General features: G+C 28.6%; 1 protein-coding gene across 1 annotated transcript; it reads left to right on the top strand.

Moving 5' to 3' along the window:
* The first annotated feature begins 28990 nt into the window (after positions 1 to 28990).
* Positions 28991 to 119749, top strand: LOC129959806 (transcription factor Sox-5-like). Its single transcript, XM_056072697.1, has 11 exons — positions 28991 to 29337; positions 30905 to 31103; positions 67185 to 67307; positions 69134 to 69379; positions 103181 to 103353; positions 104771 to 104903; positions 113506 to 113611; positions 115319 to 115507; positions 116713 to 116880; positions 117623 to 117830; positions 118836 to 119749. Exons 1-11 carry the CDS (start codon positions 28991 to 28993, stop codon positions 119122 to 119124), a joined length of 2181 nt encoding a protein of 726 aa, XP_055928672.1. The 3' UTR covers positions 119125 to 119749.
* The last annotated feature ends 24430 nt before the right edge of the window (positions 119750 to 144179 follow it).

Here is a 144179-nt window from a genome sequence, read left to right as displayed (position 1 = left end):
ATCTTACTCTTCTCCTAATTTAAATTTTAATGATCAAGTTTCAATAAAAGAGATATTAAATATTGCCATACACTAAAATTATTCATCACTAGTTCTAAGATGCATTGTATAGAACTGATTTCTATTAAAACTCCTTTATTTGCAAGATGAAAACGAATGTTCATGTTAACATATAAATTATAATTTATTTTTGTAAATTAGAAATTCAAAAAATTTCCTTTGAAAAGTTCATTTTATACTAGTTTTAAAAAATGTTGATCAAATAATCGTTGATGTATTATTTTGTTTTTCAGCGCTTAACTGATTATGACTATTAAATAACTGCACGAGCGTAACATATGTAACATTACGAACCTATTATTTTTCATAATTAATTAATCTTTTTCCTTGGTTTATTTTGGTTTCTACAAAAATTTATTCTAATTTTATATAATTATCGAACTTCTTCCACTTTTGCAATGATTAATAATCATTTTTGTGAATTTTTAACAGTAATTTATATCTTGTGCAGGCAATAAATGTTTTCATTCAGCGTCAATTTTATCTAAGATCGTAAAAATTGATAATAAATGTTGAAAAGGAAGAAATGCAGTATGTAATGAGTGAATTAGTAAATCAGCTTATATTTGTAATAAACGTGTTATTAAGTTTTGAAACTGACGATAAGTTTTTTATAAGGTTTTAAAACCATAAATAACTATTCTTTATTAATCTATTCTTTTTTTGTTGTTGTTGCAGTCGGAATAGGGGATAAATCCTTTTCTAGATCATTAGTCAATCGGAAGATTGCTATTGATATGATTGAGTTGGTCTAAAACTTTTTGCAACGTTAACAGAGTCATATTTAAAACTTTTTGTTGTATAATAGTAGTGTTACATTTTTTTTTGTTTTACTTTTTGCGATTTTTTACAGAAATACATATATTTTAAAGAAATGTCACACACTGAGATGATTATAGTAGTATAGATTCCAAGTAAGTTTCACACAGCTTCCTAAAAAAGCTAAAAATCTGCAGATTTTAGAAATTATTAATTTTTGCAATTCCTTCATTTACCAACTTTAAATTTTTGAAGTCATTTTTGGTTTATTTAATTAATGTCGCGATCTGAAATTACACAAAAACTATTTTGTAACGGATCACGTAATTTTGAATCCCAATCAGAGATAACACTTAAATCGGTACTGCTCTCCCAGTTCCCCCCCCCCATACCAACAGGAGAAAATTTTGACTATCCAGAGATTCAGTACGCCCCAAGTCCTTGAATATGCCGAATCTTCCGCAGTATCTGGTCTCAAATCTTTAAACGATCAAAAACTGAGACTTTTTCAGGGTAAGGTCACAAAAAAGTACTCAAACATTTCCAAGGCAACCAAAAATTAATTATAGAGGTGAAGTGGATGTCCAATAGATAGAAATGAATCAAAATAGTTCTTTGAAGAGAATTATAATCAAACACATAAAAGAACGATTATTATCTATATATATTTAAATTTATTCTATGGCATTTAAATTTAAATAATCATTTGCCTAACAATAAAAGAAGGATTTTTTTTCTATACAAGAATGCAATGAGCATTTATGCAAATTGAAGAGTTATTATTCCAACTACAGCTGCAATTATTAACTATTTTCAAGGCTTTCGTTAGAATTATTTTGTCATCTTCACCTTTCTTACTGCATGGTAAATATAAATCATTTCCTTTTCTACTTAATTAATATGAATTTCTTTGCCTGTTCCAATGGGCGTGACCAAAAATAAAAAGGTTAGTTTAAAAAAAAAGATTTTCTTCTATCGTTCAAATTCATCCACCAGTCAATGGTAAGCGTGGTATTTTAGTTAAATCTTACGATTAGTTAATGTGTTTTCACCTTAGTACAGAAGATCTGCTGATTTTTCATTGTGAATCTTGAAACCTTAATCATTTATCAATACTTTCATATAGAGTTAAGAGTAAGTCAAATAATAAATCATTAATAATATAGCACATAAAATAGAAATAGACTGAAATGGCGTATGACATGTAAGTAAGTATCAGAACAGAACTTGAAAAACTGACGTTTAATTTTTCGCCCTTTCATCTGAAAAATGCTCATATTCATTTATTAAACTTATTTTTTTTATACTGTATAAATATCAAAATATTATTGTTAGCGTTTGTAATATCTTCACTCAAATGTTAAGAAAAAAAAATCATTTTTTAAAATATGTTTTATTTTATGCATGGTTAAGTAGTCAATAAAATAATTATTATTTCACGTTGACAAAGAGAGCAATTTGCTTGCAGTTATTTTCATTTTCACATTATTCTTTATTTATTATAAAAATGAAACGGCAAGCAAGTTACATACTTGAACTCTTCGATTTTTTTTTTCAAGAATTCGTGGAAACGCATAAAATTTCCATGAAAGGATTTCATAACATTCAGCATTTCTCAAATTCTCTGCTGATAAAGTAATATATACTTTAAATTGGTACTAGTGAGCTCAGTAGAGCTTTAGATTTGAAAATTTTCTATTCCTCTGAAAATTCTGACATTATATAAACTTTTTTGAAGTTTTTCAAACATATTCAAGAATTTAAAAAAACCGGCTAAAATTCCTTTTTTTTTATTTATTTTAAACGTGAATACAGCGGGCTTAGCAATTATTTAATGATTAATGTTACCTCAAAGGATATTTAAAGTGAAATTTGTTTACTGCAAACGTACAAACCTTTCATGTTTCGGGTGTTTACTGAGTTCAATCACTTACGAAGTCAGGTCCTTTTTTTTCACTCACAAGGAATTGGCATTTGTGAGTTCAGTTAAACATTGATTTAACACATTTAAATTCAGTTGTAAATTCTCGACTGATAGTTAAATATAATTCAGTTTTATGATGGATTAGATTATATTTCCAGAAGTTTATTTAACTTAATTATATAAATTTTGCGAAGTAAGTAGGATGTATAAGATGAAATAATGATAAAACGATAATTTGTTTATTGATTTAAAAAAAAATTCAGAAATATATTATATACTCCATTTATTTCTGTTAAAAAAGAATCCATGATTATTCGCTGAAATATTTTTAAATAATTAAAAATAAAAGTTATATAGATTTCTTTTAATTTGCATATGTACATATTTTAGAGGTATAGAATTGTAATGCAAAGGGAAAAGAGTTTTTAAAATAAATTAATTGCCCGCACAGAAAAATAAATTGAAAATGATGAAAATCAAAAATTTTATTTATTAATGTATTCATTCGGAAATAGCCAGCGTTAGTTTTCGTCTCGCAAAGCGATGTTCGCTTTTGCTGTTTTGCAACATATTGATTTCGAAACAATTTAAAATTAATAAAATAGGAAATCTAAAAAATTCAATTCACACAGGCTTTAAAAATATGCTCTCTGAGTATGGCTTCATTTAAATTGGAAAATTTTGATTAAAATTTCATGTGTTTGATGCCATATTTAATTGCGATGATTCTATGAAAAACAAGTATCTTAAACGGCTTGTTTATTGACAGTGATTGCGAATTCGTAGCTGTCTGCATCGAAAGAGCAGCCCTTCATACGATTTTGCGCAATTGTCTGTTAAGCATTAACATAGACTATTTAAGATTTATCATCCATTTAATAAACTATGCAGAAACATTAAACCGCAAATAAAACTTCTTTACGTCCCTTTAGCTCAAATTAATTTACTTGAATCCGCAGCTTCATCTATTTACACACAGAAAACGATTCCGTTAATGTTATCATCTAAAGCATCTGGATGAGTTTTCCTATCCATACTATTAAACATTATTGTTTCCTTATTTATCTAAGTCTTTTCTTGGGAGCTGTTCTAGATTTAAAATCCATTCAGGAAGACACGCCAAAACATTACGTTGCACATAAATCTTCTTTACGTCTTCTTTTAATTAAAATAATTCTTATGGAGGGAGTCGTTCAATTTGGCAAGGCGTTAGTCTGCGACCGAATCCAGTGATGGGGGAAAGGGGGGAGTAATTAATAGCGTTATTTGAATCCCGTCTTCGAATACAGCCTGCCTCCTTCCAAGGCGTTGCCCTTCCCCCCACCAGCTACATCTTAGCTCAGGCGGAATTTCTTGAACAAAAATAATATTCCCGAGTCAAGGCGGTATAAACAAGGAGCTTTAATACGAGCCTGCCTATATTTGTTGTAGCAACAAAGTTTGAGAATTATTGTGCTTTCAAGCACAATACCGAAACATTTGGTAAGCGCCACACTTGCCTTAATAAGGCTGGAGTCGAGGAAATTAGGCAAATGCGATTAATGATGTGTTATGAGAGGGCCCGGGTGTGAGGAAACTATTGAGGGAAGAACAGCTACGCTCCATTCCATCGCACTTGACTTTGACCAACCTCGGTGGGCCCGTTTCAAAATTTCCCTCCGCAACAGTAACGCAAATTCACGACTACATTAGTGGGAGAAATGAACTTAAAATCTCTTTCCATTCTTTCCGTTTAGTCAAGGGAAACAGTTGGGGCAAAAATGAGTGGGAGCCCTGACTACATTAGAATGCCTCCTGCCTCTGAATAAAATAAAGATTCGGCTGTTGCCGGGGCTGGGCAAGGAATTCAACGTCAACAGACGAACTGGATGGTTTGTGCGTGGCTAGACAGTCTGAATTCTTTTCTTTGGAAGAATGTCAGATTTCCTTAGTAACAATGCGATTCTTAAAGTAGTGGGGAAATGGAGGGTGGTTGAGAAATATGTAGCGAAAAAATGAAATAAATTTTTAAAAATCTTTAAGGATATTTCATCGATTCATAAAAATATTTTAAGATAATCTTGAAATTGTAACAGCATGTTGATCACAACAATGTTTTTTTAATTAATGTTTTGCTGAAGAAATAAAAGGATATTTATAATATATTCTATCACTGATAATTAGGAAGATGTTTATTATTTTTTTAATTAATTTTTTATCACGGAATGGCAATAATTCATGATTCAAAGATAAATAGAGAACATCTTTAAAGCGTTTTGTACCGTTAATAAAATTCAAATAAACATATTATTTCTTTAAAGTTTAAAAAAATCATATTGCTTAATTGAATAAATTAATGAATTCAGTGGTGTCTAGACTGTCTGAGGAAACAATGAGAAAATTTAACGAATTTCCTTTCAGTACATTGTTGAATTTTAATTGTTATGTAACTATAGTTCAGATAAAGAACAATCCCATTAGACTTTGTAGGATTTGTATTTTACAATGGAGGTAAGAAAAAAAATTTCGTCTGGCTTTATTATTATTTTTTAAATGATTTCGTAATAATTCTTTTGGAAAACTGCAATCTCTCTGAAAGGTATAAGGGTGATTATAAGGCAAAAGTTCTTTGATCTAAATCAATGAATTGTTAACATTCCCGATTACAAAGCTAAAACAAAAGAAAAAAATCCTCAGATGAAGGTTGATATATTCCAATATCTCTCAGAATATTCATAATGAGGGATATTGGAATATCTTTAATTTATCTATATCTATCTATCTATCTATCTGTTCTGTCTATCTGTCTCTATGTATAGAATCTACACATAGATTGAAAAAATTATAAAATTATAAAAAACTTGGTAGATTTATCGCACTACATTATTCCTTTGGTTATAAACAGGTTTTTCATTCATTACTTTTATTTTTTAAGTAGATGACGTTCCAAATGCTGGTTTTTAGTAATGCAACTTTATAAATATAAAAGTACTTTTTATTCCTTCCTTAACAAATGTGTAAACATAAACAAATAAGTAATGAAATTTTAAAAAATTGAAAATTTGAAAAGACACCAATGGCGATTATGAAAATTGAATATGAAAAACAAATATTTTTTGCATGGAAAATATTCTTATTTTTGATGCAAGATAATTTAACACAGTTATAACAGTTTTTGTTAAAGATTTAACAGATAATTCATTGATACCTATTAATGTTATTGTCTTTCATGTGACGACACTCTGAATGCTTTCAAATTGTATCAACAAAAAAGAAATTACTTTCTGATTACATTTTCATCACAACATCATCTCAAATTAGCAATATATTTTATAGTTGTTAATGTTGTTTTTCACTGATAATGTTCAAATCTCCCAGGAAGTGTATTTGAAAATCTAAAATCTAAATACCTTATACTGGTATTGGTAACCTGGTATTGTATAACCTGGCACTTAAAAATTTCCCGCAAGCAATTTTTATTTGATCTTTCCGTCTCCTACCCTCATAGAACAATTTAATTTTATCAATCAAAATGGGAAGAAAAGATTAAATGAGTGTTTTCCAATGCAAATGAGGTTTTTAAAAATTTCAAATCAATTACCCCTCAATCTGATTTTTTTTCTTCCGTATATAATACTCTTGTTAGATACATGACGAGACAATAAGGAGCTGATCTTGCTTCTAATAAAATTATGATTGATATTACCGACAAGAGAAAGGTTTGCAAAGTTTTGTATAAACTATGGGATAATTCAATCCTATTGACCAAAAAATCTAACTTTCTCTAAATTCCTTACATCTGCATAAATAATTTTTATAGGAGCGCTCATGCTTAGGAAATATTCTTCTTTTCAAATTAGAGACAAAGAAATGTTAGGCATTCATTTTTACAGTTAAAATTTAATTTTTTGGAAAATACTTCATTCATAAGTCATTTTATTTGTTCAAAAATTATTCACTTATGAAAATGGTAATACTATTGCAATTATTTTGATTTATTTTACCAAATTGGGTCTTTTTGCTAATCTCAGAGACATGTTTTTAAATTCTTCTAAAAAAAAGAATTAGAAGCAGTTATTTTTAATGAAAGTTATATACTCATGTTTTGATTCTAAATTATGTGAGACTTGTATTTTTAAAGACAAACATCTACTTTGCAGCATTTAAAAATAGCTTTATGTTGCCTTATTTTTCAAAAAGCACTTGAAAGTTAATTGTTTAAAACGTACGAATCTTTTCAACTTTCTAAAAAGCATCAATGTATCAGAACCAAAGCACAGGAAAATTCGGCATTTTTTAGAAAAATATTTAGGAAATTTTAGATATATAACTTTTAATTATAGATATGTTGAAATCTGTGATCTTTTTTAAAAGTAGAAACTACATAAAATATTTCCAGTCTTCCCTTCGTGTTTCAGTATTTAGCTTAGTTGACACCTATCATGATAAGAAATATAAATATCTTGGGCTTTTATTGAATAAAAATTTGGCCACATTTTAGAGAAATCCTGAGTTTTTAATCTGCTTGTACTTTGGAGACCTAATATAATCAGTATTTATACTTCACGAACATTGAGAAATAACTTAGTAACTGGAAGTTTGTCTTTTCTATATCATTTGTAGAAAATATTTAGAATGAGAAATTAGTAAAACCCCTTATATAATCCTTTGCCAAAAGTATATAAAAAACAGAACATAGTCTTATTAATTTACTGACGCATTCGACAGCCTCTTTTCGTGATTTTAATAATAAAACTACAGAAAATTTCAATGATTTTTTTCTTTTCGGAATATTTTTAAAACCGGTCATATTATTATTTCAATACTGTGTGCACTATGGCATGAAAAAGCTGAGATACTATTAACGATTACATGCAAATCCATCGTTCCGCTTTACAGATATATTTTACATAAGTTACTTTATTTTATTTTTAAGTACATTATTATTGCAACGTTACTCATTTTTCAAAGAATAAGAAAAACGAATTATTGGTAATTAAATAATTAAAACATCTTTTCAATAAATAGGAGAAAATCACTTTAATTACTGTATAATATTTTTGTGATACCAACGCTGCTTTTGTTTCATCATCGAATAAAGAAAAAAAAATTTAAAGATTCGATTGCAAACTATCAATCTAATTTCCAGTTTAAAATCACCATAATTACTTTTATAATATTTTAGTTCACATTGTCACTCTTTAAAACCAATAAGCTAATTTAGTGCTTTGGCCGGTACTGTCACTCCAAAATTATTCTTAAAATAAAGAAAGTAATCGTTAATGCTTTAGGAGCAATATTCTCTCTGTCTAACTTAAAGCTCTTACCAGCTCTGTCCGGAGTTTAAAGTGAGGCAACCAACAAACAGTTCATTAGTGCTCAACCCCCCACTTGTATAATTTGCTACCTTATGCAAACGAGAAAGCCGTGCATTTTTATATAAACGGCGCCCCAAGATGGCAAATCGCGCGGGAAACGATTTGCATTCAGGTAGTCTGTGATCTGTGATAGAAGTATGATTAATGACGCCGCAGCTTTAGCTTAATAATTACTTTTTATCCTTCCTTCTAGGCGGCCACAACAATCTCCAGCCTGGATTGTTTAAATAGCTTGTAACATTATTTTGAATAATGATGAAAACTTTTTGCTCCCCGCTTAACTTCCTCGTTTTTTTCCTTTTTTCTTTTTTGGTCTGATTCAATATCCGTCCTTCCTGGTTTTAGCATAGATTTCTAATCCATTCTTTCTTTTGATAAGATTGAATATTTTATATTGCTGCAGACATTTTAATCTTTGCAGTCTTAACACTACAACTGAGGAATATTTACACATGGTTTTGTTTTAAAACTTTCGGAAAATATCACTTTTATATTCTGATAATTTGTAGATGATTGTTATTAAGCGTTGGTCTTTTCTAAATGAAACATAAATGAATGCCAATTATTGATTGCTATTTGAATGCTTTCGAGATTTTTCCGTCCGTCGGTTTTTAATGACTCAACCGTTTATGTTTTAATTATAGTAAACATGAATAAATAACGTCATGCGATTACTTAAAAATAAATTTTTAAGAAGACAAAAATGTATGTTTTATTCACTAATGTTTTTGGATTAATTCTTGTGAATTCATGACTGTTGAAATATCATGACGAAATGTGTGACTAAATTTTTATAAGGGTTTAATAAAATACTGAGTAATATTACTAAGTTCATAATGTTAAAATGTTTAAACATGCGTTTTAAAAATAACCCCACCTTCAGTTTTAAATAAAAAAATAATATAATTAAAACTTAAATAAAAGATATTTAACTTAGTGGAAATAACTGAAATATATAGATTTATATAAACGAAATATGTTTAACATTTATAAATTTCTATTTCCACCGTACCGAACAATCGGTATTGAATTTGAAAGACTTCATTAACTCTTATCTCCTCGGTTTCTTTTTAATTGAACATTTTGTAGGTGCGTTTATAAAGAAAGGAAAAGAAAATCCAGGATGCTTGGAGTAAAATACTTATCCCAAAATATTCAGTAATAAATATTTCCTGAAGTGATTTTTTACTCAATCATTTAATTAAAACAATATTTTAAAATGTATTTTAAGAATTTCATTTGATAGGAAACATATAATTATATACATATTTCCCTATTGTTGTATTCTGCTATTTCGCCAATCCTGTATGCTTGAAATTTTACATTAAATAAAAGAAATTAATGACAGCTTTAAGAAATATAGCAACCTTTTCAAAACAAATCTACATGCCAGTAAACTTGAGACATAGAAATTCATATTTAAAAAATATATCAAAAAGTTGATAAAAAAATCGACTTACAGGAACATTAATTCATTAACATTATCGCAAAATGGAAAATTATTTAAAGCCTAAATAAATAATAATCCATTCCATAAAATTGATTATTTCCCAGATTTTATTTAAAAAATGAATATCAGTTCAGGCATGCATAGTTTCACTTCACTGCAAATTTAAGAATTTAAAATAGTAAATTACTCAATTGCAAATGAATAGATTTCAATTTCTCAAGAAAGGGCTGTTACTTAATGTTTTCTGGAACAATGAATCAATGTAATGCGTAGTTGAACATTTGCATAATGCATTTAACCCGGGCTCGCCCATTTCTCAAAATATTTCATCCCAAGACAATCCAACTTACAATTTCAGGAGGCATTGTTGTAACCCCATCTAATCTTTTCTTCCTTTCCCTGCCTTATGTTCCACAATAATGGTAAACCCATTAAGGTCCTGTGATTCATTCCGTCAATGAATGCGAAACATATTCTCACCTATATTACCATCTTACCCTGCTTCTTCATAAATTTTCAAAACAATGTCCAGCTCAACGTTATGAATGGCTTATCCATTGACTACAGTCGGAAATCCCTGTAATGGACTCTTTTCTGCAATATCCTTCAAAGATCTCCCTGGTAATATATACAGGAGAGAGTATACAGGATACAGTGCTGAAGAGAAATAACTGTCTATCGCTGGGGGAGAATTTTATTTTAAAAATATTCCAACAGAATGTTTAATTCTTAAAGGGATAAGTTAATGTATTTCTCTCGTAGATAAGTAAATTTGTCTGCTATCTTGTTTCTGGATTTATTTCGAAATTTCGCTTGCGCAATATATATTGCTGCAGACAAATTACGAATTTCTCTTTCAAACATTGTCGCATCTGTGTAATTAATTACATTGGAAATTTCATTCTTATGCACAAACGAGTTTGCATAATCGTACTTTTTTATGTGTATGTGTACGTGTGTATGTACAACAAGAAATAGTTTAAATATACTTTGAATTAAATAAAATTACCATTCTTCTTCTACGTCTGTAGGACGACGGTATTTCCTTGTCGGTTCTAATGATAAATTTCTGGAGTATTTCGGAGTTTAATTAACAACTTGTAAAATTAATCAAAGTTTAAGGCATTTTTTTAACCTTACAAGTATTTCGCAATTGAATTTTAATTTTAGTTTGTGTATCGAAGTATGTTTGAAAAAATCTTATATGCCTTAATATATAATTTGATTAAATAATGTCGTAATGGTGTAATATTGTAACATAACAACGTGATTAATTTTTTTTTCATGAATATATATTTTGCACCTTCTATACTTTTACGTATATATCCAATAACTTTTATTTAACAATAAATTTAATAATAAAGATCCCGATGTATCATTAGACATATATAAAATGAATTTTGAAAATTTTAGATTGCTGAATTAATATGAAATTTATTTATTATTTCTTCTCCGTAAGTTTTTTTTCCGAAGATACTGTTTGATGAAAAAAATACACTGACATATTTTAAATGATACTTCTTAAAATCAGATGATTGGATAGATGAAGTCGCTTAATTAATTCAAATGTCTTGTAATCATGTGTAAAAGGAAATAGGTACATTCTCACTCTTGCTCGGCTTTAAAAAAGAATATCTCTTTTGTAACTATTTGAAAATTTCTGTTTGATCAATGCTGTGTATTTTCTCCACTTAATTATTTTTCATGACAAAGTTAGTGAAATTCTTTTGATAATGCTGTAGATTTCAAATGCTTCAATTTTTTTTAAAAAAAAGTTTTTTTGACATTGATTTTACATCATGAGCATCATAACAAATTAAAATGGCGAAAAAATTATTGAATGGATGTTAAATGGCAAAGTAAATTTTGTCAAGATCCTCAAAATTAAGTCTAAGGTATTAATTCAGTAAAATGGACTTACAGAATAAACGATAATCGATAGAATTAAAGGACATTTTATAGAGAATTTATGATGACTAGTTATTTTAACTTATTTTTTTTCAAAAAATAGTAAATAAATGCAAACTTTATTTTAGTACTTTTTTTTTCGAATAAGTTAAGGGCGATTGTTTATTGAATAAAAACAAAGCTAAATCCTTCCTCTATATTTCAATTTGATTTTTCATGTATCCATTAAAAACATACGTAGTATTTAGAAGTTGCAAAGAAAAAAAAGAGTAACTTTTAAAAAATTAAAACGAAAAAGAAAGGAAAATTTAATCACAAAGGAAAAAAGACAAATATATATTTTTATTTTCCTCGATGTTTCAAAAAGTCGTGTCTACAAATAAAACATATTATAATATGAAGAAAATTAAACTGTCTTGAAAGACACATACAATTATAAATTTACAAATTTTCCTTTCAAGTGTTGCTTAAAATTGTATTTGAATCAAAGAAATCAATTTCATCAATAATTACTCAAAGATACAAATATCATCAAACATGTTTGCCAAGCATTTTATTTTCATTTAAAAAAGACTCTTTTTATAAAAGTTATATATTCTAAACGAAATAAAAAATGTACTTCTATTTAAATAAGAATAATAATAGGTGCAATGTATATAAGAGTATTTATATTTACAAATTATTATTACATATATATATATATATATATATATATATATATATATATATATATATATATATATAGTTTTCCAATATAAAAATTTCAGTCGAAAATTGATTTCTTGAAACAGGATTATACTTTAACCAGAAACTAGATTCTTCTAAAACCTTATACTTTCTGCATTTAGCTCTGATTACAAACATGATCCTGAATCATTAAGCGTTTTCGTTTGTTCTATTCATTCAAGTTTCACTGTCAGTAGTTCCATTTCCAGAACTAATTCAATTTGGACCTGATCTACTGTCCGAATCTGCTGAAGTCTTTACCCAGTTTCCTTCAATTTAACGATAAGGAAACTATTAATTCAAGACCTTTCGAAGATGTGTCAAGTTTCCTCGTTGAAATTCCCTTTAAAACGATTGGGGCTCCCGAAACATATATATAGATGTTTGCTGCAATCGATTTCTTGATGGTTGAGAATGAGTTGTAAACCAATAGTTGGATAATACGGCATTGATTCTTTCTCTCGCACGTTTCACGTTTGGACTCATTACAGATCATTGATTTTTATGAGTCAACTTTTCAGAAACGAATATCATTTCAGAAACGTATGTGCATTCACTGATACTATGGACCACATATATAAAGTACCGATATCTAAGTTAATTGCTCTTAAGTTTAAAGCATTTTCAGCCAAGAGAGGTAAAATTTGATTCACCGCTCAGAGTAACTTAAGGTATAACAATGCAGAGATGTAATATGTTATACGGATTGCTAATGATGGTTTATTTGACTTTTATGGCTCATAATTCACATTATAGAATAAATGTACAGATATATTTGTGTTTTATGCGATATTGAAGGATTTTTTTTGAAAAAAATAGTTTAATGGGAAAAATCTTAAACTGTGATACGGTCTTTTATGTTCTTTTCAAATCCATTCTTTTAAAGTTTTATATTAACTTTGTGAAGAAAAATCATACTGCATTACGCTATGTTATGTTTGGATCAGAAAAGCAAACCTATTCAATATCTATCAACTTGTTTTACTTGACGTTTCTGACTAATGCATGATATTAATGAGACATGTTTTATAACTAATATTTAATTAATTTCTTAAATTACTCAGTAGCGAATTTTCAACCATACTTTCAAATAATGTTTACTCAGCATGATATCATGAAGCCCCCTTAATGACTCTTGAACAATAAGATAACATAAATCGCCCTAGTAACATTCTCCCAAATTTAGGAAATTTCAAGACTAAAAATAACTAAAATATTTGCATGCATATTATATTTTGTAAGAAATTTTTGCTTTTTTTCCCTGTCATTTCTGTTTCTTGATTGCTAATAGTCAGTAATAGTCATAAGCATATTAAATTTAGTATTTTATGTCTTTCATTAATACGGGCCTTGGCGCTATTTCTATATCAGCAATTTTCGATGTCTTTTTTTTATCATATTAAGAGCAAATTTAAATTCTTTCAAAATGTTAAATATTCATTTTCTATATAAAGGCTGGATGAATGTATTTAACTATATAAAAGCACTATCACATTATATATTATAGCGTTTTGGAACATAAAATGTAATTCCATATGGAAGCCAAAGGGATAATACTGGATAAAATTGGGAAGAATGGCTTTGAATCTAAAAGTCAAATGCCATTGAATGAAAGATGACGATAATTCAGATGAAATATTAATTAAAGACGCATAAATGTTTATGCGTCTTTAATTAATATTTCATCTGAATTTATCGTCATCTAATAATTCATCTTTAGTTCACCCTGTTTCATTTCTATATTAACGTGTGCATCAAAGTAATAAAAAATTTTTGGAACCTTTCATTTTATGATTTTTTCTCCTGACCTGAAAAGGCTTTATTATTTGAAAAAAGTGTGTATCTGCCTTCCTAACTGAAACGTTTCATCTTCTGATCACCTGACATTAACAAAATTCTCTAGACAAAAGAAGAGCAGCAACATTCTGTCTAAAATTCAGTCCTTGCAGTCCTTTGAATGGAATGAACATTTGCGACAGTGTACGCGATTCTCTCCTAAACGCAATGTGATCTCATTCATCATGACCGTCGATTACGGGACCGAAAAACAATTCATCATTTGTGACAAGAGAGACGAAGGGAACCACGTGCTTGTCCAACCTTTCGCGTCCATCTCTGTCACGGATACCTTATACAGTCATTTCAAAATATCGCAGGGTAAAATAAATTAAGAATTTCTTCCAATTAATTTCTACGTTTTGCTCCTGAAATTCGTGTTTAGTATAACATTTCGAAACAATTCTTACCCATTTTGCCATTTTTATAATAATTATGAGTAATTTGATGATTTACCAATAAATTTTAATGTGGAAAGTAATTTATTTTCTGCATTTTTCACTTAAATAAAAACATTTTAGCAAATAATTTTGATGAAGTGATTAATGATTTTAATTATTTTAACTAAAATTTTAAAATCATTCAATAACAAATCTGAATAAAAAAATCGTTCAGTTTACGATAAAAACATTTTTAATGTTTTTTTAAACTTAAATTTGATCAAGACATAAAATTTAGCATTTATGTTATTAATAAGCCTGGATAATTTTAACTAATTTAATACCCGGTTTATTCGAATTCGAATTGCATGATATACTCATCTCCAGAAATTAAATTTCCAAAGAAAAAAATACAAATGCATAAAAAAACACATATAATACAAAAAGCAAATGAAGAATTTAAATTTACTTCGATACGATCAGACAAATATGAATGTATCATTTTATTATAAGAACATGTAAAATATAATGGAACAGGAAATAATCTATTTTTCCTATTCCAAACAATATTGCTGTATTTTGATGTTTCAGAGTACAATTATTTCTTAGTAATTTACAAATATTGAAAAGAGAGTTAGAGAAAAGTTTCTTCGAAATTTGAAGGGAAAAAAATTGGGGTTTTAAATTTTACTGAAATCATTCCTTTAAAACCTATGGAATAGAAAATGAGAAAAAGTAACGTTGACAAACTTAGTAAACATTAACACAGTCACGCAGTCACATCACTAAAAGCGGAAAAAAAAGAAAAAAAAAATAGAAAGGGCGGCAGTACTAAGAATTTAAGACGGGTAAATAAAAATATTTATTTATTTTACTTTTTTCGGCTGTATTTTTCAGATTTGCCTGATATAAGTAAAGTGCCTGCTCCGATTTAAATTTGAAATCCATTTCGCATCTGATAGGAGAAGGAACAGATATGATGTCACAGGGATGTGATTTCATAAGACAAAATGACTGATATTTTTTTCTACTATTTTATCTTATTATGATCTCGCATTGAACTGACGCCATTAAATTTGGTATATAGTCTTGCTTAAATTAATCAAAATTTGTTTAAAAGTATAAACCTTAATTTAAAAGTTCAAAACGCTGTTTGGCATGGACTTGCTAAATTATTATATATATTAAACTTCATTATTGAATGCCGATTCGAAATGAAGTGTTTCATTGAACACGGCTTTTTCAAAATCTGTCTACAGCATAAATAAAATAGATGACTAAATATAAATACTTCTAAATTACAAACTTTAGGAAAACTATTTACTTTTTATTTAAAAACTCTTTGATAAATTTTGACTATTTCTTTTGCTAAGCAATTTTTCTCTTATCACTGGTGTTATATCACAGACTGAATCAATAATTGCAAAAAAAAAGTATGTTTCAAATAGCTTGATTTCAAATTGCTTTATTCTCACATTAGAAAACACAAAACAAAATATTCAAGAATCTTTTCATTCCAAACTTTTTGGAGAGTATTTTATTAGTGCTAAAAATAATAAATAAACGTTAAAAGCTATTTTTAATTATTCATAAAAGTTTATTACTTCTTTTGGTATTTTAAGAACACAAAGAGTTCTTGGGGATGTAATTCATTAAAATGGTGCGGTTTTAGAATAATTAAAATTACACGAAGCATAATAAGTTTTAAAATACAATTAGCTCAATTAGCTATTATTTAGCTATTATTTTCCATTGATTATTTTAAACCAAACGAGCAGTTGTAAAAAAGTTTTTAATTATATTTAATGTAGAAAAAGTTCATAATTAATGATCGATTAATCATTTTTAATGATGATGTGAAGGAAAAATCAGTAAAGAAGAAAACTCCGCTGGACGTGAGAAATATCCCAAAAATATTTACTGTATTTGCTGCATTATAGTTTCAGAAATATATTTTTTTTCTGTATTGCAAGGAAAAAGATATTTAATCATAAACAACTGTGATGCGTAAGTGACTAAAAACATTTGTCATTAAAAATATTAAAACACACTTATGACCAACATATATATTACTGCTAGTGTAATTAATAGGTTAGGCTTCTTAACAATTGATAAAATTGATTAATCTGTTTATCATGTTGTCCGATAATTATTAATAATATTTTTTTATTAATTTGTATTGACTAACCGAACATCTGTGTGTGTCTGTATATATATATATATATATATATATATATATATATATATATATATATATATATATATATATATATATATATATATATATATATATATATATATATATATATATATATATCAAGAAGATTTGTTTTATCCAAAAATAATTTATCAATACATCCTTCTCCGGATGGCTTCTCACTCCCTTTGCAATGGAATATATCTCAATATTAGACCCTTCATCCCTTCTATTATGTGGATGATTTGTTGATCATCTGGCTTGAGACAGCCGGGGTGATATTTCAATCAACACACCCATGATAACCCCATCCTTTCGGTCCCCAAATTTGCCTTTCCCCTATGTCATTTGACCAACACTCGGCAGCTTTGTTTCCACTCAATATAAGTTATACCCCTCCCTTACAATAAAGACCTCTCCTGCCTAATATGTGGCCTCCCCTTTTTTGAAGTATGTTCTCAACCCCACCCCTTGATATCTTCATTTATCCATGGACCACAACAACCCACTCCCCCCGACTTTTTTATATCCCGTTGATGTTGGGGTAAGGCTAATGGTGAGATGTACTTCAAACTTTTTACGATCGACCCATATAATAAGCTCGATACGCATACAACGGAGAAACAATCTCATCAAAGTCTGATGAGGGAAGCCTCTGGAATATAGTTTCATAAATGTACAGCTATTTGCGTCATGATAAAGTTTGATGTACGAGGTAGGAAGCATTGTGGTACAAAGAGAAATTACCAAGTATATCTATTATTTGAAAGTCCATTTCTCTAGATTGACTACGTTTTAAGCCAGCAGATCGAAACAACTGTATTGTGAAACGGAAAATAGATAGTGAAAAGTTGACAAAATTTAATCGAAGTTTTCTTTTCCTCATGTACCAAAGATGAATGATTATAAGCGCATTTTTTCCGATTTTCACCGAAAGATTTTGAGAATATGTTGAATCATATTTCGTAAAAAGTAAATTTCAATGTTTACAATACTTTCTTATTTATTGGAAGCACTGCTAGTCAATTATTCATAGCACATATATTTTTATTATAGTTTGCAATCCTCCTTGTAGACATCAACCTTTTAAGTTTAGGAAATTTTTAATTTTTATTTATAAGCAAATCTTTAATAATGTGAAATAATTCAGTGTCATAATAATGTAATATATTCAGTACAATACTTACGGAATAATAGAATAATGTAATTCACTTTAATCTTTCTAGTTTAATATACTATATATAATTTTACAGTGTAATTGAAAAGAGATTTCTACATTTCCCGCGGCAAGAAAATTAGTTGATTTTTATGCTTTTAAAAATGTTGTTATTCTGGCCTCATTAGTTATGAATATCTGAATTAATGAAAGCGTTTAATAAATTTCAATATTATCAATAGTTAAAAGTTCCCATTCAAAGTAAAATTCCTTTGATATTATTAGTTTTTTTTTTTTTTAATGACATTCGTTTTGCATGATGCTTCTCTTTTATGGGCGTTTACTTTTAATACTTTCTGTTATATAAATAGGCAGAAATGTAAAAATTTTAATTAAACTTACTATCTTAACTATTAATAGCTTTCTCGAACGTTCTTTTTATAAAACAGGACTTGTTATGGAATTAGAAATATTTAATACTTTCTAATTTTAAGTTCTCTTTATAAAATGGGAAAAAAGCAAAATTGTCAGGATTATATCCTGTGTTTAATCGAAACATTTAAAACAAAAACATAAAAAATAAATCATGAAATTTATATAATTCTCATTATTTATAATTAGAATTATATAAATTGCATAACCAAGAGCTGCATGAAAATATGTATTTAGAAATTGTTTTAATGGGTTAGGTAACAATCACACAGAAGCAAGAAATTCTTTTGATCGAATTAGATTCAAGGATTTAAAACTTTTATGAGATCTCTTAACATTATTATCCACATTGAGAAACATTACTAGTTTTTCGAGCTAGTTCGAAATTCAACGTGCTTTTTTACTTTCATTAACAAAAAAATATTTAGGAATAAAGTTTTTGAAACAACAGCTACGATTGATTTTTGAAATTATTTTGAAGATTTCTTATTTCATAGTATTGAACTTGGATGTATTTTCTCTTAATGTATAACATACAATAAATTTGAAAATCTAAAACAAAAAGTTTCTAGTGTTTTCGATAACTTTCTTGAATTTGAATCCAAACTCCTAGTATAATCTGGGATGTTATACCAAGAAATGACTTAAACATCAAAGTTACTCCAAGACGACAATATAGAAACCCTGATATCTAGGTGTCTTCAACTTTCTGGTTGAATAGTCACAACTGGTTAAAATAAATGCACAAGCATTCATTTCTATCCTCACTGAAATGGGCCAGAGCGGCTTATATCTTTATTCCACGCCGACGATGCATGCTGTAGAATCTGTTTTTGAAATGTGAATAAAATTCCGAAGATATTTATTTCTTCGAATGTAGACTGGAACAAAAGTTTCGCCGGATTTATCTACGTTTCTTATTTCTAAAGTAAGACACCATTTCGGAACGGTGACTTCATTCTGGAACGATTTTATTTGCACACCTACGTGAGCCCACACGAAGGGAAGAAAGAAAATAAATAAATAAAGACAGGAAAAATTCAGAAAAGAAGAAAGAAAAATAAAAAAGAATTCCAAAACCACCTCAAATTGAGGCAGCGAATTCATTCTATTGTGAATCGCAGCGCTCGCCTCGAAATACTTTCGAACCGAAACGCATACGGAAAAAGCAATTCGTAGAGTGGCTTTACGTTCATAAGAAAGTGGTCGGGCCATCCATGGAATATGTATATGAGGTAGAGGTGGGCTCGTAAAGGAATAAAAGAGCAGCCCAAAGTTACCGACTTTCCTCCGTAACCCAGTCATGGATCATTAGTCACATTACAAGGCTCCCCCGTCTCAGCTTCCGCAGTTCTTTGCTTCCTTCTTCGTACTTTTCGGCTGCCTTTATTAAACTCCCGGCCCCCGAGTAATGCATCAAACTATTCTCTCAGCCCCAGCACTAATAACGCCCTCACTTTTTCCTTCCCACAATGGCTGCGGGAAGAAGAAAGTCGTTCAAACTCATTATCTGATCCGGAACAATATTTCTTAAATTGACTCCTTTTTTGAACCACATTGCCTCGCCTATTAAATCATTTTCTTCTTTCGTTCGCACATCGATCCTCGTCTTTTATGCCTCGAATTCATTCTCTTAGCCCTGGAGGGAAGCCATTTAGCAGCCTATTGCGGATGGAACGCCGCCCCACCAACAATGCTCTAGATTAACGATATGGCATTTCGACACAAAGACAGAGAACAATTGCTTACACTTATGCTATTTTTATGTTCAGTTTTACGAGGTTCTAAGAATAAATTCAAATGAGGGGACCATTTAAACTATCATGCTGCAAAGCATCGAAGACATCTTAACGATTTTTTTTTTTTTTGACTCAAATTACCTAGAATGAATGTGCACTGTAATTGAATAGTTTTTTTTATGATGAAACATTTCAAATTTAATAAATGACAAACCTGTTTGTCGCAATAATATAAATGGAACGATTCTCGTTTACTTTTTATGTTAAACAGTGAGATGATATCTTACAACGATTCTAATGTCTAATGTCTCAAATTTATTCCTTTAGAATGGGAAGCTACTTAGCAACTAATTTCGTTATCCTTCCAACTTTGATTCTCCATTGTAGAATGATAACATGATAGTTTTATAAAGAACAAGTATCCACACTTATCTTATTTTTATGCTCGATTTTACGATAACACAAAAGTTAATTCTAAACAAGGATAATTTAAACAATCTTGAAGGGCATTTTTGTACTGTTTTTATTATTATTTAAATGGTTGTTAGAGAAAATTTGAAAAAATAGAATGTAACTGTGTTAATTTTTCAAAATATGATTAATTAATAATGAATAACAATTCTATTTATTGAATTAAAATCCACCGAATTATTTTACCTGACACTTAACAGTGTAAGAAAATATCTCAGAAAAATGGTGATAAATCAAAACATAGGAAAGAACAGCAAAATCAGAAAAAAACTACACGAACTTAAGGAAGTTTTTGTAAATTTGAAAAACAATCAGTGTAAGTGTAATACTTGCTTATTGTGTCCATAGAACGTCTAAATATGTTTAAATAAAACGAATGTAATTTAATTTTGTAGATGAAATCGGTTTCGGAGTTTAAGAACTATGATTTATATGGTCATATTTAAAATATGCTCAAAAAATTATTAAGAAAATACCTTTACCAAAATTTTGAATTTTTTTCACACAAAGAAAATCTATTTACGTATAAGATATATTAAATTAATTTTTAATAATATTTTGCATAATGAGTATTCATAATTAGTGCATCATGTAGGAATTCTATTGAAATTCTTTTACTCTCTTATTCTAAAATAAACATATTAATAATGCACTATTTAATATATTAATCTAAGGAAGTTCAATTACTTAAAAACTTTTAGAGTAAAATTAAGTTAAAATTGAATGAGAATAACTTTTAGCTTACATAGACTTAATTTCTACAATTTTCGAAAAAAAAAAAATTTGTAAAAAGTGAATAAGTATAAAATACACACGCATTATTTATTTTTTTAATTTTGTTTTATTTTATTTTTCTTATATCAACAGATCTGGTTAAGTCTATTTTTAACTTATATACTGGGTATCACTATTTAAACACAAATAAAATACTTATTAAAATGAAAATTCATTTGCAATCCTCATTGAACTGGATAAAGTAGTAGATCCATGATGATTACATATTTCTAATTATATTACTTAATTTTTATGCAAAGTAAGATTTTTTTTTTCTTATTTTTTATTTAATATATTTTAAACTAATTTTACATTTAGATTTGGAAATATCTATTTGAAGCAAAAATTGATATGATTGAGAATAATTAATAAGAAATGGAATTTCCATTTCCATAGCTCATTTTAAATTGGCATGCTCTAAAGTAAATAGAAGTTTTCTCGCTCATTTTGATAGTCCATGCACTAAAGCAAATTAATTTATTTATATATTAAAAAACGGAAAGCAAATATCGATAAATTGAGTTAAAATTCCGCCATTCACGTACAAAGCAGGGTGTAATAATAAAGTGTGGCATGTGTTATTGTATAAAACAAAAATAGATCAAGAAATACAGCTAAAACAAATTTTGGAAGTTGCTGGTCATTTTCTCTCCTTGCTCGAGCTTAATCATCCTCTTCCCAGACTTTATTGATTACTTATGTTGCTGATCAAAATTCCGTCGTCTTGGGAGCTATGCAGCAGTTCTCATTTTGCTGAAATGATGGAGTATTTTAAGAGAAGAAAACAGGATGATATGCCCTTATATATTAGATTTTCTTCAAATAATTCAAATCGGCTTTTTATTTCGAATTATTTGAGGAAATAGTTAATATTTTTTTTTCGAATCAAAATTTGTCTAGAAACAAAATAATTTGCATTAAATATTGAGGAAAAATAAAATGTTCCTTAGGATTTGAAATTAATATTGAGTTTCTAAGTTTTTTGCTTTCTTGAAAATTCTCTCTTTCAAATTGACTTATATGATTGCATTATTTTGAGCAGGAAAATTCCAAATGAAATACAATTTTTTTCAAGAAGTTAAATGAATAATTCATTGTTTCAAAGTAATTCAGATTAATTCATTGCTTAGCCACCATTCAAATTCCGGAAGCAACACCACTCACGAGTATCATCGGGGTATATAATGGTCACTTTAAATAAATTTGAAAATATAGATGATAAGAGAATAAACTAGTTTCAAATATCACGGCTCTAAGATATCTCTTTTCTACAATATGATGTATTCTACGTTCAGTTTTATCGCATATGGGGGAAAAAATCACATGTACATTCCTTCGACCGGCTTCAAAATTTGTTTCAGTTACAGAAATGTTAATTTTTATCTTACTACGGTTTGAGATGCAGACTTCACTTTAACATTTTAGCCCAAAATGTGATACAGATAAAGCCTAAATTTTGCTTATCCAGTTCCTTCCATTTTTTTAATTATTATATTCATATACATGGCATAACACCACTTCATGCTCCTGTGACTATAACGTTCATGATTATTTAAATAGTGTTACGGACATGAAGTGGAAAAGACACCAGAAGAATCTGACTGTCTGCTTAGCTATTTACCTGATACAAACAAAATTAGGAAAATGAATAGTTTAAAATGTCGCGTATATATTAAAAAATGAGTTGCTAACAGCATAGTTATTAGAGAGAATAAATATCCAGTGTTCACCGGAACTATTTCAATTTGAGTTTCTTTATTCTGGAATGAAAAGTTGCTCCTGATTCATCTTGGTTATGAATAAAATCTCCCAAAATATCCAATTCTTTATTAACAAATAACAGCTCAAGTGATAATTTTTTTTCAAAATATATATATTATTAGATTAATATTAAAAAATTAACCTCCGAAAAATTCTTTTTCAGATTCCACTGTGCATAGAATTCTATATTGAGTAATAATGATTATTCAGTGCCATAATTTCATTATGCTTTATTAATTTATGTTATGAACATTATGGGGTACCAATAGTATCAAAAAAAGTAATCATGTTCCAGATAAACCGAAGCAATTTAGGTTTCCAGGTATTAAGATTTGCTTTTTCTCCATTCTACAGCCAAAAGTATCCCGCATTGAAGTACAAGAAGTCTGATCACTTTAGGCGTAATTCCCATGCCATATAGATTGAAAAGTTGCAAGTATCATGATCAAAAACTTAAACACAATAATTTGAAGCACATGTGATTCTTCTGATTATCCTTAAGAAACTGCCGATCATATCTTGAATAAATAGAATTAATTTTCACCGACAGGTTGAAATTATTACATCCTATTTCACACTGGTTTCAAAGTATTGCTGCAATTTTCACCTCTTTAGCTCGGCGTTAGTGTTGATGTTAATGTTACATAAATTAATTCATTTATGTTTCATTTTTGACTTCTTTCCTCATGGCCCGAAGTATTTGTATTTCAAATTCGGTGATTTTACTGATGACAGTTATCGATTCTATTGGTATATTATAAAACTTTGGATTAATATCTACGCGTTTTATGCACTGGTAGTGTACTTTAATATGTATATATATTATTTTCCAATGATCGTAACTGAGCAGCTCGAAATGCGATTAAAATAAAAAAGGGATAGCGAATGTGTATACTCCTGTTTCATTTTAACTTCTTTCAAATATTTGATTTTCTAACAATCTTCTAAAATTTCTAGAAATTAAACATTCGAAAAATTCCCGGTAAGATTTTGCATGCTTCTTATAAGGTCATATACAAGGTGAAATGTAAAAGGTAATGTCACTCTTAAAGAATTATACGGATTTTCCTATTAAAGATTAAATGATACACCTCCACAGTAGAAAAATTAGATAAAATTCTTGGGAAAATCATGTTTGAAAAAGGTATAACGGAAAATAAGCAATCAGAAAAAGGGATAAAAAGAATAGTGTACTAAAAGTCTTAAACAATTAAACTGGTCATTAAATGAGCATTCTGTCATTTTTCTAATTAGAAAAAGCAATACACCCATGCACATAGAAAGTTACATAACAGTCCTGGATTAACTACATTTCGAAGAGGAGCAAGTGCGATTTATATAAAAAGTATTGTTTTCTATTACAAGATTTCTCGGATATTTCTATTGAAAATTTTATGAGTGTTTATCTATCGCACCGTGTATTTTGTATAATTTTTTGTAAGGCTAGTAGTAGTTGATAACGGTTTGTAATTGAAAATACAAAAAAAAAAAAAAAAAAAAGACGGTAAATTTTATTAAACAAAATAGAAAGTGCATCTTGGATAAAGGTTAAATCTTGGTTTCAATATAAATATTTAAGCTCACAGGAAAAAAAATAATTGATTTTACACCAATCTAATAAAACTGTATACAATTATACATGCACAGTAAGTATTGATTATTTTTTTTGTTTGAAAAAAAATCTTTGATTGTTTCCATAAAAAAAGGAAAAATTAATTTCAGATATTCGAGCATTATTATACTACACACTGAGCATTACTTTTTTTTTTATTTCAAAATAAATCTTTTTTTTTATTCCATTACAGATGAAAACGAAAAGTTCAAACAGATTTTAATATTTCAAAAGGTATAGGTTAACATTTTTTACAATATACTTTACACATTTCTTAGTTTGCACTTCGTGTGATACGTAGATGTGGATCAAATAAAACAAAAATAGATAAATTTCAATTTATCTGAATGTCGCGAAAAATAGACTTCTTGAATACGGAAATTTATTGAAAAGTCTTTGTAGGAAATTCCAAAATATTTTATTCAAAATAATAAACAACGTTTTGAATATAATTCATTTTTAAGTTATTACTTATTTAAAACGTGGCTATTTGCAGGCAATACAAGATGTTATGAATGACTGTAAAATGCTAAAATATTTATGGTTATTTTTTTACCTTGCCTAATTTAAATAGACAATCAAATAATTATTTCATGAATCAAAAGATTTATCAAATAATTCTTCTACGTATTAAAATTCTGTTCTTATTTTTTTTATGAAATGAACTTCAAAGAACGAAATTAAATTTAAATTTATTCTTCAAGTTTAATCCTGTTTTTACTTGCAAATTCTAATTTATTAATTTTATTACTGCAATTAATATATCTGACAGATAAATATTTTTTTTAATTATATGACGATCTCATTCAATTCCTTTTTGTTTTGGTAATCAGGAAAAGTTCAATATAATTTTTCCATTATTAACCTGATGGCATTTTAAAGACATTCGATGGAATCACTACATAGGATTTCAAAGTTTCATTCATATTTACTGTAGTAAAATATGCGAAGTATTTCTGGCTTTTATAAGTGAATAGGAGACAACAGAAATGCTTCAGTAACAGAAAATAAAGATATACATAGAAAAAATAAATGAATATTTAGATTGATGCTCTGTGATTTATGTTCACTGCTTGAAGTAAGCATATATCCTATGTCTGTGTCTTCGTATTATGATATTTTTTGGAATTAAAAAACATTTATATAGAACTTTTAATTATCAGTAAAGCATAGATGAAAACTAGTTTACATTTACCTGTGGAGAAAACGCTACATCATTTTATTTACATGTTTGCAAGGTGATGTAGTTTTCATAAGTCCAGTAATAAAAGAGACTTTATCAATGATAATAGAAATATTATCTACACTAATAAAGGTACTCAAAAAGTTGAAGGAAGTACAAGTTGAAGGAAGAAAAAAAATCAATGAATTTTGTTGCGATAATCCCCAAGCTATTAATTTTAACCTCACTGTTAATTTTACCTTAGAAAAATAAAAGATATATTTTATTTTATTTCAAGATTTATTTTATTTATTTCGATCATGCAACAAGATTCGAGATTTTCATTTCAATCTCGCCGAACGTAAAGAGGATTCAAGGTCATGTATAAAATTTATCCGGAACTTACAACTCTCTTGAATGTCTTTTTTCAGGAAGAAATCAAACTTTTTCTTTAAAATTTCCACTCAGTAAAACTTTGTCACGCATGAAGCAGTAATCGCAAAAAATATAGGTTATAGTTTTAAGAAAGTTTTTAATGTGTGAAAAAAAATTACTATCCACGTCCAGAGAAAAAGAGGAATCATAATTATCTAAAAATGAAGATGAGCCCTTAACAAAAAATGTTAAATATTTACCGAAATGATAGTGGCATATTAACCAAAATTTGTACTTCGAATGATTTATCAATGAATAATATATATATGACATCAAAAAAGGTATTTCTGTAGAAACTTTTTAAGTTAGTGGAATTAAAAATATGTAGACAAGCCCTTTTGAACATTTTATGCCTTTAGTAAACATTGATATATTTAAAATGATACTTTTAATTTCCACATATGATTAATGATGAATAAGACTGGATAGCTGGCTTCTCTTTCTTTTTTATTTCACGTTTATATGTTATTTATCGTTTCAAAATACAGAACAACAACAATTGCTTATAAATTGTGACTAAGTTATATAACATACCGAATGGCTTCTCCCACTTTTTTTTCTTTTCATATAAAAATTAGATAGACATCATTTGTCTGATTTACAACAACTATTATTACATCAATATCTCACGAGATTAACAACTTATCATATTTGCCTTTATGGCAATAGCATCATCAAATTGGGTCGTCGCTGTTAAATCGAGGCAAAGGAACAATTGCATAAATGGTAAAGAAAGAACACGTTTTCCTTTTTCCAAGATCTGTACAAATAATACGTGTCGGGTGCCAAAAAGAAAGAATGAGCATTACAAGTTCAATATCGTCCACTTTATCACCCAATCCAGCCATCGTTCTTTTGGAGGGCTGGCCAGCTTCGACAATATAGATCGCTTTAGTTAACGTCCATGCGCCTTATTTCACCTTTCTCGGCTCTCACTCGACGAAACAATTTCTTCTTGACCATTTGTCACCCTATTGAAGTAGGCCCCATATTACAGTGTGTTCACTGAATTAAGCAATACGCTTCCGAGACTTTGGGTCCAGGGAGGAGCGGTCACTCGGCGCTCATGACGAATGACCCCCTCTCAAAGGGCCAAAAACTTCCTTCTTTCAATATAGCGGAGCATTAGTTATTGTCAAAGAATGTTTGGCCGCATGGCAAAAGAAATGGATGACCCGTACCGGATATTTGTGGCTGAGAGGTGTGACTGTTTTATGGCCAATAAAAGATGGTCAACTAGTCTTGGTTTGTTGGTGATGCAGATTTGGTCTATTTCTTAGGAAGATATACTTTTCTATCCATTCATTGTTTTAATAGTTATCCATTTACTTAATAATATCACATTTGAAACGTGATGATCAAGAAAAAAATGCATTATCATTATCTTTAATTAAGTTTAGTGTGATTAATGGTAATTTACAGTGGCTAGTTCAAATGTCTTTAAAAAATATAAAATTGTACAATTTCAAACAAATTATGACTGATTTAGAAGTTATTTTCTCTATTATTCTTTTTATAATTCTTTTGAGTTTTAAATTATCGATAATATTCAAAGAATTCTTTGAAATATTTATGCATAAATTTCATTCAAATCTTTCAGCTCACTTTTCTACGGAAGCGATTTTAGATTTCGAAAGAGACAGGTGAAATAATCTGTCACCGTGATACAATATATTTTCTGTGAAAAAGTAAATACATAAATAATAAAAAAAGTATTTTTAATACATGGAAGAAGAAAGTAATTGAATTCACCTAGGAACATCAGAATTGAGCATTGATCTGATTATTAATACTAAATAAATTAAATTAAATCGGTGTCGACATTTCTTTGGGATTACCTTGTTTGTATTGTTTCTTGGTTAAACCCTGAAATTTATATAGCCAGGAATTTTGTTCCCATTTGAATTTTTCTTCTTCTTTTAAACAGTATTCAGTATTTTAATTAAATGGACACGTTTTCCTATTGTTCAGATTCTTCTTTTTGACACAAACTGTAGTGAATTTTGCAGTATTTCTAAAAATAATACATAGTTTTCTTTAATTACATTACACTTATTTGCTTCTGTCATTCACACAAACTCCTAAAAATTAAGATAACCTAAAAGAAATATTTAAATAACTGGGCATGTAATACAATTTTTTTTTTAAAAAAAGCAAATATTATAGTAAATCAGTGAAATAATCCAACAATTATATATGCAAATACTACTTCTTAAACCTGCATCATTATTATTCATATTTAGAATGTTATGCTGATGAGCTTGTGAACATACCATACATTTCTTTTCTCCTTAGGAGAATGTCCTCTAAAAGAAAAAGTCCTCCAAGCAAGTTGTCGACGGATGGACTGAACAATGACCATGCGGCTACTGATCCTTTCCGGTCTGACCAGTCGGACATCGAAGATGTTCTTCGAGCAGACCTTGCCGACAAAATTCTTGCTGGCCGATTAATCCAGGAAGACAACGAAGAGAACCATTTACTAGATCAAAATGACAATAAAATTAATTACCATAAGTCCTCAGAGGGAGGAGATCTCTTGAATAAACTAAACAGTGATGAATTTCATACAGCTGTCCAAGGTTTCAATAATTCAAGATTAGAAATCGATCGCGCTTTTGATTCATTAGATGTTTCTCAGTTACCAAAAAATGTAACATCCAGACCAGAAACTTCTTTAGATCACGATCACGATTCATGTGACAGTTTGACCAGTGACGGTGTTTTGGTTACAGAACATTCACAAAAGGACAGTGTTACTCCTTCTTCGAGAAAGCACAGGCTTCTTTTAAGTGTTTCTTCTACCCGATCTGAAACAACTAGTGATTCCGAATACGATTCTGAGTCGTGTATGAATGGTAATGATCCAACATCGGGAACATTTCCTTGCGACTTCTTACAGGCATCTTTAAAAGCCACCAACCCGCTCAATGAAAATAATAATGGACAACGCGATTCACCCGATTCATCGCACAGTGAAAATAATTTCCATTATCCTTATCCTCTTCAACCAGAGATGGCGAAATCGCTGTCCGGAGGACAAGGCAAAAGGACTATGGATGACGTTTTGAGGAGGCTGACATCAAAAATCACATCAAGCGCAACACTCAGTGACAGGCACACCCCTGGTCCACCTCCGCTCATCCTTGCAGACATGGGAGACAGAGACTTTTTCAATCGAAGTCCCACTCCTGGGAGGTAAACATATAAAAAAAATCCTCTAATACGATAGAAAGACTTTAATATTGTCTAAAAAGAGTTAAGATTATTATGAGAGATCGTTTCCCGAGAGCATAAAATAGCATAATTACATTTCAATTCTATAGCAAGATACAAGTGAAGGTACAAATAATGGTACTACAAGAGGAAAAAAAAATTACTATGAATTACGGTTATGTTACTATCATTCATCTGTTATTTCATGTTAATAATTCATTTAAAAGAATATATTTTAAAATACAGGCTCTCAGAAATGAGTGAAACATAGAAAAAATTAAATTTGACTTGAAAAAGAAAAGATAATTCACAATCATAAGATTTTTTTTTTTTTTTTTTTTTTTTTGCATGCTTGTGCCATAAGATATTATTCAATGAAGAAACAATGGCAAATAATAAGATTTAATGATAAGTTATATACTAATTATTAAAACTGACAAAGTTTGACGAATAATTTTGAGATCTAATTTTATCTCATCATCTATTTTAATAATTGTGAATATTCATGAAAGAAATAATCGGTAGCAATAGCTGAAAAAAATTGAGAAAATCTCTAATCTATCGAATAAAGTGATATATTTAGTTAATCAGAAATCTCCATTCGTAGTTTAGAAAGAACATTTTATACAATATATGAACTTGAAATGATATTGTCAATCATTTATTAAATTTTATAAAAATTTTACGATTATTTGATATTTTAAAATTCTAGTGTTAAGCATAATTTCTGTGATGCATTAAGTTAGGTATTAAAAAAAAATTTTCATTGTCAGAAATCATGAATCTTATGGTAATATGAACATAACGAAAACGGGGAAGAAATTTAAAAAGATTAATTCGTTCAAATGATTATTATCGGTTATTTTTTGTATAACTGAGTTCTCTCTAATTCTTTCATGAAATTATTTACATTACCTGAGTATCCATTCTTACTTTACATAAAAATGTCGAGGTATTGATAACGCAGTTAATCTTAAATAATTTGGAGCAAAAAATATCCACGACATTTGATTTTTTAAATTTCTTGAACAAATGAATTACAGAACACTGTGTATTTTTGTGACATTTAATACTCTATATTAAAACGACCATTAATGTTAAGCACTTTTAATTTATGATTATCTTTTATATATTTCATTGATATTTTTACTCTTTTATATATTTCAATTTTGCATAATCGGACTATAACAACCTTATTTAGATTCAATGCGTCAACTTTCAAACTATTACAATATTAAAATATCTCTAAGGTATGAAAAAAATATAAGATTCAATTTAAATTCTTTGAAACTCTTTCATTTAAAAAAAAAATAAAAAAACGTTTATTTCTAATTTTTACTAATTTTAAAGGAACCTTTGAAACTCTTTTTTGGTTTTATCAGCTTTTATCATTGCGTTATATAAATATTTTGCACACAAATAAACTAAACACAAACTTAAAATCAATTTTAAAGCAAACATTGAATTATATAGCACTTATAATCAAATTACAGAGTCAAAGACTTTTGATACGCACATATTTAATTTTAGAAAGTTTTGTTTATTCTAGAGTCCCCCCAACGGTGCCAACGTCTATGCATTTGAATAAAGAAATACCTGCTGAGCAACCCTTGTCAGTAATGGACAATGACTGCCTGCGCTTGGCTTTGGCGGGAGACAATATCAAGGAGAAGGAAAGATGCCTTACAGATATGATAAATCAGCTGCAACATCTAAAAGAGCAACTGGTTACGCAACAGACGAATCAAGTAAGTCAGCAGTATCTAAAACAACAGTTATTTTTAAGAATATATTACCATTAGGTGGAAGTATGAAACGATGATTCGCCTTGAGAAACATTTACCATCCTTCGTTTCAGTCTTATCCAGGGATCAAAACGTCTACGAAATTAAAGGGGTGATAGAAGAAATTGAAGACTGTTTGCAACAATCTTGCAAAAATCATCCGTTGCATAACAGTAAAAGTAAGAAAGTAACAGTTTTGTGATTAGGGTTTTATGTAATTCCTAATCCACGATTTAGTGCTTTCTGATAAGTTGTTGCTAGTATTTTTGGTCTCAGAAAAGTCTAATACGTGGAGGCATAAGGTCGAATTTCTTTCTTTTCGCAGACGAGAGAGTAAATAAGAAAACAATCCTATTAACTGAAAATATCATACATGAAATTGCGCAAAAGAAAATGACATGTCTGATTGAAACGATGGCAGATAAAATTTCAACACGCTTAATGAATGAAATAAAATTCTAATTTTACAATCATCAATCTGATATTATATCCGTTTCAATGCTTAAAAGATTATTTATAAACTTGTCAAGTTTAAAATCATTTGAAATAAGATTGAATTATTGGAAAAAATATCGTTAGGAAAAGGAGGACATTAAAGAATATGAGCAGTCAGTACAGTTGTTTTTTCATACTAATATATGATACATTTTTTATATTTTTGTTTCAGGCAAGCTAACTTCTCAGTAGTTATAAAAATACTTAAGCGGCATGAAGATAATTACTTATTTATATTACAGTCTATAAATGCAAGCATCTTTTCCACTATCGAATTTTATTTAACCTGCAATGCATCGAATTTGCTATTATTGAAATAAAGAAAATTTTTAAGTATTTTATTTTGTTTTTTTCTGCGGAAAGAATTCTTGTTCCTTATGGACTTAAAATAAAATATCCGGTATATTCCCTAGTGTAATGCGTAGTTAGAAAAATTCCCGATTTAATTTGCTCTTCATCTTTATCTTTACTTATAATAAAGATGAATGTCTGCTTGTGTTTGCGCGCGTGTGTGTTGGAGCTCTACAAGCCAGACTGTGCAATCTAGAGCTACTAAACTTGGCACATATTTACTTTAGAGGGTGAGAATGTGCATCTCAGAGTTATTTTTTAATTTTTATTAAAATTTCAATTAATTAAAAATTAAGCGTGATTTCCGGAAATATTACAGTACAAAAATGATTTTCACATCCCCTTAAAAGTAAAAAAATTATTCTTTCAACGATATCAATATGTTAATTATGAATTTAAAAAAGAAAATTTAACCATATTTTCCAACAAGTTATTTTTTACATAATAAAAATAAAATTTAACCTGCATGAGAACGTTACACATCTATGGGGAAAATTATCTTTTATCAATGTGTTGCCATCACGTTGACAAAAGCTCAAATTAAAAGATTAAGTTAACTCGTTCTGCAAATTAAATCTAAAAAAGTGTAATTTTCAATACGTGTCTATACAGACACGTATTGAAAATTACACTTTTCTAGAAATGAAGTAAATATGGCTTGTGATATTTTCCAAACAACCGACGCAAGAGAAAGTTATCTGTGTCCTTTCGAAATATCTATACCATTAATGGAATAACTCAGTTTCATTTAAAGCAAAATAGTTTAATATATTCAGAATATCTAAGGCTCAAAATCTATTTTCTAAAACTTTAGTAATAGTCATATACATCTAATAAAAAATTTTCTAAATGAAGTAAATAATTTTATTTTATGTAGTTTGAATCAATAAACGTTCTAATGAAGTACGAATTTAAAATTTTTATACAGACCATATGTCTTGTGAGCCATATTTAGTAAAATATTCTTGAGACACTAATATTTTAAATAAAAAAATTCCACTCTTTTGTACCTAAAACTGATTGAGTTATGAAAATTGGAATTTCTCTATTCTATAAATTCTATAAAAACGCGCGACTTTTAGACCTCTCCATCGTCCGTCTTGAAGAAAGTAGGTAAACCAACCCCCGAAGTTTCACCAAGGCTGATTGGGCTAAAATAATTAAATTGTTGATTGTCCTAAAATATAATTCAAAGCTTTATAACTCGGTCAGATTTGATCGCAGAAGTAGAAACATTAGATTCTCAAGATTATTTTATTGAATATAATTCTCATAGATTGTCATAGATAGATAGTTAGATTGTCATAATTATTATTGAATATTATTCTTAAATTCGAAGGATTATATAAAATTTAGGCTTCATAATTGTTTTCGGAAGTGCCTTTATGAACAGAAAAAATAAATAAATAACTAAAATACTATAAAATATTACTTACCGCATTTAAACCGCATTCATGATATTAGCACTTGAAGTTATTTCTTAATGTGAACTCTTTCAGTATTTATCTAATATTATTATGGCAACTAATAATGGAGAATGCAACATGTTTATAAATTGAAATGCAAATTATGTAAAATAAATATCATTGTTCTTAATTTTTTTATAACTTTTTTGCCATTATACGATTAGAATGTGAAACATCGCTCCATGGCAAAAAGAAAACAATTAGCAGATTCTGGAAAAAAGAAAACAAAGTATCTTAAATTTTATAACAGCCCTTTGTAAAAAAGGAGATTTCTTTAATAATATTCCCCCCTCCTTATCTGGCCGGGGCTTAGAAGAATCAATTGTGTTCAACCATTCTCGTCTCCAGAGATGCGCGAGCATGCGCAAAATTGTGCGTTCTTCTTTCCTATTGTTCCACCCAAACCATTGTTAAGGCTACAACCTCTTGGAAACACCCCTTCTGTCTCTTTGGAGCAATAGACATTCCCCTTTTTCAGCCAATCACCGTTCTCTAACTCGACTCTAGCCAACTTCGTGAAAAGGAACTTAGTTCTATCGCATGTAAGATCTCTATTTCGGTAATGTCCAAAAATTTACTTATTTAATGATTTTATCTCAAGTAAAATGTGGCTTCATTTATTTTCCTCTCTAGTATTTTAATATTAAGTTTTATTCATTAAGCTTAATTTAGATAAGATGCAATAGTTTACATTTATCCTTATCCCCCCCCTTTTTTTTTCTTGAATTTTTTTTTATTTGGTAATTTTGCAGTATTAATATTTTTCCATATTAATATTTATATTAATATTTTTGCATATTAATATTTCTCCATATTTATAATTATCTCTAAAATGAAGAGTCATTATCTTTTTATTCGAAAACTTTTTTTCTTCTCATAAGCTCGTGAAACTTCAATATGTTTTATTTCTTTATTTGTATCTGAACATAATCATTCGCTTATGCCTAAATTCTACAATTTTTTTTTGTTTTGTTATTAAAATAGTTGCGAAGTCTTTACTGCTGAATAGACTTGTTATATACTTGCTTCTTCATACGCTCTTAGTAAAAATATTCATTTTAAGGATAAATAATGAGTTTTATAATCAGATAGCAATTAACGAGTATACAGAAGAATTGTATCTAGTTCTTCGTCATTTTGAAGAGACACTACGAAGTTCTCTTATATTTCAAAATGAAGTTTATTTCAGAATGTTTTAACTTTCCTTAATATTTAGTATTCAGTTTTCATTTATTGGAAAATTCACTTAAATATTTAGTCACTCCTTATAAAGTTGATATTATTATATGAAGCAATATATGCGGTGATAATATGCACTGATATTATTACGTTTTTGAATTATCGTTTTTACAGATCGACAAACATTATCTCAAAAATGGTATTATATATATATTCAATAAACTGCTTTTTTAAGAAATAGAATATTATTCTAATATTGCAAATGGTGTTAATTTTGTTAAATATAAACCTAACCGAAACTTGCTCAAATTTAAATCATAATATATATAACAGAAATAGCTCGTTGCATATAATATTAATTATAGAACTGTTCTGATTAACTTAAGGTAATTTTGGGATAATGCTACAAAATTAGGGGAATGAAGTAAAAATGGGGTTTCAATGCAATTAATTCTGGAGAAACTATCGTGTTATACAAAACGACTCTCTTAAGCATTTTTTTCCCTCTAAAAAAGTTTATTTTAGATTCAGTTGAAAATATTCAGCTTAAAAACAAAATCTGTTTTATCTCATCACTTAATAACGAATATTTAATGGCATGCATTTTAGATTTATATCTTATACATGATTTAACATTTAAACATTTATCACGTGTAATTAAAAAATATATATATACACCTCATCGACTGCAGCGGCATGCGAATGAGACAAAATATTTAAATATGTGATAGTCTCATTTCTTTTATTAATATACTCTTTAGAATTGGCTCTCTAGAATTGTATTAGCCATCACAAAGAAATTGTATAATAAATATTCGCATTTCTGAAAATAAAATTTACCTTCCTTTTAACTATCAACTAACATGAATAATTAAATGAGGCCATCTAATAATAAGCGCACTGAGCATTAAGAAATTGAATCGCCTTTTAAAGAGGATATGAAAATATGTTTTGCCCAGAAGATGAAAATGGTAAATTATCATTATAAATAGAATCCTCAAATGCCTTTAATTTAAGAACGGTGTATATATTCAAATGTAAATCAATAGCTTCTCGCAGTGGTGTTATAAATGTTGGAATGTATAACAAAAGACCGTTTTTAAAATAATTGATCTTAAAAATTCAACATCAAAATGTTTTAAATGTATGCATAAAACGAGGATAATAAATAAATACTTAATTCGTGTCTTTAGAAACGTAAACACGAAAGTCAGAGAAAAAATTATCGTTTAATAGAAAGAAAATACATTTATGTTTACCAATTTTTTTTAAATGTACTCAGCGATGTGAAGGAAAAGTAAACCAGTACTTACTGAAAATAGGAATCAAATGCAAATCAATAGCTTCTCGGAATGGTATTAAATGTCGGAATGTATAACAAAAGCCCGTTTTTAAAATAATTGATCTTAGAAATTCAAAATCAAAATGTTTTAAATGTATGCATAAAACGAGGATAATAAGTAAATACTTAATTGTTTCTTTAGAAACGTAAACACGAACGTCTGGGAAAAATTGCCGTTTAATAGAAAGGAAATACATTTATGTTTACCAATTTTTTTGAAATGTACGCAGAGATGTGAGGAAAAAACAAACCTGTACTTACTGAAAATAGGAATTATGTTTAAATAATAAACTCTAGCAAAATAAAAATTGTACGCATTTGTTTCACGTTTTATATTCTAATATGACAATTTTTTTAAAGGTTTAACAAATACATATAAGCATTTGTATGAAACAATAAAATATAGCTATTAAACTGAATTACTTTTAAGAATTCAATTTAATATTTTCTTATGTCATTTTATATTTTCTAATTGTTATCTCTAATACATGATAATTATCTCTAACCATATTATCTAAGCAAAAATATAAGCAAGCAGAACAAAAATCTGTTCAGGGTATTCGATTATAAGACACACATATTTTTGTTATTTCAAGTGAATTTAAAACTACCTACTGAAAGCTGACGAGCCATTTAAATATTATCTAGGGATTTATAACTTTTATAGTATAATGAAAGATAATGTCATTTTTTTTCATATAGAATATAACAAATAATATGGGAAAATGAGGTTTTTGTTATGGAAAAGTTCTTTGAAAGATGACGAGTTTCTTATTCTTCTTCTTCTTCTTTTTTTCTTTTCTTTTCTCTCGGTTTTTCTAATATTTATAATAATCTCTGCCGAAATTGCACCAAAATGAATGTATACAGGAAGATAATAATGAATATCATGATTGAATAATTCGATTAATAACTAAACAACAAACATTAAATTATTATACAAGAAATTAAATAACAAAAAATTAAATTTTAAGTAGCATGATTGCTGATTAAATAACAATAACCTTCGAAATAAAAAACAGGATAAAATAACACGACTTCATAATAGCATTTAAATTGCCTTCCCTGATTCAACTATAAAAATAAACGTTTTTAAGCCATTTGTTTGAATAGCATTGTATAATTCACTGGCAATCAATATAATTGTTGAAAAATATACAGAAAGCTTTAAAGATAAGTTAATTTCTCTTTTAGATTTTTCATAAGTACTTAATGGAAGTAATTTTTAATGAGTGCAAATCTCTCTATTAATTATCATCTTAAAATGTTTAGATACTTTTGTTAATACTTTCATACTCAAAATTAGATACAGATTAAAACATAAGAATTATTTCAAACGTCTTATAGAATAATAATTGGTGCTTTCCAGTGTAGTTCATATTTTTAATTTAAGAAAATATCTTTCAATGACATTGCAAGCATGCAAAATTGCGGATAATAATTTTTTACATATTAATAATAATGCCAAATGGAGAACATTTTGCTTATTGAGCGTTATATCACCACAAAAACTTGACATTCCAAGTAAAGCGTCTTCCAGAATATGATAATGTATCCTTAAAAATCGTTTCTTTAAAAAAAATTTTAAGGTGCTAACATTCATTCGTATTTATTGAAATGAAGCAAACTATTTGCAATATGTAATGCGGGGAAGAATAAGAAACAACAATTGATATTTAAAATATATTTTCTAATAAAAATAAATCCAAATAATTATAAGAAAATTGCATTTCAAGACATATTCGGAAATATATATATATATATCGACTCTTTAACTCGTTTTGGTAGTTCTTATAAGACGAGAGTTATGATAATATTTTTTTATTTCTTTAAATCAAACCAAACAGATATTGTCCTAAACATAAAACCTGTAGAAACAGGAAGAATTATAAATGTATCTTTAAAATTCCTGCTTTAGCGAAAATAAAATCAAAAACTTACTTTTAAAACATTTATTCTCGTTCATAAAAACATCGCGAATGAGTGACATCGCATGATAAAAAGTGGAACTAACAGTAATAAAGAACGCATCAATAAAGAACAAACTGCTAGCAAAGAATAAAAATCAAAATGTTTTGAAAATCATAGAAATAAAAAATGTGGAATCTTAACTTCTTCATAAATTCAAATTCTTCATAATTCTTCACAAATATTATGATAAATTCGCCAGAATATTTGTGCTGTTTTAAACTTCGAACTGCCATTTTCTTTTCAAGTAAAAACAGAAGACAAATACATTCAGGGCAAAGCAACTGCCAATGCAAGAAGAAGAGGACGATGTGTATGTGAATTGTAATTCCAAAGATCCTCCAATAAGAAAAATAAAAAAATGAGGATAACAAAATAAGATTTTTTGGTCTCATTTGCTAGAAACAAATCAATGGAAAGTTATAATACAGCGAACAAAGAGAAGGAATAATGTTAAATAGTTACCTTTCTAATAATAATTAAAAAGAGGAAAAAAAAAAAAAAAGAAGTATGGCGAGACATTTCTATGACAGTTGTGTTTAAAATGAAATCCGAAATAACGCTTCAAGGTCATCTTTTCTTTGAAAATTTTAACAAGAATTTTGTAATAATATTCGTATCGTTTCATTCTAAGGAATTCCTTTGTTCCTTCAAGCCAGTGAAACATCTGCCATTGCAAGCATAAAGAAATTAAAATATCCTTGATTTTTTTTTATGGAAGAATAAAGAACTAACGTAATAAACATTTATACTCATTTATTAAAAGGTAATAAATTACTAGTTTCAACTAATGCTGAGAAGAAAGAGAGGGGGGAAAAATGAAGACTGAAAATAAAAATGAGAAGAATCAAGATACTTGATCAAGAATTATGTTTAAAACAAATTTGCGTCATCGCCTTATTTTTTAAAATTTAACAAGAAGAAATATGTAATAATACTGGTATTGTTCCCTGCTTTCGAATTTCTTCGTCTGCTTGAATTAAAACTGGAACCAACAAATATGCCAATACAACAAGAAAAGGTGCTGTGTCCTTGAAGTTGCTTTTTTTTTTTTTTTCCTGTAAAAGAGTGGAAGAAGAATGAAGAACTAAAGTTATAAGCATTTATTCTCATTTGTCAAAACGAAGCAAATTACTAGCAGCGCGTAATACAGGGAAGAAAGAGAGAATTAAATAAATAAAAAAAGGAATACTTTGCTAGTAAAGATGAAAAGGGTCGGATGCTCTGTTTAAGTAATGAAGCAAAGGATTTGATGTAACCGCCATCACAAAAGATAGGACGTCAGTTCCAGAAAAAGGAAAGATGAAATCTATTCTCACTAAATTAAAAAAAAAAAAAAAAAAAAAAAAAAAAGAAAGAAAGAAAAAAGAAGGAAAAAGAAGGGAGAGAAGGAAAATAGGGAAAAGGGGATAAAAAAGGGAAGAAGGGGGAAAAAAGTGCTCATCCAGTGGTGGAATAATCGCTGACCCAGCTGCTTCAAAGGTTCCGCTGATCGTTCGGGAATAGCGAGCGTTGAGTTGAAAGGTTGAAGGGCGCAGAGAATAACAAATAATGTAGGAGGAGTAAAATTTAATAAAAGGGAGTCTTTCAGAACAAGGAGTTTTCTCATTTACTATCTTGAATATAATTTTTCAAGGCAAACCACCAGTTTCCTTTGAAGTAAAATCACCAGTTAGAGCTCAAAAAATTCCCGCTTATTATTTTTGAAATTTATTGTGTATCTCCGTCGTCTTTCTCAATGATGTTCACATAAAATAATGAGTTATTCCTTGCAAACACAAACGTCTGCTACATGCACTCTTCACTTCAGAGGAAACCCGAATTATTTTTCAGATGATGTTAAAGGCATTCTTTTGTGTAAGAATTCTTCGGCAAAAACGATGGTTGAATGTTAAATAAGATAGATTCATTGGAAAATTACATAATGCATCGTGAGGTGGTATTTTTATGCAAAAAATAGATGTAGTCTTTAGGTTTTTTTGTTTAATTTTTTGCTTACATGAGAAATTAATTATTGCGATCATCGAATGTGGGTAACGCTATCAAGAGAGATGTGCTAGAATCCGCATATAGAGCTAAGTTCTTTATTTATGGAGAAAGGGGAAATTTTTTAGCATTTATTTAATGTTTTTGGCTAATAGAAAGCCTTGTTATAAAGTTTTAAAAAACTGATTTTTCTATTGTTAAGGAACATTTTACAACCAGCTTTTAAATCTAAGAACTTCTTTTTTCTGCACTGCTAATTTTCCAAGACTTTCGTTTTAAAGTATATTTTATTTTAAATTTTACCTTATGTTTAAATCAAATCATGTTTGAACAAGCTGGAAAAGTTCAAGAAAAGAAGGCGAAATTTTCTAAAATACACCTTTTTTTCCTAGATAGTATGTAGTTAAATAACATATTCCTACTCCCTGAGAGTGATATAGCCACTCTCATTTTTAACTAAAACAAATTTAGACAATATTAAAAATAATAATAAGAAGAAGAAAAATAAGAAAAAAACCCTCGAATTTTCAGAACCCCTTTCCTGTTCATGTCTTTCAAAAACATAAAAGTTTTCTAAAAAAAAAAATGTTAACATTCTTTTCGAATTTTTGTTTTCATTTTTAGTTTTTATTTCTCCAAAATTTAAAATTTTCAGAGCACCTTTAACACTTTAACATAATTAAGGATAAAAGTTGTGAACTGGAATTCCAAAACCAGTGTCTAGCGGAAAGAATAAAAAATGCTGAAAAGCAAAAAAATTGGGAAAATACACACACACAACTATTATTGAATTATGATGTTTTCATTGAATGATTTGATGAACACTGTGATGAATTTTTTTTTTCTTTCTTTGAAACTTCCCAAAAGCAATTCAAATTTCAAGTTTGTCATGATAGATAAAGGTCATTCCCTTTTAAATGGTATTATAGTTTGCTAAAAGAATTCCTATTGTATATTCATCATAAATTAATAACTAAATCAAGATAAATACACATTTAAAGAAAGCAATTCTTTTTAAATAAAATATCTAACATCTCAAAATGCCCTTGTTGATACCAAATTAATAATATTACACAAGCTTTGTAATTTCTAGCTACTTTTTTTAAATGTTAGTTATATGTTTGAGATCCAAAGGAATGTCAGTTAAAAAAAATCAAGATATTTGCCATATTAAATTAATTCTTTTTTTTTTTTCTTCATTTTTTTCTTAAATGGAAAACTTAGAGGACTACTCTTATTCTCTCCAAAGGCAAAAGCAGTAGAAATAAATATTATTTAATTACTTTCTAAACGATTATAGTGGCAAGTATTTGTCATTTATAAAAAATTAAGGAGATACATCTTGTCACCTTATATTTCATGCTCATGTTTCATTTGCAGAAAAAGGAAAACTTCATCAGATATTGTCTTATTTAAATTGTATTATTATATATTGCGACTATATATTTATATATTGTGGATTTTAAATTCAGATAATTGAAATTTTTGAATTCTTGTTAAAATGTGATTCCAGTTGTTCATAGATACAAAATTTAATTACTTTCAGTTAGGATAAAATTTTAGAAGTATTCTAATGAGATTGATTGAAAATAAATAGTTTTGTTTTTAGAAAAAAGGAAAAAACATAAAAACAGAATAGATAAAATACATTTTTATGATTCCATTTCATCAATTCCATTGATTTACATTAAAAGGTTATGTATGTTTTCTATATGCATTGAACTGTCAGAAAAGATTAAATATTGCAAACACACACACACACACACACACACACACACACACACACACACACACACACACACACACACACATATATATATATATATATATATATATATATTGTGTGATATTATAACTTAGAAGCCAATATGAGTTATAATTAGATGTGTTACAATTAAATTTTGCTTTTAATTAAATTATAATATGATCTGTAACATCTACTAATGGTTTTTTTCAGAAAAAGTAAATCAGTGTCTGGAATTACTTGTTTTTCAAATGTAAGCTCCTTCACCTTAAAAAAAGTAGTTGTTAAAATTAATTTAGGAGTGTCCATACATCAATAGCAGTAGTAATAATCAACACTCAATCCTTTTAATCTAAAGCAAATTATATAATCGTATTATAATTTTTTTTAAATAAAATGAAAAAAGAAGGAAAAAAAAAGAATAAATTTTCAAAAGCTACATAGACATCCTAAAGAAAAATATAAGTAAGAATATTTGCGGTGATTTTTTTTAAATTTTTTTGATAAAGCATCATAGTTTTATTACAGATAGATATTACATTGCAACTTAGTTATTTTAAACGCGTATTACATCGAAGCAGGCTTCATAGCTTTTTTTCTATTTTGTCTTATATTTTACCTTACTACCGACGACGAGAAAATTTAAAATAAATCTTAATTAGATTAGAAAAAAAAATAATGTTATGGAACTTGGAATAGAATTCCATATCAATTAATCATCAGATACACTCGAATGGCATGCAAGTAATAATACTTTTATTTTTCATTTCTTTACATAGTTTCATTCTTAATTAAAAAGAAGTAAAAAACTAAAATTTAATAACGTGATTTTAACAGACAGCATAAAACTGAGGACAATAAATAAAAGTAAAAATAATTAGAGCAGCTATTCAATTCAAAATGCTCCCCGAAAAGAAATTCAAGAGAAAATAAATTAATGCATTCATAAAAATTCATAAAAATACAAAATAACATAAAAGTTTAATTATGAAGTTGAAATAGTATTGTTATTTTACATTTCTAAGAATTTTTTACCTAAGAGTATTTATTATAATGTCATGACCATTGTTAACCGAAGAAACGCATCAAAATGGATATAAAATTAGAATTTCCTTTAAATAGAATTAATTTGATTTCAGAAAATGGTTGAATTTTGTAAATAAAATTAATATGAAATTTGAGTCAATTACGATTTTTTTTATCATGCATTCGTAACAAGTTTTAATAACTTTATAATAACTTCCCTCTTTTGTGCAAGCGTGCCGTTCAGTACCTCATTTATGACTTCTCATGCGTAATATTGAAATGAAACCAAAATCAACAAACAAAGCTGTTTTAATTAAATTCTGCTACTGTTCGAAAGATAAAGCATCGAGAAATTCTTTATATATAAAAGTATTTTATTCATAAAGAATAAAATTGGTTTAATTGCTTTTGAATAAAATATACACATTTATTTACATACACGTATTTATATTTTCCAAGCTTTTGTTAATAGTACACACATTTGAATGAACTTTATATTCATTTATTTATACTCCTAATCTCTATATTATACATAAATCCAATTTAAATACCGTAAAATAAGATTTATTATGGAATTATTTATTAAATGCAATGTTTTGAGCAACGTGCGCGTAGTATGTTTTTTTTTTTGTTTGTTTTTTTTCATATCTGTATTCTAAGAAAAATCTGACATTATATTTATATATTAAATAACGGCACACTGTAAGCATGGTTTTCCGTCATAGACCAAATAATGATTTGACATCAATCTAATATGCATATCCTATAAATTCATTTGTCTTCCTCTCGAAACAATTTTTATATCTAAAAAGATATATTCAAAGATTTTTTAAATAAACTTTTAAAAAACCAAACCTTTTAACCTAAGGACAACATTGTCTTCTTAAATTCAGTATGCCATTCTGCAGAAAGAATTTCGAAGCAACTCCTTGGAATAGTTACTTTTACATACATCTTCGCTTACATTACACATTCCATTCGAATCATTACCTGCTAATACTTAAGTACCTGGTCTCCTCATACATCTTTCAATAACCACCGATAACGAGGGCATTCGTCTACGAGTGCAGTAGTTGGATACAATAAAAGTTTTTGAAGATTTTGTACCGGAAGCTTGTCCATATCAGCAGAATATAATGAATGGCTGTAGACGGTAGGTTAGCTTTCCTAACTTCCCGGAGTAAGTAAGCATGATATCTGTAAAATCCTAGCCATAAGATGTTGATGAGAAAATTATGAGAGCGGATTAGGTGCGACTCATCAATGGAGACATCCATAACGTGCTAATCCGAGCAGTCGGGGTGGATTAATGTTAAGAGTTTCTGTCATCATGATCATCCATATGAAGCAGGCACTTAATCCCCCGTGGTTGGTTGTAAGGGCAGAGGGTCAACGTCATTGTACCATTCCCCCTTTGTACAGATACATTAAAATCGGACAGCTCCGTCTCGCTGCTTTTGCTCCAAAACTTCTCGCCACATTAAAAAGGACAAGCATTAGTTTCGACACGAAGTCCTACCAGCCCAACCAATCTAGATAGTGGGTGGATTGGGAATTTTCTCCCCTCGAATCTTATTAAAGATGGAAATGTTGATATTGTCTATTGTCTGCTCTTGCTGGAAAAGAATAAGCATTGCTCAGAAAACTGCAAGTGAAGATTATTTTACTGAAAATGCTTGATTTTAGTCTCGAAAAAGCAAGTGATGAATTTAGTAGTTGTTATTGTTTTTTAAAAAAAGCCGTCTATAATTTTTAATTATTTATTTATCTATTTTCTTATTCCGTGAACTACATAAAGTAATACTTTTAATGTAACAGCTCATGAGGGTTAAAATAAAATGATGAGTAATTTAAAAAATAAGATTGTGATAACAAAATAAAGCAAAACTACTGGGACTCAGCTTCGTGTTTTAATTTTTTAAATATTAAATTTTAGTTTTTAAAATATAAAAACTATTTAGAGTTATTAAATAAAAGTGTATTAATTCTAAATAAATAATTAGATAATGTAATTTTAAAGTTTCTTTAAAGACTTTTGGTAGACTTTCAAATAAATGAAGTGATTCACATACGTTAAGGCTCACATAAGAATTTTTAGATACAGTAATGTATTGCACTCAATAAATTCAATAATTTAAATTCTGAATCTTTCTCCTAATGTGGACATGTTCGATTATTTAAATTATTATTATGCATTTTCTTAGTTGAATAATTAGCAAGAACAGATAATCATAAATATTTGTTCAAAGAAAATTCAGAAATTTCGTTGTAAAGTGAAAAGATTTTGTTGCAGTAATTTGGGAAAATAAATGAAACTTATGAGAAATTTTAACACGTTAAAAAATATGAGTGATACATATTTCTAAATATTAGAGAATTTTTTTTCTTTATATTAAATCATTTTTTTACAATTAAAAACAAATAATCATAATTTTATTATTATTTTTTTTTCCTTCTTTATTTTTCAGCGCTAAGGAGGAAAAAAGTATGTTCCTGCAGTACTCCCCTGTTTTGTAAATTCTTAATTCTTTTTATTTCAGTTTTTCCATTTGGAGGATATTTTTCTTCTTTATTTTCTTGAGTCTAATGAGTCTTTATTATGGTCTACCATTCAATCGGCATCGACGGATTTCAATATTTTTTTTCAGATGGTTTGAATATGTATATTAACTTGCATATGCATTTTATTGAATAATTATAGAAATATGCAATTTTATGAATAATTGTAGAAACAAAAGCGGCATGCTCTCATTATCATGTTTAATTATTGTATGTCAAATTATATGATTAATCTATTGTCATTTAGAACAAACCAAAAAATAAACTCATGAACTCAGCCAGTTGAGATAAAATATCATGAAATTCAAGGAGGAAGATTATTTGTTGAAATATTTCTGATCATTTTGTCTGACAAGGCGACACAAGTCAGAAAATCGAGTTTGGGAGAAACTTAATATAATGATAGTATACCTTTAGTATGAACCATTCATTAAAATATTAAGGCACAAAAGCCAGTCAATTTGCCAGAAACTTAATATAATGATAGTATACCTTTAGTATGAGCCATTCATTAAAATATTAAGGCACAAAAGCCAGCCAATTGGCCATGTCCTCAAAGCATTCGTTTAGTGGTTGAGAGATCAAAGTTCGTCCTCGAATAATATTTTATTTTTATAAAATTATTTCAAATTAAATTAATAATTTACGTATAGTTTTGACTTAAATGTTATTGAATTTTTTTATGGAAAAACAAATATTCATTCACCTAATGTTTGACTTATAAATATAATCATAATTTTCAACGGCAAAATAATTATTAATATTTACTTTAAAATGATAAACAAAAGCAAATTTGTACTATAATCATTAAAAATATTAAATCTTTCAATTTTAATAGTAACAAATTATTTATTCTACCATACGGAACCATATTTGTCTCGAAAATTAAAAATAACAGCTAATAATTTATTAAATTAGAAAGCAAACGTTACCGATTTTGATAATTGAAAGGAAATACTAAAAAGCAGCTATTAAAATATTGAATGCATAAGCAGATGATTCAGAATGTTATTGTAAGTTTAAATTCGAGCTAAGGTGAGGCATTTTCTGTTTAAAAATTAAGTTCTAATTCATTAGGTGAATGACACATTTATTTTTGTCTAAGTAATACATAATATAATAATTAAAATTATTTATAAATTGTTGATTTATTCTGAAATAATTTTGCAGTTAAAAAAACACTCTTCCATATTTATAATTAATTGTTCATTTAGTTTTAAATGAAAGCATCCTGCTACAAACCCGGACCTCCTTGGCTGAAAGCGAATGCGTCAACAGCTGATCTGTTCGGATGTCGAAAGGCATGAAAACTGATTAGTATGTAAGCTGAAGACCATTTTTTCAGATCGAAAGTTTGAAGACCATTTTTTCAGATCGAAAGTTTGAAGACCATTTTCTCGGAATTGGCTGGTTATTACGCTTCAATGTTTTAATGAATGTACATCTTTAAGATATTTTACCATTGTTCCAAATCTTATCCCGGACTCAATTTTTTAACCTTTGTCCTCCAAACTAGTCAGAAACTTGTACAAATCGTATATGAGAATACCAATGGAAACAACAAATTTTATACTGAATACTGTATCATCTCAAAAACTTATTCAACGAAATCTTAACAGCAGTGTATCATAATATATCTAAATGATTAAGTAATTTGAATTCTATAACAAAAATTATTAAATAATAATTAAAATATTATTCGCATACGCAACTCATTAATCAGTGGGAGGTTTTGTTGACTTCTTTTTGGGGGAGAGGGGGAGGAGTGGTATAATGACCTTTTTATTTTCGGATTTTTCATTCAGACTGACATTCTAATAGCTATAATAAAAATGTGACCCTTATTTTGCATAAAATGGGTGAATATCATGCTTAATGAAACCTAATAATGATTATTAAGGGCTGTCTATTATGACTTTATCTCCAGGTATTCAATCAAATCCTAGTAATCGTTAAAACCTTTTTCAATACAAACTACATAAAGCACTATCAAAGATAAATATTAAGTATGTAATATTTAGTATAAACTGTATTCAATTCCCTTCAGCTACCTTGTAAATAAAATAAAGGCTGTCGATTTCCTAATTTAGTCGGCTATAAGTTATTAGAGTTATTTTTAAAAAAAATGTTTTGAGACTAATGTTAATGAGTTGTAGGAACTTTCCAAACTTCTGTATGTCAAGACATAATTTAAAGTTTTAAAAACTTCTCTGAATTTAAAATCGTCTATGTCACCAAGTTATTCTAAAGACAATGTTATTTGAAAATTATTCAATGTATGCATTTGCCTTGATTTTATTGTATTCATAGAATGTTAGTTTCTTATCAGCAAACATATTTCATTACTACCATTCATTACTATCAGAATCAATTCTTTCTGCCCTTATTAAATCGAATACTTAAATCATTTAGTGAAATCAGTTCTATATTCTTTGCTACCCCATAAAAATTATATAAAAGGTGAAGTCACAAAATTATACAAATTTAGGCTGAAGTTATTAAAAAAGCCGTAAGGAGATTCGAAAATTCTTGGGAAGTTCGATCTTTACCTTTGTATCGGCTGATTACTATCCTTGTCGTATATTATTAATTCTCGAGTGCGAGTTGGAAATGAAAATCCGTTCTCTTTCTCCAGTTTTATTCTGGGAGGGGAAAAGTTTGGGAGGAAACTTTTCCACCGCTGCCTTCTTTAATTACGATCGAGTCCCGAAGAATCAACTTATAAAGCAGCTTTCATTGCGCAGAAATACCGGCAATCATTCACGGAGATGCATCCGCCCATCTAATAAAGGTCCGGGCTCTCTTAATGGGGCGCGGGGCCGGAGCTCTGTTCTCGAGTGATAATGTCCGCCTACCTATCACCATTATCATCGCCTCTCCTCAGCAAAAGCCAGCGTATTATGTCCCAATAATGCGAACCGTCTCCAACGGACGGTCTCTCCATTTGTCTGGCGGAACGCTCGCGCTACCCTTTCAGTCGACACGCTCAGATGGCAATGTCTCCAACCCAATGGGGCTCGACTAATTGAAAAAAGCAAACAGCCAACGGGAAGGGCTCAGGTACTCCGCCATTGTAGTAAAGTGCGCCGCAACCACACACTATGTGTCATTCAAAATAATTGGAAAACTTGGGCCATTCTGAAACGAAGCAATTAGCATGGATCTTCATTTACATGCCCGTTAGAGGGGGATCAAGACGGAAGAAAAGCGGGAAGAAAGGAATAAGTACCCAAGCAGCAAGATACCCCCCTACAATGGCGTCGACGCGCATCTAATCCCGCTTAAAGGGAATTTATTAGGGGGGACAACAACAAATGGGAGAACGGTGCGGAAGCAATAATCGCCGAATCAGTCTTAATCAGCAACTCCGATTCGAATTTTTAAGTTCGCCCATTAAAACCCACAAAATAATAGTCGTAAAAAAAGAATGCCGGTCCGGTGATTATCAGAAAAAGTAATGATACATTATAAATAAGGAGTTAAATGCTATCTTGGGGATAAATGTTTTTTAATCCGAATTTCACTTCGATGACGAACTACTCTTATTTTTGATTTCGATTCTTTTTTTTTTTTTTTTCTCATAGAAATTTAAAAAACTTTTGATTCAATACTTCTAAAAATGCGTTCGATTGTTGCGCCTTTGAAATGAAAAGAAAAGATATATATATGCTTCTTTTTCTTTTAATTTTTGAAATATTTCGATTTTGATCACAAAAATTGGTAAATCTAATTACGATTTCTATTCTGTCATCAATTACATACCAAGATAAGGAAAATGTACCTGGAATTAAATCATATGAACCACAAACGTAGTTGAGATATATATGTAACTGAAAAATAAAAAAGATATCTTCTACAATTTTATCTTTAGAAATAGATGAATAAATGTTAAAAACTGAGAATGTTTTTGTTTTTTAAATTTTTTTTATGCTTAGATATAAAAGTTTATATTAATATAAAAGTCATCGAATTTATTAAATATGAAAGTTAAGGCGTTATTTAGATGTGAAAGTCATCAAATCTATCAAAAGTGCATTCAAACGAAAAAGAATTTGCATAGATACTAATTTTTAGTACGCATTAATTCATTATAGGTTGTATTCAGAGAAGTGAAAAGTGAATGCTTCTTATTCGTTCAAATGACCAAACTGGTGAAATCGGCTATACTAAATAGCAGAATGAAAGGCCTCAAAAATACCGAATGCAAAAAAAAAAAAAAAAAAAAGGCTTAAAAGGAAAAAAAAAATTATCAATGCACTTAGAAAATGCGCTACCTTTAATTGCATCTAAATAATTCAATACCCTGAGAAAATTGAACAATGATACATTAATACATTTTTGCCTTGTCGAAAACGAAATACAGAAACAGAAAATATTGATAACGCCAAAAAATTAACTCACTGGAATTTGCTGAATTTCCCTATTTCAGAACTCTCCAAGTCTGGGGAAGAGGGAAATTGGAGTAAGATCATAGCGGGTGATAATTCAAAAACAAAACAAGCTAAAAGAGTGAAATTTAGAATGTGGTCTTTAAGCAAACCTTTGATATCTATGAAATGTTGATCAAAATACTTCCATGATAAGTCTGCCTTCCCACCTGAGTGCATGTTAATGTACTTAGGCGCGCAACAAGTAGGGTGCATGAATTTTATTATGCTATCTTTACACTGAAATTTTAGTTCGGAATCGAATTTTGTTCCTAAATGGGCCAAAGAAAAGCGATACGAGTCCTAAATGCGTGCCTTAATCTGGGCATTGTACAACAAAGTTAAAACCAAAAATTATCATAAAGCATAAGTAAAACGAGAAAAACATTTCTGTGGCTTTCAAACATGTAAAGAATGCCTAATTTCGAATAAAAATTTATATCTATGCAATATTTTGATGCAGCTAAAAATAAATTTGCTAAATTTTCCTTCTTTCTCTTTTTTTAAGTTAAAAAATCTGCTTGAACATTTTATATTTCAGAATTCTTCATGTATTGAATTATCATTTACTTCTTATTATAAAAAGTAAGGCTAAATATGCAATTTCAATCCGAAAATATTAGGATAAAATATAATTTTTATTATGATAAACCAAAAAAATGCATATTTGGAAGCGAAGTTATGAAATCAACACTTTGACCAGTATTGTTTTTATGTTGAGTACCCGTAGACTGAAAGACAGTTATAAAAGTTAAAATCTAAAGGCTTCATAATGATACAGGTATTTCGTTTTAGTAATTAGTAAGATATTAAAAATTGTACTTAATTTTAATCTTACTCTTTCTTAATCGTTTGAAAATTTCGACGGTTATTCTTCTCTTAGTAATATCATTTAAATCGTCAAATTAAAAAAAAAATTATAAATTAGCAGCTACTTTTAGAAAGGTTCTAAAATAAGGCATCCTACATCCCCTAAAACTTCCAATATCAAATATTTTAAAGAGAATTGCCAAGTAGTTAATAACATTATATTTATTAAAAAAATACATATGAAATATTCTTTTTATGTGTTTGCTATACAAGTTATAAAGTTTTACGAATTCAGAACAAAAGCTTTTTATGAACTCGAACTAATATTCATGGATTTTTTTATAATGATCATAAAAAAGTCATATCACTGAAACATTGATAAAAAGTTTTGAAATTTAATTAGTAATTATAAATGTATTGCAAGTATATCACAAGTGTACAAATTCATGGAACTATCATCCCAAAATTCCATTCTTGTATATGTACATTCGAAGAATGCATAATCAATTTGAACGATAATTTTAAGAATTGACTTGGAAATTCAGTGTATTTTTTGTAAATGCATAGGCTAATTGATTATTTTTTTAGAAGTGACTTGTTTTAATATCGAATTGCATTCTAGACAACCAAAAAAATAAAATAAAAGGAAAAAATCCGATTGCAAAAATTCGAGAGTGTCCGCTCGTTATCTCTTCCAGATAAAAAAAAAAAAAAGCCCTTTTTTTTTTTTTTTTTTTTCTTCTCTTGTTTATTTCCGAAGTCAAAGGAAAAGCTTGAAACAATATAATTCCGGAAAAGTAGTTTTTTTCAATAATTTGTTTGCCATGCTAGGATGAGAGAAAATCTTTTATAAGATAAAAAGTTCTGTTTTTTAATTCTGCATTCATTCTTTGAAATCCTAGAAATTTAATTAAAAAAACTCACAGACTGTAGGAGGATGAAGATGTTTCGACTGGAATGATTATTCGGAGCTATACTGTAGCTCTATCAAGAATCAAGCTGAAACGTTCTTTCTTTCTTTTTTTTTTTTCTTTCATTTTACTTGTTTAGGTTACTTTTTTCTTTTGACTCATGGTGGCTTTATTTAATTAGCTTTTTGTTTGATTTCAAGATCCTTAGAATCTACTCTCTGGGAAAAAATTTATTATATCCATGTTCACTGTCGAAATCAAATAAATAATTAACGACCTGTGGTTCAATGGCAGTATTTGTCTCATGCATTCTTCTGCCGCTAGTTCCACTTTGTAACTAGGCGAGGGAAGAAAAAGAAAAGGATGAAAAAAAGGTAGAAATGCAAAGTAAGATTTTTTCCTCCTCGCCTTTCTTCTAACTCACCGGGTTTTTTTCCTTCTTTTTTTGCATCATATCTTCTTTTTTTTTTTTTTTCAAACAAAGCTGAATCGAGTAAATTATTGTAATTTGTAAATAGAATTGATTAAACTGTTTTTCAAAAAACTTATAAATTTTGCAATTAATTCTTATGCTTAAAGTGTAAAGATGGTTTTTCAGAAAGAATATAAATACAATTTTTTTTATTTATGGGTGTTTTTTTTTTTTTTTTTTTTTTTTTTTTTTGAAAAGACAGAAAAATAAGCCCAAAAATACTATTTCGCAACTGATTTTAAATAATAAAATTTTAATTTTTTTTAAAGTCTGGGAGGTTTTAATGAAAATATTTATTAGGTAAGGAATTAATTTGTTGATTTTGAAAAATCTAAATATTTTCACTTGATTAAAAAAAATCCAATTGATATTTGAGGGATATTTAATAAAAATGCCGTATATTTCAATTTTCTCATTTAATAGAAAAGCTAAATGCTATCTAAATTTAAATCCTATTTTCTTATATTTATTTTCTTAGTCTCAAACGTATGTTTATAAGATTAACTTCACACAAATGAAACATACACTTAGATGTAAACCTTCTTCATATTTTTTTATCATTGCTAATTTTCTTTTTTCTCTTTTAGCAATTGCCTTACACTTCTTTCTATGAACAAAAATTATTTGTATCTGCTATAAATTTGACTAAAATGTTATTTCAATTCTTACCATTCAACTTTTATTTATTCCATTTTACACACCCATTCATTTAAAATTATTATTCAACCCATTTTAAATCATTGATATATCTTAAATCCAATGAAATTAACATTTAATTTGTTAATGGAGGAATTAATTCTCTCTCATGCTTGGCCTGAGACACGTCAAGTCAATGTTGGATCCATTGCGTGGTTCCCAAAACATAACAGAATTATAAACATAACAGTTAGCATAAAACATAACAGTTAGCATAACATAAATAAAACATAACAGTTAGCATAACATAAACAAAACATAACAGTTAGCCTAACATAAACAAAACATAACAGTTAGACGGCATGAAATAACATTTTATGAATTGACCTACATCATTCAGCTGGGAAAATAAAGCATCTTCATAACAGAAATAAAATAAAAAAATCTGCTTACACAGTATAAATCACTTGGTGACACCAAATCCGTCTCAGATACTCTCCTTCATATCCTAAAATGACATGATTCATGCACAAAGTTTTATTGTTTGAAGCATGGTTGCTGTGTCCCTTCTGTCGTTAAACCGCAAATATCAAATCGTGTATTGTGATAAACAAATTACTGATGCATCTTTATCGCATTTTATGTAATGAATAATTATTTATATAATAATTCTTTCAAAAATATGTATTTCATTTTTATATTTTGGGAACAAAATATATGCCGACGTACCTGTAATTTAAGGATTTTTCAAATCGCATGTAAAGGTAATAGAATATTTTGCATTGAAAAACATTTAAAAGATCAGAACGTTCTTTCAGATGAACGTAAAACGTATATTTTGAAGTCACATGCTAAGAGGGTGGAAAAAGTGAGAAGAAATCTCATTAGGGAAGAATTGCTTTTAACATATGTTAAAAGTTTATTTTATTATAATAAACATGCCAAATTTATTATATATCACAGGAAATAAAGTAAAAGCTACAATATAAAATTATTTATTATATAAGTAATATTCAAAATTATTACATAATTATAATAAATTCAAGGCAGAATTTTTGGCACAAAATAATCACTTTTTATTACTACATTTTATATAATATTAAACAATAAATATGAGATTTTATTCTATTTCACAATAAAACCCAATCCCATAAATATAAAAAGTTTCATTAAATCTAATTTATCCTTTGTTTGTTTCTTATGGCACTTGCCACGGACAAGCCCGCTGTTAGAAGACAGTGATTTAAGCCGGAGGGGGAGCATTTCTTGTTTTTATAGTAGCGCCAACTAGGGCCAAGAGTACGACATTGCTACTCACGCATCACTCATTCGCTTGCACAACCCCTTTTTACAGGAGGGCACATTCACACATCTCTCAGATAGCACAACGGACGAACAACCATGCCCAAACCGGCACTCTGACCCGGGACTCCCAGATCACGGGGAAGACGCGCTACCCCTATGCCAGGACACCGGAAATTTATTTTTTAATTCTGCTTAGTTTTGAAGTTATTTAAATGTATTATTTAGCTTATAATAACCATCAAAAAATACTTCGCAGTTGAATTATTTAAAAAGATTTCTAAAATTGTTGAGCTCTTTATCTAATTCTGCATGTATGTTTTTAATGTTTTGGAATTCCTAGCTGGTTTATATTATTTAACTCTTATATGTATTTTTGTAAATATTTTAATTGCTTTCATATTTGCCTTTCTGAAATTCCCCTTTTTATTTGTGTGTCAATAGAAAGAGCAAATGTCTTTTAGTATTACTGTAAGAAGATAAATCTGATAGAATTATTTTGCACAGAAGATATTTAAAAATCTCAAGCAGCAATACGCACTGCTCTGTTTTTATAAGATGATACAGTGATTGTCACTTTATCGTTCTGAAAGAAGAAAAAAATCAATAGTCTTCATTGCATTTTTAAGAAGATACTCTGCCACACAAACATTGTTTCATATGTTTTTTCTCAGGTTTAAAAAAAAAAAAAAAAAATCTTTTTCTATATTTTAATAGAATTTCAGCTTTTTTCTATAAAATGAAAAAAAGTATCTCTCACGTATTTACATAGAAGCGCTGGAAAGACTCTTTAAAAAAGCACTGATGCAGTAAACTACTATTTGCAAAACCTAAACAAGATATTCCTAGCTTTTTTTATTTTATTATTTTTTTTATCTTGACGGAGGGAAAAAAAAAAGAACGACGTGATCCTATTCCTCTTTTATCTATTCGAGCTTGATGTGTATTTTTTTCCTTTTTTTTTATTTGTTGTCCCGGCTTTAATATTAAGCAGCTGCATTAGTCCGTATAAAATTTCTTTCCAAGCTTCGCTGTTATATATTATTGGTGGACTCGATTTGTTTCTGAGGGTCGTCAATATTGAAAGATGAAGTTTCATTGACATCACTTTGTTTGACCATCCATCTTGCGGACTGTGAACTTGACGTTTTCTTTTGCTTGTAAAGCTCATATGTGGTAGCTTGGGAATCAACTTTGTTCTTATCATCAGAGCTCTCAAGAACTGATATTTGGATAGAAAAATTTAAAAATAAAGAACTGTTCTAACTTTCATTCATAGAATAGCAGACAAGCGTTTGACATTATATGAATCGTTCTTTCGTATAAGCTAAACAGAGGGGCATATTCATTGAAAGTTCAGTGGAAATACATCACAAGTGGGAAAATAAGAGGCAAAAGTATACTTCTATAATCTGTTACAAAATATAAAATTAACGACGCCAACTAATTTATTTATAAAATACCATTTCAGGGTTTTCAAAACTTTTTTTTCTATACACATACCTATATACTAGGAAAAATTTTTTTTCGCGTCCTACTCTCTGTTAGAAAAACTTATTATGATCCCAAAGTTATCAAATAATTTTAAAAATGACATTTTAGTTAATAATAACTAGTAATAAAAGTGCAATAAAAGTGAGCGCACTAATTCTCAGAGCAGCACTACTTTGTAATATATACATCGAACAGTCAATTTGAGCTGAGTCATATACTTAATATATACTTAAGCTCCCAAGCCAAATTATTTGGTTAACGATTAATTAATAGTCTAAAAGTTTTCTTTTTTTTTAATGTTCTGCGCTTTTATTATATAAATGTCTGATGTCTAGGTAACTGATTTAATTATTTTAAAAGTTCTAGTTCGTGGCATAATAGGAACTGATATAAAAATAGTTATTTAATAGTAAAATTTTCCAAATGAAATCACTTTAAGACAATTTTTGCTTACCAGTATTAAAGAATTGAAACAATAAAGGCCCCTGAGAGCTGAACATTTGGTGATCACGTTTTTCCAAAAGTCCCATTTTGGGGTCAGTATCCGTAATTGTAAGAGCTCTGCCTTATTTTTTATTTTTATTTTTTTATTTATTTTTGCACATAGTGTTTTGGCATTGATATGAGTTTTCATTTCTATGCAATCAGTATTTATAGCAGGATGATTAAGCATCTAGATTATTTCAAAAACCTCTCAAAGATAATATGTCGCTCTTGGAACTAAATTTCTTTGCTTCGGATAACATTGAAGAAAATAAATGTTAAAAATGACAGCAGCAAATTATTCCTAGAAAATTTTGAGGAATCAATTAATTGCAACACAAAGTTTTCTCCTTTCTTTAATTTTCATTGTTTAGATGTAGAATGTTTCTCGCTCTTTTCTGCTTGCTGAATTGTTTATATCATTCACAAAGAATTTTTTCAAATTTTAAAGCATTATTAACTAATTATAATTTCGAAATAGAAACATAGATTAATATTTTGCTCAACTGCATTACTTTTATGAAGAACATTGTAAAATATATGCTTTACAAAAATTAAATCCGATTTCGTTTGAATTAAATCAAACTTTCTATTTAACAATATATATATATATATATATATGTATATATATATATATATATATATATATATATATATATATATATATATATATATATATATATATATATATATATATATATATATATATATATATATATATATATATATATATATATATATATATATATATATATATAAGTAACCAATCTAAAGTAAGAAATAGTTTGAAAACGAAACAAAACAGTTTCGAAATCGCAACAAAATTTATTACCTATTCAAACTAAAACCAAAAAAGAATTTCATAGATTTTCAGGTCACGAGGAATCATTATTAGACAAATGTCTGCATTTCCTTCACAGAAAAAATCCCTTTCTTTGAATCCCTGCCTGAGGGTGACCCTTGAAAAAGTCTTCAGGCCGGATTCTTTTTTTAAATATTTTTTTTGGTTTAATTTTATTTATTTTTTATTTTTTATTTTATTTATTTTTTTTTTTTTTTTGATTTTCCTATTAACTTGTTTTTAATACTTTTGTATATATATGTATAATTAAAGTTAAATTTTATTTAACACACAAATTTCCTCTTTTTTAACTTTGCTAATATTTTTGGAAAAGTAGCAAATTTTAAAATAAAATTTACTATAGCAATATTTGAAAATTTTAAGAAGTTTGAAATACATAACAATTTGTGAGTCAATGCGAAATAAACCTTATTTATTCAAAACATATCGAAATTAAATTTGTCTAGTCTAGTTGTGTCTTAAACATCGAATAGAGCTGTTATATTTTTCGACAATCATCTTCAGTAATGTTACTTTTATTTACACGTCTTATGCAATTTATACACTATTTTAGCGTTTAGCGAAGCCTTTTTTACCTCAAAATTCAGACATTTTCATTTTTTATTCATATAGCTACTTTTGCAATACTTTTATTATAAGACTTAACTTAAAATATATATATAAAATGTAACAACAATAAAAAAATAAAAATCTTTTTTTTTCAAGCATTATGTGAATCCAAACAAGAAATCCAGCTAAATTTCCTTCATGCATTTTATTTCATATAATACAGCAGAACCCTTTGAATTTATAACTTTATTTATATTTGCAACATAAAGTATATGGTATTCCTGAATTATTGCGGATACATTGCTCTAACGAGAATCAAGGTTTCTTTCGTTTTTGACAAGGTGGGGGACAGCAATAATGCCATTGTGCCGTTATATACCCGTGCTTCATGTAATCTATATCGTTCGAAAAAAATCAAAATAATTTTTTAAAGCATTTTTACTAAAAAACTATGAGAGAATTCACTGTTTGGTTAGGATTCAATTTCAACATACACATAAGATTTAACTTTTAAACATTTTAATTAATCAACATGAAAATGGAAGGAATTAAATTATCCCGTTTCATAGCACAACAGAACACACACAAGCACTAAAAAAGAAATTTAAAAAAATCGGAGGCATGCATTTGACATGAAATAATATTTTATATCAGCGACAATTTTTAATATCTTTTGCACGCCTATACAATTTGCAAATTTCAATAAATATGTGTCAAGATAGTAAAAGAAAATTTAAATGATCATTAATGAATGATTCGAACTCTTTTCATATTTTTCCTTATTTAATTTTGAGAATTCATTTTCTTATCTTCTCTAATGAGAGATTTAAGGTTCTTAATACCTTCTCTACAATGCGCTGAATAGAAATACTTAGTTCTATAGATTTATATCATATATGAATTTTTAATCATTAGCCAAATAAATTAGCAATCTTGTTTTAATTATTTAATTAATTTGTTTTTCTTGTTAATCTTGTTTTTAATTTTATGCTTGCAAACCTGTGCATTTTCCTATTTCTACATTTCATCTAGCTTGCTTCCTCCCCATAAGTGAATCTTGTTTCAACAATGAAAGTACATCTATTAATAATTGGGTAAAAATTATTTGACTTCGGCACTCTTTTTATGGTAGCAAAAACCATTTTTTGTTAATGAGCATTTAATTTACTTTGGAACTCAGTGTTTAAATTTGATCAAGATAATACTCCTTTTGTATCGATATATTTCTCATATTGTGCATTGTAGCTTTGTTATTGCCCCTGTTATGTGCCAATAGAAATGTTCTAATAGAATTCTTTAACATTATTTCTTTGGTTACCAAATATCAATAACTAGTATAAAATTTTATCATCCTATTGCTGAAATAACACGGTGATTTCTTTTTCTAATTTATTAAAATTTGGAAATTGTTTCAAAAAGCCTAATTTACTCGATACTGTTTAAATTAGATTATTGATTGAAATGAACGATGGGCTCTTCACATGCAAATATTTCAGGAGAAAAGTCACATAGTTTCTTGGAAAAATCTAAAAATTAATCGTAACTTTAATTGGGTACTTAAAGTTAAGAAATAAAAGAAAATATTACAATTTTTGTCCATGCCTTATCAATCTCTTGATGATAACGGAGAAAATATACTATAAATAGTTCGAAAACTACGGAAATATTCCTTCCAATTATTTGAAGAGCTGAACTTAGTATATAATAAACTCTCCGTATGTTATTTGATAATAAAATATTCTGCATAAAAATCTTCACATATCCATGTGTTGCTGGTGATGAAAACATTTTCAGTTCCTGTTTATATACTATTTTTTCCTTCAAAAAGCAACTAAAAAATCTGAAACATAAATATTTATCAATTTATCTAAAGTAAGGAAACTAGGTTTCCTTAAAATATTTTAACTTGTCAAAAAGAGTGTTTAACTGAAGAAGTTGACTTTGCATATAAAGTCTTCAATATCTTTTAGAGTACGATTTTCGTGATATAAATAACGAGGATCGACACATGATGCTCTTGTTGCATTTTATATTTACATTTTCAAAAAATTCAACTACGATTTAATTTTTGAATAAAAAAAACGACTTCTGTTTTGCAATGAGAAAAATAAGTTTCTTTAAATAGTACCACCATCACCAAAAACTATTTAGATCAGGAATTTTATCTTTTATTTTTTTTCTTTCTGGTTTATTGGTTTGTTTCTCCTTCTCTCACTTTTCCTTTAAATCCATAGTATTTTTCTAACCATTTGTCTATTTTTTCGTTTAGAAAACATTTGTTTTCAATATTAATGTTTTATGAGAATAGAGATAAAATTATCATTCTATAAATACTGAATAAAATTATTTGTTTCCTAAATCTGTGTAATCAATGTAAAATAAAAAAAATACAACATTTTTGTTCATTTAACGGAAGCAAAACTTAGGTTATACTCTTCTTATTGATTAAGAAGTTTGGGAATTTTATTGCATTACTGAAATTTCAAAGGATATTTATGTTTGCTTATTTTATTGTATGTCTGTATAGTAATTATAAAGAAATAAAAAAAGAATGCCCAATACTCTCCAAATATGCATTTAAAAAAAGAAAAGAAAATATACAAGGACATTATTTACATCAACAGGTGCAACTGAAAATTTTTTTCTTTAATAAATGAAATGACCTTAACACTAACATTTAGAATATAAGTAATTTATACATTTCATTTAATAAAAAAAAAATTACAACCAAGGAAATATCAAGCATTAGAGAGTGTCGCTTTATAAGAGGACCACGAAGCACGTGTTTCCATTAATAAACAAGATTTAATGGAAAAAAAATTATAGCCCATATTCCGAAACATTATAGATGATGAAATTTTATTCATGATTCCGCATAGCTCAAAAGCATCAACCGTTGCATTTCGTGAGTCACAATTTTTACTTCAGGTAATTTACAGAAAGAATGTCAGTCTAAAACTATTATCATGTTAAAAAAGGCGAAAGTGAAATTTTGTTTTAGAATTACTGACAAAATAAATAAAGAAAATTATTTTTTTATCATAAAGTTAATATTTGCAAAAGCACCTAACTGATCTATTAAAAAAATAAAGTTTGTTTGAATTGCTGTACAACTATAGAAAAATCATTCAAAATTGTGTTTGAATTTAATTTGGAAAAATTTATAAAAAATTAAGCGGAGATTCATAAATGGAAAAAAATCAATCATTCTAAAAATTGTTAAATACAAATTATTTTAAATTTTAAAAGAGGAGTAAAAACTGTTTTTGTGCGATACTATGCTCCGAAGTTAAGGTGTGGAAAGTTAAAATTTTCAATTAATTTTTAATTCCGCTAAATTTAAATTGAAATTTTGAAATTTTTTTTTATTGTGAGCTCCTTTTACTCTAAAAATAATACCGTGCCAAATTTGGTAGCTTTAAATCGAAGGGTTTGCATAGTAAATTGTTGGATTATTATTTTTATCAAACACTAATGTATACGATTTTTGCATAGTGCAATACAGAAAGCATGGGAAGCTAAATTAATTCTTATGTGAATCAATATGTTATCATAAAAAAAAGATTAAAAATGTGATTAAAAAATTTCACATGCTGCTTTTAGATTTAAAAGTTTAAAAAAAAAAAAAAAAAAGAGGGGAAAGGGGGAATCGAAAATGAGCAACAGATTGTGACATTTTAGGTAACGTATAAAAGTAAGTGAGATGAAAAAAAAAAAAAAAAAAAGTGCTGTTATCACAAACGAAATAGTAAAGCGAGCAACTTTAAATAATTTTTTAACTCACTGCAAGTTTTAGATTGAAGGTAAGGAGAGGCATAAAAATGGAAAGTAAAAAAACAGCCTTTTTTTTTTTTTTTTTTTTCCATCGCTCCACTCATAGAAAATTGCTTTATGCTTCCGAAAAGAATCATTGCGTAAATCACTGTCTATATTTTACCCTGGATTCTCTAAATATTTTAGGCAAGAACCGGGCGTCTGAGTTTCCGTTTGTGACAGCCTAGGTCACGTAGAATCCTGTGTACCGATCTATCAGGGTTATTTCATTCCTTTGCCATGTATTTAGAGACAAAGCGGAAATCTGACTCACACGGGGAATTGTGACTGCGCACGGGAAAGGCAAGATGAAGTAGCTCCGTTTCCTAAGTGTATATGCATGGGGTGGGAGAACCCCCAAGAGCCACATAATGCTACTAACATGCTCTTTCTCAACAATCATAGCGCATGACAACTGCGGTTTTGGCTAATCCTATTCACTGGTTCCCCTTTTCCCGAAGCCAAACAGTCGATTTTCTTCTGCGGTTTTTATTCGTAGCGCCGCTACGTGTCCATATATTTTTCAAACACTGACAATTTAAAAGTGTCCGTAATGTTGGTGTCGTAGAGCGGAACAAGGAAAAGAAAACATTTGGGAATTGAACGCGAAATCAAATATTCAGAAGCCAGGCTGAATCATGGGTGTCAAAAAGCATTTTCCACGTTTGTTTTCCATTTGCCAAAGAGAAAACGGATTTATTTTATTCGTTTCTTTTATTCGATTGGATTTCTTTCCCATTATGGTTAGCCAACAAGAAAAGAAAAAAAAAATGAAAATATTTTTCTTTGCTTCAGAAAAAGATACATCTTTTTCTGATAAATTTTTAACTAAACAATGCACAATGCGTAATTTTAAAATGGGATACTTTAACTAAAGCTGCTTGCTACAGGTGGAGGCGCAAATATGAATTTTAGGGCTTTAGAAACTTCTATTTCAAGTATTTCTACTTATTTTTTTTGATTACGATAAGCAAAACAATAATAAAAAAACACATCAGAAATCTATTTTGATTAAATATTCCTTAAATAAATTGTTGTGATTAATAAATGCCTGTTTTTTTTTTTTTTTTTTTTTTTTTCAGTTTGTTACATTTGTGATTATATTTGGGGTAGGAAATGAGCCTTAGACCCGTAGATGGGGGGGGGAGGGGAGAAGAAAGATATTTTTGAGGTTGAAATGGGTACTCGAAAACAGAAAGTTTTAAAAACTTTGTTTTAAAGCTATCATCGCTATTTTATGTATTTCTTTTGCCTAATATTTTGAATTAAATTTTACGAATCAATGAAATGCCCGTATGTACTGGAATCAAAGCAATCAAAATGTATTTCGTTTGTAAAAAAATGCGATACATTTGGTATTACATTTCACACTGTTTTTTTAAAAGAAAAAAAATCCTTGGATAAATTTTGGTGCTTTCCAAAATTGGAAAAAAAGAAACCCTCGAATAATCAAATGTTTTAAAATTTTTCCTGGCTTTTATCCCATCCATCAAATATAGATAGCGACTACTCAAAGTGGTATTACATGGCGAGATACATTTTCTATAATTACGCATAGTAAAAGAGTCCGAAAATATAATCCTGTCGCTTTTAAAAGTAATAGACATGTTTGAATAATTTAATTCTTATCAATGTTTATTGATGTAATAAAAATAAGTATTTACAACAAAAGCCGTTTAATTTTATGGGAATTGCCTATATATGTCATGGGTGAGGAAATATGATCTCCATAATCCACAGAAAATGAGATCTCTAGTGTCCTCCTACTTACACTTCAAGAATCACTTATACCACAATTTATTATTTTAAAGAAATTAGCATAATCCACAAATAACTAAGTAAGTATATGTTTTAATGAATTTTTTTCTGTAAAATTGCAAGGGCGCTACTTTTCTCTTAGATTTTATAGATGAAATAAAATGTAAAAGTTGAACAACACTTTAGGAACTTATCTTATCGCTCATATATGTATTTGACAGGAAGTTGTAAACATATATATTTTTGAAAGAATAGGGGAAAGAGAAATTTTTCAAATGCTGACGTTTCAAAATATTCCGATGGTGTTCAAAAAGAATGATTTAACCCACTTTTCATTATAAAACAATCTTTATTGCAAAATAAGTTCTTTGAAAAATTGGTTTGCCTCGATTCATCAATTATATATATGCTATTTATATCGATAAACAGATTCATTTCAGTGTTTTCAATACATTCTCCTATTTTATGTAGCGGATACAAAATAAGATATGCATTGATATTGAAGGATTCAAAAATAATGATCCTGCGACGCAGAAGTTGAAAATTCTTCGTGGAACTCGGCAGAAAAATAAAAATAAAAGTTTAGTTTATTATTATTTAATTAATATGCTTTCTTAAAATAAATATCAAAAGCACTATAAGCTGAATCAATATCATCAATTTCATCTTAAAAATTTCACATTTTCAGTTCCAAGTACTCTTTATTTAATCTAAAATCTTGCCTGGCAATAGAATTGGATCAATCATTAACGTAAATAACTTATTCGACAATACATTTTATTGAAAAGAATTTTATTTCATTTTAAAAAGCTTATGTTGTTAAAAGTATTTGCCAAAAACTCTTTTTTTGAGTGACAGGTAAGTTGAAATATAGCATTTTGTTTAAATAGATTTCTTTTTCTTGTATTTTTAGTTAGTATAGTTATAATGATATCCGTATTAAAGTACTTTTGTTTCGACCGTAATCCAATTAATTTTGGCCCTAGTGAATTTAACATGACGATTCTGGAATGGAATCAAACTCTGCTATCCAGGTTTTGCCATAAAGAATGTTTTAATGTATTAAAAATAAATTGTATGATTTTAGAACGAAGCATTAATTCTGAAACGAAAGATTATCATGTTACTCTGAAATAAGGGGTCTTCGGGATTTCAAGTAGCTTCGAGTTGGACTTTTAAATTTTAAGTAACTAAATCTGAAATTTATTTGACATTGCATTGTATAGGATGACGATGATTATTATAAATAAATTTTAACAATCTATTACGAAACCAAATAATCATCTGAAAACAATGAGGTAAAATCGATGATCTACGAATCAATCAAGTTTATCCGCTTTTTTGTTGGTACAATACAACTCAGAACAATTTATCAATGTTTCCAGACTTCCCGTTAGTAATCATAACATTTCCGTTCTCTCTGTTCGACTTCCACGGACACAATATTGTCTTACTAATCCACCAAAGACTCGCTTTTGTGCGAAGAAATCCGCACAAAGAAGAATTGCTTTTCCATCTTTGCTGTTCGGACACTTTTCGTTTTTTTCTTTCTGCCCATCTGATTATATTCTTTCAGTAGTTATCGGAAGAAAGAACGAAATGGAGAAGAAAAATATGAAAAAGGGTGGGGGGGGGGAGAGAGAGAAAGGACGGACGAACAAAACGATAGTGCTTTTACTCCCACACTGCTGTAATGAAGAATAAAAAAGGACTATATTGTCATCATAGGGCATTGCTTCTCGTCTCTTTCATATAGAATTAACCTTATTATATACTTCTTTTCTTTACGCAAACGGAATCTTCTGTGTGAAACTAATTAGCTGGATTGTTTAATTTATAAGTTTTCAGATTGAATTTGATGCTCTAATTTTGGAAAAGGAATTTCAATATATAAATATGTTTTAAAATGCTGATTAAACACAGGTTTTAATGAATAATTCTGTCATCATTTGATATAAGGGCCGACTCTTTATTTTTGTTTTCGCATTAAACAGCTCTTTATTAGTATCCACCGCAGCCGTCTGCAACGCTTGGAGAAGTTAAAAATATCTTCTTTCTTTTGGGCTGAGTCATTATCTATCTCAAATGCCAAACTCTGTTTTGTCTGCAACAACTGATTTGTTTTAATGTTTAAATTGACTAATTTATTGGCTTATGAATAAAGCTCAATATGAATAAAAGTTTATTATGGGATTGTAAACTTCGCATTTTATTTGCATTTCTTTTTATGTCGGATTGTAGCAAAAGTTGGTAAGCTGAAGTCTAGAATTTTTATTGTTTTATATTCAAATCGAATGTAGTGATTAGTTTAGATTTGAGTGTTTATAAACATTATAGATGTAGAAAATCCCACTGCAAGAAAACTTAACATTTAATATTACTATATATTTATATCTAAAATGTATTGCAAATTGCAGTTTTTTTCTGAGATTTTCTACTACAACTTTCATTAATTAATCTATAGCAATCATATCTAAAAACTGTATTGATAAAATGTATAAAATGTATTGAATTCTCTTGGCAACAGCGCAGTTAAAACAACTTGCTGTTTATCTGAAACGAAGCAAAAAAGTTTCATTATTTTTTTTTTTTCCTGTTTTTAGGTTTTTATATACACTCCATTAATTACTAAGCTGATTGACTCTTGATTCTGTAAAAAATTTCAAAAGACATAAATCTTATAGCATTCCGTTACTGACTGAAAATGTTTTATAGAGCAAAAAATGGTTCCTTGAAGTTGTCAGGTGTTTCAATTTGTTTAGGCTATTAACTATTCACCTGATTGAAACCTACCATTCCATTCTTTCCATTTATTTATTTTTATTTTTGAAGCAATCTTGGACTACATTTGCCCGAATTTTGAGAAATTAAACATCTTTCAGCACTATTTTTTTCAGAAATTAAGAAGTGATGAAGAACAAATGACAAAAAGTTCATGATCGTCCCAATAATTTTTTTCGTTGAAGTTTATTTCTTAACATTATTTGCAAATTTCTTTTAGAATAGCAATTTTTGATCAATAAAGCTTTCAAAATTGTATTTTATAACCTTTTAAAAATGTATTTTTAAAAGCATGTTTATAAAACTTCTTTGAACATCCAAATTTCTTCCTAACGTTGTGTAAATTAATAAGCAAAATGCTTCAATTATAAATTGAGCAAGTTTAAGGAAGCAAATGTTTAAATTATAAGAATGAAGTTTCAGTCTTTCAGTGATACCAATAGAGTAGCATTTTTGGTAACTTGGCAATAATAGTTTTCGGTGAAATTTCGAAGTTAATAATACAATACCTTAGAAATTACTATTCATTCATAGTTAATGCCTGATTACTTTTGTTAATAAGCAAAGTGTAGTTTTCAATTTAATGCGCAAGGTAATGCGTGGTTTTTATAATAAAATATAGATGAAATTGGCTTTTGTTATTATTTATCGGAAAAATTGCAGAGTTCTTGAAAATTAAAATTACTAATATTAAATAAGGTTACACTTCTCTTATGATTAAAAAAATCTTTATCCGAGATAAAAAAAAAATGCAAATGCTTCAATTTTTTTTTTTTTTTTTTTTTACAAAAAATGTGTAAATTGATGTAAGTGAGTATAATAGATATATGAAATATAATTACACCTTTTATTATCTTTTTAACTTTTAATTAAAATTAATTAATTAAAAAGCATTAATTCTCAAATTAAAATCTCATTACTAAAACATCTTTTTGAATCAGAATTATAATAGATAAATATTTTCATTAATCAAATATTTAATTATTCAAAATGAATTTTAAAAAGACAATAAAATTAGTTATGTACACGGGAATTACTATATAATTTAGGGTTAAAAGCCAAATTTAATTTTAATGGATTTCTCCTTTAAACTATTGATGCATCAACTATTTTTAACAGTGAAAAAATTTAATTTGTTAAAATATACACTTTTGGCAGCAGATAAAAATAACAATATTCTCAATTATTTTAAATGAGGGTTCGAAGCAAACAACAATATTGATTATACTAATTAAATGATACTTGACTGAATGAAAAAAAAAAAAAAGCAATTCTCAAGGAAAAAAAATTAGAAAGCTGTTGGTATTGCAATAATACTGAATATAACTTTTTGATTTTAAATATCCAATTTTAATTTGTAATTAGTGATATAAAAAATAATAATGTTGTTTAATTAAAACTCAACATAAAAATAATAGATAAGGCTATTTTTTAAATTAGTATTTGTACAATCATCCAATTTTTCTACAGAATACTTTTCTTAAATTTGATTTTAACATTATTTTAGCCAAATTAAGTCTTTGCCTATTGTAAAGGAAAAGGCAGGATTTCATTTGAAAGTCGTTTTTATTTCATGGATTAGAAAAATAATTACATCCCAAGAAATAGCTGGAATCCTTATTTACTTTTAGGAACAAAAAAGCTCCTCTCAGCAGCAAAAAGCTATTCGAAGACAACAAGATCACTTATTGAAGCAACAAGAACAAGCACGACAACAACAAAAATTGCAAGAACAACAGGCAAGAGAATACAATGTGAGTATCTAGATAGAAGATATATTTAAAGTATATTAGTATTTCCTTTTTTTTTTCACATTAACTAATTACTTTTTAAATGTTAATTTTATGCAAAAGCTCTCTTTCAAAATGAAACATTTTATAGAAGATTGGAATCAGAAGTTTTTCTTTTTATATTGGATAAATAGGCTCTTTTTCTAAATCTGTAAATTAAGGGTATTGCAATATGAAGTATTAAGGGTATATCAATAATTTTAGTTGAATATCATGGAAATTAAAGTAGTTAGATCTAATTATTACAAAATTATTAATAAATTGGTATTAGCTCTTTAGCATCCTTTGCATTATATACTTTAGGAAAATTAAGTTTATTATGTATGTGTTAACCTTCAATTAAATTTCTAGTTCGGCATGCCATTACGCATTGAATGAAGACGGAATTAATGAAAAGATTGATAAGGAATTTTATTTATTTTGCATGTAAAGGTTGGTTCAACAAGAAAGAGTGAAATAATATATTATAAAGATTTTTTTCTTTAAAAAAAACGGATGATGGGACAGATAGGCTCAAATAGTGAGCCTTGAATTAAGGATGCTATTTTATAAGGTGTGAGGAAGTTAAAACATTAGAAAAGAAAAATATAGTCAAGAAGTTAAAAAAAAAATCAAAGCAAAGAGAAAGATAAGTTTAGAAATTGTGATTCGTTTAAAAGAGCTCAATGAATTGTATGTATTATGGCACTTCAACTCCTTTATGATTCACTTACTACATCCTTAATCCCTGTCCTAATTTTTTAGTTAAAAATGCTTAAGCCGAAAATTTTTTAAAATTTAATTATTTTATAACATTTTGCATTTAATTCTACTTCTAATTAATTAACATTTGCTATACAAATATCTTATTCCATAAAAATGGAATCAGCCATGCCAAGTTATCTTAAAAAATAGAGTTTTCTAAAATTGAGCCAAATTTAACCACTATTGAGCCAAATTTAATCACTTCACTCATGCATCAGTTTATCGCATTTTTAACATATAAACTGAAATTAAATCAGTCATGGATGTTATAAGCCACAGATATTATTGATGTGAAATCCTTATACATCTCATGGATTCTTAGTTGAATCAAAACGACCTGCGTTCCCAAAACAGAATGATTAGAACAAAATCTAATTAGACAATAATGAAAACTAAGCTATCATTTTAAAATGTATTGAAATAATAAGTTCGTGAAAGTCGAGGAACTTATTTTGATTCATATATCTGTAAATTTTTTTTATTAGCAATATAGTTTTAGTTTTAAACCTGTTTTTAAATAATTAAAGATATCCAAATCTAACTTTCATAAGAATAAGAATGTAAATCTTTTTTAAATTTATATCATTCGTGACTCTATTTCAAAATGTTTTCGTAAACCACATTAAAGTTACAAAATGAAACAAGCGAATGAAGCATTATTAAAAGGCAATTTCAAATAAATTTAATGTAAAACATTTTTTAATGATTTCAATAAAATGCGCCCAACTGAAATTATTTCCTTAGTTATTATTTTGTACTAATACTTAAAAATTTTAATTTCAGCACTTTCTATCCAGTTCACCTCGATGATAAACATGTTTACAAATATTTCTAATAAAATTTGTAGATATGTTTCTCTATTAATGAGTCTTTTTGTCAAAATAAGAGAATTCACCTAAGCAGTGAGAAAGGAAAGAAGGGGGGGGGACAATTTCAGACAGAAACATAGATTTTTTCCCCTTCCGAAAGCTGTTAATCGTGCTAGTAGAGGTGTGAGTGTTTTCTTTTTATACGATTGTAAACGCTTTTCTGTTATCCCCCTTCAGAGTCGATTGAATGGCGATTATGGCGGTGCCTCAGGGAAGGGATTGCCTGGGACTCCCCGGGGACTTATGTTTCTCCCTGTCTTCGAAGGGGGTCTTCCTCAAGTCTCGACTCCACTGACCACTACCTCGGGGATACTGCCGCCTCATTTCCCTAATCACCTCAACACATCGAGTAGTCCCTCAAGACAGTTATCACCCGTCAACTCAAACTCACAGAACAATAATGCTCCCCCAACTGCACTCACGGTAAGTTACTTTCGCAACATAGTGTTTTCTTTCGATTTCTTTTTTAAAGATTGATAAATGTAGAAAAGATTAAAAAAAATTTTTAAAAAAAAACCCTACAGCATTATTAAATGTAATCACAATTTTTGAAAGTAAGACCCGAAAAATCAATCCTAAGACTTGATTATAGAAGGTGTGACCACTTAAGTTGACAGCATGTAGGAAATGGTCCATATCTGAACACAAGGATAATTTTTGAACACGCGAACAAATTTTTATAGGCGAAAATGATACGCGTATTGCAGTATTGAAAATGCTCACATTTTTATATGCACTTGCAGTATTGAAATGTGATGATTGTCTGTTTCTATTATCTCCATAAATTTATTAGTATCCTATACTCTTTGGAATAATATTTAATAATTTATGAGTAAAATTAATAACTGAGTAAACGAGTAAAATGCTTTCATTTCCATTATGTTTAAAAACATTTAAGATATATTTTTAATATAATATTCCAATATACTACCATTTAAATTATATAGAGAAGACTGTTGACTATACTTAAACCATCAATAAATTTATAAATCAACATTTAAAAAAAATAACGTGCTGTTTACTTGTTGTATCTAAAAAAATTATCACTGTCTTTAATGTAATTAAGGCCCAAATGTATTCAAGCTCTTTATATATATTAGAAGCATTGGAAATTTGAAATAGAAGATTTGAAATTTAAAATCCTTTTATTTAATTTTTTTTTTTTTTTTTTGTCTCTTCGTCTGTTAGTTTGCTTCTGCTTTGTATATCCTAAACACATTTAGCATGACTGTGATCTTAATGGATCCATACTTTAGCTACTGTAAACTCCGCAGCTTGACTTGTTTAAACATCCCGAGTCAGAGTGTTCGATGTCTTGAGTATTCAAAACCAACTTTCATCATTCAAAGGAACGTATATGTTTAAATGATTCGTCTACATTAAAATAATATAAACAATCTTATAAAATAGAAGTTCCTTTCAAGTACCTGATATTCATCTATTGTTTACAAATTTCTTATGCTGAAAATTATTATTTAAAGAAAACTGAATTTTCATTATTATTCTGGGTTAATTTTTATTATTTTAGCTATAATTTTTATAAGCTTCCTGAACACAAATCTCAACCAATTTTTGAAAACTGAAATTCGAGACAATGTTTTAGGTGTCTGAAAACCAAACGTAGAACATTTCTATATAATTTCGGAACTATCTTGCCAATTTTATGTCTTAGTCACTTATACGTCTTGATGACTTCTTTGGAAACTTCACATGAAAATATGTTTCATATTTGAAGAGCACCAACTAAACACTTTACTGAAATCTTTCAAAAAATAAATGCAAAATTAATCGAGAGTACCTCTTACGTATCTAGAATCTATCATTGGCATTTATGGTTATTTAGCAAAATACTTTTGAGAAAAGACTTACAATTATTCCTAATTAAAAATAGAGCAAGTTAGGCCATTACTTTACAAAAGAAGCAATTTACATATACGTTTGTTATTTCACATTCTAGAAAGGCTAAGTGCTTTAATTCGGAGATATAAGTTATGCATTAGAAAAAATTGTTGAAGTCTAAATTCACTTTCATTAACTGAAACTTTTTAAGAGTTATTTCTTGTCGTTAAATCTCTTTTATGTTAATTTTGATAAAGCTTATACAATATTTTAAGTAAATGGAAGAAAAGAGAAATAGAATAAACAACAGAGGAAAGAGACTTAAAAAAAAAAAATCTTGCAGACGAAAGTTTAACTAAGCGTAACTGAAGATTCATAGGTTTTTTCTATATAATTTCAGGAAAGGTGACCTCTCTTGCATCGCTTAAGAAAATATTATCTTCTTTTTTCTCACAGCGCTTACGTTTTTGTATATTTCTAACTATAATGTTTTACGTTTCAACAAGATGGTGGTCATAACTTCATACTCATACTGGAGTCTAATTACATTTTTTTTTTAAATTGCTAACATCATTTTGGAAAAGATATGTTGTTTCACAACTTCAGCTACAAAATAGACTAGACGAAACTATTGCTTATTTCTTTACACATTCCTATTAATTTTTCATTCTTTCAACAAAGCTTCCTACATCAAAACTCAGAACTTCCTAAATAAAAATATTCTTTCCCTAGTACACAGACCAACCGTTTCCAAAACCAACCTTTAATTCTGCTCCGAGAGAATCAATTTTAGGGTAGATGGAAACAATTCCCCGGTTTCATTTTTAAAGAGCCCGACCAATATCTAAAAGAGAAACAATCCTTTTGGTCGGAAAGCAACTCCCTCGTAGATTTTGAGCCGACAATGGTTGTCGGAAGCGAAACCCCTCCCAGCTATTTCAGCACTTACCAGAATTGAAGATTCCAAATCAACTTGTTATACTTTCTGATCGGCAAGAGTGGAATGGAATCTCTCTTTATTTAATAGCGGGTTCTGCCTCGGGCACTCCGCTTAGTCCCTTAACAATGTCTTGCAAACTGAAGGGGGTCAATATTGGACGGTGCAATGCGCTGAAGTGCCGCTTTGTAAAGGAGGAGATGTAATTAGAAGAGAGGTAACTTGCCCGAGAGTTTGCTTTGATTTCTCTTGGCATTCTTGAGTAAGTAAACTGTCCGCTTCAAGGAAGTTCTACCCGAACAAAGAGCTGCCTTTCGATCATTTATTAAAGGATTAATTTGTGCAGGAAAACTTGACCTCGTCCAAAGCAAACAGCGAGGACTTTTATTGAGTGCGTCTGCTGGAAATGTTCATTCAAATGCATTCATCTCGCTTGGGCAACGCTAGCGAAAATCGTTGTATTGAGCACGCCGTAACCCCAGAGTCATAAGGGGATGGAGAGATGAATTTTATTTGTGGTTGGAGAGCTGCGACCATCTTCACAGTAATGAATGACAAACGTTGAATCAATCCTTTGAGAGAACGGGGTACTCTTTTATATTAATTGTTAATCAAATTAACAGCTAGCTTATGCTTTTAAGTAGCCTCATGCATACCACCCGTGGGTAGAATAAGTGTTCACGAAAGTGGCTATTGCACGAAATTCCAGGAATATTTTCTCATTTATTAGAAAGGTAGAAGGAACGAGAACTGGAATTAATTTCAGCGAATAAATACTGAATTAGATGTTAGATTTGGAAATGGAAAACTGATTAATTACATTGGATATATATATATATATATATATATATATATATATATATATATATATATACACATATACATATATATGATGTGTGTGTGTGTAATAATATTTTAAAATTTTTTAAATTTAATTTAAACTTAATTAATTTCCTAATACTTAGTTCAATTCAGCACATATCAACTTCATTCTAAAATATTCTCTTATTTCCTGATCCCATTCCCCATTCCACTTTTTGTTTTTAATTAATGTAACATGAGTTCTAAAATTGCTGAATCGGCTAATAGCCGACAATTTCTCACACTCTGAGTGAAGGGATAAAATACTGCTGACTTAAACAAATTCTTTTAAAAGATCCCTATGATTCCCTTACCTGTGATTGACACGTGTTGGAAATCTCTATTAAAATCTCACAGTATATATTCACAGGAATAAAATTTTCATTAGCTTTTCCTCATTTCGTTTTGTGTCGTTCTTTGTTGTGCTCGTCGCTTCTGCTTGTACATAATTCGTGCCTCCCGGGATGCAATAAAGAGAACTTAAAAATTCAAAGTGTCTTCTTCTCTGTCTTCGGTCACGACTCTGCTTTAGAAATTATGCTTACATGTATATATATATATATATATATATATATATATATATATATATATATATATATATATATATATATATATATATATATATATATATATATATATATATATATATGATAATAATACATATTAGAAATTATAGCAATATATTAAATATTATATTAATAATAAAGTTGTTAAATTTTACATTAATTATTATATTCTTAATATAAGATTTCAAAATGATTTTATAAAAATTTATAAAACAATTTTGTAATTTTCAAGCCATGGGTTCCAAAATTTTAATCAGTTCCTCATATCAGTGCTGATTAACGTAATTTTGATCTGATATATTTAATTAAATTTATAATAAAATTAAGCCGTGAAGCGATAAATAATTATCCCTAGATAATTTTCCATTTTTCCAATTAGGCTTGCGAAGCAAATATTAGCATTAACAAAATTCTTTGAAAATTCTTACCTGTGCATTTGCGAGGATAAACAATGAAAGTTAAAAAATAATTACATTTTTGCTTATCTAAATTATGATATTTTATTTAAAGTTAAATATAACGTTTTTAATACAATTATGGATTCTAATCTGAAATAATTATGATTTTATTTAATTTCCTCAATGTTAACTCGAAATCACCCAGGCTAATATATAAATTGAGATAAATATGTGAACATAAACAGTCGAAAAGACTTAATTTTTAAAAAATTAAAATTAGCAATTTTCAAAATAATACTGTTGTTTTATCTCATTAAATCCTCTAACTATCCTATCATTATAAGAAAACTAAATTTTATTTTCTCCTGCTCATAGTTACGAAAGTAATGGAACTTTCTCCATGATCATCAGAAACAGAATTTTAATATTCGGGTTCCATTCATTTGTTTCGCGTTTTAATGAATACTGAATATGTAATAAAACAAGCAGAAAATATAGAACACAATTAATGCCAAAACTTGAGAATACAAACGTATAGTACTCTTTCAGTCATTCAAAATTCAAATGATATAATGTAATTTTGAGTCCATCCTTGAAATGAAAAGATCTCTCTTTTTACTCCAACAATGAGAAATGCAAGCTGGTGCTCGTCGAGAATTGAAGAGTCACTGAAGTTGGCAGGCTTTGTTACTCAACACGCCGTATCTCCCGAACCTACAAAATAATAGGGTAACCAACCGCTATAGAGTTATTGTATTTAATGAAGTTTGGCTTAAGTTTCCCACTTTATCATCAAGTCTGGTCTTTATTTAATTATGTATTGATTCATGTGCTGCTGCTGCTGTCAGTTGAAAGAATAGGATATCAGCTCACCTGTGATTTTCATGATCTATTATAATAATTCTTTTCTATATATGTCCTTTAGCCTGGAATTGTAAAGGAATGCTTTGTGTGAGAGCTACTTAAACTGTGACTAATTAATAATACAGAATTTGGGGGTGGGCGTGAAAGAAGCCTTTTCTAATTTTCTCTTTCAGTTTCATCAACAGCAAAAGAAAATTACTAATATAATTTTTGAAACTTAAAACTTTCGATTTGGTTTTCTGAAGAACTGTTTTAATTTAGATTTCTATTTATTTATTTTTTATTTATCAGCGCACTTTTAATTTATTCTCCATCTTTGAAGTCTGAACATTTGTTATATCTGAAAAAAGCCAGTTCGAGAAACTTTATACTACAGAAGCAACTCAGAAAATATTTCAAACATATCATCGTTCATCGTTTGATAATTAATATTGAATGTGCTGTAAAATTCTGGAAATATAAGCATTATCACGTTATTTACAATAATATGGGAAGAAATTTCTTGTAATTCCAGAAATATATTTCTCAGAGAACTAATTGATCACTATAATATTTCATCGATTATCTTCCAAACATTTCAATTTGTTTTAAACAAAATAAAAGAGCTTTATTGAATTTAATATTAAGGATAAACTTATTTCTCTTCTGGAAATATTTCATTTGAACTTACGTTCTGAAAATAGAGAAGGTGAGAATTTTTTAATCCATTTAAAAAATATGGTTGCAGGTTACTAAAACATTAGTTACTAAAAATAGGTATTAGTAAAGTACAAAATAAGAAACAGAGATTTTCTTACATTTCTTCCATAAGGAAGTGTTTAAATGACAATTTTTGTTTAATATTTATATTCCATTGATTTTTATCTTTTAACAATGTTGCTTTATACTGACATCATAAAAAGTATTGTGAAGAAGAATAAAATAAATTTAATTAATTTAAAGAATGATGAAAATTCATCCTCAAAAATTTCTGAATTCGAGTAAATAAATGAAATGCATTGCCAAATCATAAGAAGAAAAATTCAAACATTAAGTTATAAATTAGAGTGTCTATCCATAAGGATTTATCTAATTTCGCGTTTAAATTTTTAACTTTTTTTTGTACAGGAACATGAGCTTTGAAATAAATTCTTAATATTTCTGTGTAGGTTTAAACAAGTTTTAATTTTGTTCCGGTCTGTACTTCAGAATACTCCTTTCATTTTCTTTTAAAACAGTCACAAGTGCTGGTTCTAACTTACACACACACACACTTGTGCAAATTTTAAGTTTTAATGGTTCGTGCCATTAGTTTTTCAATACTGTACGGTTATATACGAAAGAAAATGAAATTTAATCACGAATATGTGACTATAAATATTATTCATCTATATATACAGTTTGTTGAATAAGCAGAAAATGCTGAAGAACTTGCTTAAGTTAAGAGTTATCCTTCTTTGAAAATGTAACCTTTGAGTATGATTGCTTAGTGGATCTTGATTATGTATAAATCTCCAAGTTGGATGTGTTTGGAATATTATTTCGGGAAGTAAATTAATAAGACAAATGAAGAACATCCGTGATATTCAGATACCAGAATGAAACAATGAATAAAAGCATGAAATTTACAATGAGTTCTGAAATATTACGATGAAGTCAGGTATTTCAAAAGTCATGTCATAGCTTTATTCAACAAGCTGTTATGTATGGGTAAACGATTGCACATATCTAAAGAAAAATTACAATTATAGAAGCTTCAACATATTTATAGTAGTTTTATAAACATTCCAATCTAATATTAGTATTACAAAATTATGCTAGTATATACTAGTACTAAGATCTATATATTAAAAGTTCTTTTTTTAAAAAAATTCGAATAACCAAGTTTAAGTTACGACCACGTAAGTGAACAACTAGCCATCCTGTTCTTTCAGCACATCAGTTTCAGTTGTAACGACTTAACACTAATCTATAGTTGACAAAATATGATAGCATCCTCTCTCCCAACTTCATCTAATCAACAAATCTTTCTTGCAGGCAACATAAGATCGCTTTTTTACTTTTAAAATAACTCACTGATTGATTGATTAAAGTTGTGCTAATACCTATTAATTAAAATGAAAAATCATTGATGAATTATTTAATATTTTTCCCATATGAAGTTGACAATTGTTTGTTATTCCTACAAGAATCATTCTAATTAATGTTTATCACATGTTCTGTTTTTAAAAAAAATAGAAATGCTTTACTAATTATTCTATAAAAAACATGTTACTGGCAGTTTTGCTACTTTTACTGTAGCCTTTGAAAATTAAATGCCATTCTGGACAGATCGGATCATACCTAATGAAGTTCGCATTAAAAAAAAAAAACTTTTTTCCATTAAAATTACATGTAGATATCGAACTGAAGGAGGTTGAAGGTTGCAATTTAAAGTGTTTTAACTTTTAACTTTCTGGATTTATTAGCGAGACGGTACTGCTGTACAATATATTACAATAATCTGTAGGAAAGTCATTCCAAGTTTTTTCTTATGCCGTAACTTCCGAAACAAGAAAGCAAAATCAGCAAGTATCTTAGACTCCACTTACAATGATAATGAAGTTTTCTGCGTTTGGTGCAAGAAATTACTACGTCGAAGACATTTTATTAATGACCTAAAATCTGTTTGGAAGGTTATCATAAAAATTATTGTTTATCATTAAGAACGATATAAGTTCGATTTCTTAAAGCATTTTTAATAAGTAAGCGATATTAAAATTTTAGTGCAATATAGTGCCAAGGATTGGAATTCATTGATATAATATAAATTTGAGTGTCAAAAATCAAATTTTATTTCTCCCTATAATACCTATCATATCTGATTCATTCAAGAAATTTTATCTTTCATTCTACTGTACCGCGTTTAAGTGAAAGCACAAAATAAAATTTCGAAGACAGAGAAATGCTTAAATTCATATTAGAATGACTTTATTATTTTCTTCTATAAACTGAGTTTTGCGTAGTCTTGGGACACTAAAACCAATTAGTAGTAAAACGTGGATACATGAGTACGAAGGCACCAAAAGTTGCTTTAAAATGGCTTTTAAAACTCTAGATGTTTGAGGCATTAAATTCTAGATATCAGCAATGACTGGAGAAGAAATTAATGGTCCTTGTAAGCATCTTGAAGATCATAAAAATTATCTAACTAGAAATTAGTACTTTGGAATCTATTTGCAAGAAAATAGTTAAAATTGAAAATCGCGCAAATATTATTAATTAAATTTTTATTTAATATCCATGCTAATTTTTCAAATAAACGATACAGTATTCCAATATCCCAGATTGGTAAGTGATAATCATCTTCTACTTTTGTAGATTTATACATGTTGGCGTAAAGGCCATGGTAGTCTAGATGCAAAGTCTCAGTTTGAAGGATCGTGATTTCGAGACTAGATTCCACGGAGGAATTATTTCATACTCTGACCTAATGCACTTCATCCGTGGAGTGGGAATTAGATGATAGACGCACGAAGATCTCTTATGTCATTATTGTCATATGACCACAATTTAAAATACAAGGACAATTCTAAAACTGTGCCCTTCACAATGAAATGGGTCATTAACTACTGCTCATTTATCCATCATAATACTAATGCAACTCTTTCTCATTGTTGTCACAATTATACCACTATCTTGTATCTTTTAATAACTAAGGCGATAGTGTATTACCGGTGACAGCTCTATATAGCAATGCTGTGGTATAAAGGCTTTGAAATCTCGTTTCATGGCAGGAAACTATTGTGAAATTAGGAATACTCCTGATACAATAAAAATAAGTAACATTAAGAAAAGACAAACGTTTTAAGAATTAATTGTTTAGCATATCCTGCTACAGAAGATCATTAATAAGTATAATTTCTGTGCTGTTATCTGTGTCATTTGAGAAATCACAATTTTTTTTTCAAGCAATGTGCAAACGAAGCTTTTTATGATAAGATAGTCTAAAGTTATTTTTTTGGTGTCACTATTCCTCAAAAACCGCTTGTCTCAAACAAGCATTTTTAATACAGTGCTGTTGTCTAGGTATTTACATTTTGCCAAGACGTAACTATAATATAATAATATAAATTATGAGTGTTGGTAAATAGCATAACAAATTAGAAAAAGTGTATCCCTTTTATTTTGGACCTGAAAATGCATATATGAGATTCTTTTTCTTTTTTTAAGCACGTATTTTCTTGCAATTCCTAAGAGTAACTATAATTCCACGAAATATAAACAAGAATATCAGAACCTATAATACTGAAAAACAGTTTTCGTAAAAGCCTTATTCAAATGTGTCAATTCAAGCTCTATTCGTTGCATGTATTATACTACGAAACGATTTCAGCCAACAGATAAAAATTTATACGCATTTGTTTACTGTTTATCCCTTTGTAATCCTTCGGTGAATTCTCTTTTGAATTGTTTATCTGGCGAATATCTCCTTTTCCGAAAGTGTTGTTTCGCGATCGAAAGGGATAAAGCAATTTCTCCAGCGACGTGCCAGCAGCATCTCTTAAAAACTGTCCACGAACCATCCCTGCATACTGAGCACCGCCTGGAGGATCCATGCTGGTCTCCTGCAACACAAGCAAATTGTGTTTCCTCTATACGAGCTTTTATAGATTTTCAACAATTATAGGAAGCGTTTCGGAAATGGTGAAGAGTGCCGGAAAATTCCTCCGGGAGCCTAAAGTCGTTAAGAGATTTTTTGCGGAGGTAAGGCTAGAAAAACAAGCCACGCGTCGGTATCGCAGCTGCACATTGTTTTTATTCGTCGCTTTGTTTTTATTGAATTAGAGTCGTCCGTGAGTGCAGACACAATTGGTCGGAATGCAAAAGAGGAGAAAGTGCCTTTCCACTTTCGATTACCTTTCCCGATGCACTCCGGAGACAAAAGCAGCGAGGAGGAATGGATGGTTGTGTCATAACAAGGAAAAGTCAATTTACCGAGAAGCGAAAACTCCCCGCAACCGCGAGAAAAGGAAGCAAAATCAAAGGCTCGGCACAATGAGCAGAGCGCGATTTGTTTTCCTTTTATCCTCTATTGTTGGCCTGCACTTCATCTGCATGAATTTTTCATGTCTTAATGTAGCCCGATTGAATAATGAACATTTACAATGCAGGACCCTCTCTTCCTGTCTGTGTGCTCGGGAGCTTCCTCCTTTGAAAGCAGCCCACCCCCACCGTTTCCTTCGCCTGCCTCTTAATATTTCATGGAGGCCGCTCCTTCCGCCTTTTGTTCGCCTGCGCTCCGTGTCGGGACATGAAAGATTGAAGACGGAGGAGGGGGATGCCATGTTGATTCAATTGGAGAGCAACAGTGCTCGCGCTACGTGAATGGCAATTATTTCGACTCCATCGACGCACTGATTTACATGGGACTCCACGTTTGTGCAAAAAATTCCATTAAACCACTTTGCAGACCCCTCCCACCCACACGCAAATAAAAAGAAATCGTAAAAATTCTCCGCATCCCTGACAGTTTATTAAACAACGGGTTGCTGTTTCTTTCTCTTTCGTACTGGAGGTTTGAGGGAAACCATTCGGAAAACACTGCTTTACCTCTCCAAAAATGACAGAATGCAAGTCAAAGACAAAAAATATTGACGTCATTTCGATGAAAAATAGCGCTCTTTGTTCGTTTCGCATTGAAATGCCAACAAAGAAGAGGATTATTTTTGTTCAAGCTCGATGTCCGAAATGCACAAAACATGAAATTATTGGACGTGAAATTTACACAAAGACATGAAAGATATATTTCTCTCTCTTTTGAAGTCTGAATGTAGAAGTGAGATGTAAATATTTATGCTACATGACGTAATGATACAATAGGCGGAGTGGTTTTAAATTTTATAGCCTTATAATCTACAGAAAATAAAATGAGTAATAGGATGTTGCACAGTGATAAATTTTATTCTTTTATTTGAATATGTGTTATTTTTCTGCAATAATCAATTTCGTTTTACTGCGTCTGGGATATATGGTCAAGAAAGATGAAAAAAAAAATATTACTAAAGTCTATTCCGTTTATTGGTTTTTAATGAATCGGACTGTGTTAATATTTTGTCTGCTTATCATAACTAATATGAGACACGCAATCTTATAATAATTAATTCATTCGTTATATCAGTAAAATGTTTTAATAATAATAATTATAATAAAACGCCCTCAATGTTAAAGATTTTTGAAAAACAAAATTTGAAATATTACCCCCTTTGAGTGTTTAAAATTTATTTTAATATTTTATTCATCGGTTCTCCATAAACTATTTATTTTAATATTTTTTATATGATTTTAATAAAGTCTCTTTATGGCTTCGTTTTTCACACTTAGTGTGAATTATATAACCATCATATTCATATCTTAGATAATTAGGTTATTAATTTCATATTCCATTTCAAAGTAAATCTTATATCTTTTTTATATCAGAATGATGAATTAAAATATTTCAGTTCTGAACCATTCATGGAAAGGAAGTAAAGCGGTGTAATCAAACAAAAGTTTTATTTCGCTTAAAAAATTCCAATTAGAAAATTTACATTCCATTCAACATTGGATTTTTTTCTTGAAAATCCAAAGTATTTTTTTTTTTTTTTTTTAAATAGAGAAGATCAACTTTTCCTTCCTACCATATTCGCATTGTTTGATCTGAGTTACAAAACTGATGATGTTTAAAGAGGAGCAGAGATTAATATTCGTCGGGAGAAGAAAAGAATAAAATTTTTTATTATTTTCTTTTATTTCTTAGATTTTTTTAGTTGAAGATAATTTCATTCTTTCAATCAGGTGTGAAAGTTGGACTAATTATGAGTTACTGATTATTTTCATAGGATATACCAGACACTTAAATACTTAATGCTAAAATTTATATATATATATATATATATATATATATATATATATATATATATATATATATATATATATATATATATATATTAATTTAGGACATATATATAAGTTTTAAAAGTAACCTTAAAAATTGGCATTCTTTAACTGGTTCTTTTTATCTATCAGGATGTTTATTTATCATTTGTAGTAACAGTAGAAAAATAACAAAACAAAAAAAAGAATTTAACTGCCTTAATATACAACGAACTTCATATACATGATTATCAACAATGCTCGAACTCGGTTCTTGATATACTTAATAGCAATGTTTTATTCCAATGCTTCTAGTAATTGTTATGCTCAGTTTACACTTTTTAAAATTAGAAATATTTTTCTTCAGTAGGTACTAAAAATGCTTATAATGATATAAAATAAATCACCAATTATTTTTCAAAGTACATGTCTGCTTTACGCATAAAAGGAGTCTTGTATAGATTACTGGCTGCTTCAAATGTAGACTATATAAAATCATAAAACTCTCTGAATATGGTAACTCTACATCTTTCAAGAAACATAAATTGAATTAATAAAGAGAACTTTATTGAATTAGAAAAATTCGCTTCATTCTGAGAGGTGTTGAATAGAAGTTCGCATCAATATTTCGGCGAAGTTTTGTTTGTGCATATATATACTAACGCTAGGCCCTTTTGTTCAGTCTCAATTGCTGTTTTAATCATAATAGTTAAATACATAAAGATTGAAAGTGAAATTAAAAGAAGATAAACGACCATATAGAAAACAGAATCATAGTGTGAATTATATAACCATCATATTCATATCTTAGATAATTAGGTTATTAATTTCATATTCCATTTCAAAGTAAATCTTATATCTTTTTTATATCAGAATGATGAATTAAAATATTTCAGTTCTGAACCATTCATGGAAAGGAAGTAAAGCGGTGTAATCAAACAAAAGTTTTATTTCGCTTAAAAAATTCCAATTAGAAAATTTACATTCCATTCAACATTGGATTTTTTTCTTTAAAATCCAAAGTATTTTTTTTTTTTTTTTAAATAGAGAAGATCAACTTTTCCTTCCTACCATATTCGCATTGTTTGATCTGAGTTACAAAACTGATGATGTTTAAAGAGGAGCAGATATTGATATTCGTCGGGAGAAGAAAAGAATAAAATTTTTTATTATTTTCTTTTATTTCTTAGATTTTTTTAGTTGAAGATAATTTCATTCTTTCAATCAGGTGTGAAAGTTGGACTAATTATGAGTTACTGATTATTTTCATAGGATATACCAGACACTTAAATACTTAATGCTAAAATTTATATATATATATATATATATATATATATATATATATATATATATATATATATATATATATATATATATATATATATACATACATATATATATATATATATATATATATATATATATATATATATATATATATATATATATATATATATATATATATATATATATATATATATATATATATATATATATATATATATATATATATATATATATATATTAATTTATTACATATATATAAGTTTTAAAAGTAACCTTAAAAATTGGCATTCTTTAACTGGTTCTTTTTATCTATCAGGATGTTTATTTATCATTTGTAGTAACAGTAGAAAAATAACAAAACAAAAAAAAGAATTTAACTGCCTTAATATACAACGAACTTCATATACATGATTATCAACAATGCTCGAACTCGGTTCTTGATATACTTAATAGCAATGTTTTATTCCAATGCTTCTAGTAATTGTTATGCTCAGTTTACACTTTTTAAAATTAGAAATATTTTTCTTCAGTAGGTACTAAAAATGCTTATAATGATATAAAATAAATCACCAATTATTTTTCAAAGTACATGTCTGCTTTACGCATAAAAAGAGTCTTGTATAGATTACTGGCTGCTTCAAATGTAGACTATATAAAATCATAAAACTCTCTGAATATGGTAACTCTACATCTTTCAAGAAACATAAATTGAATTAATAAACAGAACTTTATTGAACTAGAAAAATTCGCTTCATTCTGAGAGGTGTTGAATAGAAGTTCGCATCAATATTTCGGCGAAGTTTTGTTTGTGCATATATATACTAACGCTAGGCCCTTTTGTTCAGTCTCAATTGCTGTTTTAATCATAATAGTTAAATACATAAAGATTGAAAGTGAAATTAAAAGAAGATAAACGACCATATAGAAAACAGAATCATTGTGTGAGTGATAAGCGTTTTGTTAAGTGGCAATGAAAGGTATTCCGCAAGCGAAGGAGATTTATTATGAGGACGTGACAGAGTATTAATATTTTTGTAGGAAAAACTCATCAATATTTATTTGATAAAGTAGAATATGTATTTGACTAATTATACAGTGTTATACTGGATATTTCTCAATCTTTGTAGAACTGGAATTAATTAAAGCATACACTTTATAATTTTCAATATTCTAGGAAAATTTCTAAAACTTACAGAAAATGAATGTTAATAGATATCTCTACTTTATGAAGAGTTCAATCAAAAGAACTTTTCTCCGTTATTTTCTGTATTTTAATACCAAGAAAGTGATTGTCCTCAGCGTATATGTTACCTTAAAAAAAGTCAAAGTTCAAAAATCAATGTTACAATTCAATGCGAAATTCATTAGCATATTTATGGGATCGTGTTTTAGGTTCCTATAAGAAAAAATTACATTTACATTAAAGGAATTTCTTATACCGGATCTTACTGAAAGGTTGAACGATGAAGGAGAAAATACGTGCCATTGATAATGTACGATAATTTTGCCAAAATTAGCTGTTTCGGTAAAAGACTTTTTTTTTTCTTTTTTTTTTGACGTTATAGTGTACAGAAAGCGTCATTCTGTAGGGTTTTTTTTCTAAATCAGACGTTTTCCTGCTTTCTCAGAACTTCTTATGTGCCTCAGTGGCTTAGTGGTAAAGTTTAGTTTTCAGCACCTTAGGTTTCCAATTTCGAAATCCGTATTCATTAAAGATCCACTGTTTATGAGGCGCAAATGCATGGCAATTCCGACCTCTTAGGCAAAAAGTCCTTCATTTGGTCACTTTAAAAATTTTGAGTAGGATTGCCAGCTCGGGTGTTTTCCTCGTCATCTGACCGGGATTGAAAATGACAAGGTCCGTTTCAAAATAGTTTCGACGTTGCAAATGAGAAAACTGCACCAAATCAAGCAAAACTTTTAATGATATAATATTAAAAATCTGAAGTTCAGTTATTTATGGATATTGAAATGATAAATTGGCAATCAATTGATAAATATTCAAAACACATATCACTCACTGTGAGAATATTACATCTCCTCTATATATAATTTTAATATATAATTTTTTGGCACTTCATTTTTTTTAAAAAAATTATTTTATTAATTTAACAATAGGCATGGTTAATTCAATATGTGACTTGTTCATTTCTAAATAAAACATGGTTGAAATGATGTTGAATTTATTTTATGTATAAAACATTTCATTATCTTTCTTAATTTTTTTAAAGTTTGGACAAAAGTACGTATATAGTTATTATTGTAAATAAGGGTTTGGAATGAATGGTTTAAACCTTGTCTGAAAATTTGTGGAATTCGATCTATGGTAATAACTAATATAGAAACGCATAGCACATTATTACAAATATTAAGTCTTCCGAAATAAAAATAGAAGCCTCTTTCATTTCTGTTTCAAGATAAAAGAAGAAAGAATGTTTTGCATTATCTTTGTATTACTTTTGGTATTGTTAGAAGTTGTACCAGTTTTCTTCAAAATCTATAAAACCTTAAAGGATACAATAGGAAAAACCACTTTGTGGACACTGGAAAAGACATTTTTCCCGATTGCCCTTTCAGAAGAGGACAGAATAAATAAGTGAAGAAAAAAATGGGATCGCTTCTGAAACAGGGAGGCTATTTCAAGAAAATAGAAGAATAAAACTCAGATACAGTCAACGTCATCTTAAGGGAAATGCACTTGATATTTTTATACTCTATTTCGTTATCATATTTTCACTTGGGAACAAAGCATTGAGATTTAAATAAAAATATAGGGATAGATTTGCGTCATCTTCGGCTATTTCTAAAATCTGCGAATACCATTGTGAGCCTAAATTCTGTTTAACATACAAATTTGACCATAGATTTAGTTTCATTTGATCATAAATATCATAGACTTTCTTCTTCTTCATCATCTTTTTATTTATTTATTTATTTGTAAAGGGAAACATGTTATGGATATATGCTTCAAATATAAAAAATAATATTCAGAAGAATTTTTAAAATTTCCTTTCCCTTTTTTCTTTTCGACAAATTGATCTATTTCATAAATCGCAACACATGGTAATTTCTAAATAATAGTAAGGGTAGAAACATTTACTATTGGTTAGAAACTTTCCATAGCAACTCAATACTAGATTCAAGACCTGAAGCACATGAGAGCTCCTTAACTATCTCTTTAAGAAAAAAAACTGCAACACTCTCTATAAATATAAATAAATTGTGATAAGAGAATAAATTTAAAAAAATTCTTAATTAACTATGCTTATTCTTAGAAGCAAGATGGAAATCGCTTTAATTTCATTCGCAAGTAAAATAAAAAAAATTATTAAATTAAAAAAAATTATCTTGACCATTTATTTTTTTCCAAGCATAATTTAATAATGATAAAAAAAAAATAAGTAATTGACTAATTTCTAAATTTTTAACTTTTGGATGCTCTAAGAAATCTCATAAATCAATATGAATTATTTTTTATATTTTAGAAAAATATTAATTACTTGCATCGCTTGAGAAATATTTTGAATTGATCAGTCTCTATTATTCAGAGATATTTACTTATCGAGACTTTCCTGAAGTATCGGATCGAAATCACGTTTATATACAAATATTTTTAAGTGGATTCCTAAAGCCAGTTTTATTTCATTGCACGCTTCAAGATTTTAGATGTAGATGATTTAGGATTTCCATGCATATTAATTCATTTTATTTTAATTATGCTATATTTATTAAAGACTGAAATACAAATAAGTAATGGCTCAATAAGTACTTTGTAGGTTATAGCATGGCATTACTGAGCAGTAGGAATCGGAGAATGAAATATATGGGTTCTATCCTCTGGCTATACTCTTAACCAATGTTATTCAGAAATATGTTGACCAATTTTCACATTAGCAAACAATTATTCACAACATTCGGACTGGTTTCAAGAAGTTCATCTAAAAATGAAACAAATTTGCGGGACAGTTTACCCTAAAAGACATCTAGGTAGGCAACCTAACCCTATGCATTGGAAATAAGTCAGACTTTAAGGCTTTTTTTTATTTAAAGGGTTTAAGATCGCTTGGATTAACAGAAGAAAAAGCGGTTCCTCTTATCAAGGACTTTTTACTTTTGATATAATAAGAAGCTGTTATACCTTCTAGATTAAGTAAGAAGCTAAAATAAAAGATATTCTAAATTACCTATATATCTATATTCTAGATTAACTTTTTAAGTTAAAATTTAGAACCCAAACTTCCATAAATAAATAATGTTAAATATTAGTTCTTTATTCCTTCTCTTAAAAAAAATCAAAATCGTTCATTTTCACAAGCATATAAATACTGTCTATTGATTCTACAAATTTCCTGTTTTGCTTCGTTTCTGCAATATTTTATTCATGAAATCAAACAAAAAAATCAACATTGTTTAAGTCACTCTCCATACTTTCCTTTTTAATCGCGAACGAAGCTGCTGTTTACGTATTTCAAATTAATTCAATTGTGCTAAATATTTTTCTTCTTTTTTCAAATTTTTAAAGCTCAAATTTTTTTTGTGAGGATTTGAAAAACTTTATTTATCGAATAATTATGTTTTTGCTTGTCTTTTAAATTTTGACCTTTAAAAAATTCAGAAGATTAAGAAAAAAAAAAAGATTTCATGGAAATACATTTTAGTGAATTTCATATCATAAACGAAAGGTGAGATAACTTAGCTATTTAAAAATATGGAATGTGTTGTTCAGAATAAAGATTTATTCGATATTTATATCCTTTAAGAATTACTAAGCTTTGTAAAACGTTTCAAGAAGTAATTTTTTATACCACTTGTACTGGGAAAATGTACAGAAATTTGTTAAATTTATGATTTAAAACGTTGTAAAGAGAAATATGCTAGCTTGTTTACAACAACTTGATTTTTTCCTTGGAAATTCTTTCTCACAATGCTAATGGCTACAATTGGGAAACATTGAAAAAGGCGAAATAAATATAAAAAATAATTAAATTTTTTTAATTAAATTTAACTTCATTATTGATCCACGCTAAGTCATGCTCTTGGATTCGATGAATTTTTAGATAAACGAATAGAATTTTTAGAATTTTTAGTTTGCAGCTAGCTACATGAAGACTGTTTTCAGGCGTACCTGGTGGTCGGTTATCTAAGACAACATCTCACAGGCCGAATTTCCATGATCAACATGTGGATATTCAAAATAAATTTAACGCACAATATGTGCACAGATCTTATGGTCTTTTAATTAAGTCTAGGATATATTATTTAAAATAACGGCTAGAAACTACGGAAAATAAACTTGTGATAAAATTCTGTTCTTTAAATTAGAATGCTCAATTCTAATTAAAATAATCTCCATATTTGCTTAAATGAATTATTTAGCTTTATTTCAATTAAGTAAATTAAAACAATCATTGTACAACAGTCTCTTGTTGATATTTGGGCTCTCTTGTAAACAACTACTAAGTTAATGAGTATCCAAATTGAATTTTAAGTGATTTTAGGTGTTTGTGTTTACAGGCTTGCTAGAAAATTAATTGTCTGGCAAAGGAACTTCGAGAGGTTACTTAGTTTTAACTTGTACCAAATGATAAGCTACTAAAACAGAATATTTCTCTAATTCATTTAATGACGCTAGTGATGGAAGAATAGTGATTTAGAATATTTTTAAAAATACCGATAATTTACGAATAATCATTATTTGTTTAAATATTTTAACATTCCATACCCCGTCAAAGTGCTCCACACTTGATTAATTAGATGTATAAATTTTATTTCAAGGCCTATTAAATATTTTAATATTTCTACCACGATTGTTTATTATTGGAGAAATTTATCAATTTACTTTCAATTTAAGAAAATATTTTAACGGGATTCTAGAAAAGCACTAATACAAAAAAGCAGATGATTCAAAATATTTGCTCGAAAGTTACTTATTTATTATTTACATTAATATTGTTTATCATTTCGAATTATTATCTCGTTTCTCAGAGTAGGCGCATAGCTGTGAATACCACAAATTCAGGTCTCAACAAAATTAGTTGCATGGGAACATTTGACTTGCGTCCCTAAATTTTTTTCGGCTTCCAAATATCTTCACGTTGAAACGGAAAGAAAATAAGTCAAGTGTCATAGGTCTCTTGAAGTTAAGAAAAGAAACAATGCTAGATATTTCAAAGATGCATGGTATTTTAATGCAGAGGTCGTAAAAGCATATGTCATTGAATAGAACCTCCTTCCTAAATTTTATTTTTTGTTCCAGTCGATAGAGAATATTTCCTTTCTCATTCAAAGTAAAATTGCATTTGTACAGCCGGAAAGGTCGAAGGGAAAATTAGGAAATTAGCATGCCTTCGTATAAAGCATAATTGAGCAGGGGAAGTAACTTATTTTCGTAATATGTAGACTCTACAGTAAGAGATTTGCCATATTTACTTCAACTTGTGGCATGATCTGAGAATAGAAAAATGTTGATATGGTATTTTTCTTTTTCGTGTTTTGCTGTATTTTTAAATAATATCTAATTAATTTTCAAGCTTTCTTCCCATCTCCTGCTGTTATGGTTAATCCCCATTTTTCCAGTATATCTCTCTAAAATTCCTCATATTCAGACTCTCATCTGTCTATCAATACCGCATTCTAATTCTTATTGTACTTTCCTAATTACAACGGGATTTCTGTGTTCTGGTAGCAAGGTCTCGACTTCGGTGTAGGATGGGCAAAAGTTTGAAACACATTTCTTTCAAGGATCCTTCGTGTATGTGAATTTGGTGCACGCTAAATTTGATGTCTGTCATACTTCCTCTCAGTGGTGTGATGTAGGCGTTTGGAGAGGGCATGACGTTCATGAGTCCTCCTCATCTTCTATCAACTGTTCAAAGTAATGGGATCCGTTACAAAATAGCCATAGTGTTGCTTTAAAAGACACATTCATATATTTGGATCCAACTTATTGTACTTGCTTATTGTACATGGTAAAGACGTATCATCCTGCGTTTAGTTCAATGTATCAAGTAAGCTAGATTTAAGGAATAATACACGAGTCGAGTTACATTTTACAGAGTTATAACAATTTTTATTATTTATTTTAAATTATATTTTTCTCTTATTTTTTATTTAGTTTACATTTATCCTGTTCAGAGAAAAACCTTGAAAATATATCCAAGAATATCTTTCTTAGGCTGCAACTCAATAACTATAATTATATCTTAAATTTCTGGGTGAATTCTCCTTTCCCTTCCTACTCATTTTTTCCCCTTTCACGCGACACCCTCAACGATCTCAGGGCTCAAGAGTAGGACGAAAAATGATGGCAAGGCCTACGACCTTGGGAGAAATGGGAGGGGATGTCAAGCCCCATTTCCATCAGAAAAGGCATTGACCCCCTCTCTCTGTCCCCCTTTAGTGGTTGAACAACAAACATGCCGTCGTAGACGTCACCCTTAACTGATCCCCATGACACACGTTGGCACTGTGCCAGATACATTCGAGTACTTCCGTATTTATACATATGATCCTCATTGATATACACCGAACCGAAGAGAAGTGTTCTTTTAGGTGGGTGTCTGGATAGCTGGAAGGTTCGAAAGTTTTCAGGATGTATGTTTGCAAAACATGTTTGAGAGATTCTTCACACCTAACTTTAATAAAAAAAAATGTGGTAAATTAAAGTGGAATTAATTTTGTCCTTCTGTTCCTCTATTTCAAATAAGAGAATCAGATCAATTTAATTTATAGATATTAATTTTATTCGAGTAAAAAAAAGGCAAATATTTGTGGATTGAAGTGATACGTTCATTGTTTTTAAGGTTGTTTCTTTTTCCTGTAAAATATTTTATTGCCAAAGATCTCAAATTTCATTCAAATGATATGTTCAGTGAAAATATTTCTTCTATAGAGTTTCATTATAATCAGGAAAAGGTTGGCGTCATGTTGAACAGATATATTCGTTTCACTTTGGATCTAAATGATTACAAAATGTTTGTTGATTTTATGATTTGAGTGAATAAGTATTTGTATTAGTATTTTGACTTAACAATTAGGCTGATAAGAATCAAAAGTATTTGGACACTGCCGGATTTACATTTTTCCAAATTTCTCCAGAAAGGCTGGATTGGCTACTCTTAAATTTTGGCTATGTAAAGAATATGCTCGAATTCATATTTTACGTTGAAGCCTCGGTAATGAGGACATTTAAGAAACCGACCAGAAGTTTTTCTGGGTTTTTTAAACTCTTTTTAATGTTTTTGTTTAATGTACATAATACTTAAATGTATTTTCATAAAAATAGCACGCGCCTTCCGAAAAGGAAAGCTTTTGTCTTATTCCCAAAAGTTTCAGCTTGTTTTTAGGCTATAACATCTAGAATTTTCAATAAACTGTATAAAACTGGTGGAATAAAAGACAATACGCTAACAAAACTTTACACTGAAATTCAAAGTAAATAATTTGATTATTCGAGGTAATAGAGGCATTTTTAGTAAATAATTTTGAGCTGACTATGTGCGAAACATTGCATATCTTTTCTAAAATAACGCCAGATGTCCAGATAAGTTTATGAAAATAAATTCAAATGAATATCGTTAAGATTCAAAAAGATATCGGCATTAAAACGAGCAGAATTTCAGTCGCTATCTCTGAGAAGTTAAATGATGAGTTTTTTTTTTTTTTTTTTCTCAAAGTGATATTGTTAAAAATCGAAATTGTGAATAGTTTCAATGAACTGTATAAGTGTTAGAAGTATGATAACGTTTGAATACTTATAAATTAATTAGATAATTTAAATTGCAGTCAATTATTGTAATTCATTGCATAAATAACGATAAATTTTATTACATTAATCATTTTATTTGCACAAACATTGCAATTGTAGCATTATGTAGCTTGAAAGCATACTTATTCCTTAATAATAAAAAGCATACTTATTCCTTAATGTTTTCTTGCATTTAATGCATTAAATAACAACTGACTGATCTTTTTTAAATGAAAATAATATTTTTTTTTTTTTACTGTAAGTGAATTTTTTAGCATAAATATTTAGTGTTTAAAAATAAATTTATTGATTTTTTCTCTAAATTCTGTCATTTGAACCAGAAGCATGAAATTAGCTTTTTGATTTGGTATTCTCACCAGTTTTGAATGTTTTTAATATTTCTTTCAATATTCATTGATTAGATGATTTCTTAAGACTAATATATTTTTCTTCATATTTTATCTTAATCGTCAAATTGAGTATTCATAAACTATTACGCAAAACCAGATTCATTTGAAAATAATTATTTTAAAAATTATGGAAACTTACTTATAGAAAAGTTGGAAAAAAATATAGGAAAGGTGGAAAATTGATTTTTAATCATGAAATTTGAAATTATTATTTAGTCAGTGAACAAAAGATTATTCTGCAGAAATTAAGTCCATTATTGTTTAATTAAATTAATAATGCTGAAATTGTTAAATATATTACAAATATAAGTCGTATTTTAATTTTTTAAAAAAGACAAAATAACATCTTTTAACATTACATCCATAAATTTTGAATTTTAGTTATTAGTGTAAAAGGAAAAAGGCGATACCATAAAAAATTTAAATTTTATGCAAAAATATTTAAAAATCCCCAAAATCGAATAATATCTTGATCTGATACCCTTTAATTAGACTACTCTCGTTAAATATTCAAATAACATCTGTCAACGTGCGCTAAATTCCTTTAGCTGAAGTTTCCAGAAAAGTACATTACTTCCAGATTCTCGACCACTTCTATCGAAACCCTGATGATTAAAAGAGACGTCGAAATTTCTTTCCCCACTTCTTGCTTTTTTTTTTTTTTTTTTTTTTTTTTTTTTGACTTTCATAATAGATCAAAATCTTTAGTCAACTGATGTCACGATGTGAAAAAATGCAAATGGGGAAACCTGGATGTAAAAATGCAAATAATTCTCGTCCGTATATCTGGAGGAAATGAATACGCAAATTATAAATCCTGGGGTACTCCTTACTCAAGCAAGACTTTTCTTCTTCGTCCTCCTTTTCCTTAGAAAAAAGGCGTATTTGGAATAGTTATGGTTATTTCTGGTATGTTCTTCTCATCTGTGATAAGCATAGAGAAAAAAAAATAAATAAATAAAACGGCGAACCCAATTTATGCGTCCAAACAACGAACACATTAGGCAAATTTCGTTCTCTCTCCTGCCTCAACAGGGGAGAAAAAAACGGAATTCCGATCCCTGGAAAACTTTAAAATAACTAAACAATATTGAGCATAATAAATGAGTGCACAAAAACCATCAATAATAAAAGAGGAGAAAAAGGGAAGGAAAGTAATAAACTCTTTTTCTTTGGCTTTTCCTCATTCTTCTGGAAATATCTGTATGCCATCTGACTGTTTTACGGAATAAAATTATGAGATGCAACGCAAAGAAATCGCTTATTATGCTTTCCAAAGTCGACGCCAACTTTAATGCACAGAAAATTCCATTTTCTCAGATGACCGTGAGGGAAAAGAAAAAGTTTGGAGAAAAATTCGGTATAAAGTGGTGGTGTGGGAGGGGAAAAAAATCTGGAAGAGGAAGGGGAAGGATTTAACTCAAGCTTTGACTTTCCCTCATCTGTTTGAGTCTATTTACTTCTATGGATGCATGTTTTTATAAATCTACAACTGAACTAGTTCACTTGCTGCTCAAAAGAACGGCTTTTTCGCTCGCCAGGCGTATGGAACAATCACTAAAAAAGCATTTTCTCGCTAGATGCGGCGACCAATTATACGTGCTCCATCTTGGTTCTATGCTTAAGTTCTTTGTTTCGGATTAAAAGACTTTTTTCGGGGGAGGAGAAGAAAATTTTGTCCGTGAAATCAAGATAAATCAAAAGGCTCGCATAAAGAAACCTTTCTTTCTTTGATTGTTTTTTGTTTATCGTTGGAGATGCCAGCAGCATCTTAAAAATTATTCACAGACAAAAAGTGCAACGTTAATGATCCTTTCCGGACTTTTTAAAGGAGAGCTTTTTAATGCCGATTAAAAAGTGTCGAGGTTTTATTTTTTCTTTCTACCTTATGAGTGGGTTTTGTTGAAAGCAAATGACAGCGTTTATGAGTTGCTTGCCTCTCTGGTCGACGCTGTTGATTTGAATCGTGTTCTGGTTGAAGAATCAGAAGACAATATTTAAAAGTGATCTTAAAAACAACCCTACAGCTTTTGCTTCTTTTATTTTTAATGAAACAGTGAGAGTTGAGTATATCTACCGCGTTTTGAAAATGCTTTGAATAGAACTATAGAGGTTTTTTATTTTATTTATTTATTTTTTTTTTTTTATAAATAGACGCTATATTCCAGAATTTAATTTTTCTTTCTTAAAAAATCTCAAAGCGAGAGATAAATATATTCTGAAGCACAGGTTTAAAATGATAGGGATAATTTTTTAATTTTTTTATAAAAATAGTCAAAGAAATGCTTAAAAAACACATTCAATATCCTTGAGTAATTTCTTAATATATGTTCATTAAAATTTCCCAATTCTTATAATATATTATTATTATGACACAATTTAATTCAACACATTTTTTACTTAGCTAGGACTAATAAAAGAAGGTTGATTTAAAGCTTGGAAAACACCCTTTATCATTATAATTTATAATGCATTCATTTATTTACTTTTATTAATCTTTACATCTATGAGAACTTGTAAATATTCAATAAATTAAAATGAAGTTGAAGTATGTGTAAGTTTATTAACACGAAGATTATGTAATATGTGTAAGTTTATTAACAGCCAGTCATGTTTCAGAAATCAAGTTTGAAGTTAAATGAAATATATTTCATTCAAAATCAAGTTAATTAGTTATTTTAGATATTAACATGCAGTTTTTTGTTTGTAAAAAAAATCTTTATGAGATTTAAAAACAAACAATAATCGCTTTCGGATGCCAGAAAATCCTTGTAAAATGATCAAATCGGGCATAGGGAAGGGATAAGATTAGATAAGGAGGTGTGCCCTTCTTCCCTCCATCCAAGAATTTTTTTCGAGTCAACGTCTTGGGCATGAGTGGGCACTGTTTAAAGGATAAGGGAACGAAATACTTTTCTAAATGCAAACGACATTGGATAAATATGATTTCAGCGTAAAAAATATTAAATTTTAATTCAGAAGTCGTTATTTTGGCGAAAAATTACTGACATTCTGTCGAATTAAGTTAGTTATCTGCCTCTGTAATGTAGGCAAAACTACGTTTTTTGTGCGGAAAAAATATCGATTTGATTTTATGAAAATTTAATATTTGTATTTGCCAAAATCGGCATTTTACTCATCGATTCATTTTTGTGTGTGTGTGTGCAGAAGATGTGTGTGTTGAATTTCAGACCAAGTAACAATTCCTATTTATTATACTTTCATTAATTTGTGAATTGCAGCAATAATTAATACATTATATATGCTGTAATCGTGATTTGAATATCAATATTATCATAAATTTTCTCCATGTTTTTATCAAGTACAAATACGAATTTTTTTCAGATATAAGGATATTGAAAAAACAGCTGAAAAAATCCCGTTGTTGTTGGTTTGCCATAATTTTTTTTTTTTTTTTTTTTTTTTTTTTTTTGTTAACGCTAGTAAAAGAAAATATTTACTTTGAAAGTTTGCAAAAAAATGATTTTATTTCTTAATGTCTTATTTCTACTGCATTTTTGAAATTTTTATTTACTTCGTAATTATAAGATAAAAAGAAACTTTGCTGATATATTTCAAAATTGAGTTTTAAATTAGTTATAGCAAATCTTATTAAAATTTGTACAGCTTTCGTTTCAATAAAAACAGGAATAATGTCTTCGTTCTTTTTATACCAGAATTGAAAAAGAATTGTACAAAAGGAATTTTTTCACAATTAATGTAAGATATTTAAAAATTTCACAACGTGGTCCTCAATTTTATAGTCACTGTCAATTTCATGGTAGTCAGTTTTATAGTCACACATACCAGCAAAAGGTATTATTTGAAAATATAACAACTGCGTCAGACACTTTCGATTTAACTATTATTATTATTATATTAGTTTTCTCTTTCGAGAAATTTAGAATTTTTCTGGCCATTAGTGAGAAAATCCGTTACACTATCTCGAAAAATGATTATTTTTTAAATAAATCTCTCAATAATTAGGATGTTTTTTAATACTTCCGGAAAATTGCATGTTAATCTACAAAATCGATTTTAACTGCTCTATATTTGCTTAAGAGTTATAAAATCTTTTGTGCTGTATCTGGAAAATATCTACAAATATTATCTCCGTATAGTAAATATATTTATAAATGTATCAACAAAATAGAGAAAAAATTAATTAGAATATTTACTATTATTCGAACAAATTTGTTTTAGAACTCAGTGTTTGAGCTCGTTATTTTTATTTAGTGATTGAAGTTTCCAGCAAAGAATTATAATTGTTTAACAGAATCAGTAAAATCGATATAAATTTTTAAAAAGAATTAACATACTTAAATTTTTAGATATCTCGTAGTAACATTTAAATTACAAATTTGCTGCAGTTTCCGTACTAGATCATTTTTATTTTTAAAATTTTGTGAAAGATAATTTTGTGAGTTAAAGCTGATTATTATCCCTATCCAAATAAGCGTAAGTGATGAATGAGTGGATTAATTAATGCTTCTTTTTTTTTCTTTCTTTTTTTAAGACAGAGGGATAAACTTGAATTCCTTGTGTCGTAAACAAATGATCCAAAAATTTAGTAAGGTGAAGTTGTAGACCAAAATTTACTTTTAAAATATTCCACAAGATAGATCTATTATTATTCATAAGAATAAGCTATATTTTAATAGAATTTTTTGTGTTTAGCATCATTCATCATTAAAAAATTATTTTTTCTTGATCTATTTTTCTGAATATTTTTCAAGCTTTTCCATCCTTTACTCTCTCTCTCTCTCTCTCTCTCTCTCTGTACTTTGTAATCTCTTTGATAGTATATGGCAAAACAACTCGCATTTTACATAACACAATCTTCTAATTTTCAATTAAAAATAGAGTTAACCTAAAATTATGTTATACATCAGAGTATGAGCATGTTTATAAATTAGACACCCCGTCTATTTTTGTTTTTCAAGTCGGCAATATTTGTTACTAGAATCGTCAGTTTTTTCTCTTCCCCCATTCCCCGAAAAGTGAGATGTTTAGTGCGTTCATGGACGGAAGAGACATGAAAAGTGTAGGTATGCGAATACTTGGAAAATGGAATAGCATTTTAATTTTTTTCGGTTGCAGTTAAGTTTATACATAGGTGACATGCTGGCCGTATTTATAGTTTACTATTATTCTCATTTTCCTCTATCTGACTATAGCTAGAAATTTCTAACTATGCCGCTCATTGCTTCACTGGAGCTATTTTCACTGTTAGAAACTCTAACACAATAGGAGTGGAGAGGGGGGGGGGTATCATTTTGTATATCAAAGTCAGCGTCAAAGTCCAAATCAAAATTACATTCGTTACCGCTACTTTCTATTTGACGGCACATTTCTTTCAGTAACTTCTCTCTAGTCATTTTAGAATATTTTTTAAAAAATATTTTAAAAGGCGAAAATGCTTACTTAAAAATTATTACTTCTAAATTATTATTTCGAATTTTATGTATTTCCAAAATTCATCGGCTTAAATATCAGGATGATCAGGATACGCACGACGTGAATGATATTAAAAAAATCTTTGATCGTAACCGGAACAATAAAAAAAGGACTTCACTGGGCCATTCTCTTCAATTATGCTTTAATATCTACTAATTTTATCATTTTATCATTTTTACTATTGGACCATTGCTTGATTGTTTGGAAGAGGGAGTTTCGTATTGGAAATTATCAAGAATATACTTTCAGTATGAAAGGGCTTCACAATTCCTTTTTTTTAATTGCTATACGAGATTGTAATAGTGGTCCAATATTTAGTTTCTAAACCAATAATAAAAGGCATATGCTTCCTAATAAAAAAGGGGCTTCAGATTACTTAGGATTTTTAAAAATTATTTGAGTCAATAAATGTAATACTGAAAAAATTACGAAATTCAAATTTTTATACAACCTTTTAGTCCCATAAGTTCATATTTAATTTTTTAAAAAGTTCGCCCTATAACATATGCAATAAAAATGTTTCACTGTTTTATCACTAAAATTGGAGAAAAAGCCTTTGAAAGTAACGGAGGATGTGCATAAAGATTTTCAGCTTTTGAAAAAGTAATATGTTTGGATGAAATGGAAACAGTCGCTTAATTTTTTTATTCGTTTAAATATTCAACAGAAAACAGTAAAAGAAATTTTCAGCTTGCACGTGGAAAATAATCGAAAAATAACACAACTTGTGAAATAAACAACGTGATGAAAATTAATTAGAAAATGAAATATTTAAAATGAGATTATAATCATCAATTTTAAAAACTTAAATTAAACGTCACTTAACTGTAATATTTATTCGAAATTATTCTTTTCGATTAATAAACAGAAACTCGCCAGTCAAACAAATTTTTTGTGCACATTATTTAAGATCTACATGCCATAATACTACAGTTTATAAAATCTGCTCTACTCGCGGCTTCGCTTTCATTGACTTTATTTTTGATCTTCGAAAGAAATAATCTAATTGAATTTATTTTCAATTGTATTATTGTCCAGGAAAACACGTTGTTGTAAAGACTGGCCAACTTAAATCCCATCATGATGAAACCACATTTTTGGAAAATCCGATTCGACCCATAGAGAAACAGATTCCTCCAAATAATCATATTAATGGTCCAATAAAATAGGTGTATATTTTGCATCATCATAGAAGAATGATTCAGTTTAAGTATTCTTCCATTTACCGCATCAGACATTCACTCATCAATGTTCTTGGTGCCTATTAACCATATGTTGTGAGAACTTTCATGGAACCAAAAACAAGTAGAGTTTCTTTCTTTCATATAATATAAGTTTTCTCAGTTAAAAAAAAAATCTGCTGATTCCTCATGTCTGAAATATTCTAACATCGAAATTTCACTATTTTGAATCGAAGATATTTAATTTAAATTAAATATTCACTTCTGGAACACGTCAAATACTCTGGACGTAGTAGGACTACGGATTCCTACGGACATTTTGAGTTTCTGAACACCTGAAAATTATAGTTTCAGGTGTTCAGAAATATATTCAACAAAACAAATGGATGAGATATTATTAATTAAATTATATAAAGTTGAAACAGGTTTAATAATTTATCTATTTTGGAATGCTATTCTTCATACGGCTCTCCCAGTGAAAGAAAATGGAGTTTAAAATTAATTTCAATTAAACATTTAATTTAAGTTATCAGGAATTTCACTGTTTTATATTAAAAAAGAACTAGCAAATGGTTTTAATTTGCCTAAAATTAATTGATAAGTGTACTTACCAATGAGACTTCTAAGATATTTTTTACCTTAATGATAACTGGTAAGTATTTACTGGTGGTTACTTAATGATAACTTTCCATTCGTAATTTCATAAATTAATTAATTAAGGAATGACATTTTGATATTTTAATGATCACTTTATAATAATAAACCCTCAAAAGAATTTTTGGATTTAAATTATAAAGTACTAAATAAAGTTTCTAAAAATAAAACATATTAAAATCTTTACAAAGGAAATTTTGATACCTCTTAATATCAGACAATCGAAGCTAATCTAAATCAAATATAAGTTAATATATAACTTTACTTTGTATTGAATACCTTAAAGGCATTATTGTAAACACGGTATTCAGCAGTTAAAATTGTCTAAAATAGTGTTATTCAAATTTTCATAACTCAGTCAGTTTTAATCGTAAAAGGATGGAATTTTTCGTTGAAAATGTTATTGTATCAAACATATATATAACAAATAGGGAGGGAGAAATTTATAAAAATTTTAAATTCGCAGTTTGCTTTCCGGAAGACACCTTATTTATTTATTTAGATTAATATTTTGTTTTGAGACTATACGATGATTTCTCGAAAACATATCCTGCTATCCTTAACTGCCATAAAGATATTATGAATACAAATGAGAAAATGGTAATTACATTTTTCTTTTTATTATACAAAAATATTCAACAATAATAACAATTTAGTAATTTAACTTAATTAAGCTGCAATAATTTAAATTAGACCAATAAATAATTAAGATGGTGCTTGAGCAAGCTATTTCTGCAAAGAGTACTTTACTTTTTTAGAGGAATCCTCTAATTTGGAATCGTTTTAGCACTGATACACAGACTTTTGCTCTTCATGTAAACAGCACGATTCGCATTTTCTTTGGAGAACATTTTCAGCTTTCCTAGTCAAATTTCCTTTGTGCCTACACGCGCGAGATCTCAATGCTATCTTCCGAAAACATTATGGCGTTTCATTTGCCATTTTAAAACTAATTGGTTTAGCTTTGGATTCGCATTCCAGCTAAGCCGTTCTGAATAAATAAATAATAATCGTTTTCGTCTTGCTCCCCAGAGCATATTAAAACAAACGAAAAATGTAACATGGAAATTAAATATGTCTAATAAATAATAATGATTTCATCTAATAAACATTGCTTGTAACAGGTCATAACAGAAAATGTCTTTAGTGGTAGTAATTAGTCGTTTGTTGTTGTTGAGTATCGGAAAAATTGAATCATTACTTCTTAAGTGCCTGTTTTGATATCGTTATTTTTGCTGAGGAAAATGCTTTAACATCCACATGATCTCCAGAGGAATACTTTAACGAACATAATATACTTTATACACCGGATCCATTTTAGCAATTCCATTTTTCCCCCCGTTTGTACCCCACATAGCTAAAAGCGGAGAGAGTCTTCGCAAAGAACTGGTGTAAAACTTCCTCTTTTTCTTCGGTTTTGTTTCGTTTTTTATTTCCTTTATTACTCTCGACAATGTGATATTTTATTCATGCCACTTAGCTGGTAACTTAATGCTGCCAACTAAGGTGAAAGCGATTTTTTTAATCTGCCGTTTTCGAAACCTTTTATCATCTTCTTTTGTTCTTTGCCGATAGACTACGTTAGGGCTGTGCTTCTGGAATTCAATAAGAATTTAATTAATTTCTCGTTTTTTTTCTCCTCTCCTTCTTTATCTTTATCCGTGACAATGCGCTACAACATGGATACTTCGTTGCTGCTTTTCTTTGGTTCGTTCAATTGTACTCAACGTTTTTCTATTCTTATGTTGTTACCTTTTTTTATGTCACCCAGCTTCTTTTTTTATTATTTTTGGCATAATTTACATCGAGTTTCAACATTCTGAAAGAAAAATAGTTCCAGATTTTTAGATTTTTTTTTAAACAAGAGAATCATTCCCGATACAGTGTGTACTTTCTTCCTTCTTTTAGATCCAAACAGTAAAAATTCATTAGTGTTATTCACTCTTACTTTCACTTGATTTTCTTTCGTCGCTGTAAAATGTTTTGTTAAAAATAGGGAGTTTATTTTCTTAATGAACTATCACTTCAAAAAAATTCTTGACTGATTTAATAAAGAAATAAAAAATAAATAAGTTGACTTTAAAGTGATAAGAATAGGCTTCAGATAAGGGAATTTCTACAATGAATCTTGTTTTCTATAAGTTACAAATTAATTGTATAATTTTCTCTGTCGTATTAAACAGAAGTATTAATAAAACTATAAGAATCATCATTTATTGTTTAGACTCTAAAATAATGAATTTATTTAACCTCAAAAATTATTAATATGGAAAATAAATCAAACCAATAAAATTTACAAATTTAGATTATTGTTTTAAAATTTAATATTCAGTTCACATTTATGATTATTATATAATTATTTAACATGTTCGCTGCCACGATTGAAGCCTTTGATTCGAGCAATCTATCTAATTAGACGCCTTTCTTTTGATATCTCTTAACTGTAAAAATAAAAGATAATCTAATTAGAAGATGTGAATCACAGGCCATTCACGCGGCAGCCAACTGGTTTACTCATCATTATTTTATTTAATTTAATAGCAAGGACTTAAATAAGACAAAAAATAATTAAAATGCCCCACCTGCAATCTTGCTTTCGTCTGAATATGTAAATAATTGTAAATTTATGGAATAGGAAATAGGCGACAAGTTTTTTTAAAAAAATATTTATTGCTATTCATATGAGAACATAAAGGATACATGAAACACTTAAGTATGATCATATGGTTTTTGCTTTTTGGATTAATTTATTTTGTACTTAACAACTGATTAAAATATCCAAAATTCTATTATTCAATGTAAGTGTCAAGCATGGCACTATAGACAAAGGAATTACAAAGAATGCTCTGTATGGTCAGAAAAAAAAACTCAATTAAATATATGATTTTTACTACGGATGTAAAATTATTTGAGTTAGTTTATTTTATTATTTATATTAAGGATATAATATTATTTGAATTTTTTTCAATACTGTTCTTAGCTAAATAATAAATGAATTGCTGAATCTAGAAGCTGTCTCATTTTCTATTCAAATGTGAAAAACAAAATCCAAATGAATCAGCAAATGCAGATTCTGTCACATATTTTGATATGAAGTAATTTCTTAAGCGCCGAAAAAAAAGTATGCCATTCAGGATAAAGAGTCTTAAGAAATTAAAATCATAAAGACTACTAAATACTTTTCAAAATAGATACTGTAATAGGTTTAATTTAGTTTCTTTATGCTACAATTTAAAACAACACAAGAGATGGTTTGTCAAGCACCGCCTAGTTTCGAATCGAGGTCAGATTCTGAAAACGATATTTGAACCACTACCCTTTATCCAAATTTCCTGGCCACCTTTACGCTAGGACATTCGATTTCTATTATAAAGCTCTTACGTAAACTCTCTTACACAGCGTTCTCGGGTGGAATTCCAGGTTTAGAACCTAACACCATTTAAATTTCAAATCCGAAATCGTACTACCATCCTCCTCAACCAGGAAATTAGAAGATATTGCTTCCGTTTAAGATATCAATTCTATACTTTTGCTTTTAGTATTATTCCCCCTTTTTTTAGGAATTAAAATGGAATGGTTATTTTCCGTCCAAAGCTGAAAAATCGTCACATTTTCATAATTCGAATTTAGGAATATAAGAAAGAAACAATTGTTAAAGAAATTGCCTTCCATTTCAACATAGAGGGAATCGAAACCCCACGAACATGTTTTTGTCTGCAAAGTCCGCAATCTGATTTAGGTTCTTGCTTTATAATTGCAGTTGGCTTTTCATTGATGGGATGCAAGGAATTTTTACAAGAAATTTTCTTTTCCTATGGAGCATTACTTGTTAACAGCCCATTTTCGACTGATTAGATCTTTTAGTTTTGAGCTACAATTAAGAGATGAAAATGACATTTGAAACGACAAAACCACGTCAAGAATTTCCTAGACCAACAACTTCATAATGTGTAACCCAAGGTAGACGATTGAAATATGTTACATGTCCATCAGATCTACGGATGTCGAACTTGCGATTCTCCATTTGTGTGGCATATTACTACCATGGCTTTCTTGTTCAGTTGTTCTATCTAGTTCTTGATCAATGTGCAAATCAACCACTGCATTTGTTCTTTGATAATTTTACTATAGCCTAACGATGTTTCTTTCAGGTTTCTCATATGCAGCATTGGAGTGGTCTTCCCCATCTCATCCCTTTGCCAGCGAGTCCATTGCCGCGGTATGGTTCCAGTCCTTCAAGTGGAAACAAAACTCCAGTGTCCAATAAACCCGCCGATGCAGACACTCCTCTAAATCTTAGTAAACCAAAGACATCTGGAAGTAGGTGAGTAGGTCTGATCAAAAATAGATAAATTTGACTCGTTTTCAAGTGTCAGTTAATAATTTTATTAGTTATCATAGCACTTAAAAATAATGTTTTTAATTCATGGCTAGGCTTCAATTAAATATTACAGACACGAAAAATATAATGAAAAAATATTTGGGGGGGGGGTATTATAATGCAAGAGATCTGAATTTGAAAACGCATATTAAAAAAATTAATTTTTTGAATGGCTTTAAAATGGACTAAAAAGTATTAAATGATTTCTTCTAACTCCATACAGATTCCCATTTCCATTCATATTATCCTGAAAATTTGTGATTCATTCAGAACAATGTGTATGGAGCTAATAAAAATTATTTTATATTTTTTAGTTGGTTTTAAAAACGTTATATATCCATTTCCTTGTATTTAAATAAGCATTTGCTTCATTTTAGTCTTGTGTGTGTGAAATTTTGTACACGATTTTAAACTAATTTTTTGATGACAAAATTTGTAGCGAACAAACAAGAATTAGAACAGCAACAATAACAAAAAAAGAAGTTAATATTGCATTTACTTTCAGTAATGAGCTATGTTTGAATCTTCAAGTTCATATCTCAATAGGAAGTTCACTTAAAATCGATTACAAAATTTGTACAGTACAGATAGACGAGAAAGCGAGTTAATAAAAATGTGTTAATAACGATGGGTGTATAAAAATAAGAAGAAATAAATAAATAAATTTAAAAATAAATAAAAAAGAATAAAACGTAAAGTATACTTAAATTTTAGCTGTGAAATTATAAAGCGGTGCATTCAATACGCGTGTAAATTTTCATGACTAAATTTTCAAATAATGATTCTAAGAGGGCGTTTTTTTATATGAAATTCATGTAAAGATTCCTGAAATGTAATTATCTATCTTGATTTCATTCTGTAAAATCACAATTGTTGAAGTTTGTTGTCGTTATAAAATAAATAACATGCAAATAGAAAACTGAACAGCGAGTATTATTGCCCTTCCTTAAATAAAAACTATCCTTTTTAATAATTTCAAGTTGATGAAACTATTATCTTTCAGTTTTATGCAACTATTTCTCATTTAATCCGAGCAATCAAGTACAACATAACTATTGAATATTGCAGATGGATAATTCAAAAACATAAAAATAGTTTTTCAGTGACATGGGGTTACTTAGTTACGACATGATAAATTTAAATATTGAGAGAATAGTTCACACTACCTGGTCTAGATAATTTTTTTTGAGAATATTTAAATATATTTTAATGATGAATCAATATTTTCACCTGAATGAATAATTTGCCTCTGAGATTTTCGATCAATTTAATGAATGATCAGATTACATACACATATTTATAAAAAAATATCTAAAACGTTGGAAAGACATACACTAGAAAAATATTTATTTTCTTCTAGTGCAAGTCCAAGTCCTCAATCACTCGAACATACATCAACAGGTTCACCCATCCTCAGTTCTCCCCATAGTGTTGCATCTTTAGCCTCCACTGCAGCAGCGTCAGGATTGTTACATGGGCCACCTTCATACCCTGTAAGTTCATTTTTTTCTTTGTTTATCATATGCATGATGTAACTACGTCGATTCATTTTTATTAATAATATGCAGAGATTGAAACATATTTATTAGCCATATGCATGGTGAACGTAGTATGACGATTAAAATATTCTGATCACTAAAAAGTATTATCTTCTCAATGATTGAATCTAATTGAAAGGCCAGAGTACCGGGCTCCAATAAGGTAAAATATGCAAAGATTCAAACTTATTGCTTTTTGATTTACTTTTAACTATCTTGAGATAAGATTCGAATAATTTATTTGGAGATTTATGATTATGTTTTGTCATTTGAACATACGATTATTAAACTTGTTTAACAGTTTATAATCGATTTATGAATAATTTTACAGTTTTAATAAAAAATTCAATTATAATAAATCTTGATGAAATTATTTGTAATTTCACCTCTCAGAATAAAAAGAAACATTTTAGGAATTATATATTATATTTGTTTGTCTTTCAGTAGAATATCTTAAAGAAATAAATAAACGAGATGTAAGAAATTTGGTTTCTCGTGTTTTACACATTATTATTATTTTTTGAAATTTTGGACAAAATCCGACAGCAGAAAGTCTGACTTTCTGTGTAGAATTGAACACAACTATTACAAAATGGATGAAATGTAAAAATTGTTTTATGATAATAAATGTTTATCAAATTTCGTACCATACAAAGGGTGTTTTCGCCTTTTTAGAACGATTTCGAGGCCGTTTAATTAATATTTAAAATGTAAAAATTATTTTAAATGTTTGATCTGACAGCCATTTTTCTGGACTATGAATATGAATTGTGATTTAATTTCTAGAAGGTTTTTTTTTGTTGTTTTTTTAATTTACGGAGTATTGATTTTTATTCCACTTCTTCTACTTCTTAGAGTCCATCAGTCTTGGTGAGTTTGCGCTAAGTGAGAATTCGTTTCAATAGACCAAAGACATCATAATACATAGGTGAAACGTCAGTGGGCAATGCAGAAATATGTTGAAAATATATGTATTTAATTCCTGTATCAGTCTTCATTTTTTCAAGGAATGCGGTGGTACTTTTCGAAGCATTTGTAGCTTTGTATTGATGAAGTTTCACTTTTTAAAAGTCATTGGGATAAAGAAATTGAATTTCTTTTATAAATATCGGACATAAAACTTTCTCTTGATAGTACGTCGAGATGATTTTTCCTTTTTTTCCCACTTTTGTCATTTTTAATTTCCCGTTGTTGGAGAATTCTCTGACAATCATAAAAGCTTTCCTGAAACTTTCTTTGCATCAATAGAAACAGGTTTCTATATTTTTTTCTTCGTTTTTGATACTTAATAGACTTGTTTTCGTTGCAGTCATTTAGATAAACCCGTGATTCTTCAAGAATTACAATATGTTTCCATTTTATCTCCTCTTAAATAATTTTCGTACGAGTTTCTACAAACTGTACAGTGTTTCGGCAAAAGTTGTGTACATTTTTTTTAGCTTTTCTAAGCTGTAAATCTTGGTATATTATTTTATTTACTGTTGTTGCAGCTGTATTTGAAGACTTCGCAATTGTTTTCTAAATCGGTGGATTTTCTTTCGTTACAAGCGATTTTACTTTTTTAAAAAATTGAAGCAGTACACGGGTATTTGCTTGGAGTTTTCTTTCCCTTTAGAAGAAATGACTGGCAATTGTTCCCTTTTCGATTATTAATATTCCATATTTTGCACCAGGAAATTTTAATACCATATATTTAACAGCGTTTTTAAATCATGTATAGGAATAGTTCTTTTTAGAAAGCGCAAAAAATTTCCATCAGTCCACCGTTTGTTTATGTCTGACATTTTGGGAGAATAATAAATTAAAGGTAGCAGATGATATTTACGATACATTTTGCGAGAACAATAAATTTAAAGGTAGCAGATGATATTTACGATTTCAAAATTTTTTGTTCCAACACATCTGCCTTTTTGAAAGTCTTTATCGAAGTCGTTTTAAAAATGTGAAATATTCTCTGTATTTTTCAAATGGTTGTTTATCTGTCCAACATTCTATTCGCGTGTATGAGAGCACGATAAATGTGAAATGCCGCAGACTAGATTAATAAAATTTAGTTTGTAGTTTTGACACCAAAACTGTAGATAAATGACACAATTTGAACCCAGTCGGTTAAAGGAAGAATTTTATATTAGATTCCCTCCTTTATACACCAGAACTTAATACAAAACGCTTCGTATCTTTAAATTCAAGAAAACCCTCTCACTGATTATTGTTAGTATTGATAAAGAAACTCTATTGCTGCTAAAAATCCGTCTGGTGGGCGTACAGTGAGAAGTTCAAGTTTGATAACGAATAACGGCGCTTTATTCTAAAGAAATTAAACGAAAGTAAAACATATGAGAAACGTAGACAAAGATAGCTCTTGCTGAAATAAGCAATATGCATGTAAGAAGCGATTCTCTAATTAAATAGAGCTGTCTAATAATGCTAGAGAGATAGCTCCGTGATCACACTTCAAAACGAAAATACAATTCATTTACTTTTGCCTCCCGCTCTATGTAGATCTCCCGACAAGGTATGGAAAAATCTAGAAGAATCTCCTCATAAATATCTCTAAAATTCCTTAAATTTATCGCCAAAACTACCAGATTCATGGTAGCCAAGTCTATTGCCAAGGTCAGGGACATTTATCTAGCATTCATTCAGCATCTCTTAGAGATATCTATAAATTTCTCTACTATATACGAAACTCACTGAGCAGGGAAGAAATTTTACACATTCGTAGAACGAACACTTACAGATCCAACATATGCGTACAGATACTTACAGATTCGTATACAAATTCTTACAGATTCGCACATATTCTGAAAAAATATTATTCCCGAAAGGCAATACCAAATCAAAAATCCTTTTTCGAAGTCACCTGTTGTCAGAGAAATATCCAGATCTTTACAAATTTGAATTTGAATAATGTTGCGTCTATCTTCCTTTTGTTAAAAAGATAATCATCTGCTCAATTGATCAGTCGGTTTGCCATACATTGTCAAAACACATTTTTTAATGACTTTCAAAATTTTACACCCTATAGATCAACCATTAACTTCTATTATACTATCATTTATTAATTAATCGATCCACAATTGTCTAAATCAATAAATAAATTTTAAAAAATAATTTATTTGAATTTTCATGATATGCACCAATTTGTGAGCATTGGATAGGCAATGAACCAGCCGTGTTATATTATGTGACAGATTATTCTACGAATTACTGGCCATCTTTTCATAACCTAGATTAATGATTAAGGTATTAATTTCTTCTTAAGAAAAATCACTTTTATGTTTTTAAGTTAAAAGTGCACCTTCTTTTACTAGTTATCTGAAGAGAAAATGCCGAACTGTGTCATATATAGCCAGTATTTTGAACCTTATGAGCTCATCATAAATTTTAGAAAAGTTCTTGAAGATCAAAGCAAAAATAAAAACTTTCGATTCTTACTTATTTTACGACTTATATTTAACTTCGCCGCCTATTAATATTTAGTAATAATTTTATTTTGAAAATCTTATACCCTGTTATTCATTATACATGCTAACATAATATCGTAAACATAATTTGGCTTTTTTTTTAATCTCATAAGTGCGCATTCAGATACAGATGTATGTTTTCTATAAAATTGTTTGGGAAATTAAGATCTTATTCGGAAAAATTCAAATTTTAATTTATAATTAATTTTATTTAATTTTTTTTATAGTTAGATTCTACACGCAGCAATGGCATATAAAATACGTACTGAAGGGCAATATGTCGAATTTTTTCCACAAATATTTGTCACAATGGTAGCTTAGGTTTGCAATTGATATAAAGTTAAGAACTATGGAATCACGAGTCATAACGTAGTCAGTATTTCTATAAGTAAAGGCCCTTAAGAGGAATTAAATGAAAGGATCATCATGAAGGTTAAATGAGATGAATCAATACGAGGATAGAATGAAATGAAACTTTCATTTAAAACATAACGATGTTTATTACTCAAAATTTCATTATCGGTATTTTGTTTAAAATTCATCAATTTCTTTTAAATGAATAATTTTTAGTACTATTCATCTAGGCGTAAGAATATACCTCACAATTTCCGCCAAATTTTCATTTTGGATTGTCATTGAGAATATATCAATTTTTTTATAGGAATTCATTATTAAATTTTAATTTATTGAAATATATTACTAAATAAATAGTAATATATTTAGTAGAATATTACTAAAAAAGGACAGCATATATTCGTAACTTTCTTTTATTGATCTGAAGTTGCGAACTGAAACTAATGATTCTTTTTCGTAATTTTACAGTACTAAAGAGTTTCAAGTTATCATTCTGAACCTTTCTCTGCTATTATTTTTTTAAATGCCAATTTTATTTTCATAGAGCTTGAAATCCATTTAATCATATTTCGGTACAGCCTGTCTTTTCACTCACTCTATTTAGCACTTGAACTTATGAAATCAGCTAGGCGGCAAATAATATGCACTTAGTAGAAGTTGAAGAACATATATAGCTATAGAGTTACACGGAAAAAGCAAAGATTGGAGAGCGATTATTAATTTTCACTTTATAATGGTTTTCATTATCAATGACCAATTGTATATTTTCATGTTTTCATTCTATAGATATGAAAGTAGAAAACACCTCAAATAATTACACACAAAAAAAAATGTTATTTTCATTTTCATCTAAATCACTAATCATAATACTTTCTTTTAAAAAAATAGACTTTTAACCCAAACTTAGTAATAAGGCGTAATTTTGATATCCTTTTAAGTAAAATTATTACATCAATTATACAGTGGATTTTGTAAAACATTGAAAAGTTGTATAGATACGATTTACATAACAGGGAAAAAATCAGCAGAGGTGTTAATGTTCTTTTATGTAAGAACTTTAGAACTTCGGCTGCCGATAAACTTTAACAAATTTTTCGAAGCATAAATAATTACACTTAACTGTGTAATGCTCTTAATCATTTTAAGCTCATAATCATTGTCATCAATTACTATCTGAGCACAATTAAGAAATAACAGTGTACATTCTAAGTTCATTTTTTAATTTCAAAAATTTTAAATAAAATTGCAATTAAAATTAAAATTAATATTAATAACAATTGGACTGTAATAAGAAACAAATAATAAAGTTCGTAGACTCAAGTCAGTCTTCCGTCATACTTTTGCTTTATTATTTAAAATAATATTCCGTAATTACTTTTACAATAAGACTCATTCTAAAGAATAACTTTCCTTTTTCAATACCAGAGAGAGTTTGTCTACAGTCGCCTAAAACTTTAAACACAAAAACAATCAAACGAAATGTAATAATTAAATACATAAGTAGCACACACACACACGTATATACAACAGAAACTATAAAAGCCTCTGAGGGAAATACCTCATCAAAAATCATCCATGAGTGAAAGATGATTTCACCAGATTTAATTATATTCGAGTAAATGAATAAATTTAATTTATTATTAAAAATTTATCTATTCACCAAATTATATCGAAAGTATATCACATCATTTCATGCAACATCAGTTTTGATGCAATATCAGAAAGGATTTTAAAGAAAATGATGAAATGAATCAAAATTGATTTAACAAAATAATGTAATATTTATACGCAAGATTGCATTTAAAAATGAAGGCGAAATTTTCGTCAAAATGATTTATGCTCCACTTCTTTTATTCATTTTCAAGTATAATGAAAATGAGATTAGAAAAGGTTTGATAAAGGATTTGAACTGTGAATTTCGATGTCAGAATTTAAAAGTGGGTTGAATTAAAAGCAGAATTATTGCTGAACATAAGATCGATTTTGTACTTTCATATAATGAAGCTTTTCTCAAAATTAAGTTTCATGCATGCAATAATGAGAGCGGTAAAATGCTTCTCATTACATATTTCTATTGAATAAAAAGTACAAAACAACGAAAATTAGAATAAAGTGCGCATATACACGCATACGAAAACATAAGTCATTTTTTTCATTAATTAATTAATTAATTAATTAATTTTTTTTTGCTCAATCCTCTTTTGCGTATTAAAAAAGTAATAAATTAAAAATTAAAAAAAAAGAGCATTTCACGGTTCTATTTCTGTAAAATAATTTTGCCACCACCAAAAATGGGAAAATAAGTAAATAATAATAACAATACTTTAATTAATGATGTATGAAAGATGATTAATATAAAAGCAATTATTAGCAAACTTTAATGAAATCTGCTGCATGATTTTTTTTTTCAAAAAATGAGATTTGTTATAAATGCTGAAGAATCTGAAGGAACAATGGATTTGGTCATAGTGTCTTGGACCCCAAATTATTCTATGGAAATCCACTTAAGGTTGCTGTTTAATGTAAAGTAACCAACGGATCATTAGGAATGTATTTCAATTGGAGGAAATAAAGTAACGATCGTTCTAAGCGTGAGATTGACAGTACCGCCATCTCTTGACATAAATTTACAATATTTTATTCAGTATTTGATTGGGGATGATATTGAGAATAATAGGTTCACCTTGAATTACGTTCATTAAGAAAATAAAATACTTAAAGGTAATTTTTTGCAGAAGCTACTTCATTTTAAATTTAAAATTCGAGTATAAAATAAATTTATCAAGCAGAAAATCTTAGTTAATAATCGATACATTAAAAAATAAACTCTTTTCCATCAGGATATATTAAAATTAGATTTTTATCAAAAAATCTTTGTTAAAAAAGTCTTGAACTTTTATCTTGAAAATTATGAATTTGTACCCTCTTCAAGATATATGTATTTTTTTTTTATTTTTTTTTATTTTTTTACTTTAAGAAAGTAATTGGAATAACTATGGCTTTAGAAAGACTTTAATTTTGTTCGTATGAGCTACATGTGGCAACAAGTTTCCTGCTTCTTACAATAAGCTGCATGCATTTTTAATTAAAAATCTCCCCAAATATCAGTTTTGACTGCATGATACCACGCCTTTCTATTTAATGCTATCATGTAATCAATTTATTAAAATTTTTTAGGGGTGACATTTCTGACATTAAATAAAAGGCAACCAATCTTCATAACAGGGTTCAGAATGTGTGAACATGTATAAAACTTATTCAGTTTTATTAATAATTCTTGGAGAAGTGAATTTTTTTGAATAATATTCAACTTATAATATTAGAAACATTCAAATCTTTGTTGTTCAATGAAGTTACAAAGTATAGAAGTTAAATTGTGAAAAATTCTTGATTGGAATTCGAAGATACATCTTTCCAAATTCAGCATTGTCGGTATCAATGGGTTTGGCACAGATGGTACACAAGTTTTTTCTTCTCATCATCAAATAGAGTAGTTTTAAATAACATTTATGAGCACTGTGAACTAACTACTCTGTTCTATATTAACTCGGGTGTCCCTACGAATTATTCTTTACACAAAAAGTATAAATATAAGGTAATTCTCTTTATTAAAATTTTATTGAATTACTCCCAATGTCGGTTTTTTTGTGTACAGTACCTTTGTAGAATCAAACACCTAAATAAATAAAATTGGTCAGTTTCTTCTTTTTTTATTTAAAGATTAAATTTTATTCTGCTGGAAATCTGAATTTATTGGGTTGAAAACTTGAGAAAGTTCCAAGAAAGATATTCAAATTTCTAATTGATAATTTGAACTCAAGCAATCACCATATCCAGATTGAGCTCTTTCAGCTGTCTTTTATTGATAATTTAACCTCAGTAATTAATGCTATGCAAACCTAAACGCTTTCAACTCTCGGTTTTTGTGATTAAGATTGCAGCACGGAAAAACATTTAAGGAGGTTTTTAAATTTGAAAAAATAAATTTTCCTAAAATCAATTGTCTTCTTATCTTTCAAGTGAAATGCACGAATCTGTTAAGTAGCATTTAAAGTCATTTTCTGGAAATGTTAAGAATCCTTTTAGTTTAGATTAGTTATATTTAATTGTCTTACAATATGAGAAATATTTTAAAAAGTACCTCGTGATATTGAAATCATGATAAGATGACGAGGATAACACCTGAATCGGCATCACCTTTTGCAATCTTTTGCGCCTTAGCAACGGCTGGATATTTGGCCCTGATGGATTTAACTTCCAGTAGATTTATTTCCAATCTAAATCGGCGGAATTGGGTTTCGGAGAAGGATAAGAAAGAAAACTGTTTATTACTCCACGGAACTTGGAAAGTTCGTTTAATTTTATATTATAAAACAAAAACAACAAAAAAAACCCCACAAATAAATATTCTTTACTTAAATTGAAGAAAGGTCACATAGGCCCAAGAGGCATTTGAATTTTCTAATAACATTTCTAATTAATGTTTCTACAGTATAATCTAAATTTTAATATCAAAATCATATCGGGCAATTTAATATCAACTTAAGTGACAGTAATAAATTTCTAAACACATATGCAAGTTATTCTAATTTTGAAATATCGGTTGTAAGACCTGGAAAAATGAGATATTGGCTGACAAATCATACTTGACATGACTGAAAAATCGAAAGATGTCCTTCATAGAAAAATAATAATAGTAAAAAATAAAAAACGACTTTCTTTCTTTCTTTTTTTAGATGGCACCATCCTTTTTAACAGGTCCATATGGTGTTTTACCGCCTCGTTTGCGGGGATCAGGACATCTTGGAGGTCTGGTGGCTCATCCGGCCACTCTATCTGTGGGTATGTATCATGTTTAGCTTTATCTTCAGAAGATTGAAAGAAAATAATTTACATTGAATAAATTCATTGGTAAACTAATTTAATCGTTTTCTAAGCTTAGGAATTATAGATTTTGATTAGTTTATTAAGTCGTTAATGCTACATTCTGCCACCCTCACTCAAGCATTATACGTTATTAAATAATCAAAGGACAAATATAATAGAAATATTAAACATTAATTCATTGTTTATTAAAATCATTTTCGGATAGTTATGTGACGACTTTGAAAAGAGAATATTTTGGTCATTTCTTAAGTCTTCTTAAATCTGCATTGTCTTAGGCCAAAATTTTCAGATATGTTTCATGACCAAGAAAGAATTATTTTCCCTGTAATAGTATTATTGCTTTCTTATTTATATAATTAAAATGTCATGCATTCACCGTAGAGAGTGTGATATGATATAATTCCCAAAGTTTTTTAAATTAGTGCATCACTTAAAATCAAATCATATTCAGTTAGCAGTATGTATCTAGAAATCTGTTCAAAAACGATGAAAGAGATAGAAACACACTAATATGATATTAAACATTAATTCTTACTGATATTTTAATACACAAAACTTATCAGTCTAAAAATGGATTTAAGCCCTATCCATTATTAGAAGGAAAAAAAAAACCCTAACTTTTCTGATTGTTAACACTTGTAAGGTCTCTGAAGGGTAACTTATTATCCACACATCCTTTTTAAAAAATGCCAGCTATATAATGCTCCTTAGCACTTTTTACTGTGAGTTCCATTTCAAAAGTACTTAATATGCAAGTCGTGATATGTATATAACATAAAGCGATCGTTTTGAAAGCTCATCACAAATTATTCTTAAAACTGTTAATTTTCGCAATATATATATTTCAACTGTTTCTAGTTTTGTGTCAAATCGTCTTTTTCTCTTTCATCACCTTCGAAACGTAACCAATTTTCTCCGTTTAAAAACATTGATTTATATGCTCTTTCTTTAACTAAAAAAAAAAACCCTTTTAATTTACCTCATATATGACAGTAAATGGTAATTCTAGCACTAATTCTGCTGTATATTACTTAATGTCTTATTCTGAATGTTTGCAACCAGCAGTTTGCATCAAATTCTGTTACAAGTTTTCCGAAATAATTCAAAATTGTGTCGTGTTTAATGCGCTTCGGATAAACAATTGAAAACTTATCCATTACAGAACATAGTAACTGAATCACTTTTATCCGCGTAGAGATATCATACGTGATTACAATTTGTGACTACTTAAGTTGACTAAGTAAACTGCATCGCATGTTCATGATGTAATGTGCATATTTATGCTCTTTAAGAATTTCATCAAACAACTATAATAATAGCTTTAAATATAAATGTTATTACATAAAATATCGATTACTTGAAATGGAATTTAATATATCAATTAACTTAAAAGCTTCTCTAGGACTATTTACATGTGTCCAATGACACACCGCTTAGCTTCATTCTTATTATCAGCTTCGACTGTCACTATTGTAGTACTATTAAAAAAATAATTTTCTTCTGGTTAAACACTTCACTTTCCTTCTTTTGACATAACATAGCCAGGTATGGATTTTCGGCAATTTAAATCCCACTGGACAGTACTATCTTTCTTTCCTTCTATGTATTTTTCAATTATATTGATAGAAATAATACTAGCCATTACCAACCATTTCCCCCCAGGAACTTTGATGAATGCTGGTGTGAAAGACAGTCTTCCGATGCCTTTGGGAGCCAGTGACAAGCAGTTCCCTCTTCACATGTATCTGCCGCAAGCAGCATCTCACCCGCCAGTATCCAATCGGAAAGACAGCAGCGATTCGGCACTCAGTGATACAGACAAGAAAGGTGAAACCATCATCACCTGTCAGAGTACGTCTCTATGCGGTGTACATGTGCTTGAGCAAGAAAAAAAAATCGAAATAATTTTGTAGTTTTTATACTCAATTAATTGCGAATACCTATTGTAATAGTTAGGTAGGTCCAACATAATAATAATAATAAATGTAGTTTACGAAATCTTGGACTACATATGGAGCTGAATGACTCTAAAAACTTTTAAATGGTAATGAGATAATTAAGTTTCTCTCTGAAGTAGAAAATGTTCACATTAAAAAAATGGACTCTTGTATTTCACATTAACCTTTTATTACTCATTTTATCCTAAAAAGTATTAAGATTATCCTAGAGTTTTTGAAGAAATGCTGACCTGACGAAATACTTATTATTTCTTTTTTTTTCTAACGGCAGATAATTTTAAACAATTCAACAGTATTTCATGAACACTTCATATTATCTGCTCTTTGGTCGTAGCAATTTAAAAAGCATCAACACAGCTAATTCAAGAGAAATATCTTTCTATTATTTTCATTTCGGCAGAAATAAGCTTGCAGTTTTAAGTTTCTTGCTTAAATCAATAAGTATAAGTGGCCCTCCAATGTCAAGGTTATTCAGAATATATTGACTAATACAGATAATATATCATAATTCAGCTGGTAAAATTACATGAATTGCATTCCTTAGTAAAGACTAATTAAAAAAATATGCATCATGTTAAATGATCATGCTCATTTAAGGCACATGATATAGCATAACATAATTCAGTTCTTAAGTCTAATTGAATAGGATGAACTTGGTTTTCGAAGTATAACGAGGAAAGGATATCATAGGTATTTTGTTTCAGACGATATAAAAAGTGTATTTGATTTCAATATCTTAGGCTTCTTCATGAGTTATATTGACATAATTATGGTCCTGTTCGAAAAAAAAAAAAAACATTTCTTCATTGTTTTTTGATTTTAAAAGTCTGCTCAGTCCATAGTTGTTACTTTTTACAATAGTCTGATAAAATTAAATATATATATTTCTATACAGCATTTATTTCGTTTGAAGTTAATTTACAATAAAATTTTCATAATTTTTGTATCCTTTTTTTTTTCTTTGAAAAGTGAACAAACACATTCCATTTAAAACAAGCTACACTACATAATGACTTATCTGACAGAAAAGTTCAATTAACATTTAAATTTTTCCTTTTACAATATATCCAAGCCTAATAATAATCCTCCGTGAATTAGGTAAACTTCTGGGAGCAAAAATTATTCGTCAAGCTAAAAAGGAAGGAGATGGAAAACCTCACATCAAGAGGCCGATGAATGCTTTCATGGTATGGGCTAAAGACGAAAGACGAAAAATTCTAAAAGCCTGCCCGGATATGCATAATTCAAATATTTCAAAAATTTTAGGTGAGTGTATTAGAATTTCACAAACGTACAATGAAAATGTGATGGAAAATAAGGGGAATGTGTAAATATTATGGATGTCCAGCCTTGATTGATATCGCGAAGAAAGATATTAATACATTTATTTTATATTTGAAACCCATATGTATGGGAGAAAATAGAGAAAAGAAAAGCCATACTTTGCCCCTTTTTCATGCTGCGCCAACGAAACGTTAAAAATAAAACTTTATTTACAATTATATCATAAAACAAATTTTAAGATTTAGAAGTTGAGGTCTATTAACAATTTCAGTTCTTTTTATTTATTTTAATTATAGATATTATTAATTTTCGATCCTCCTACCATAAAGTTCCATTGGAACACAGTTGGAATTCTAAGCACTAATTTTAAAGAAAAGCTATACAGATGGCAGCACGAGGCAGTCTATAAACTACTGATCCACTCGCAATACATAATTAATAAAGAATAAATACTAAAATGAGGTTCAGGGCCAAATGTAAATAATATAAAATTTTATGTAATAATACAATCAAAAGTCCAAAAATCTTATTTCCTTTGTGTTTACCAATCCTTTTTGCATAACGGTGAATAAATATTGATAAATTTAGGTTAAACTTAAAAAAAAACTAAATCAAATTTTGTTTTCATTCAATTTAAATTAACTATTATTATCTATGAGTCTCTTGACTTTCGAGAAAGATTATGAAAATAATTCCTTAATATATATATAAAACGCTTGTTTAGGAGCACGATGGAAGGCTATGACTAATTCTGAGAAGCAACCGTACTATGAAGAACAATCTCGTCTTAGTCGGCTGCATATGGAGAAGCACCCCGATTATAGGTATCGTCCTAGACCAAAAAGAACATGTATCGTAGATGGGAAGAAACTAAGGATCTCTGAGTACAAACAGCTCATGAGAGCCAGGCGACAAGAAATGAGAAACATGTGGTAAGTTATTAAACTCCAGAATCCATTTCATTATATATTCAACAAAAAAAATTACCACTGGCAAGATCCAAAATCCTAGGTTTAATCTTTGAGCAAAACAAGTTACATTTTGCGACACCAAGAATATTCAGCATTCACGCTATATAATCATAACATGCAGTATGCTGACATTTCCTTCTGTATATGTCTGGAATTCGGAACTCTTAAGAATTGAAATTAATGAGGCATCTTTAGAATTGTGAGAGCAAGATTTTTTAGCTTTAGAGTGTAAGTAAGCCCTATGTCAGAACTATTGTACCGACGACTGATGAATCTTGTCAATCAATTTTAGAGAGGTAACAAGCCTTACAAAAGGTTTTATATCAAAAACGAAGTTGCTTTTCAGAAAAAAAGGACTAAAGCTTACTATGAATTTGACAGTATTTGTTTAAGTGCTTTTAAATTTCTTAATTTAATTAAAAGCGGGAGTTTTAAAAACACATTTCTTTGCTTCGCTTTCCTCAAATTGCATTTTTATAGGTTGCTGTTTCTAATGCAAATAATTTTTGAAAATTATGCATTGAAACTTTAAAAAAAAAATCTGGATCTGTCTTTACTATCACCTTTTACTTTCAGTACAATGTTATATTTCATTATAAGAAACAGACCAAATTCAACTTGAGGGCTAAGCAGTCCACAAAGATTTTTAGTCTTTTAGAAAATTCTGAAAATCTGAGTTATGTCCCAAATTCCTTTTATTTTATTTTTTTCGCGTCTTTCAGGTTTTAACATAATTCTGCTTTTCAAAACTAATTGAATCCTTAGTCTTTGGCGCTCATTTAAAAGACATTTACCTGACGTCTGAGTACCCTAAAAGTAGCATTTTTATTTAATATTATATGGTACTAAACCGCGAAACTAAAAAACTATTACGGATTTGAGCCAAAGACTTTTTAGAAAGTTAAAAATTTGCTTTAATCCAAAATGAGAGAAATATTAGTTGCATTTGTCATAATTTTTTTCCAGGTATAGAGAAGGCGGACTTGGTTTACTGGATTCTCCAACGTTAGTCAATCCAACAAGTATGGCTCCATTGTTATCAACCAGCAGTGGCCATCCAACAACAACTACCAATATTCTGAATTCCCTAACAGCAAAAATGACTTCCTCCACAGCCAATGGACTTTCAGACTTAAATCCTTTGGACCCATCGACATCTGTCCACCAACCCATGACCGCACTTTCAGCAGTAACCCCAGAAAACAATTCTTCCCCGGTGTCAGAATCTTCTTCAGCGATGGAAGCGTCAACTTAAAAGTACCGAAAAATGCTAAAAATAAGTAATAATAGCGAAGTAATCAACTGGAATGGATTCTGGATAATGCTCTTCTTTTTCCAGCAATTACGAATTCGCAGACTTGGATTTTTTCAGAAGGAATCGAATCTGTAAATATGAGATAATGTTCTGATGGAATGTTTGTGCAATCTTTTGTAAGCATCTTTGTTAACAGTATGGTTTGAAAAGTGACTGAAAGAATTCTTGAAAAGAAAAGTACTTTCACCCGAAATATCATGAGATATTGGTAAATAACAAACGTGATATTTATAGACAAATGAAAATTGATACGTAAATAATGAACAATTTCTACAGTCGAATGTCTACTTTGAAAAACTGTTAAATGTTGCCATTCGAAGTGACTTCGAGGAGAAACTGTTCCATATAATGATGTTTTTCGCTGATTGAAAGTGTTATACATAGTTTTTCTAAGTGTGTGGAACGTGGAAATATTTTTATCACACGCTCAGTGTTATTATTTACTTCTAGTCAGCGACAGTGATACGCATAATTTATTTGCTTTTAGAAGTAAGACCAAATATTTTTTTCACTGTCATTTGTTATAGGAGTTTTTTGGTGTTCGTAACTCATTTTATCTCCATTTTCATTAGAGTGCAAAAGTTTTATATTTTAACATTATGCACATTTATTGCTTAAAAAGTAATATTTTATTCAAATAAGAAAATGTGAAATTTTAATTTAATTTAATTTTTTTCTAGTCTCTTTGAACTCTAAAATAATTATTTGTGTATTTTTGTTTGTTTCACCGTTGTATATAATTCTTAAGTATTTTGTTTTTCTTGATTAGGACTGGAAATGCTTAGTACTTTAAATTAGAAGCATCTGATCATTATTAAAATGTTAAAAATCTATTTTTTATAACTTAATAATGATTTTTAACATATCGTTTATTAAAATTCTCCTACCAATGGACATATTAAGAAGAATTAATTCTATTAACTGCTGCGAATAATTGAGAAACTTTGATCTAGAAAGCCGTTGTAAATAAAACATTATTCGTTCTTTAAAGAAGAAAAACTCCGTTAAACAGGACTGTTTTAATTTAAATTTGTTTTCAAGCTATTTTAGAAATGTTTCTTTGAAAATCAGACCTATTAATTCTAAAAAGATTTTTATTCAAGCATTTTAAATAATATAACGCTTTCTCCAGTGTTTTCATTAAATATTTATTCGTGAAATGCTAAAATCGCTTTATCATCAGCTAAGTAATTTGTTATCGATTAACAGAATACCCCGATAGTAAACTTTATTTTATAAATGGATTAGGAAGCATTATACTACAAATATGATAATGCAAATTTAAATAAGCCGTTTTTCAAAACGATGACAATTCAATTCCAAAGTAAATTTTGTTTTCAGATTGTTCGCTGTAAGGTATTTAGCAATGCAGATTCTAAAATATTGCATTTTATGAAATAATAAAAACACTGAAATAGTAAAAAACTGCATAGAATCTTATTTACGGGAACTTCAGTATATAAATATGTAGAAAATTTGTTTTCGTTTGTTCCTTTTATTAGAGCTTATTTTTTGGAAAGTATAGTTTTGCTTATTTTATTTGTATCAGGAGAAATATTTCTTTTTTTTTTTACTGTTTTATATTTAACTTATTATTTAATATTTATTTATAAATAATATATTAATATTTTTAATATTTATTGATTATATTATTATTTTTATTAATATATTATTGATCATTTATAAATAATTTTGGATATTTATTCATAAATAATTTGCTTTTTCTTTTCCTTTTCAGTTTTAAGACTTATTGCTTTCAAACTGTAATTTCGGAACTATTCTGCTGAGTCGATTTTTGATTTAAAATAAATTTTTATTAAATTTTGATTTATTAAATTTAGGATTTTATGAAAGGAATAATTTCATTATCATTGAAATTAATAATAAGAATATTAAAACATAAGAATTAATAATAAGAATATCATTGAAATTAATATTAAGAATAACGTTAAGCTAAACAGACATTAAAAATTAAGCTATACGATTTTAAAAAAATGAGATTTTTTTTTGTTTGGAAAATCTTTATTGTTGATCCAAATATTTGGAGACATTCTATAGCAATTTATTTCAGGCTGTGATGTACCATCAACTAAATTTGTTTGGTTTTAATATTGTATTGGTATAAAGCAAAAGGCGTTTTATAAATTTTATAGACATGGAATGGATATAGCATTTTAAAATATATTCCCCTCCTTCTCAAATTTTTACTTAACCAATAAAATCATTTGACATCTTAATTATAAAATTCATTAGTTAAAGCTGATTTTAAATAAAATTCAAAGTATCCTCATTTAAAAGTCACAGAAATATAATGAGGCAGGTAATTGTTTCTCTTTCAAAATAATGTAACTGTAATTGCGTGACCACGATGACCGAAAAAATCTGTCTCTCAAAACTTGCTTTGCAGATCCTAAATAAAATGTTGTGGGCACCAGTCTAGAGACGGACCATGTTGACAATACATTGCAGCCTACACGTCACTTTTCAAATTTTAACATAATGAGAGGTAGAGGGAATTTTAAATTAAATTAAATAATTATATATCTTGGATACCACTCCGGTCTATGGTTGAGGTGCTGATGATGACGGCGAAAAAGTCATATTATACCGTGAGTGCGATTTATCCTCTATAAACAAGTTTGGTAACTTATGCTTCCTTATCTAATTCAGGATCACCAGTTTAGTCAAAGCAACATGATTGCCAATGATCAAAGCACCATTAAACTGCTATCTCACAAAAATTTAATAATACTGAGGTAAGAATACGTTATAATTTTTGAGGTGAACTTCAGACACTTTTTGATAAATCGACAAGATAGATAATATATGAATAAAATTCAAATTTAAATGAGAAAATATCTGAAACCAAACCTCGGCTTTAATTTGCAATTGTCAGCCGTAGTAAACTTAATTAAAGAACAAACCTAAGTATGGTATAATAAAAGTAACTAAATATTTACTAACAACAAACTTAAAGCATTTATAGCAGCTTTAAATATAACCCGAATAAATGAAGAAGAATACAAAATATCATATAAAATTAATAGAATTACATAGCAGTTTTAAAATTTCCCTATAGCCTTTACCAGAATCAATTCACGTGACTTCACAGTAGCATGACAAAAATAAGAAGTGTGCTATCTTGCATCTAATTACATGTTGTCTTTCATAGTATACTGTGATGTTATGTTCTTTTTCTTACAGAAATATGCGCAAAAGAATTCTAATATTAAAACGTCTAAGCATACTTGATTATGAATGGATCGGGATTGATTCAACATAAATTGTATTTTATTTCTCATATTTGCTAAAATTATGTAATATTGATCATCTGTTTTTATCCTTACCCGACACATGATATGAGTATTCCAAATATTTCCGTATTACTACTGAATTTTGAGTTGTTTCTGAATCTCTTGTTACTAGCTGATGAACAGAAATTTCTCTTCGTTTCCTTTTCCCTTTGTTAATGTGCATAGTTAGTTGTGTACAGTGTGTGATCAGTGTGAGACTTTCTTATTGAGACTCCTAAATTGGTAGATGGAGATGAGCGTTACTACCTTGACTCCAGTTCAATGTCTTCGTTTAGAAGGAAGAGTAAGTTAGGCAATAGCTATAAGGAACATTTTCTGATCTCCAGTTTCATTGTAAAGCACAAAAAAAAAATTGAATAAATATCAACCATTGTAATAAATTGGTTTCAGCGTATTTTTATTGCTTGTTTTTTAATTTGAGTATCTCACAAAACAAATAATGTCCTGTAATGGATTTATCCAAACAGGCTCAACACACAGTAAGTCAATTTTTCTGGAGCTGAACATTTGCAGAAGAATGAAGAATATACGCAGAAATAAATGTACATAAAAATGTACTAGAATTAACTAAATATGAGTGTTCTGTTGTCTGTGCTCTCATATACGTGATTAAAATTTCGCGCATCAGGTAATTGCACTTCACAACATATGCTCAGTATCATGCACATTCTTCATTTAACTGCAAATGTAAGCACCAATAACACTTTCTTCCATTAAAAAATTTGTATTATTGCATTAAAAGTAAAATAATGTTGTTACATAATTTTACAGGTAAAATAATGTTGTTTGAATTGTAATTCAACCTTCATTTTGGCTTGCCATATAGTAATTGCGATCGCCTATAGAAAATCTGTGCTGAATCATTAGCCTTCTTTGTTTATTTGATTACTGCCAATTTTGAAACAACAAGAGAACTATTCTAGGATGTACCAAATAATTTTGAACCGATATCACTTGACACTTGAGATGGTGATCTTTTCCGTTTAACCTACTTGTCTCTCACACTGCAGGAATCGTAACTTAATTATTTTATTCTACTATAGCATTTCATACGAAAAGAAATCAGCTTAATTTCGATCGCTGTTGCCGTAATGCCGTTGATTAATGACACACAACTGACTCAGTCTACCTGACAATATGTGATGCCGAAATTCTCATAGAGGAAGGATAACCACCCTCAGCAACAGGAGGACGGCGGGACTATGCAATGATAACAACTGATATGATAGTACGTTGCAATAATTTTTTTTTTATTGTGCTGAAGATACATAAGTTAGTGGCTGGACGTTTAATTAAAAATGAATTTAGTGCCAGTAAGGCGTCACTATACAGCGAATGCTGGTGGTGGATGGGGGAGAACATGTCTCGAATGCCAGATACTCTGATCTCAGCGGTGAGAGTTTATCATTAGGTTACCATGACTTAGATTATAAAAGACAAATGAGAAACAAATTGAATTAAATATAAATAATAAATAATTTAACACAACCTGAAAAAAATGTGCTTGTTTTGAAATAAGCGCAGTTTTATATGGAATTAATATTTATCGATCATAATTTAATAAAATCAGCTTTTAAATCACATTTTTATTAGTATACGATAAAGCTAATGTTCATTTATTTTAGTTATTTATTTTAATTTTTAACTTTCAATTTATAACTTATTCTAGTTAAATATTTTGGAACTTTGAAAAAAAAAATCTTTTCTCAAATTCCCGCCAATTTTTTTCCATTTGGCGCTACTTTCATATAATTGGGAAAGAAAATTTCGTCTTTGCTATCATAAATATTAATTATACATAGATAAATAAATATTAATAAATAATTTTAAACGCAAGTGTGTAAAAATATGTTACGCCTATTAAAAGATAAAACTTGTTTTTTAATTTTTAAATTTTGTGAACTTACAAAAATATATGTGATATTTGATTTGCTCTTCAATAACTTTCAGGATTGAAGAATTTTAAGAAAATTGGGTATCAACATATTGAATAATTTTTAATTAAACGTGATTCAAACCTTAGCAGCTCAACTCATTTGCTTTCCTCTGTTGGATTATGGAACAAGGCGTGGATTTCTGTGACGAATTTTAAATAAACAAAAACGCATTTAAACCGAAATCTCAACAGTTAAAAATGTGGATAAAAAAAGCGCGATTTTTAAAAAATCTTAGGGGCTCCTTGATTGACTTAAATTAGAAATTAACCAATATTACCTCAGAACCATTTATGAAACAGCCAATATTACTTAGCTCCGTGGATTTAAATTTTTAATTAAAGATTGCAGTTGGTAATTATTTTATTCACTTTCTTGCACGGCCAAAGAACAGTATTAATTCAAAATTTTCAAATTCGATTGAATTGCCTAAATTTGAGCGAGGCCAAATTTAAAGACCGCTACTGTCATGCACATAGTCACATATGGTCTAATCAAGACTCAAATTTGAAGTTTTGTGATTATTAAACCTTAACTATACTGAAAAGTGCCTTTCACGAATTTCAGTTGATGATTAGGAAATTCTTGAATAAACAACTCAGAATGAAAAACTAGACTACTGTGAGGTCATGTTATCGTCGGTGCCATTTTAACGGATCCCCATCCATGAGTGGTTTTTGTAACAAATGAATTTCAGTCTACTGTCTCTCATGCTCAAATACTCTACTACCATGGATTTATCGACAAAATATTTAAGACACAGGATATATCTAGAAAAAGACTAAGATTGAACTCCCATTTTAAAGCAACAGGAAGCTATTTTGGAATGGACTTCACAAATTTGAACCGTGGTCAGATAACAAGGACGACACTTGCGCTGGCATATTCCGAGGGAGGACATTTAATCCCGGCATACTGAACGAGCGCGAGACCCATTTGCGCAGCAGAAGAGTATCTATGAAGTAGGAGCATCCAGGACTCGGTGTTTTCTTCATATTTGGGATTATAAAGTACATTAAATATGCTACCCGTTCGTCACCCATGATTTCTTCCAGTGTTATTTATATTTCGCTTTCCCCCGGTTGCTCTGATGTTGCCAATAGATATAAATTTATGAAAAAAATATACTACTAAATTGAAAAGAGTTTTAAAAATATGATGATGAACTTCAATAAAATGTCTCAAAAGTTATTCATATATGCATCGTCATTCCTCAAATTTTCATTAAGAATTATTATGTAATTAACTAACTTATTTATTATTAATTTTCTAACTTAATTATTATTAATTTCTACCAAAGCAATAACTGTGTAGTTAAATTATTTATTAAAAACTATATCTTCAAGACACTTCAGAAAATTTAAAATGCACTTGATTTAGATAGCAGTATCTACTTTTGTCCTGCTTTAAATTATGAATCAATTTAATGAAAATAATCCGTTTTTAAAAGTACACTTTTGGGAAAAAATTTTTAAAAAAGGAATTTTTAAACTATTTTCAACTTTTTATCTATAGTTTGGAGAATCAGAATTTAATTTAATCAATATATTAAAGGGTAGTAAAATTTTGAAAATATTAAAATATTGTGTTATTATCGAAATAAAAAAAAACCTTGCTTACAAAAAAACAACAACAAAAAAACAAAAAAACCCCTCTAGCACATCAGAAATAAGTTAAAAATCGATTATAATATTTCATTTTTTCAAACATAATTATATGTGTAAAAAGTTGTCTACGTTTACAAATATTATAAGAACAAACAGCGAATTAATACTATTTAAGTAGAATGTGCATTCGGATTGCAAGAAGGAGAAATGTTTCTGATGTAGAGAACAATTAGAGAAAATGATGTTGATGTCCCTTAAAATCTTTCCATTTAAAAAAAAAAGCATAAAACCTATGCCATGAACTTTTATACTTACTTTTGGTATAAAATTTAGGGGGTTATGTACATTGTATCTATCAAAATTGTAACTATACAATTTTCTACACATTTCAAACATAAGCTTAAAAAATGTTCTGTTAGAAACTTCTTATTAAATAAAACTTCTTATAAATTTTTTTTTTCTGAAAAAAAAAAAAAACCGGTAAAGGTCTAATTATATGAACGCAGTTTTATGGAAACAATTTTTTTAGTTTGAAAATAAACTATTCTCTTTTTTTTTAGGCTAATTAAAACTAAAACTTAATAATTCTACATTTCAGATAATCCATACGGTACTGTCCGATTACATTTGAGATATATCTCTTAAATTAAGAAATAAATGCAATTTCAAAGTCATTAAAAAATGCTTATGTGCCTATTGGGTCTTCTTCCACTCTCAAATAATGTATACTGAATTCAAGAGTTCAGTTGTGCCTATTGGGGCTTATTCCACTCTCATGTAAATTAAACGAAACCACCACTCTAAGATTGACTCATTTCCACTATTGATATTCCATTCAATTATTTTCAGTAGTATGAGCGGTGGACGGAGAGGTGCTAGTTTAAAATCTCCTTTGGTCTTTTACCCGGTAACGTTAACGTTTTAACTTTACTCAATTCTTGCTCGACGTCTAACTTTATCGTACTGTTTGTCTCCTGACACTAAATTTCAATGGTTTTTGACTTATTTAAGGACATAAAAGGAAATTTCTTGATTTTGGTTTTAAATATGAGTATACAGTAATAATATTTTAATATAAAAATTTTATATATTGAGAAGTGTAGAAATCCAAGCTTAAACACAATTTAAAAGTAATAAATATTTCAATTTGCAAAGATAAAAAAATATCGTCAGCTTTTTTCTAGATTTTTGACTTTTGCTTCTTCAAACGTGAGACACATGATGAAAATATTATCTGTGGTTAGTATTCACAGTAATGTTTCAAATGAGTTATTATAACAAAGATTAAGCATCATAAACTCAATGTCATAATTTTATTGAATTAAATAAGAGAAAATAATTCAATAACAAAGAGCAAATGGTTGATTAAAACGCTTGATCATTTTTCTAGAATATCAATTTAAAGAAATCATTTTTATTTAAAAAAATATTAGTTACAAATTAAATGAAGACAACGATATCAGAATGCTGCATTTTGCTTAATTAAACCTTTCTCTAACGATTAACATCAGCTTACGAAAGCATTTTAAATTTTTTATAAAATTTACACAACTTTTTTTTCCGTTTTGTCGAACCCAATAACTTTATAAGAGTGAGATATTTTTTCAGCGAAATATTCCCCAAGACATAATATAAAATAGTAATATTATATTTCCAAGAAACTTTACCTTACTGATTACAAGGGAAAAAAAAAAAAAGAACATAGTTGTTAGACTGGCTTGTATCAATTCGAAAGGCATTAAACCTATTTTCAATTAATTATGCAAAATTCAGCGATGATAGATTTTAGTGCTTTGCATACAATTGCAATGTAGGCTCAATTTCTGGCATATTTTGAATTTTGCTGTTAAATATAATTCTGTATTAATTTAACCTTCATTAAATAATCCTACAATCGTAGATTCATATATGCATAAATAAATCAATAATACAATGATCCTGAACTAAGGAGAGTAAAAAAAAAATATATATTATGTGAGGTAATTAAATCATATTAAATAAACGGAATCAATAATTCGAATAACTTGCCTTTAAGATCGTATAATATTACTACAACCTTATTTTCAAAACAGCCTGATACTTTATTTATAAAGTATATTTTGCATTTTTATATAAATTTACCCTAGTATCTATTAAACGTTGGAGACTTGCGAAAGTCATATAAATAAAAATATTCAACATCAGTTGCCACAATTACAAAATATTCCTTCTTATTTTTAAACACGTTTCTCAGAAATGATGTGATTTTCAACAGAAATTAACAGTAAATGATGATGTTAGAAAAGCTAAATTTCACTTTTATAAATTTCAAAATCTTCATCGATGAACACTTGAAATCATGCATCATATTATTATGTTATTGCAACTAAAAAGAGAGGTGTAAAATTCTTCTTTCACACACACGCATTCTCTAATCCAAATAGAAATAAAAGGATCTCGGGGCGCCATCTAACAATGTCCCAAGGAGTGAGAAATTTTCCTTCATTTTTTTCCCCTTTTATTTACTTCTAATAACGATAAATTTATGTTTGTGGGTGTATATATGTATTGGCACTCTACATGCCAGAAGGATTAACCTAAAGGTACCAGACTTGGTACATGTATACTTTCAAGAATGGGGGTTTGCACCTAGGAGCTGTTTTTTTTAAAATTTTTTATTAGACTTTTTAATTAAAAACTAAGCAAAATTTTGGAATTTTTTCTGCGATAAGTTCCGAAAATATTACAGCACAAATATTATTTTTACATCATCTTAAAATTCAAAAAATTATGATACATATTTTTTTATAGGATAAATATTTTTTTATATATTTAATCAACCAAAATATTTTAAGGATATTTTCCAACATGAATTGGAAAAATTCTACATAAATATTAAACATATCACAAATAATAATGGGAAAAAAACTTTCTGTCCTGTTCTTGAAACAAATCATTATTGAGAAAGCACATTTTATGAAAGTAACCGATATATTTAATTAAATCTCTGAAGAATCTGCATTTTACATTGTTTTAGGTTAGAAATTAGATTACATTGTTAAAGTGCATCCATTTTTTTATGAATTTTTGAAAGAGTTGACAAAAAATGAAGAAAATGCGCAGTAAAATCTAAGCTTCTAAGTATGAATTATCTATCTATCAAAATTTGGAGTTATAAATATTGCTTAAGTAGCCATTAAAATCAAGTTACATGACATATTCAAGTACAAATTTTAACGACCATTAATCTCGGTGAACCAGTGGTCACCATACGTGGCTAGTTTGAAATAAAAATGAACGCAGTTTACGTTGTGCAAAACAATATATCTCAATGCATTTCGGATTACTAAATATATATAAAACCGCGAAGAGTTTGAATGCTTAGTGATGCGTCTAAATTGTGTCTTAAAAAGTTGAATCTGATATGTTCTAATGTTCAAAAAATCATTGCTTAGAATTCGGGCAACATTTTTTAATAACACATGCATGTCATGACAACATTAGACTTAATGTTATAGAAACAGAAATACTAAAGTTATCCCTCCAACCTCTTAAATTTAACGTTTTATCTTGATTCTAAATAAAATATTTCCATTGAAGGAAATAATAAAAACAGTTCGTAAGAATTATAATTTTTTTAATAAATCACATATTTACAAAAAAAGCAACAGTGGAATTGAAAGCATAAAGTATAGATAGTAAAGCATACTCTCTAATAAAGGCTTTATCTAAAGCCTTGCATGGCATTGGCGTAAAATTAAACCTTGGCATTGAAATTAAGAATTTAGCATTTTTACTGAATCTGAAGTATGATCCTTGGCGATTTTTTTGTTGATTAATCCCTGGAATGCAGCTAATAGTATCCGAAAATCGAATTTGCGTATTAGACACGTTTTCCCAACAGATTGTAACAAATATTTGACACAAAATTTCATTTATATTACGAAATCAAATAGGAAATTTGATATATCTAAATCATTGTGATTTGAGTTTCCGCATTTACATGTTTTTGAAAATTCTGACTAACAGATAATCAACTCCTTGTTTGATTTGTCTCAAAATTTGAAGGCGTTGGACTATAGCAGTTAAATCCGTATATTGAATTTTATTCATCTAGCTCTCTTAGATTTATAATCCTCGTTTTTACTTATATTCAAACATCCAGGTATACAGACTTCCTCTGAAAGGAGTTTGCTCAGAATTTGACAGAAATTTAAAAATTTGATGTGAAGACTATATACCAAATTTCATCCGCCTAATTCAAATTGTTTTGGAGTTACCTTTGTCACAGCAGACAGACAGACAGATATAAGGCCAAAAATGTGCTTTTCATGCTGATGGAGGTCTAACACGTGGACATCAAAATTTCGTGTTTCACTATTTTAACAAAATAATACTAAAAAAAATGTATGAAAATGATAACAAAAAAATTGCAAATTGCAAAAATTAACTCTGTGGTTTACATACATATGTATAAGTAGTATGAAAATGATTACAAAATTATTATACAAAATTTTATAGCCACAAAGAAAAACAACTAATATTAAAGTTTTTCAACTGACTTAATCGCGTCCCCTTCTCTCAGCCTAGTAGATCTAGGCAGCTGCTTATCCTGCCTCTTTGGAAACCCGAGCTAAAACATGAGCAAAACTTATTGTAAGCATAATAAATTATTTTTCGCATGATAAATTATTATAGAGATAAATTATTTTTCTAATTAATAAGACATATAGCAATCATTTTTTATCTATTTCATTGAAATTTATTTGAATGTCTGTAAGATAATTTCCAAGTTTCTTTCTGAAATTATTTGTTTCATTAAGCTGTGGACACGACGTTTATTCAGATAGCCCCAATGAATAAAGATGTCACAAGGGAATTATTATAGATGCCACTTAATGAAATTATTACTAACACCAAACAAAAAGAAACCACTTTCTGATTGCATCGAAGTTCCAGCATGTCTGTATGGTGCACATTGTGAGAAGTGGGCATACGATAAGAATTAAATGTCTCATATAGGTGACGAGGGGAGTCGGAAATTCCTCGTCCATATGAATATGGTTCAAAATTCCAAGGAAAATAGGACTGAAAAAGCTTGAATCTGGATTAAAAAATTCAAATCCACTGAGGTTCTTTGTACAATTAATTTCACGATATTCACAATTTCGTTCAACCAATACTTGAAATTTTAATTTCAAGATAAAAGTAAAAAACAAATTTAGTTAAAAAATGGAAATAAAACAATTATTAAAAAAAATTCCTCAAAATTTGTACCATTGGTTTTCTTCAAAATATCTCTTAAATGTACATTTTGCATGAAATCATTTGTGCTGCATGAACATAATCTATCAATTTCTATTTATCTTTTACCTGTTGTATGTAAATTTTATTTTAATTGAAAATTCATTTAGAAACACTAAAAAAAAGAACTGTTAATCGTAAAAAGTTTTTAACTAGTATTTTAGAGCATCAGTGATTATTTAAATTATCTTTTACTTTGAGCACTGTTAATGAACTCATCTTAAAATATTTGCCTACCAAATGCAACTATCGGGCTGCCATCTGGTGTGAATGAAATGAGTCTGTTCTTGAGAAAGTCTTTTTGTTTTGAGTGCATAAAAGACTTTACGATTAATATTCCTAAACTTTTTCATCTTGAATGAAAGAATTTAGAGGGTAAATAATTCAAAGATTAACTCTATTTATTCTAATATTTTTGTAATAGACTGATTGTTCCTTATCTAATGAAACTTCTTTTTTTCAGGCTAATGAGATTTATTCTGTTGATTTCCAGTTAACAGTACTTTTTTTCCTGAAAATTTCTAATTGCGTAATGAGACAATACAACACAATTTACGGGAATTTTTAAGTTTCCAAATTACCCATAAGGTGAAACTTTTGACATGACATGGCAGGTAAAAAATGTCGGTAACTTCGCCTATGAAAAGCAGAAGAAAACACCATAAAGAAATATATATATAAAGAAGCAGAAATAATGAAGACATAGAAATAATACAAATAATATTTATATAGTACTTAAGTAAAGGAATATTGAATAAAAAACCTGCATATAAGTAAATAAAATAATCAAAAAAAGTTATAAACGCTTATAATAAAAAAAAAATATGCGCACATCCAAAAATCTATAAATCTTATTTAGCACTGAAAAAAAAAACTTACAAAGTATTTAAAAAAAAAAAAAAGGAGCACGAATTTTGTAAAAATTTTGAAGAAAGGCTCTCTACTACACCTATAATCCAATATAGAAAAGAAATAATAAAAAGAACTGAATTAAAATTCAGAAAACTGAAAAAAAATAAGAACTAAAAATTGTACATTTCAAATTAAAAATGAAAGTTTCTTATGTTAATTACTAGATAGTAATTTTTTCTCCCCTAGTCCTCGTCAGTGTTTTAGCAAGTATAGATAGCGCCTGGGACATGGCATTATCTTTTCGTTATTTTGTTATATTTTCTTTAAAATGGGACACATACGTATTAACCTTTTGTTACCATGACCCTCCCTAAGACTATCTAAGACTAAATGCTTATAATTTATTTTAATTATTTTTTTATTTAAATAACTTTGAAGATGTGCATATTTTTATTTAGTGTTTTTTTTTGGCAAGCACATGATATTAAAATTCTTGAATAATTAACCATAATTTTTAGTTAATGATTTACTAACTTACATTTATAACTATCTAATTATTATAAACTCTTATAAAAATAATAAATTTTAAACAAATATAACATTAGAAATTAGTATTTTGCAAGATTTATCAAGTGAGATATAACAAACACAGTTATTAAATACTTAATTTTTCAATATATTATAAGGAAGATATCATTTTAATTTTTATTAATGATTTTAATAATTTAATGTATACACGCGCAGTAACTCTAATATTTCATACTTCAAAAACAATCTCATTTCTTACAAATTTATTTATTTTATTTATATCATTTTTAATGGGTCTGTCTGTGACATTCCAGTCAATCCAACGGACTAAATCTGCCTAATCTATTTAATCTGAAATCCGCCAATGTCTTACAAATTTATTTATGAAATGTCTTAGATGAAAATATAGATTTCTGTAGGAAAACTTTCATCATTAATATTAAAAAAATTATTAATTCAGTTCTCTATCAATAGATGGCAGCTTAACAAATTTTGCTCATCAAAACAGGAGTTCACGCTTGCAGAATTTTAAAATTGTAGGTAGTGCTGCCATCTACTTTCATTTAATAGAAATTATATTATACTATGAATGAAAAATTATTTCTTTGAGTTTTTATTAATAATGCAAATTTATTAAAGTAGTTATTATTATAATGTTACTTATTCCCAGTATAGAATCATGATTAGTTAAATATAGGTTACAAGGACAAATGTTGTTATAAGATTAATTTTTGATTAAAAAAAACAGGTGAAGGTTTCTAAGTAATATGCAGAGTGTTGTTTAAACAGAAGCTCATTAAAAACTAAGAGATCATAAAAATTAAAAAAAGCTACCGTGAGGAGATTTCATTTTAAATTTGTGACTAAAAGGATATGGCTACGTTTTTATTTGATACTTGATTGCATTTATAAATGAACTTTAGCCCACTTCTCAACTGTTTTTAAAATCACATTGGCCACGAAAAAAGAAATATATCTAATTTATATATTAAACAAGTAAAATATTTATTTTGTGTTATTATCAAAAATTCCTATACATCAGTTTTATGATTAATACTTCATTATAAATGTGGATTTTTTTTTTTTTTTTTTTTGTTATTAACGATAAAAATCGTTATTAGGCCAAAAACAAACACTTTGAGTACATTAAAATTACATGAAACTGTTAAAAAATATTCAAAATAAAAAACTTAAATTATTATAAATTTATTAATAAAATATTAGACAGTGCACTATCTGAATGACTATAATGTTGTCTCATTTAAAATTTATCAATCTTATATCATTTAATAAAAAATTCTAACGGCTTTTTTTTCTTACAGTTTGTTTCCTTATGAGAAATTTTCTTATTATTAAATCATTGAATGATATCAAATGTTATAAAATAAACATGTATAAATAACAAGATTTTATACATATTATTAGAAAATGTTATAACAATTTATTAAATATTTCTGAAACATTGAAGGCTTTCTTTGAATTGCTTAAAATGTATTTGCAAACTTTATATTTTTTTGTAAACTAATCACGACGCACAGTGGGGATTTTTTGCTTTAAAATTTAGAGAACTAAAATACACAAAATGATGTTCAAAAGCTTTTCTGGTAGTGAAGGGTAAAATCTATTAGAGTTTTCAAGATTGTCTTCTCACAAAAAATACACTTACAGAATGTAAGTAGTCTTGTGTAACGTGGAGTAACGTACAAACTAATTTGCACGTTGCACCCAGTACAGCACCCTTTTTTATGCAATACAAATCTTATTTCTGATTCTTTTAATCATGTAACTCATTATTCAGCCTTTGAATATGTCATTACTATGTTCACATTCACATCATACATATCCATGCCTTATATACCTTCAATTTAAATAGTTTTGTTCTTCCAATTTGAGTATTTAGCTTCCTTTTATAAGAATTAGATAAAAATTGTGTAAATAAAAATCTTTATTCAAAGCAATAATAAAACAAAATTGTCATGTGTTAAACACATTGACGCAAGATTCTGGTGAACTAATATTATTGCGCAGAATCTTATACATTAACACAGTAAAATGTTAATTTAATGTAATTTTTTAAAAATACTAAAACTGGAAGTTTTCGGAAATAGAGATATTTTTAGTTGGAACGTCTGATAACTATATCAGATAAGTATAAACCGTCATGCTGCATGTGACAGACAAAGGGTTTTCTCTTGTCAGACAGTTAAAAGCCGGCTTAAGACTAAGCTCAGACTTCTTTCTAGACAGATTCGGATATTTAGAGTATTTTTGGATACAGAGACAGGATTCTTGTAATTGTAGATTTTCTCTTATCCAAAAAGCTTTTAATGCATTTTTTTAAATATACATTCCCTATTTACCGTTGCTGATTTATTTAGTTTCCAACTGCAGGATGACAGATAAAAAATCAAAAATAGTAAGCTGTGCGTATCGACCCCTAATTGGAGTAAGGCTCTTAGTTCGGAGTAGCGGAATTAATTTGCTTTTCACGAGAAAGTTTCTGTGTGTTCTGCTTACAACTAATCCATGGAACATGCCATTATTTTTTCAATTAATGGCATGATTCCAAGAAGGCAGAAAACATTTTTTACTCCTCTACTTAGATATAAAGGAAACGAAGAGTACTTATAATTAGAAACGATAGTCCAAATAATATGCAATTACGCTGCAATTTTCAATTGTAAATCTTTAGATCCTGGCCCACCCCACCTTTTCAAACTTCCGTTTAAACTAGCTTTCATGAATGGAAGATAGGTGAGACTTATCAAACAAATGAGGTCATAATTATGCAAATAACTTACTTTAAAAACTTATAAATGAAAAAATAATTTTGCTTTAATTTTAAATTTTACTTCGAATTCACATGTACAGTCATACTCAAAAATTAAGGAAATTTGAAAATGTCAATGAAAAAAACTACACATTAGAGCATTTTATTATGAAGTAGGACGTCATCACCATTAGGTGAATAACAGAATAATGGGACTATGTGTTTTTTTCTGATGAAATCACATTTTCCTTCCAATCTGTCTCATGTGGCTGCTTCATATAAAGAGGACCATGGGCTAGTTATAAACTAGAAAATTCCTCTCGACACCAACTTTAATCCGAATGTTATAATCATTTCACGCCAAGCCAATGGAGTGATGGCATTCCAGAATCAAACGTTAGAGCGAGAAACAATCAGAACTGGAGTGGCGTGGAATGGAAGGCTAGATATCTATCCTTCAGAAATATATAACTCCATTTTCGTCATGCCGTTTGCACTGGGCAGTCGGTGAATGTGACTAGAGAAGGAAAGACTTGAGGTGTGTTAAGAGGAGTTAGGGTATATTCTAATAAGACATTTATCGAGAAGACTATAATGGATAACTCGTGACTGACCGATTTATATGGATGTGTTAAAAATGTAATGGCATAGGTACCAGTACTCAATTGGTATAACATGAAATGATCGTGAACGAGCGAATTTTGAGTTGCGCGATGTTTGACTTTTGGTTTAGTGTGGCATTATACTGGGTCCCCGAAAAAATCTCCATGTTTTAGATGGTACCATGACAAGCCATATTTAATGGGACACAGCATATAGGGATGCACGGTTTTAATCATAAATTTGAGAATTCGCGAGTGTTACATGACCTGCCAACTAGATTATAATAGCGCGAAAAGCGAATGAAAAGTTAATCGAAAATACTGGTACTGAGTGAGAGACAGACAGACAGAGAGAGAGGGAGAGTTATTCTATTTTCCTTTACATTATGTTTCAGCAGGTTTCAGAGAATGATGAGGCAGCTTCTAATACGTAAAGAAGCATAAAATAAATAATGAAATAGTATTATTGTCAGATGGTTTTCATGAAGCAGATTTTCTGCTAACCTACTCTAATCTTCTACTGCGTTTTAAATATACATTACATAGAAAAAGAGATACTTGATTACTTTAAACCTGTTAAGGATATACGCCAATATATGATGCATACAAGAGGGAAGGGTACCAAAAAAATTTCGTTCAGGACACCATTGAATACTCCAAAGTAGGCTCTGAACATGTTTTCTATTCAAACTTGCAATGAGCGTATATTTTGTTTTTGTGGATGATAATGCCCATCCTCACCTAGCAACCACCAGGAAAGAATTCTTTGAAGAAAAAGATATCACCCGTTTGGGGTGTACTTCTTTTTCTATCGATTTGAACTTGGGTAAGTATATATGGTCCATGCTCGGAGATAATCTGAATCGTGTTATCCTAACTTCGAGTAGCGCTGATTCAAGAATGGGATGGTCTACAGCAAGAATTTACAGGTCGGCATGCCCAGGCACTATATTTACCGTTTTCAACACACGATATTTATAATGCCTATCAACCTTCTCGAAATTCCTATGATATTGATTTTTCTTGGCGAAATGATATTGTCCGCATGTTTAAAAAGGTTCTTTATTCATTGGGTACTGTGGTACATATGCATTATTTTTTACGTTCTAACTTATTTGTACGAGGCATGTTTTTTAAAAAAGTAAGTACAGTTTTGAAATTTAGCCGTATCAATGCTGAGGCTGCATTTATATCAATACGTATTGAATATTTACATTTATTGACTAGACACAGACGTCATTATGGAAGAATGTGACCGCGTTTACGTCTGCAAGTTAATATTTAAAATGCCTCCGTCAACTAAAAATTTCGCAGACTATGAAATACCTTATACCATTCCTTTTATGAATGTAAAAAAAAATGTGAAAGCAGTTGAAATTCATTTGCAGATCAGTGAAGTGTACGGTAGAAACATTATAAACGAAGGAATGATAAGAAAAAGGGCTAGAGCATTTAAAGATGGCCATATGAATCTGTTTGAAGAACGGAATGGGCGATGTTCTGTTATTACTGAAGACATGGTGCAGAAAACTTATGGAAAAGTTAGACAAAACAAACGTTTTAAAATTTTATCTTTATATAATGTATTTTCTAGAGTTTCGAGAAGTTTTCTTTATAGAATTGTGACAAAACCACTTAATTGACGCTGGGTGCTAGAAAAATTTCTTGGGTCAGATTTCTTTGAGGATGGAATTCAAAAGCTAATTGTACAATACGAATACTTTAATATTAGTACAGCTCATATTGAGAAGTAGGTTAAAGTGCAGAATTTCATGTGAGAATAAAATTGATAAAAAGGTACACTTGTCTGTTTTTAATTTTTAAACGGAATTTACTTAAAAAAACATATCTGGCATTAAAAAGACTAAGAATGATTTTCTTGTATTCTTTTTTTGGCTTCTTTCGTAAAACCTGTCATTATTCTGAATTTATGGACCAGAATGTTTTATATACCTAACCGCCAAATTCGACCTCCAAGCATTAGTTTTCCATTATCAGCTCTAAATTTATCCTGATAAGCTCTCCCTGTGCGGGAAAACATATGGAAATTATCTGATGTAATATAAATTTGCATTTTATTAGAAAAAAATGTATATTTTCTTGAATGAAAAACAACATGCTTCATCGCAATCTGGCCAAAAATTCGAGTATGCATTCCCATTCTTAAAAAAAAAAAAAAAAAAAAAAAAAAAAAAAAAAAAACGTCGCTTTCTCCTGCCATTTGTATCCCCAAACAAGGCCCAAGTTCTTAATCCCGAAAAAGAAAACACATCCATTAGCTTATCTATCTCTCATAATTACATGAGTTATTGGTGCTGCTAAAATAGCTAGGAACCACGCACTTTTAGCAGCTATTATGAGACTACCAATGTATGAATAGCTTATAATTTTGAAATTAATAATTCAATTTTTTTTGAAATGCTCGTTTTTTGTTTGACTTTTAATTATTCTGTAATGATCAATGAACTGTTAATACAACAATTATCTTTTATACGAAATGGTGAATTAACTGCATAGTATAGAAAATCATGCTCCATAAGAAAATTGTCTTGTGACTCAAATTATCTTAAGAAATAATTTTCAACAACGCTCCCGATGTTGACTGATTTAATTCTGCGAAGGACAAATCAATAATAATAAAGAAATATTTCCATAGATTTGCAGCTGCTGATTACTAACAAGATGTTGGAATTTTAAATTTTGCGGATTTTCTACTTTTTATTACAAGGTATCGCGTTATATGAAAACACTAATCGCAATATCTTGATCGTATTATAAAAATGCATGTATAAGGAATTTTCATCAAGCAAATTTTACCATCCCTTGTTTTCCGTTCTAAATTTAGCTACAAATCAGATAGTTTGCATCCTCCTGAATCCCAAAATTAAATTCATAACAAATTCAATAAATTTCCCAAAGATTCGATTAATATCAAATAACTATTTAAGTCTAAAAAGTAATTTCATTGCACTCTAAAGGACAGAATAAAACTAATTGACAGCTTGGAAAATCATGATGACAGCTAAACATTTAAGGGCATCGTGACTTGATGATAGAGCCTGGATTCGGGCCCGATTCCATCAATCACCTCTGAATAAGCGGGTCTTGTGCTCTTTAAATCCGTTAGGATGAAGCGTCCTTCCGATGCTGTGGTGTGAAAATTCGGAGAAAGGGATGCCATTTCTGGTTAACTGATTTCTGTTAAAATTATGAAGACCGTTTCAAAATATCCATAGTGCAGCTTCCAAGCATGGCATTGTCTAACTATTGATCAACACAATTATAAATAGAAGAAGGAAGGATTAAATCAGAAACAATCTAATATCTATAAGTAAAGCGTATAAGAAACAATCTGAGTTAATATGTGATTTTTAAAAAAAATTCCTAAGCGTAGTGTTTTCTTATCCATGGAATTCATGATATGCAATTCTTCTATTTATTAGTAGATAGTTCTCATTTCATCTGCCATATTTTTCTATCTGAGCAACTTATGTGTGCTCTTTTCGCCCACTCAATCTCTTTCTTTTTTTCTTCCCCTTTCCCATTAATCCCATTTGTCTTAAGACCTGTTTTTATCCTTATTTAGTCCAAGAAAGTGTTGTTTTGTGGAAGTTTGGAGAATGGGGTGCCTCATCTGAGCATTGCTCAAAATTATGAGTAGCCTTCATGCAGCTCCAATCGACTCGACGTCAATTTAATTAAGTGATCAAGATGTATTTGAAATAGAGAAGATAAGATCAAAGTAGAAAGAATTAAATATCTAAAACTAAATCATTATATGTGTCAGTAAAAAGTTTTCTAAGCAAGGAGATTTAAAATGTATTTTTACATATGTGAAACTCATGGCTCGTAACTCTTGTATTTGTTAGCAGAGAGTGCTGATTTCACCTTGCCGTGTTTTCTTATCTGAACACCCTATGTATGCTCTTTACGCCCACTCCCTCTTTTTCTTTTTCTTCTCCCCCATTCCCATTACTTCTTCCATTTGTCTTAAGACTCTGCGTCTACCCTTATTTACTCCAAGAGAGTGATTTCTATTTCTCTCGTAGGTGTGGGGGTGACTCTCCTAAGTCAATTCCATCGCGAAGATTAGATATTCCTCTCACGATCTAAATTCACTCGACTTACCTTGGCAAAGATTTTCGATTTTCAACTGTTCTTTCAGTTTCAAAATGTTCTGCGAATAAAAATATGGTTCTTCTCCTACAATAATATGGTATTGCTTTCAGGTTGAGTTTCTGCATTAGAAAATAATTTGAAAATTTCAGATGCATAAGGAATCTATCTTCTAATATTTTAGTTTCTTTTTTTCTATTTTATTTTGCTATAGCACTCGCATACAATAATAAAAATGACTTTCTTTCCATTTTTTGTATATAAAAACGTCAACAAGATTTCAAATTATTGGAAAAACACTTAATTCATCTATTTCAAGTGTTAAATTTTTTGCAATTAACTGTCATGATCTGTTCAGAATTAATTTCCACTAACGTTATTTATTTTTCAAAACTTGGAAGTATAAAAAAATTTCTTTTGTATAAAATTTCTCAGATGCATTTAACTCCTTGAACTGAAATCATGAGTTCGGTTTGTCATGAGCTATCTTGAGCAAACAGACGATGACATGCTGAACTTTTCAGAAACTAATGAGTTAATGTTTTTCATGAACAGCTTTATTTATGAAAAAAAAAATCAGTAAGTTTCTATGTCACGACCTCTTCTTAAAACTAAGGAAATTATATAGTTTGCCTGAGAAGTGCTGACTAAAAATAAATTGCAGTTAAAAAGATTAAAGGTAAGACACGAAAAGTAAGGTCTAGTTTGAAAGTAGTTCTGATTACGTAGTATTATTAATATTCTAGCAATAATTTATAAAATAAATTAAAATTGTTAAGAGAATTATGACGTGCATAATGATGCAGGTGGACCGCTAATGAGATTTAGATACGCAGAATCATATTATATAAGCATATTAAATATTCTTTTTAAAGAATTGTTCAGCACGGTTTCGTAAAATATTTTCCTTTTTTTGTTTGGTAATTTAATAAAAATATTGTTCAAAAAGGCATCTTTATTAGTGTAATAAAATTATGATTTTTTAAATTTTAATTAGTTTTTATCATTTAATATTTAATTTATAATCTTAATTATAAATATAATGGAACTTTGAAAGCAAAATATTTTTTCTTAAATTCATTATCAAGTAGTGCCAGTTCTTGGGAATCAAAATGGAATTAAATCGTTATGCTAATAATTAAGTTTCTGAAAGTTTTATATAGCATATTGGCATACAAATGTATAAAATTTTAAAACTATAAAATATTGAAGTGAGTCAAAAAATTACAAAATTCCATCTTTACAACATGAAACAAATCAAACTACATGACAGAAAAAAAAAGTGGTACTCATCTATAACTTACAAGAATAACAATAATAGAAATTAGAAAATGAAAGGATGGCCATATGTATCCAGATGGCTAGATGTATCGAACTTATATTCATCAGTTACAGAAAGCACAAAATTCAGCCGTACGGGATATTTATTCTTTGAAATTTCTGTGCCAACACCAATATTAATTTTAGATGCAAGTATTAAACCTAAGAAACTAGCGATATAAATCAACGTCATTAATACTGCAACTTGCCAGTATTAATGCCTGTATTACACAACTGCAGCACTGCAACTGTACTGCAACTTGCCAGTATTACACAATTTCAAATTCCTGTATTAATATGATAAAATAGCTAACTGCGTGTATTTTATCTTCTTCCTCAGAATCTGAAAATAAAGAACTTCATTTCTGAAATAACATTCAACAGCACGTCACAAACACTCAAAATGTTTAAAAATTACAAGTTTGATATAATTATCTGTATCATTTTCTCTTAACATATTGCCTGAAAAAATAGTTGAAAGTATATTATAACTGTTTTTTTAATACTTTAGTACAATAACTAGTTTTCAGTATATGCATATGCCAGCACTAAAATGGCAATCAAATATTGAGAATTTATTTAAAAATCCACTAATTTATAAATGAATTCATCCGAAAATATTAATTTATGAGAAAAAGAAAGAAAAATAAATTATGATTAACCAAATATCTTACGGATATATCAAAAGTATATTTAAAATTACTGTTCATTTATTTGATAAACGAAAGAGGAAAACAAGAAGAGACGAATAAATAGAAACTAACTATTACTGGCTTTAATTTAACCACAAATATTCAGCAAAAAATATGCAGTGTTATACCCACAATCATCGACCAATAAAATTCTATCAAGACAAATCAAGTTCCCACATACACATGCCATTCAATTGTTGAAATTCTTTAAAAGAAAGGAGAGAGAAATTATTGTACCAAGACTTCATAAAAAAATTACTGACTGTTCTTTTGGATTATATACATAATTTTACGATAATTCAATAGCGAATTATCTATATATCATTATTAAAATTCGTTTTAAGTGGCGGAGATATGATATAAAACTCAGTAGCATAAAATTCATTATCATTATAGAAAAAAGGATATAAATGTACATATGAAGTAAAGAGAATTTAGCCGGATTACTATAAAAAGTATATTTTGTACAAAAAAGAAATTATGTACAGTTGACAGCACTTTGGTGACACTTTGACAGTATGATGTATTTAATAAACTGTTATTATTGTTTTTGCGATTTTGATGAATTTTGCTAAGAAAGAATAGAAGTAAGCTATACTAAAAGTGTAAAATACCAATGATAAATTGAATATAAAGTGCATTTAGCAATCTGAAAAAATCTTGAATCGAAAAGAGAGCAAAACAAGAAGAGAAATGCTAAACTCTTTTCCTGAAGCCTTATATTTTTCTAAAGAACTTTTTCTATTTCTCTCTTATATTTTCAAAGATGTTCAAAGAAATTCTTTAATTTATCGCAATGTTTGGAAGACACGTAAAAATACAAAATACTTGGAAATAGTCTATTTAAAGTGCTTTGAAGTTAGTATGGTTATAAGCTCCTCAGAAAATCCGAATTTAGAAAATTAGTTGGCAAATGTAGGAAGGAATAAGTCATTAGAAATTCAATTAATGCTAAGTATGCAAATGAAATGAGGGAGGCTTAGATTTTGAAAACAATATACGAAACGACCTAATCATGCTTCAAATTTTCATAATTTAAAATTATTCGAATTCTTTATCAGCTCATTTCATGATCGTTGCTATTTCCTGCTGATGATATGAAGGAGTAGGAAGTACCGAGCTAGTGCGTGCTTGAAATTCCAATCTAGAATACGCATGCTTGGTGCACGCACGATAAATACGTCATTCCTCTGCTGTTTATTCGACGGGGGACTTGACCTTTTACTTGAGTCATGCGGAGAGAGGATGTAGCCCTCTTCATCTGAACTCTTTCGAAATCTATTCCATAATAATGCAAGATCTAACATAAATATAACACTTCAACCCCTGGTTATTAAACGATCAAATAATAATTAGCGCTGGAAATTAGTTGACAGCTCAAGTTCATCCAAAATAACCTAAAGCTATTTGTTGCGTGAAATTACTTCACTCTAGAAAATATAGTGCATCAAATTATTCCTTACATTTCATCGTAGTTTCAATGCGTTTATCGTATTTCGCGCATACTTTGTATTTTCTTTGAAGCCTTTGTTTATATACAATAAGGAAAATGTCCGAATTGTTTGGTTTGCAGCCGTTCTAGAGTATAATTCTCATTATACTTATCTTTCTGTTATTACTTATTTGAGACTATAAAATAAGCCGACGAGAAGAACGCATCATTTTTTTTTGGAAATAAATGACATTGATGTGCCTAGCACATCATTCTTGCACAATAGCTTAATAAAGATCTCATGTCACCAATTGATAGTAAATCAGAAATATATACAAAAGAAGCAAACACGAGAGCAACCACAAAACTACAGATTTATCTTCTCTGGCAACATCATTACGAGAGAAAAACGTGGCCTTTAAAGGGTTATTTTTTATATAGAAAGATTGGATCATCATAATGAATTTCAGAATAAATTTGGTGGCACAAGAACTCCGAAAGGGGAGAGGAAACTTTCATCAACTAAAAGTACTCATTGGAAAATT

Source organism: Argiope bruennichi, chromosome X2 (assembly GCF_947563725.1).
Source record: "Argiope bruennichi chromosome X2, qqArgBrue1.1, whole genome shotgun sequence".
In the NCBI taxonomy this organism is placed as follows: domain Eukaryota; kingdom Metazoa; phylum Arthropoda; class Arachnida; order Araneae; family Araneidae; genus Argiope; species Argiope bruennichi.
Note: the sequence above shows the minus strand (reverse complement) of the source record. Positions and strands in the feature narration are given on the sequence as shown.

Coding starts and splice junctions, on each gene's coding strand:
- LOC129959806 (XM_056072697.1), top strand. CDS start 28,991: ATGAATGGTAATGATCCAACATCGGGAACATTTCCTTGCGACTTCTTA. Junction 29,338..30,904: donor CGAAGTCCCACTCCTGGGAG/GTAAACATATAA, acceptor TGTTTATTCTAG/AGTCCCCCCAACGGTGCCAA. Junction 67,308..69,133: donor AACAGGCAAGAGAATACAAT/GTGAGTATCTAG, acceptor ATCCCCCTTCAG/AGTCGATTGAATGGCGATTA.